Source organism: Drosophila mauritiana, unplaced genomic scaffold (assembly GCF_004382145.1).
Source record: "Drosophila mauritiana strain mau12 unplaced genomic scaffold, ASM438214v1 Y_31, whole genome shotgun sequence".
Classification (NCBI taxonomy): domain Eukaryota; kingdom Metazoa; phylum Arthropoda; class Insecta; order Diptera; family Drosophilidae; genus Drosophila; species Drosophila mauritiana.
In genome coordinates, this window is record NW_022881577.1 from 217,202 (window position 1) to 361,380 (window position 144,179).

Below are 144,179 nucleotides of genomic sequence, written 5' to 3' on the forward strand. Positions count from 1 at the left end.
GTTTATCAACTCTGGCCTTATCATACTTTGCATTTCTATCAATGTTTTCTTTAGCTTTCTCTCTAGTTGTCTCGAAATCTACTGGAACTTTTTAGTTGATGGTCAACATTCCATCGGCCTTGTCTCTTTTCCTGTCAACAATACTAAGGGACTGTGTTGAGTCACTCGATTAGTGGTGCAATTTATGGCCAACTGCATCTCACCCAATGCCTCCTGCTACGAACGTTCGCTAGTCTGCATTGCTATTAACATCCCTTTTATTACACTCATTACTCGCTCATAATATTTGATATATTTTCAACGCGCTGCTGCTCGGATACTAGCCAGTTGTGTGTGATAGTTGCCAAGTCAACTCGTACTTCCACAGCATTACTTGTATTTGGAATCCAACTAAGCTAACTGGTGGATGGAATATGATAAAGGTCTATCATATTTAGAAGAAATTAGCATTTCACGCTGGACAGAATGCCCTAAAGGTATTATGGAGCTACATGGATTCTGCGATCCATCAGAGAAAGCATATGCAGCGGCTGTGTATACAAAAGTAAGTTACTTTGCTAGCAGCCGGTGGCGTTTGCTGACAGTATATTAGCCACCTAACGTGGGCTATACGTTTGTTCAGCTTGGTTTTTAGACAGCCACGGTGTTTTCCCATACATCAATACAACTCTAATCACTCAGATTTTTCATCAGTTTGGCAATTGTAATGATGCATTCAATTCTCTATGTAATGATTTCTCGGTATTCTTTCTCAGCCTTCCAGTCCAGTTTTTGTCCGACATGTATTTGTTGTTTCGTCAATTTGTCCATCGACTGTGACGGTCGCCATGTAATGAGTAGGGTCGCCATGTAATATGTAGACATTGATAGAACACGTTTTTTCCTTACAGCCGTCAGGCTACTTAGGTTTTTATTTAATTTTATCTAATTCTTGTTTGACAGAAATGGATCAACCTCTCTACAGTGTCTGTGTTGTGAGTCTTGAATATATATCGTCTAAGGCTACGCCGCGTAGCTGCGCTGCCGGATATGCCAGCGGCGTAGCGGCTTTCTTATGTATATCTTATATATCTATGCTTATCGAGAGAGCGAGCTATGAACTTATGTATTATGCATTTGGTCGCCGTGGGAATGCTACATACTACAACATTTTGTTTGGTTGACCAACCACAAATAAAAAACTAATAAAAACATTAAAATACAAAACTTTTACTTTTCAAATACAATCTAAATAAATATATTTTTTTTGATATTTCTTTACTCATTCATTTCAAATACTAATATACATAATTAAAAAAAAATATATTATACATATATACTTGAAAATAACTTCATGTTATTACGTTATTTTTCAAAAGGAGGGAGATGTAGTATATACGAAAATAATAATAATAATAATATTAATAATAATTATAATATGAATCATAATAATAAGACAACCAATAAGTAAACTTAAGACCACCCTAGATCCTTAAGTCCATCCTAATCCTAAATATGCAAATTCAGCAATGTACGCCTTTAGGGGTCGCGCTTGACTCCCATTGGTTATAGAGTATGAACTTCCATACATATTACAGATTTTGCTAGTGTCAGCACTTTGCTGCTCACTTTGCACGAGCGATCGGCCTGCAGGCCACGCGAAGTTTCAGTTATAAAATAAGAATATATCAAGAAGTACACGTGGTGAAGAAAACCTAATTACGTTTGGAATTAATTAACTGCAGTAGGCATATTCCTCCCGATGACGGGAATATCATTTGCTTGGGAATAATTATTGATATGCGACCTGTAAAATTTGTAGTTGATTAATACGTGTTCGAATTAGAGTTGCCCACCACCAATAGATATAAAAAAAAATCCAGCATAGCCACTATTGTTTGCGATTTCAATGATGGTTCATTGTCGCAGTAGATAGCTTTGGCTTTGGGGAAAGCATTCATAACCTGTAGCAGTTGTGGTTTCAGATCCTATAAAGTTCTATCGGCTGAACAATAGCGAATTTCGAAAAATTGTCCACTCAGGTGAGGAAGTATTTCTTATCCGTGAAGAAAATATCTATGTGTAAAATTTCTCCTACATGGCCCGGGATTAAAGTTTCCCCGAGCTTTTGTTTCTTTGGATGCCTGTCGTACTTCGCTTTGGCGCAAGTATTTTCAGGTCATTTTCTGGTCATTTTCGGGGAGTAGTACTCGGAGAGTACCAGCTTCACGTTTTCTTGGGCCGACATGTGAGCTCTGTTGTGCTCGACGGTGAGGATTTCTTTTTGTCGGTGACCCTATTTTGTGGCAGCGCACGACTGTGGTTCTGGCCATCAACAACGTTGAGTTGTTGCCTGGAGAGTGCACCCGCCACGAGGTTATTTTGTAAAACATTTTTGTAAAACATTCGTGCGCCGGACTCATCGATGCTTGCTTTCCACCTCTTGATCTTAGCGTTCGGATTGGATTCAAGGGTTTGTGGTCTATAAAGATGTTTATTTCTTTAACCGCATAAAGATAGTGCCGCAATTTGGCTAGCGCCCAGACTATGGCTAACAGCTCCCTTTCATTGGTTGCGTTAACTTCTCTGTCGCACAATGTCCTAGAGATCATTGTAATAGGACGTCCCTCTTGGGACAGCACTGCGCCAATGCCGTAGGCCGAAGCGTCTGTCGTTAGATCAAATGCCTATTTTGTAATCGGGGTATCTAAGGATGGCGTCGTTTGGCGAAGGCACGTTGCTGCGCTTCGGAAAATTCTACTTTGATACTCCTGGACCTGTGTCGGCTGACACTCCCGTTCTCGACCTTCACTTTGATGAAGCATCGATAATAGCTGGCTAAGCCCAAGAATGACCTTACCTCAAACACGTTTTTTTTTTTCCGGAAATTCCTTTATGTCCTTAACCTTTTCTGGGTCAGTAGCCGCGACATTGTTGGTGACGATGAACCCCAGGAAGCTCACGCTTTTCTTAAAAAAACTTGACTTTTCTGACGATATTCTCATGTTGGCATTGTACAGGCTCTTCAGAACATACGTGCTTGACATGGGCATTTTCATCTACTGAAAAAATGATGACGTCATCGACGTAAACGTAGCTGCTCTAGCAGAATATCGTCAATTGTCCTCTGGAAGTTGCTGGCACCATTCCTGAGTCCGAATGGCAATCTTCGGAACTCATATTTCCCTCCGTTCACTGAGAATGACGTTTTCTCGCGGTCGCGTTCGGCGAGCGTGATTTGGTGATCGAGTGTCGTGAAGTACCTCGCCTTGCCGAGATTAAAATCGAGTTATCAAATCAATTGCGAAACTGGATTGAAGAGGCAGAAAGCCTACAAGCAAAAGAGATCTCAATGATAACGGACATTAGTGAAGGAAGAATCTATCCTACACTAATTGCGCGTAACAAACAGCTCAACAGCTAATTGTCTCTTTTATGAACGAGCATTCGGAACGAGAATCAAAGAAATATGGAAACCGCTCAACAAACTATATTGCTGTCCCGTTCTGCTGAATTACCGCACACGTCTCGACTCTCCTCTCTATGGTTATATTCGCTGTTGCAGTTCGCGCACGTTGATGCAATATGTCCAACGTTGCCACATTTGAAAGACGTAACTTTAGATCTGCTACCGCCTGGTCTCGTCTCGTTTCTATCGTTCCTTTCTTCTGCTCTTCTCTTTCGGCTTTCCATTGCCTTGTGTCCGAGTTTACCACAACTATGGCATCAAATCGGGGTTTGATTTGTTTTTAGCTCCGCTCGTGTCTTTACGTTCGTTGTGAAAACCAAATGCTGAAGTCTGGGGTCGATTTGCGATGTATGTGCCAAGACCATTGATACCGCAATCTCTTCGTGCGTCATTTTCTTCCACTTGGTCAGTAAAGTTGTAACCAAGTAACGAGTACACCGAAAGGCTGTCATGTTGATTTGGGCGTCCATTCAGAATGTTCAGCAACACTGCAGCAGTTGTCTCGTTGCCTTCATAGCGTTCCAAGAACAATTCCTTGAACTGCAACCAGCTCATTCCAGGAAAACAAATTTGAAAAACTGCGACCACACGCTGCCGCCGCGCTAAAACGGGAGATGCTAAAGCTACAAAAAAACAGCACGCTGATACTCCCTCGCTGCTGTCTATTTCTAAGCTTCTGATGATGTTGGTGGCTGTTCACAAGTCCCCAGGCAGTGAGGACTCCAGACTCCTTTGCAGTCCGGGCGGCAGGACTTTTTTGGCTTTGTTAGTGCTGGTGCTGGTGCTGGACGTGCTTTTGGTTTTGGAACTTCAATAATTATTGTTATATTTTTAGTATTTTCTGAGTGAGTTTTCTCGAGTTTTTGGGTCTTCAATTCTTGCTGATATTGCAGCAAGTGTTCTAGCTCTGCATGTATCAGAGAGTGGTAGAGCTTTCGACCAAACCGGTGGCGTTTGCTGACAGTATATTAGCCACCTAACGTGGGCTATACGTTTGTTCATCTTGGTTTTTAGACAGCCACGGTGTTTTCCCATACATCAATTCAACTCTAATCACTCAGGTTTTTCATCAGTTTGGCAATTGTAATGATGCATTCAATGCTCTATGTAATGATTTCTCGGTATTCTTTCTCAGCCTTCCAGTCCAGTTTTTGTCCGACATGTATTTGTTGTTTCGTCAATTTGTCCATCGACTGTGACGGTCGCCATGTAATAGACATTGATAGAACACGTTTTTTCCTTACAGCCGTCAGTCTACTTAGGTTTTTATTTAATTTTATCTAATTCTTGTTTGACACAAATGGATCAACCTCTCTACAGTGTCTGTGTTGTGAGTCTTGAATATATATCGTCTAAGGCTACGCCGCGTAGCTGCGCTGCCGGATATGCCAGCGGCGTAGCGGCTTTCTTATGTATATCTTATATATCTATGCTTATCGAGAGAGCGAGCTATGAACTTATGTATTATGCATTTGGTCGCCGTGGGAATGCTACATACTACAACATTTTGTTTGGTTGACCAACCACAAATAAAAAACTAATAAAAACATTAAAATACAAAACTTTTACTTTTCAAATACAATCTAAATAAATATATTTTTTTGATATTTCTTTACTCATTCATTTCAAATACTAATATACATAATTAAAAAAAAATATATTATACATATATACTTGAAAATAACTTCATGTTATTACGTTATTTTTCAAAAGGAGGGAGATGTAGTATATACGAAAATAATAATAATAATAATATTAATAATAATTATAATATGAATCATAATAATAAGACAACCAATAAGTAAACTTAAGACCACCCTAGATCCTTAAGTCCATCCTAATCCTAAATATGCAAATTCAGCAATGTACGCCTTTAGGGGTCGCGCTTGACTCCCATTGGTTATAGAGTATGAACTTCCATACATATTACAGATTTTGCTAGTGTCAGCACTTTGCTGCTCACTTTGCACGAGCGATCGGCCTGCAGGCCACGCGAAGTTTCAGTTATAAAATAAGAATATATCAAGAAGTACACGTTGTGAAGAAAACCTAATTACGTTTGGAATTAATTAACTGCAGTAGGCATATTCCTCCCGATGACGGGAATATCATTTGCTTGGGAATAATTATTGATATGCGACCTGTAAAATTTGTAGTTGATTAATACGTGTTCGAATTAGAGTTGCCCACCACCAATAGATATAAAAAAAAATCCAGCATAGCCACTATTGTTTGCGATTTCAATGATGGTTCATTGTCGCAGTAGATAGCTTTGGCTTTGGGGAAAGCATTCATAACCTGTAGCAGTTGTGGTTTCAGATCCTATAAAGTTCTATCGGCTGAACAATAGCGAATTTCGAAAAATTGTCCACTCAGGTGAGGAAGTATTTCTTATCCGTGAAGAAAATATCTATGTGTAAAATTTCTCCTACATGGCCCGGGATTAAAGTTTCCCCGAGCTTTTGTTTCTTTGGATGCCTGTCGTACTTCGCTTTGGCGCAAGTATTTTCAGGTCATTTTCTGGTCATTTTCGGGGAGTAGTACTCGGAGAGTACCAGCTTCACGTTTTCTTGGGCCGACATGTGAGCTCTGTTGTGCTCGACGGTGAGGATTTCTTTTTGTCGGTGACCCTATTTTGTGGCAGCGCACGACTGTGGTTCTGGCCATCAACAACGTTGAGTTGTTGCCTGGAGAGTGCACCCGCCACGAGGTTATTTTGTAAAACATTTTTGTAAAACATTCGTGCGCCGGACTCATCGATGCTTGCTTTCCACCTCTTGATCTTAGCGTTCGGATTGGATTCAAGGGTTTGTGGTCTATAAAGATGTTTATTTCTTTAACCGCATAAAGATAGTGCCGCAATTTGGCTAGCGCCCAGACTATGGCTAACAGCTCCCTTTCATTGGTTGCGTTAACTTCTCTGTCGCACAATGTCCTAGAGATCATTGTAATAGGACGTCCCTCTTGGGACAGCACTGCGCCAATGCCGTAGGCCGAAGCGTCTGTCGTTAGATCAAATGCCTATTTTGTAATCGGGGTATCTAAGGATGGCGTCGTTTGGCGAAGGCACGTTGCTGCGCTTCGGAAAATTCTACTTTGATACTCCTGGACCTGTGTCGGCTGACACTCCCGTTCTCGACCTTCACTTTGATGAAGCATCGATAATAGCTGGCTAAGCCCAAGAATGACCTTACCTCAAACACGTTTTTTTTTTTCCGGAAATTCCTTTATGTCCTTAACCTTTTCTGGGTCAGTAGCCGCGACATTGTTGGTGACGATGAACCCCAGGAAGCTCACGCTTTTCTTAAAAAAACTTGACTTTTCTGACGATATTCTCATGTTGGCATTGTACAGGCTCTTCAGAACATACGTGCTTGACATGGGCATTTTCATCTACTGAAAAAATGATGACGTCATCGACGTAAACGTAGCTGCTCTAGCAGAATATCGTCAATTGTCCTCTGGAAGTTGCTGGCACCATTCCTGAGTCCGAATGGCAATCTTCGGAACTCATATTTCCCTCCGTTCACTGAGAATGACGTTTTCTCGCGGTCGCGTTCGGCGAGCGTGATTTGGTGATCGAGTGTCGTGAAGTACCTCGCCTTGCCGAGATTAAAATCGAGTTATCAAATCAATTGCGAAACTGGATTGAAGAGGCAGAAAGCCTACAAGCAAAAGAGATCTCAATGATAACGGACATTAGTGAAGGAAGAATCTATCCTACACTAATTGCGCGTAACAAACAGCTCAACAGCTAATTGTCTCTTTTATGAACGAGCATTCGGAACGAGAATCAAAGAAATATGGAAACCGCTCAACAAACTATATTGCTGTCCCGTTCTGCTGAATTACCGCACACGTCTCGACTCTCCTCTCTATGGTTATATTCGCTGTTGCAGTTCGCGCACGTTGATGCAATATGTCCAACGTTGCCACATTTGAAAGACGTAACTTTAGATCTGCTACCGCCTGGTCTCGTCTCGTTTCTATCGTTCCTTTCTTCTGCTCTTCTCTTTCGGCTTTCCATTGCCTTGTGTCCGAGTTTACCACAACTATGGCATCAAATCGGGGTTTGATTTGTTTTTAGCTCCGCTCGTGTCTTTACGTTCGTTGTGAAAACCAAATGCTGAAGTCTGGGGTCGATTTGCGATGTATGTGCCAAGACCATTGATACCGCAATCTCTTCGTGCGTCATTTTCTTCCACTTGGTCAGTAAAGTTGTAACCAAGTAACGAGTACACCGAAAGGCTGTCATGTTGATTTGGGCGTCCATTCAGAATGTTCAGCAACACTGCAGCAGTTGTCTCGTTGCCTTCATAGCGTTCCAAGAACAATTCCTTGAACTGCAACCAGCTCATTCCAGGAAAACAAATTTGAAAAACTGCGACCACACGCTGCCGCCGCGCTAAAACGGGAGATGCTAAAGCTACAAAAAAACAGCACGCTGATACTCCCTCGCTGCTGTCTATTTCTAAGCTTCTGATGATGTTGGTGGCTGTTCACAAGTCCCCAGGCAGTGAGGACTCCAGACTCCTTTGCAGTCCGGGCGGCAGGACTTTTTTGGCTTTGTTAGTGCTGGTGCTGGTGCTGGACGTGCTTTTGGTTTTGGAACTTCAATAATTATTGTTATATTTTTAGTATTTTCTGAGTGAGTTTTCTCGAGTTTTTGGGTCTTCAATTCTTGCTGATATTGCAGCAAGTGTTCTAGCTCTGCATGTATCAGAGAGTGGTAGAGCTTTCGACCAAACCGGTGGCGTTTGCTGACAGTATATTAGCCACCTAACGTGGGCTATACGTTTGTTCATCTTGGTTTTTAGACAGCCACGGTGTTTTCCCATACATCAATTCAACTCTAATCACTCAGGTTTTTCATCAGTTTGGCAATTGTAATGATGCATTCAATGCTCTATGTAATGATTTCTCGGTATTCTTTCTCAGCCTTCCAGTCCAGTTTTTGTCCGACATGTATTTGTTGTTTCGTCAATTTGTCCATCGACTGTGACGGTCGCCATGTAATAGACATTGATAGAACACGTTTTTTCCTTACAGCCGTCAGTCTACTTAGGTTTTTATTTAATTTTATCTAATTCTTGTTTGACACAAATGGATCAACCTCTCTACAGTGTCTGTGTTGTGAGTCTTGAATATATATCGTCTAAGGCTACGCCGCGTAGCTGCGCTGCCGGATATGCCAGCGGCGTAGCGGCTTTCTTATGTATATCTTATATATCTATGCTTATCGAGAGAGCGAGCTATGAACTTATGTATTATGCATTTGGTCGCCGTGGGAATGCTACATACTACAACATTTTGTTTGGTTGACCAACCACAAATAAAAAACTAATAAAAACATTAAAATACAAAACTTTTACTTTTCAAATACAATCTAAATAAATATATTTTTTTTGATATTTCTTTACTCATTCATTTCAAATACTAATATACATAATTAAAAAAAATATATTATACATATATACTTGAAAATAACTTCATGTTATTACGTTATTTTTCAAAAGGAGGGAGATGTAGTATATACGAAAATAATAATAATAATAATATTAATAATAATTATAATATGAATCATAATAATAAGACAACCAATAAGTAAACTTAAGACCACCCTAGATCCTTAAGTCCATCCTAATCCTAAATATGCAAATTCAGCAATGTACGCCTTTAGGGGTCGCGCTTGACTCCCATTGGTTATAGAGTATGAACTTCCATACATATTACAGATTTTGCTAGTGTCAGCACTTTGCTGCTCACTTTGCACGAGCGATCGGCCTGCAGGCCACGCGAAGTTTCAGTTATAAAATAAGAATATATCAAGAAGTACACGTGGTGAAGAAAACCTAATTACGTTTGGAATTAATTAACTGCAGTAGGCATATTCCTCCCGATGACGGGAATATCATTTGCTTGGGAATAATTATTGATATGCGACCTGTAAAATTTGTAGTTGATTAATACGTGTTCGAATTAGAGTTGCCCACCACCAATAGATATAAAAAAAAATCCAGCATAGCCACTATTGTTTGCGATTTCAATGATGGTTCATTGTCGCAGTAGATAGCTTTGGCTTTGGGGAAAGCATTCATAACCTGTAGCAGTTGTGGTTTCAGATCCTATAAAGTTCTATCGGCTGAACAATAGCGAATTTCGAAAAATTGTCCACTCAGGTGAGGAAGTATTTCTTATCCGTGAAGAAAATATCTATGTGTAAAATTTCTCCTACATGGCCCGGGATTAAAGTTTCCCCGAGCTTTTGTTTCTTTGGATGCCTGTCGTACTTCGCTTTGGCGCAAGTATTTTCAGGTCATTTTCTGGTCATTTTCGGGGAGTAGTACTCGGAGAGTACCAGCTTCACGTTTTCTTGGGCCGACATGTGAGCTCTGTTGTGCTCGACGGTGAGGATTTCTTTTTGTCGGTGACCCTATTTTGTGGCAGCGCACGACTGTGGTTCTGGCCATCAACAACGTTGAGTTGTTGCCTGGAGAGTGCACCCGCCACGAGGTTATTTTGTAAAACATTTTTGTAAAACATTCGTGCGCCGGACTCATCGATGCTTGCTTTCCACCTCTTGATCTTAGCGTTCGGATTGGATTCAAGGGTTTGTGGTCTATAAAGATGTTTATTTCTTTAACCGCATAAAGATAGTGCCGCAATTTGGCTAGCGCCCAGACTATGGCTAACAGCTCCCTTTCATTGGTTGCGTTAACTTCTCTGTCGCACAATGTCCTAGAGATCATTGTAATAGGACGTCCCTCTTGGGACAGCACTGCGCCAATGCCGTAGGCCGAAGCGTCTGTCGTTAGATCAAATGCCTATTTTGTAATCGGGGTATCTAAGGATGGCGTCGTTTGGCGAAGGCACGTTGCTGCGCTTCGGAAAATTCTACTTTGATACTCCTGGACCTGTGTCGGCTGACACTCCCGTTCTCGACCTTCACTTTGATGAAGCATCGATAATAGCTGGCTAAGCCCAAGAATGACCTTACCTCAAACACGTTTTTTTTTTTCCGGAAATTCCTTTATGTCCTTAACCTTTTCTGGGTCAGTAGCCGCGACATTGTTGGTGACGATGAACCCCAGGAAGCTCACGCTTTTCTTAAAAAAACTTGACTTTTCTGACGATATTCTCATGTTGGCATTGTACAGGCTCTTCAGAACATACGTGCTTGACATGGGCATTTTCATCTACTGAAAAAATGATGACGTCATCGACGTAAACGTAGCTGCTCTAGCAGAATATCGTCAATTGTCCTCTGGAAGTTGCTGGCACCATTCCTGAGTCCGAATGGCAATCTTCGGAACTCATATTTCCCTCCGTTCACTGAGAATGACGTTTTCTCGCGGTCGCGTTCGGCGAGCGTGATTTGGTGATCGAGTGTCGTGAAGTACCTCGCCTTGCCGAGATTAAAATCGAGTTATCAAATCAATTGCGAAACTGGATTGAAGAGGCAGAAAGCCTACAAGCAAAAGAGATCTCAATGATAACGGACATTAGTGAAGGAAGAATCTATCCTACACTAATTGCGCGTAACAAACAGCTCAACAGCTAATTGTCTCTTTTATGAACGAGCATTCGGAACGAGAATCAAAGAAATATGGAAACCGCTCAACAAACTATATTGCTGTCCCGTTCTGCTGAATTACCGCACACGTCTCGACTCTCCTCTCTATGGTTATATTCGCTGTTGCAGTTCGCGCACGTTGATGCAATATGTCCAACGTTGCCACATTTGAAAGACGTAACTTTAGATCTGCTACCGCCTGGTCTCGTCTCGTTTCTATCGTTCCTTTCTTCTGCTCTTCTCTTTCGGCTTTCCATTGCCTTGTGTCCGAGTTTACCACAACTATGGCATCAAATCGGGATTTGATTTGTTTTTAGCTCCGCTCGTGTCTTTACGTTCGTTGTGAAAACCAAATGCTGAAGTCTGGGGTCGATTTGCGATGTATGTGCCAAGACCATTGATACCGCAATCTCTTCGTGCGTCATTTTCTTCCACTTGGTCAGTAAAGTTGTAACCAAGTAACGAGTACACCGAAAGGCTGTCATGTTGATTTGGGCGTCCATTCAGAATGTTCAGCAACACTGCAGCAGTTGTCTCGTTGCCTTCATAGCGTTCCAAGAACAATTCCTTGAACTGCAACCAGCTCATTCCAGGAAAACAAATTTGAAAAACTGCGACCACACGCTGCCGCCGCGCTAAAACGGGAGATGCTAAAGCTACAAAAAAACAGCACGCTGATACTCCCTCGCTGCTGTCTATTTCTAAGCTTCTGATGATGTTGGTGGCTGTTCACAAGTCCCCAGGCAGTGAGGACTCCAGACTCCTTTGCAGTCCGGGCGGCAGGACTTTTTTGGCTTTGTTAGTGCTGGTGCTGGTGCTGGACGTGCTTTTGGTTTTGGAACTTCAATAATTATTGTTATATTTTTAGTATTTTCTGAGTGAGTTTTCTCGAGTTTTTGGGTCTTCAATTCTTGCTGATATTGCAGCAAGTGTTCTAGCTTTGCATGTATCAGAGAGTGGTAGAGCTTTCGACCAAACCGGTGGCGTTTGCTGACAGTATATTAGCCACCTAACGTGGGCTATACGTTTGTTCATCTTGGTTTTTAGACAGCCACGGTGTTTTCCCATACATCAATTCAACTCTAATCACTCAGGTTTTTCATCAGTTTGGCAATTGTAATGATGCATTCAATGCTCTATGTAATGATTTCTCGGTATTCTTTCTCAGCCTTCCAGTCCAGTTTTTGTCCGACATGTATTTGTTGTTTCGTCAATTTGTCCATCGACTGTGACGGTCGCCATGTAATGAGTAGGGTCGCCATGTAATATGTAGACATTGATAGAACACGTTTTTTCCTTACAGCCGTCAGTCTACTTAGGTTTTTATTTAATTTTATCTAATTCTTGTTTGACACAAATGGATCAACCTCTCTACAGTGTCTGTGTTGTGAGTCTTGAATATATATCGTCTAAGGCTACGCCGCGTAGCTGCGCTGCCGGATATGACAGCGGCGAAGCGGCTTTCTTATGTATATATATATCTATGCTTATCGAGAGAGCGAGCTATGAACTTATGTATTATGCATTTGGTCGGCGTGGGAATGCTGACAAATTACATAGGCACATACTACAACATTTTGTTTGGTTGACCAACCACAAATAAAAAACTAATAAAAACATTAAAATACAAAACTTTTACTTTTCAAATACAATCTAAATAAATATATTTTTTTTTGATATTTCTTTACTCATTCATTTCAAATACTAATATACATAATTAAAAAAAAAATATATTATACATATATACTTGAAAATAACTTCATGTTATTACGTTATTTTTCAAAAGGAGGGAGATGTAGTATATACGAAAATAATAATAATAATAATATTAATAATAATTATAATATGAATCATAATAATAAGACAACCAATAAGTAAACTTAAGACCACCCTAGATCCTTAAGTCCATCCTAATCCTAAATATGCAAATTCAGCAATGTACGCCTTTAGGGGTCGCACTTGACTCCCATTGGTTATAGAGTATGAACTTCCATACATATTACAGATTTTGCTAGTGTCAGCACTTTGATGCTCACTTTGCACGAGCGATCGGCCTGCAGGCCACGCGAAGTTTCAGTTATAAAATAAGAATAAATCAAGAAGTACACGTGGTGAAGAAAACCTAATTACGTTTGGAATTAATTAACTGCAGTAGGCATATTCCTCCCGATGACGGGAATATCATTTGCTTGGGAATAATTATTGATATGCGACCTGTAAAATTTGTAGTTGATTAATACGTGTTCGAATTAGAGTTGCCCACCACCAATAGATATAAAAAAAAATCCAGCATAGCCACTATTGTTTGCGATTTCAATGATGGTTCATTGTCGCAGTAGATAGCTTTGGCTTTGGGGAAAGCATTCATTAACTGTAGCAGTGGTGGTTTTAGATCCTATATAGTTCTATCGGCTGAACAATAGCGAATTTCGAAAAATTGTCCACTCAGGTGAGGAAGTATTTCTTATCCGTGAAGAAAATATCTATGTGTAAAATTTCTCCTACATGGCCCGGGATTAAAGTTTCCCCGAGCTTTTGTTTCTTTGGATGCCTGTCGTACTTCGCTTTGGCGCAAGTATTTTCAGGTCATTTTCTGGTCATTTTCGGGGAGTAGTACTCGGAGAGTACCAGCTTCACGTTTTCTTGGGCCGACATGTGAGCTCTGTTGTGCTCGACGGTGAGGATTTCTTTTTGTCGGTGACCCTATTTTGTGGCAGCGCACGACTGTGGTTCTGGCCATCAACAACGTTGAGTTGTTGCCTGGAGAGTGCACCCGCCACGAGGTTATTTTGTAAAACATTTTTGTAAAACATTCGTGCGCCGGACTCATCGATGCTTGCTTTCCACCTCTTGATCTTAGCGTTCGGATTGGATTCAAGGGTTTGTGGTCTATAAAGATGTTTATTTCTTTGACCGCATAAAGATAGTGCCGCAATTTGGCTAGCGCCCAGACTATGGCTAACAGCTCCCTTTCATTGGTTGCGTTAACTTCTCTGTCGCACAATGTCCTAGAGATCATTGTAATAGGACGTCCCTCTTGGGACAGCACTGCGCCAATGCCGTAGGCCGAAGCGTCTGTCGTTAGATCAAACGCCTATTTTGTACTCGGGGTATCTAAGGATGGCGTCGTTTTGCGAAGGCACGTTGCTGCGCTTCGGAAAATTCTACTTTGATACTCCTGGACCTGTGTCGGCTGACACTCCCGTTCTCGACCTTCACTTTGATGAAGCATCGATAATAGCTGGCTAAGCCCAAGAATGACCTTACCTCAAACACGTTTTTTTTTTTCCGGAAATTCCTTTATGTCCTTAACCTTTTCTGGGTCAGTAGCCGCGACATTGTTGGTGACGATGAACCCCAGGAAGCTCACGCTTTTCTTAAAAAAACTTGACTTTTCTGACGATATTCTCATGTTGGCATCGTACAGGCTCTTCAGAACCTACGTGCTTGACATGGGCATTTTCATCTTCTGAAAAAATGATGACGTCATAGACGTAAACGTAGCTGCTCTAGCAGAATATTGTCAATTGTCCTCTGGAAGTTGCTGGCACCATTCCTGAGTCCGAATGGCAATATTCGGAACTCTTATTTCCCTCCGTTTACTGAGAATGACGTTTTCTCGCGGTCGCGTTCGGCGAGCGTGATTTGGTGATCGAGTGTCGTGAAGTACCTCGCCTTGCCGAGATTAAAATCGAGTTATCAAATCAATTGCGAAACTGGATTGAAGAGGCAGAAAGCCTACAAGCAAAAGAGATCTCAATGATAACGGACATTAGTGAAGGAAGAATCTATCCTACACTAATTGCGCGTAACAAAATGCTGGAGGAGCTCGAAAAAGTGGAAATTCAGTTATACAATTATCACTGATCTATAAACTGATGAAGGCACAAGCTATGTTGAAAGATAATGTCCTGTTCATTAAAGCAAAATTGCCGATATATAACAATCAGGAAACGGATCTCTTTGAAGTAATCCTAATACCACTGTGGACAATCGGAACAAAGCTTATTCCGAAATGGAATTCTAAATTTTTTGCGTTCAATACATATATAAACGCATATCACCTAATGTCTGAAATGGAAATGAAATGGAATAGAAAGAGGATTCGACAACATGGCTTTGCGAAAATAATTGGGCACGGAAAATCGGGGATGAACACTCTAGCAAAATATCACCATTGAAACCAAGCAAGGCACACTCATGCGAAAAGATGGAATTCAAAGGCAATTCGTTCATCAAAGATATAAGTGGATCCAACCGTTGGCTATTTAGACTGTTTCGGATTACAACAGCTAATATAAGATGCAACGAACAGCATCATGTTATAAGACGCCCAATCAAGGCATTATACAACTACTTGCAGGATGCACAGCAATGTTAGGGGATACAACAATAATTACTCCTCAATAAGTAATTTCGACAGCGTTTGAAATGTCTATCTTTTCCAGTTTACGAATTATAGACGACAAGGAGACATGGAACGTGGTCCCGCTGAAGCACTTGATTGTCAACAACACTAATGAACTGCAAAATCTTCAAATGCGCATCAAGACTCTGAAAAATAACAAGGTACTCATTGATGACTTGATTTTCATTTTATATCCAGAGGCAACGCATAAATGAGAGACGACTACTGGCCGTATACTTTCCCCCCCGGAGAATGTCTTAATATGTGTTTAGTAGGCAAACTATTAATATGTTCTATTTATGGGCTTCAATAAACATGTCACGGGACAGCATAAGTGGCAACTACAGATAAGTACGATTGCAGCGGCCTATTGCCGGAGTGTCAAGAGATATGACCACGCAGGAGATGACTAGCGCGGTCATAGGCCTCAAACATAGATTTAAGAATAAAACTCAGATGCATTTATCAACGCAAACTGCGGCGTCTTACAAGCGCTGCATTATATAATTAGATGATAAGAACCTATGTAAAAATGAATAAAATGCGAAGCCCTCTCAGCAGCGAGTCAGTTAGATTCAAACAACCGATTTTATAGTGTGTCTTACAATTTTTTCTTATATATGTCGGAGCACAATTATTACTTTCCATTTCTTCTCCTCCGAAGGTCTCCTTTCCGAAGGTCTATACACAATTAATTTGTGTCACTCACTTCTTCTCCGTGCTAACCTTCGAACCACACTCGTCGACAGCGACCACACGCTGCCGACGCGACTGAAACGGGAGATGCTAAAGCTACAAAAATACAGCCGAACAATAGAAACGCAGTATGCAATAATGCAATATGATGAAATACAAATGATTTCCCAAAATGATGAAATTACAATTCTTGTGAAATATTCTAGCACATATACTAGCTTACAAAAGTTTTTTTTTTTTTTTGATGTATTAATTTAAAACTGTCCTTCGCGGACAATCATTAAATTTGAGGACTAAACTTAACGGTAGAGAATTAATGGATTACATAATTGTTGCGAAACTTTACAATAACTGTCGATATTGTATATATGATGTATATAATAATGTATGTATAAAAATTAATTTAATGTGCGTGTCTAATCCCAGAGAGGTCCAAAGGGTGGGATCGGTGCAGCCTCCTGGTGCGTTGACTGGTGTCCAGCAGGTCTTGTGCCAGGTTGTTTCGGTGGTTTTGAAGCCTCTGCATGTACTGCCTGCTGCTTTTCCTAATCTCACCCTTCGCCCAGGGGAAGCTGAGGACCTCTTGGATAGTGGCATTATCGTGAAAAGGGTGAGCGTTTGTGACTGTGCGGAGCGTTTTGTTTTCGAATGTCTGGATAATGTTGATGTTACTTTTCGATGCAGTGGCCCACAGTTGAATGCCAACGTCCAGATTTGCCTTATGATCGCTTTGTAGATAAGGAGCTTAGTGGAAGTCGGTAGCTTAGATTGTCTGCCCATCAGCCAGTAGAATTCACGGACTCGGTTCTCCGCCTGTTTCCGCTTCTTTAGCAGGTGTGGTCTCCATGTAAGTCTCCTGTCCAGTGTAAAACCAAGATAATTTGGATTGGCTACCTCTGGGATGGGGAACCCGTTAAAAATGACTGGTGGGCAAGGGCCGCGCCTAGTTGCGAAGGTGGTAGCGGTTGACTTGTCGCTGTTTACCGACTTGTCCTATCACAATGATCTCGAGGACATTAAAGGATAGGGAAATTAACTACGCCACAAATGAAAGAGAATTATTAGCCATCGTTTGGGCGATGGCCAAACTGCGACACACGGGCATGCTTTTTATCAACTCTGGCCTTATCATACTTTGCATTTCTATCAATGTTTTCTTTAGCTTTCTCTCTAGTTGTCTCCAAATCTACTGGAACTTTTTAGTTGATGGTCAACATTCCTATCGGCCTTGTCTCTTTTCCTGCCAACAATACTAAGGGACTGTGTTGAGTCACTCGATTAGTGGTGCAATTTATGGCCAACTGCATCTCACCCAATGCCTCCTGCTACGAACGTTCGCTAGTCTGCATTGCTATTAACATCCCTTTTATTACACTCATTACTCGCTCATAATATTTGATATATTTTCAACGCGCTGCTGCTCGGATACTAGCCAGTTGTGTGTGATAGTTGCCAAGTCAACTCGTACTTTCACAGCATTACTTGTATTTGGAATCCAACTAAGCTAACTGGTGAATGGAATATGATAAAGGTCTATCATATTTAGAAGAAATTAGCATTTCACGCTGGACAGAATGCTCTAAAGGTATTATGGAGCTACATGGATTCTGCGATCCATCAGAGAAAGCATATGCAGCGGCTGTGTATACAAAAGTAAGCTGCAGAGTTACTTTGCCATCAGCCGGTGGCGTTTGCTGACAGTATATTAGCCACCTAACGTGGGCTATACGTTTGTTCAGCTTGGTTTTTAGACAGCCACGGTGTTTTCCAATACATCAATACAACTCTAATCACTCATATTTTTCATCAGTTTGGCAATTGTAATGATGCATTCAATGCTCTATTTAATGATTTCTCGGTATTCTTTCTCAGCCTTCCAGTCCAGTTTTTGTCCGACATGTATTTGTTGTTTCGTCAATTTGTCCATCGACTGTGACGGTCGCCATGTAATGAGTAGGGTCGCCATGTAATATGTAGACATTGATAGAACACGTTTTTTCCTTACAGCCGTCAGGCTACTTAGGTTTTTATTTAATTTTATCTAATTCTTGTTTGACAGAAATGGATCAACCTCTCTACAGTGTCTGTGTTGTGAGTCTTGAATATATATCGTCTAAGGCTACGCCGCGTAGCTGCGCTGCCGGATATGCCAGCGGCGAAGCGGCTTTCTTATGTATATCTTATATATCTATGCTTATCGAGAGAGCGAGCTATGAACTTATGTATTATGCATTTGGTCGGCGTGGGAATGCTGACCAATTACATAGGCACATACTACAACATTTTGTTTGGTTGACCAACCACAAATAAAAAACTAATAAAAACATTAAAATACAAAACTTTTACTTTTCAAATACAATCTAAATAAATATATTTTTTTTGATATTTCTTTACTCATTCATTTCAAATACTAATATACATAATTAAAAAAAAAATATATTATACATATATACTTGAAAATAACTTCATGTTATTACGTTATTTTTCAAAAGGAGGGAGATGTAGTATATACGAAAATAATAATAATAATAATATTAATAATAATTATAATATGAATCATAATAATAAGACAACCAATAAGTAAACTTAAGACCACCCTAGATCCTTAAGTCCATCCTAATCCTAAATATGCAAATTCAGCAATGTACGCCTTTAGGGGTCGCACTTGACTCCCATTGGTTATAGAGTATGAACTTCCATACATATTACAGATTTTGCTAGTGTCAGCACTTTGCTGCTCACTTTGCACGAGCGATCGGCCTGCAGGCCACGCGAAGTTTCAGTTATAAAATAAGAATATATCAAGAAGTACACGTGGTGAAGAAAACCTAATTACGTTTGGAATTAATTAACTGCAGTAGGCATATTCCTCCCGATGACGGGAATATCATTTGCTTGGGAATAATTATTGATATGCGACCTGTAAAATTTGTAGTTGATTAATACGTGTTCGAATTAGAGTTGCCCACCACCAATAGATATAAAAAAAAAATCCAGCATAGCCACTATTGTTTGCGATTTAAATGATGGTTCATTGTCGCAGTAGATAGCTTTGCCTTTGGGGAAAGCATTCATAACCTGTAGCAGTTGTGGTTTCAGATCCTATAAAGTTCTATCGGCTGAACAATAGCGAATTTCGAAAAATTGTCCACTCAGGTGAGGAAGTATTTCTTATCCGTGAAGAAAATATCTATGTGTAAAATTTCTCCTACATGGCCCGGGATTAAAGTTTCCCCGAGCTTTTGTTTCTTTGGATGCCTGTCGTACTTCGCTTTGGCGCAAGTATTTTCAGGTCATTTTCTGGTCATTTTCGGGGAGTAGTACTCGGAGAGTACCAGCTTCACGTTTTCTTGGGCCGACATGTGAGCTCTGTTGTGCTCGACGGTGAGGATTTCTTTTTGTCGGTGACCCTATTTTGTGGCAGCGCACGACTGTGGTTCTGGCCATCAACAACGTTGAGTTGTTGCCTGGAGAGTGCACCCGCCACGAGGTTATTTTGTAAAACATTTTTGTAAAACATTCGTGCGCCGGACTCATCGATGCTTGCTTTCCACCTCTTGATCTTAGCGTTCGGATTGGATTCAAGGGTTTGTGGTCTATAAAGATGTTTATTTCTTTGACCGCATAAAGATAGTGCCGCAATTTGGCTAGCGCCCAGACTATGGCTAACAGCTCCCTTTCATTGGTTGCGTTAACTTCTCTGTCGCACAATGTCCTAGAGATCATTGTAATAGGACGTCCCTCTTGGGACAGCACTGATTTGGTGATCGAGTGTCGTGAAGTACCTCGCCTTGCCGAGATTCAAATCGAGTTATCAAATCAAGTGCGAAACTGGATTGAAGAGGCAGAAAGCCTACAAGCAAAAGCGATCTCAATGATAACGGACATTAGTGAAGGAAGAATCTATCCTACACTAATTGCGCGTAACAAAATGCTGGAGGAGCTCGAAAAAGTTAAGCAAAAATTAGGACGAAAACAAATGCTACCGGGTGGAAATTCAGTTATACAATTACCACTGATCTATAAACTGATGAAGGCACAAACTGATGCCGCGCTCTTTTGCTGTCAACAAAACTAAGGGACTGTGTTGAGTCACCCGATTAGTGGTGCAATTTATGGCCAACTGCATCTCACCCAATGCCTCCTGCCACGAACGTTCGCTAGTCTGCATTGCTATTAACATCCCTTTTAGTACACTCATTACTCGCTTATAATATTTGATATATTTTCATCGCGCTGCTGCTCGGATACTAGCCATTTGTGTGTGATAGTTGCCAAGTCAACTCGTACTTCCACAGCTTTACTTGTATTTGGCTGTGCTTTTACACCTACAGGATTCCTTGATAAACAATCCACATGAGCCATTTGGCTTCCTTTACGACATTCAACGTGGAACTCAAAGAATTGAATGAATGACCACCATCGATGCAATCGCGGGGTCAATACCGCCTTGTCCTGACTCGCCTTAATAGAATTTCAGCCTGCATACACAGTAAACTGTTTACCGATTATGTAATAACGGAAGTGCTTGATGGCATTAAATACTGCCAATGTTTCGAGCTCATAAGAGTGGTATTTAAATTCTGCTAACGTGGTGCATTTGCTATAATACTCGACTACCATGCGTTTTCCTTCTACTTTGTGCAATAACATAGCGATATAACTATTTGCGCTCGCATCCGTATGCAATTCAATTGGAAATTGAATCAAAAATTATTCATACTGGATTACTGATCAGGACTTTAATGATTCTTTGACGAATTTCCTCATGTTGTTTTTCCCATTTGAAATTATTTGATTTCGAAGTTAATTGGTACAATGGTTTCATCACTTGAAAATCTAGGGAAGAACTGCGTGAAGTAGGATGATAAGCCAATAAAATGTCGTATCTGTGTGATTGAACCTGGTTCTGGAAGTTGAGATAATACCTGAATTTTTGGGGATTTGGCTTCAGTTCACCCTCCTTTACAACGAAACCAAAGTGTTCTATTTCCTTTCGCAGAAATTGACATTTTTTTACATTGAAAGAAAACCCTGACATTGATAACACGCTTAGCACTTTCTCCAATCTTTCGAACCCTTCAACACATTATCAATATATACCACCGCATAGGTATTAACTAAATTCCCCAGGGCACGGACTATGGCACGCTGAAAAACAGATGACGCATTCTTTAATCGGAACGGCATTGCCAATAAGTCATATTGACCTTCAGGGGTCACAAAAGCTGTTCTCTCAACAGAATCGGGGTGAATCGGCACCTGATAAAAACCACTGGCCATATCCAAACTGAAAAAATAATTCCCGCCACGTAAGCGATCAATCTGGTCTGATATTAACGGCAAAGGATACTTATCTGACACTGTATTTGCGTTCAACTCACGTTAGTCAATACACAGCCTATTTGAATATTTTGCCAATATAGCATTAAGTTTTGATTTATCACTAGCAATTGAGTCGACCTTATTTAACATGCTATCGTCATTTATCGATAATACCGTTTGTGTTTTGTAAATATCGAACAATTACTTTGTAACATTACTCCAAAACCACGCTGAAAAATATCTTGCCCAATCATCATATCGTATTTAAGGCATTTCTTAAGAACTACGTGAAATAACAATTCAAGATTAAATTCAGAAATTTTTACAGTGGACAGAACTTGCAAATTACTCTTGACAACATTGTCGCCTATGCCTCTCTAAACTACAAGATTATGGTGTATCTTACCGGCAAGCTTCTCGCTAATTGTCTCTTTTATGAACGAGCATTCGAAACGAGAATCAAAGAAATATGGAAACCGCTCAACAAACTATATTGCTGTCCCGTTCTGCTGAATTACCGCACACGTCTCGACTCTCCTCTCTATGGTTATATTCGCTGTTGCAGTTGATGCAATATGTCCAACGTTGCCACATTTGAAAGACGTAACTTTAGATCTGCTACCGCTGCTAACGCCTGGTCTCGTCTCGTTTCTCTCGTTCCTTTCTTCTGCTCTTCTCTTTCGGCTTTCCATTGCCTTGTGTCAGAGTTTACCACAACTATGGCATCAAATTGGGGTTTGATTTGTTTTTTAGCTCCGCTCGTGTCTTTACGTTCGTTGTGAAAACCAAATGCTGAAGTCTGGGGTCGATTTGCGATGTATTTGCCAAGACCATTGATACCGCAATCTCTTCGTGCGTCATTTCCTTCCACTTGGTCAGTAAAGTTGTAACCAAGTAACGAGTACACCGAAAGGCTGTCATGTTGATTTGGGCGTCCATTCAGAATGTTCAGCAACACTGCAGCAGTTGTCTCGTTGCCTTCATAGCGTTCCAAGAACAATTCCTTGAACTGCAGCCAGCTCATTCCAGGAAAACAAATTTGAAAAACTGCGACCACACGCTGCCGCCGCGCTAAAACGGGAGATGCTAAAGCTACAAAAAAACAGCACGCTGATACTCCCTCGCTGCTGTCTATTTCTAAGCTTCTGATGATGTTGATGGCTGTTCACAAGTCCCCAGGCAGTGAGGACTCCAGACTCCTTTGCAGTCCGGGCGGCAGGACTTTTTTGGCTTTGTTAGTGCTGGTGCTGGTGCTGGACGTGCTTTTGGTTTTGGAACTTCAATAATTATTGTTATATTTTTAGTATTTTCTGAGTGAGTTTTCTCGAGTTTTTGGGTCTATACGTTTGTTCAGCTTGCTTTTTAGACAGCCACGGTGTTTTCCCATACATCAATACAACTCTAATCACTCAGATTTTTATCAGTTTGGCAATTGTAATGATGCATTCAATGCTCTATGTAATGATTTCTCGGTATTCTCTCTCAGCCTTCCAGTCCAGTTTTTGTCCGACATGTATTTGTTGTTTCGTCAATTTGTCCATCGACTGTGACGGTTGCCATGTAATGAGTAGGGTCGCCATGTAATATGTAGACATTGATAGAACACGTTTTTTCCTTACAGCCGTCAGGCTACTTAGGTTTTTATTTAATTTTATCTAATTCTTGTTTTACAGAAATCGATCAACCTCTCTACAGTGTCTGTGCTGTGAGTCTTGAATATATATCGTCTAAGGCTACGCCGCGTAGCTGCGCTGCCGGATATGCCAGCGGCGAAGCGGCTTTCTTATGTATATCTTATATATCTATGCTTATCGAGAGAGCGAGCTATGAACTTATGTATTATGCATTTGGTCGGCGTGGGAATGCTGACCAATTACATAGGCACATACTACAACATTTTGTTTGGTTGACCAACCACAAATAAAAAACTAATAAAAACATTAAAATACAAAACTTTTACTTTTCAAATACAATCTAAATAAATATATTTTTTTTTGATATTTCTTTACTCATTCATTTCAAATACTAATATACATAATTAAAAAAAAATATATTATACATATATACTTGAAAATAACTTCATGTTATTACGTTATTTTTCAAAAGGAGGGAGATGTAGTATATACGAAAATAATAATAATAATAATATTAATAATAATTATAATATGAATCATAATAATAAGACAACCAATAAGTAAACTTAAGACCACCCTAGATCCTTAAGTCCATCCTAATCCTAAATATGCAAATTCAGCAATGTACGCCTTTAGGGGTCGCACTTGACTCCCATTGGTTATAGAGTATGAACTTCCATACATATTACAGATTTTGCTAGTGTCAGCACTTTGCTGCTCACTTTGCACGAGCGATCGGCCTGCAGGCCACGCGAAGTTTCAGTTATAAAATAAGAATATATCAAGAAGTACACGTGGTGAAGAAAACCTAATTACGTTTGGAATTAAATAACTGCAGTAGGCATATTCCTCCCGATGACGGGAATATCATTTGCTTGGGAATAATTATTGATATGCGACCTGTAAAAAAAAAGGTCATTTTCTGGTCATTTTCGGGGAGTAGTACTCGGAGAGTACCAGCTTCACGTTTTCTTGGGCCGATATGTGAGCTCTGTTGTGCTCGACGGTGAGGATTTCTTTTTGTCGGTGACCCTATTTTGTGGCAGCGCACGACTGTGGTTCTGGCCATCAACAACGTTGAGTTGTTGCCTGGAGAGTGCACCCGCCACGAGGTTATTTTGTAAAACATTCTTGTAAAACATTCGTGCGCCGGACTTATCGATGCTTGCTTTCCAGCTCTTGATCTTAGCGTTCGGATTGGATTCAAGGGTTGGTGGTCGGTAAAGATGTTTATTTCTTTGACTGCATAAAGATAGTGCCGCAATTTGGCTAGCGCCCAGACTATGGCTATCAGCTTCCTTTCATTGGTAGCGTTAACTTATCTGTCGCACAATGTCCTAGAGATCATTGTAATAGGACGTCCCTCTTGGGACAGCACTGCGCCAATGCCGTAGGCCGAAGCGTCTGTCGTTAGATCAAACGCCTATTTTGTAATCGGGGTATCTAAGGATGTCGTCGTTTTTCGAAGGCACGTTGCTGCGCTTCGGAAAATTCTACTTTGATACTCCTGGACCTGTGTCGGCTGACACTCCCGTTCTCGCCCTTCACTTTGATGAAGCATCGATAATAGCTGGCTAAGCCCAAGAATGACCTTACCTCAAATACGTTTTTGGGTTCCGGAAATTCCTTTATGTCCTTAACCTTTTCTGGGTCAGTCGCCGCGACATTGTTGGTGACGATGAACCCCAGGAAGCTCACGCTTTTCTTTAAAAAACTTGACTTTTCTGCCGATATTCTCATGTTGGCATCGTACAGGCTCTTCAGAACCTACGTGCTTGACATGGGCATTTTCATCTTCTGAAAAAATTATGACGTCATCGACGTAAACGTAGCTGCTCTAGCAGAATATCGTCAATTGTCCTCTGGAAGATGCTGGCAGCATTCCTGAGTCCGAATGGCAATCTTTGGAACTCATATTTCCCTCCGTTCACTGAGAATGACGTTTTCTCGCGGTCGCGTTCGGCGAGCGTGATTTGGTGATCGAGTGTCGTGAAGTACCTCGCCTTGCCGAGATTCCCCAATATCATTGAGATATTTGGCAAGGGGTATCTATCTGGTATTGTCCTTTCGTTTAGTTTTGCGGAAGTCCACTCATGTTGTCGGTTATTCGCAGCATAACCCCTTTGCAAGTGACCGGGAAAATGGTGACCTTCTTACAAGATAATTTTATTTTGGGAAATTTGATAATGAAGTGTATTATGTTAGAGGATTGTAATATTTTTAAGGACGGTGTGGACATAAGATCCAAACTGATTTTAAGTCTGCATGATCTAGGATATTTGGACTGACAATATTGTTTTTCGCCAGTGTTACAGCCAATATTAAATTTTGTAACTCCATCATTATGGCCGTGTGTATGTTTGGAAGATTTGATTTACAGTGGTTGTTAATTGGTTGATTCGACTTTGTATTCTAGTATTAATTTTGATTTGCCTATTGTTTGACTGTGCCAACTGCCACTCTGTGAACCTAACTCTTTCTAGATCGCCGGCATCCGGCGTCCCCGCGTCACTTTTAGCATTGAGCCCAGAAAATCGAAACTCCTTGCGATTCTGTGGTGGACTCTTAACGAATCCAGCGTGTCCCGAAGGTGTGAGGTATCCACTTCAAAAAAGCTGTTCTCTCAACAGAATCGGGGTGAATCGGCACCTGATAAAAACCACTGGCCATATCCAAACTGAAAAAATAATTCCCGCCACGTAAGCGATCAATCTGGTCTGATATTAACGGCAAAGGATACTTATCTGACACTGTATTTGCGTTCAACTCACGTTAGTCAATACACAGCCTATTTGAATATTTTGCCAATATAGCATTAAGTTTTGATTTATCACTAGCAATTGAGTCGACCTTATTTAACATGCTATCGTCATTTATCGATAATACCGTTTGTGTTTTGTAAATATCGAACAATTACTTTGTAACATTACTCCAAAACCACGCTGAAAAATATCTTGCCCAATCATCATATCGTATTTAAGGCATTTCTTAAGAACTACGTGAAATAACAATTCAAGATTAAATTCAGAAATTTTTACAGTGGACAGAACTTGCAAATTACTCTTGACAACATTGTCGCCTATGCCTCTCTAAACTACAAGATTATGGTGTATCTTACCGGCAAGCTTCTCGCTAATTGTCTCTTTTATGAACGAGCATTCGAAACGAGAATCAAAGAAATATGGAAACCGCTCAACAAACTATATTGCTGTCCCGTTCTGCTGAATTACCGCACACGTCTCGACTCTCCTCTCTATGGTTATATTCGCTGTTGCAGTTGATGCAATATGTCCAACGTTGCCACATTTGAAAGACGTAACTTTAGATCTGCTACCGCTGCTAACGCCTGGTCTCGTCTCGTTTCTCTCGTTCCTTTCTTCTGCTCTTCTCTTTCGGCTTTCCATTGCCTTGTGTCAGAGTTTACCACAACTATGGCATCAAATTGGGGTTTGATTTGTTTTTTAGCTCCGCTCGTGTCTTTACGTTCGTTGTGAAAACCAAATGCTGAAGTCTGGGGTCGATTTGCGATGTATTTGCCAAGACCATTGATACCGCAATCTCTTCGTGCGTCATTTCCTTCCACTTGGTCAGTAAAGTTGTAACCAAGTAACGAGTACACCGAAAGGCTGTCATGTTGATTTGGGCGTCCATTCAGAATGTTCAGCAACACTGCAGCAGTTGTCTCGTTGCCTTCATAGCGTTCCAAGAACAATTCCTTGAACTGCAGCCAGCTCATTCCAGGAAAACAAATTTGAAAAACTGCGACCACACGCTGCCGCCGCGCTAAAACGGGAGATGCTAAAGCTACAAAAAAACAGCACGCTGATACTCCCTCGCTGCTGTCTATTTCTAAGCTTCTGATGATGTTGATGGCTGTTCACAAGTCCCCAGGCAGTGAGGACTCCAGACTCCTTTGCAGTCCGGGCGGCAGGACTTTTTTGGCTTTGTTAGTGCTGGTGCTGGTGCTGGACGTGCTTTTGGTTTTGGAACTTCAATAATTATTGTTATATTTTTAGTATTTTCTGAGTGAGTTTTCTCGAGTTTTTGGGTCTATACGTTTGTTCAGCTTGCTTTTTAGACAGCCACGGTGTTTTCCCATACATCAATACAACTCTAATCACTCAGATTTTTATCAGTTTGGCAATTGTAATGATGCATTCAATGCTCTATGTAATGATTTCTCGGTATTCTCTCTCAGCCTTCCAGTCCAGTTTTTGTCCGACATGTATTTGTTGTTTCGTCAATTTGTCCATCGACTGTGACGGTTGCCATGTAATGAGTAGGGTCGCCATGTAATATGTAGACATTGATAGAACACGTTTTTTCCTTACAGCCGTCAGGCTACTTAGGTTTTTATTTAATTTTATCTAATTCTTGTTTTACAGAAATCGATCAACCTCTCTACAGTGTCTGTGCTGTGAGTCTTGAATATATATCGTCTAAGGCTACGCCGCGTAGCTGCGCTGCCGGATATGCCAGCGGCGAAGCGGCTTTCTTATGTATATCTTATATATCTATGCTTATCGAGAGAGCGAGCTATGAACTTATGTATTATGCATTTGGTCGGCGTGGGAATGCTGACCAATTACATAGGCACATACTACAACATTTTGTTTGGTTGACCAACCACAAATAAAAAACTAATAAAAACATTAAAATACAAAACTTTTACTTTTCAAATACAATCTAAATAAATATATTTTTTTTGATATTTCTTTACTCATTCATTTCAAATACTAATATACATAATTAAAAAAAAATATATTATACATATATACTTGAAAATAACTTCATGTTATTACGTTATTTTTCAAAAGGAGGGAGATGTAGTATATACGAAAATAATAATAATAATAATATTAATAATAATTATAATATGAATCATAATAATAAGACAACCAATAAGTAAACTTAAGACCACCCTAGATCCTTAAGTCCATCCTAATCCTAAATATGCAAATTCAGCAATGTACGCCTTTAGGGGTCGCACTTGACTCCCATTGGTTATAGAGTATGAACTTCCATACATATTACAGATTTTGCTAGTGTCAGCACTTTGCTGCTCACTTTGCACGAGCGATCGGCCTGCAGGCCACGCGAAGTTTCAGTTATAAAATAAGAATATATCAAGAAGTACACGTGGTGAAGAAAACCTAATTACGTTTGGAATTAAATAACTGCAGTAGGCATATTCCTCCCGATGACGGGAATATCATTTGCTTGGGAATAATTATTGATATGCGACCTGTAAAAAAAAAGGTCATTTTCTGGTCATTTTCGGGGAGTAGTACTCGGAGAGTACCAGCTTCACGTTTTCTTGGGCCGATATGTGAGCTCTGTTGTGCTCGACGGTGAGGATTTCTTTTTGTCGGTGACCCTATTTTGTGGCAGCGCACGACTGTGGTTCTGGCCATCAACAACGTTGAGTTGTTGCCTGGAGAGTGCACCCGCCACGAGGTTATTTTGTAAAACATTCTTGTAAAACATTCGTGCGCCGGACTTATCGATGCTTGCTTTCCAGCTCTTGATCTTAGCGTTCGGATTGGATTCAAGGGTTGGTGGTCGGTAAAGATGTTTATTTCTTTGACTGCATAAAGATAGTGCCGCAATTTGGCTAGCGCCCAGACTATGGCTATCAGCTTCCTTTCATTGGTAGCGTTAACTTATCTGTCGCACAATGTCCTTGAGATCATTGTAATAGGACGTCCCTCTTGGGACAGCACTGCGCCAATGCCGTAGGCCGAAGCGTCTGTCGTTAGATCAAACGCCTATTTTGTAATCGGGGTATCTAAGGATGTCGTCGTTTTTCGAAGGCACGTTGCTGCGCTTCGGAAAATTCTACTTTGATACTCCTGGACCTGTGTCGGCTGACACTCCCGTTCTCGCCCTTCACTTTGATGAAGCATCGATAATAGCTGGCTAAGCCCAAGAATGACCTTACCTCAAATACGTTTTTGGGTTCCGGAAATTCCTTTATGTCCTTAACCTTTTCTGGGTCAGTCGCCGCGACATTGTTGGTGACGATGAACCCCAGGAAGCTCACGCTTTTCTTTAAAAAACTTGACTTTTCTGCCGATATTCTCATGTTGGCATCGTACAGGCTCTTCAGAACCTACGTGCTTGACATGGGCATTTTCATCTTCTGAAAAAATTATGACGTCATCGACGTAAACGTAGCTGCTCTAGCAGAATATCGTCAATTGTCCTCTGGAAGATGCTGGCAGCATTCCTGAGTCCGAATGGCAATCTTTGGAACTCATATTTCCCTCCGTTCACTGAGAATGACGTTTTCTCGCGGTCGCGTTCGGCGAGCGTGATTTGGTGATCGAGTGTCGTGAAGTACCTCGCCTTGCCGAGATTCCCCAATATCATTGAGATATTTGGCAAGGGGTATCTATCTGGTATTGTCCTTTCGTTTAGTTTTGCGGAAGTCCACTCATGTTGTCGGTTATTCGCAGCATAACCCCTTTGCAAGTGACCGGGAAAATGGTGACCTTCTTACAAGATAATTTTATTTTGGGAAATTTGATAATGAAGTGTATTATGTTAGAGGATTGTAATATTTTTAAGGACGGTGTGGACATAAGATCCAAACTGATTTTAAGTCTGCATGATCTAGGATATTTGGACTGACAATATTGTTTTTCGCCAGTGTTACAGCCAATATTAAATTTTGTAACTCCATCATTATGGCCGTGTGTATGTTTGGAAGATTTGATTTACAGTGGTTGTTAATTGGTTGATTCGACTTTGTATTCTAGTATTAATTTTGATTTGCCTATTGTTTGACTGTGCCAACTGCCACTCTGTGAACCTAACTCTTTCTAGATCGCCGGCATCCGGCGTCCCCGCGTCACATTTAGCATTGAGCCCAGAAAATCGAAACTCCTTGCGATTCTGTGGTGGACTCTTAACGAATCCAGCGTGTCCCGAAGGTGTGAGGTATCCACTTCTAGCAACTTCCTCATGAGACTGTGGAAACATCTCGTTCATGCTGCTTGTTTCTTCTATTACGCGCATGTATTCCGAAAGATTTGCTGAGTGGGTCACGTACGCGATCTCCTCCCACACCGGGATCTCTCCATCTATGATGGGGATGTACCTTGCTTGTGAATAGTTAGTGATGTGCGCTGACACCAATGACAGTGAGAGGAGGACTAAAATTATGCGCCTGTGGAAATGTATTTTTTTAGTCGCTTTTTCTTGTTCGCTGAGGTTTATCCCATCACCATTTTATCCTAAAACTAAAACATCGTGCCTTTGGCAACGGACTTAATGTCTATTAAATGGAAGTTTGCCAAACGGCTAATAATAGGTGGTAATAATAAAAAGTTTAAAATTAAGCGAGAGAGTCATTTTAGGTTGTCTTTGTGGACCACCCTCCCTTCAATGAGGACCGTTCTGAAAGCAGTTTTAGGGGCTTATCCGTTGATTCTATGGTTTGGGTAATGGAAATCTCACTGTGAATGGTCGCTATGGTGTTAATTTGCTGGCTAGACAAGGCATCCGCAACCAAATTTTCTTTTCCCGGTTTCCTCGATGCGACCCTTCCACCTTTTAATTTTCGCATTAGGGTTAGAATCTGATACCGAGAATGCCATTGGCTGATGGTCAGTGAAGATAGTTATGCCTTTCACCGCATATAAATAGTGTCGCAGTTTGGCCAACGCCCAAACGATGGCTAATAATTCTCTTTCATTTGTGGCGTAGTTCATTTTCCTATCCTTTAATGTCCTCGAGATCATTGTGATAGGACAAGTCGGTAAACAGCGACAAGTCAACCGCTACCACCTTCGCAACTAGGCGCGGCACTTGCCCACCAGTCAGTTTCAACGGGTTCCCAATCCCAGAGGTAGCCAATCCAATTTATCTTGATTTTAAACTGGACAGGAGACTTACATGGAGACCACACCTGCTAAAGAAGCGGAAACAGGCGGAGAACCGAGTACGTGAATTCTACTGGCTGATGGGCAGACAATCTAAGCTACCGACTTCCACTAAGCTCCTTATCTACAAAGCGATCATAAGGCCAATCTGGACGTATGGCATTCAACTGTGGGGCACTGCATCGAAAAGTAACATCAACATTATCCAGACATTCGAAAACAAAACGCTCCGCACAGTCACAAACGCTCACCCTTTCCACGATAATGCCACTATCCACTAGGTCCTCAGCTTCCCCTGGGTGAAGGATGAGATTAAGAAAAGCAGTAGGCAGTACATGCAGAGGCTTCAAGACCATTCAAACAACCTGGCACAAGACCTGCTGGACACCAGTCAACGCACCAGGAGGCTGCACCGATCCCACCCTTTGGAACTCTCTGGGATTAGACACGCACATTAAATTAAATTATATACATACATTATTATATACATCATACATACAATATCGACAGTTATTGTAAAGTTTCGCAACAAATTATGTAATCCATTAATTCTCTACCGTTAAGTTTAGTCATCAAATTTAATGATTGTCCGCGAAAGACAGTTTTAAATTAATATATCAAAAAAAAAAAAAAAAAATTGTGATAGGACGGTTCTCTTGTGAAAGCACTGTTCCATCCGTCGTTAGTGGGAATGGCTTCTTGTAATCCGGGTATCTGAGCATGACATTGGTACCACTGCTACTCTTCGTCTGATGACGGGTAACAGGGATTTTCCCCTAAAAAATTGAGGTAGTCAGAATGATACTCTGCATCGTCGTCTATTTTCTTCAGCATTCTGCGAAATGAAGTTAATTCTTTGCTGTTTCCTCACGGCGACTGTGCGCTCAAAGGTGGCTGGTCTTCTATTCCGGTAGCCATTCGCCTGGGTCGGCTGCAGCAATTTATAAGATGAGGGATCGACCTCCATAGGCTCTGGTGTGCCGTTGTTTTTGTAATTTTTGAAATGTTGCGGGTCGGCGTGAGCCTGTGCCCTATGCTTCCAAAAATTCGGATTTTTGGTATTATTAGGTTGTGGGTCATGGTGGTTGTACGATCTTTGTCTTCTTGCCTTTTTGCAAAACTGGCTGCAAAAACGTACCTTTCCTGGTTAGATTCCACTTCTTGCGATAAAGCCAGAGCTGACGGCATGTTTTTCGGCTTTGCCGCGAAAAGCACGTCAGTGAGGTTGCGTTTAAGTCCCGAGATGAAAATACGCAATGCGTCCTCTCGGAATTTTTCGCACAATATTTTTGCCCTCGATGGCTCGAAAAAGCCATGCAGGGAGCTTGATTTTCGCTATCGGACTCTGAGTCGGTGGAGTATGGTCTATTATTCCTATACTGTAAGAATCCGGACTGCATGAGCGGTCCAACTCGCTTAGGTAAGCAAAAGCTGCCTGTGTGTGTGGCAGTTGACCAAAGACAGACAAACAATAAATAAAGAGAACGGTTGCAGCGTTGAATGTCGCGCTTGCTTCGAATGGAAATATAAAATGAAAAGCAAACGTACGCGCTGTTACAAAATAAATTTATATGATTTTTGTTTCTATCCACATTGATTTCCGTTGAAATTAATTTTTTTGTTTAAAATAAAATTTTTTTGTTAAAAATTATTTTTTTTGCTTAAAATAATTTTTTTGTTTCAAATAATTTTTTGTTTCAAATATTTTCTTTTTTAAATAATTTTTGTTAATATTAATTTTTTTCACTGTAACATTGGCGTTGATTAACAATGTACTTTTTTGTTAAAAACGCTTCTGTGCAGCGGTTTGTGTTACATAAAAATATTAACAGACTTAAAATGCGTTTAGCATCGGTTCCCACTCATATAATTTTTTTTCGGTGTGTGTTATTTCTTTATTATTCCCTTCACTTCTCCCGCGCCGCTGTCTTTTGCCTCGCCGTAAATTTAGAAGTTGTGTGGGCGGTGTTGGTGGTGGGTGGTGGTTTTTACCACTAGTTGAGTGCCAATTATTTAAGGATTGATTGCACCGCCTTGCCTTAATTAATAAAATATATTTTACGACGCTTAGTCGGAGAGTTGATGAGCTGCCGCTCTTTATTATTGTAAATGCAAATTCAAACTGAACTTAAAATGATTCTTAAAGCTAACAAAGACTCGCAGCGGCCACGCAAATATGCTGTGTTTGATGGCTGCGCACGGGATTCCGGCCCAATGCTGGGTCAGTACCTTTATATTATGTTTTGAGTCTTGAATATATTTCGTCTTAGGCTACGCCGCGTAGCTGCGCTGCCGGATACGCCAGCGGAGGAGCGGCTTTCTTATGTATATCTTATATATCTATATAGCTATGAACTTATGTATTATGCATTTGGTCGTCGTGGGAATGCTGACCAATTACATAGGCACATACTACAACATTTTGTTTGTTTGACCAACCACAAATAAAAAACTAATAAAAACATTAAAATACAAAACTTTTACTTTTCAAATACAATCTAAATAAATATATTTTTTTTTGATATTTCTTTACTCATTCATTTCAAATACTAATATACATAATAAAAAAAAAAAAAAATATTATATACATATATACTTAAAAATAACTTCATGTTATTACGTTATTTTTCAAAAGGAGGGAGATGTAGTATATACGAACATAATAATAATAATAATATTAATAATAATTATAATATGAATCATAATAATAAGACAACCAATAAGTAAACTTAAGACCACCCTAGATCCTTAAGTCCATCCTAATCCTAAATATGCAAATTCAGCAATGTACGCCTTTAGGGGTCGCACTTGACTCCCATTGGTTACAGAGTATGAACTTCCATACATATTACAGATTTTGCTAGTGTCAGCACTTTGCTGAGCACTTTGCACGAGCGATCGGCCTGCAGGCCACGCGAAGTTTCAGTTATAAAATAAGAATATATCAAGAAGTACACGTGGTGAAGAAAACCTAATTACGTTTAAAATTAATTAACTACAGTAGGCATATTCCTCCCGATGACGGGAATATCATTTGCTTTGGAATAATTATTGATATGCGACCTGTAAAATTTGTAGTTGATTAATACGTGTTCGAATTAGAGTTGCCCACCACCAATAGATATAAAAAAAAAAATCCAGCATAGCCACTATTGTTTGCGATTTCAATGATTGTTCATTGTCGCAGTAGATAGCTTTGGCTTTGGGGAAAGCATTCATTAACTGTAGCAGGGGTGGTTTTAGATACTCTATAGTTCTAAATGCAATCGGCTGAACAATGGCGAATTTCGAAAAATTGTCCACTCAGGTGAGGAAGTATTTCTTATCCGTGAAGAAAATATCTATGTGTAAAATTTCTCCTACATGTCCCGGGATTAAAGTTTCCCCGAGCTTTTGTTTCTTTGGATGCCTGTCGTGCTTTGCTTTGGCGCAATTTCATTTTCAGGTCATTTTCTGGTCATTTTCGGGGAGTAGTACTCGGAGAGTACCAGCTTCACGTTTTCTTGGGCCGATATGTGAGCTCTGTTGTGCTCGACGGTGAGGATTTCTTTTTGTCGGTGACCCTATTTTGTGGCAGCGCACGACTGTGGTTCTGGCCATCAACAACGTTGAGTTGTTGCCTGGAGAGTGCACCCGCCACGAGGTTATTTTGTAAAACATTCTTGTAAAACATTCGTGCGCCGGACTTATCGATGCTTGCTTTCCAGCTCTTCGTAGGCCGAAGCGTCTGTCGTTAGATCAAACGCCTATTTTGTAATCGGGGTATCTAAGGATGGCGTCGTTTTTCGAAGGCACGTTGCTGCGCTTCGGAAAATTCTACTTTGATAGTCCTGGACCTGTGTCGGCTGACACTCCCGTTCTCGCCCTTCACTTTGATGAAGCATCGATAATAGCTGGCTAAGCCCAAGAATGACCTTACCTCAAATACGTTTTTGGGTTCCGGAAATTCCTTTATGTCCTTAACCTTTTCTGGGTCAGTCGCCGCGACATTGTTGGTGACGATGAACCCCAGGAAGCTCACGCTTTTCTTTAAAAAACTTGACTTTTCTGCCGATATTATCATGTTGGCATCGTACAGGCTCTTCAGAACCTACGTGCTTGACATGGGCATTTTCATCTTCTGAAAAAATGATGACGTCATCGACGTAAACGTAGCTGCTCTAGCAGAATATCGTCAATTGTCATCTGGAAGATGCTGGCAGCATTCCTGAGTCCGAATGGCAATCTTCGGAACTCATATTTCCCTCCGTTCACTGAGAATGACGTTTTCTCGCGGTCGCGTTCGGCGAGCGTGATTTGGTGATCGAGTGTCGTGAAGTACCTCGCCTTGCCGAGATTCCCCAATATCATTGAGATATTTGGCAAGGGGTATCTATCTTGTATTGTCCTTTCGTTTAGTTTTGCGGAAGTCCACTCATGTTGTCAGTTATTCGCAGCATAACCCCTTTGCAAGTGACCGGGAAAATGGTGACCTTCTTACAAGATAATTTTATTTTGGGAAATTTGATAATGAAGTGTATTATGTTAGAGGATTGTAATATTTTTAAGGACGGTGTGGACATAAGATCCAAACTGATTTTAAGTCTGCATGATCTAGGATATTTGGACTGACAATATTGTTTTTCGCCAGTGTTACAGCCAATATTAAATTTTGTAACTCCATCATTATGGCCGTGTGTATGTTTGGAAGATTTGATTTACAGTGGTTGTTAATTGGTTGATTCGACTTTGTATTCTAGTATTAATTTTGATTTGCCTATTGTTTGACTTTGCCAACTGCCACTCTGTGAACCTAACTCTTTCTAGATCGCCGGCATCCGGCGTCCCCGCGTCACATTTAGCATTGAGCCCAGAAAATCGAAACTCCTTGCGATTCTGTGGTGGACTCTTAACGAATCCAGCGTGTCCCGAAGGTGTGAGGTATCCACTTCTAGCAACTTCCTCATATGAGACTGTGGAAACATCTCGTTCATGCTGCTTGTTTCTTCTATTACGCGCATGTATTCCGAAAGATTTGCTGAGTGGGTCACGTACGCGATCTCCTCCCACACCGGGATCTCTCCATCTATGATGGGGATGTACCTTGCTTGTGAATAGTTAGTGATGTGCGCTGACACCAATGACAGTGAGAGGAGGACTAAAATTATGCGCCTGTGGAAATGTATTTTTTTAGTAGCTTTTTCTTGTTCGCTGAGGTTTATCCCATCACCATTTTATCCTAAAACTAAAACATCGTGCCTTTGGCAACGGACTTAATGTCTATTAAATGGAAGTTTGCCAAACGGCTAATAATAGGTGGTAATAATAAAAAGTTTAAAATTAAGCGAGAGAGTCATTTTAGGTTGTCTTTGTGGACCACCCTCCCTTCAATGAGGACCGTTCTGAAAGCAGTTTTAGGGGCTTATCCGTTGATTATATGGTTTGGGTAAGGGAAATCTCACTGTGAATGGTCGCTATGGTGTTAATTTGCTGGCAAGACAAGGCATCCGCAACCAAATTTTCTTTTCCCGGTTTCCTCGATGCGACCCTTCCACCTTTTAATTTTCGCATTAGGGTTAGAATCTGATACCGAGAATGCCATTGGCTGATGGTCAGTGAAGATAGTTATGCCTTTCACCGCATATAAATAGTGTCGCAGTTTGGCCAACGCCCAAACGATGGCTAATAATTCTCTTTCATTTGTGGCGTAGTTCATTTTCCTATCCTTTAATGTCCTCGAGATCATTGTGATAGGACAAGTCGGTAAACAGCGACAAGTCAACCGCTACCACCTTCGCAACTAGGCGCGGCACTTGCCCACCAGTCAGTTTCAACGGGTTCCCAATCCCAGAGGTAGCCAATCCAATTTATTTTGATTTTAAACTGGACAGGAGACTTACATGGAGACCACACCTGCTAAAGAAGCGGAAACAGGCGGAGAACCGAGTACGTGAATTCTACTGGCTGATGGGCAGACAATCTAAGCTACCGACTTCCACTAAGCTCCTTATCTACAAAGCGATCATAAGGCCAATCTGGACGTATGGCATTCAACTGTGGGGCACTGCATCGAAAAGTAACATCAACATTATCCAGACATTCGAAAACAAAACGCTCCGCACAGTCACAAACGCTCACCCTTTCCACGATAATGCCACTATCCACTAGGTCCTCAGCTTCCCCTGGGTGAAGGATGAGATTAAGAAAAGCAGTAGGCAGTACATGCAGAGGCTTCAAGACCATTCAAACAACCTGGCACAAGACCTGCTGGACACCAGTCAACGCACCAGGAGGCTGCACCGATCCCACCCTTTGGAACTCTCTGGGATTAGACACGCACATTAAATTAAATTATATACATACATTATTATATACATCATACATACAATATCGACAGTTATTGTAAAGTTTCGCAACAAATTATGTAATCCATTAATTCTCTACCGTTAAGTTTAGTCATCAAATTTAATGATTGTCCGCGAAAGACAGTTTTAAATTAATATATCAAAAAAAAAAAAAAAAAATTGTGATAGGACGGTTCTCTTGTGAAAGCACTGTTCCATCCGTCGTTAGATGGAATGGCTTCTTGTAATCCGGTTATCTGAGCATGACATTGGTACCACTGCTACTCTTCGTCTGATGACGGGTAACAGGGATTTTCCACAAAAAAATTGACGTAGTCAGAATCATACTCTGCATCGTCGTCTATTTTCTTCAGCATTCTGCGAAATGAAGTTAATTCTTTGCTGTTTCCTCACGGCAACTGTGCGCTCAAAGGTGGCTGGTCTTCTATTCTGGTAGCCATTCGCCTGGGTCGGCTGCAGCAATTTATAAGATGAGGGATCGACCTCCATAGGCTCTGGTGTGCCGTTGTTTTTGTAATTTTTGAAATGTTGCGGGTCGGCGTGAGCCTGTGCCCTATGCTTCCTATTGAAATTCGGATTTTTGGTATTATTAGGTTGTGGGTCATGGTGGTTGTACTTGTCATGTTGACAACCCTTCGTTTTTGCAGTAGGTGTGCGATCTTTGTCTTCTTGCCTTTTTGCAAAACTGGCTGCAAAAACGTACCTTTCCTGGTTAGATTCCACTTCTTGCGATAAAGCCAGAGCTGACGGCATGTTTTTCGGCTTTGCCGCGAAAAGCACGTCAGTGAGGTTGCGTTTAAGTCCCGAGATGAAAATACGCAATGCGTCCTCTCGGAATTTTTCGCACAATATTTTTGCCCTCGATGGCTCGAAAAAGCCATGCAGGGAGCTTGATTTTCGCTATCGGACTCTGAGTCGGTGGAGTATGGTCTATTATTCCTATACTGTAAGAATCCGGACTGCATGAGCGGTCCAACTCGCTTAGGTAAGCAAAAGCTGCCTGTGTGTGTGGCAGTTGACCAAAGACAGACAAACAATAAATAAAGAGAACGGTTGCAGCGTTGAATGTCGCGCTTGCTTCGAATGGAAATATAAAATGAAAAGCAAACGTACGCGCTGTTACAAAATAAATTTATATGATTTTTGTTTCTATCCACATTGATTTCCGTTGAAATTAATTTTTTTGTTTAAAATAAAATTTTTTTGTTAAAAATTATTTTTTTTGCTTAAAATAATTTTTTTGTTTCAAATAATTTTTTGTTTCAAATATTTTCTTTTTTAAATAATTTTTGTTAATATTAATTTTTTTCACTGTAACATTGGCGTTGATTAACAATGTACTTTTTTATTAAAAACGCTTCTGTGCAGCGGTTTGTGTTACAAAAAAAATATTAACAGACTTAAAATGCGTTTAGCATCGGTTCCCACTCATATAATTTTTTTTCGGTGTGTGTGTTATTTCTTTATTATTCCCTTCACTTCTCCCGCGCCGCTGTCTTTTGCCTCGCCGTAAATTTAGAAGTTGTGTGGGCGGTGTTGGTGGTGGGTGGTGGTTTTTACCACTAGTTGAGTGCCAATTATTTAAGGATTGATTGCACCGCCTTGCCTTAATTAATAAAATATATTTTACGACGCTTAGTCGGAGAGTTGATGAGCTGCCGCTCTTTATTATTGTAAATGCAAATTCAAACTGAACTTAAAATGATTCTTAAAGCTAACAAAGACTCGCAGCGGCCACGGCAAATATGCTGTGTTTGATGGCTGCGCACGGGATTCCGGCCCAATGCTGGGTCAGTACCTTTATATTATGTTTTGAGTCTTGAATATATTTCGTCTTAGGCTACGCCGCGTAGCTGCGCTGCCGGATACGCCAGCGGAGGAGCGGCTTTCTTATGTATATCTTATATATCTATATAGCTATGAACTTATGTATTATGCATTTGGTCGTCGTGGGAATGCTGACCAATTACATAGGCACATACTACAACATTTTGTTTGTTTGACCAACCACAAATAAAAAACTAATAAAAACATTAAAATACAAAACTTTTACTTTTCAAATACAATCTAAATAAATATATTTTTTTTTGATATTTCTTTACTCATTCATTTCAAATACTAATATACATAATTAAAAAAAAAAAATATTATATACATATATACTTAAAAATAACTTCATGTTATTACGTTATTTTTCAAAAGGAGGGAGATGTAGTATATACGAACATAATAATAATAATAATATTAATAATAATTATAATATGAATCATAATAATAAGACAACCAATAAGTAAACTTAAGACCACCCTAGATCCTTAAGTCCATCCTAATCCTAAATATGCAAATTCGGCAATGTACGCCTTTAGGGGTCGCACTTGACTCCCATTGGTTACAGAGTATGAACTTCCATACATATTACAGATTTTGCTAGTGTCAGCACTTTGCTGAGCACTTTGCACGAGCGATCGGCCTGCAGGCCACGCGAAGTTTCAGTTATAAAATAAGAATATATCAAGAAGTACACGTGGTGAAGAAAACCTAATTACGTTTGGAATTAATTAACTGCAGTAGGCATATTCCTCCCGATGACGGGAATATCATTTGCTTGGGAATAATTATTGATATGCGACCTGTAAAATTTGTAGTTGATTAATACGTGTTCGAATTAGAGTTGCCCACCACCAATAGATATAAAAAAAAAAATCCAGCATAGCCACTATTGTTTGCGATTTCAATGATTGTTCATTGTCGCAGTAGATAGCTTTGGCTTTGGGGAAAGCATTCATTAACTGTAGCAGGGGTGGTTTTAGATACTCTATAGTTCTAAATGCAATCGGCTGAACAATGGCGAATTTCGAAAAATTGTCCACTCAGGTGAGGAAGTATTTCTTATCCGTGAAGAAAATATCTATGTGTAAAATTTCTCCTACATGTCCCGGGATTAAAGTTTCCCCGAGCTTTTGTTTCTTTGGATGCCTGTCGTACTTCGCTTTGGCGCAATTTCATTTTCAGGTCATTTTCGGGGAGTAGAACTCGGAGAGTACCAGCTTCACGTTTTCTTGGGCCGATATGTGAGCTCTGTTGTGCTCGACGGTAAGGATTTCTTTTTGTCGGTGACCCTATTTTGTGGCAGCGCACGACTGTGGTTCTGGCCATCAACAACGTTGAGTTGTTGCCTGGAGAGTGCACCCGCCACGAGGTTATTTTGTAAAACATTCTTGTAAAACATTCGTGCGCCGGACTTATCGATGCTTGCTTTCCAGCTCTTGATCTTAGCGTTCGGAATGGATTCAAGGGTTGGTGGTCGGTAAAGATGTTTATTTCTTTGACTGCATAAAGATAGTGCCGCAATTTGGCTAGCGCCCAGACTATGGCTATCAGCTTCCTTTCATTGGTAGCGTTAACTTATCTGTCGCACAATGTCCTAGAGATCATTGTAATAGGACGTCCCTCTTGGGACAGCACTGCGCCAATGCCGTAGGCCGAAGCGTCCGTCGTTAGATCAAACGCCTATTTTGTAATCGGGGTATCTAAGGATGGCGTCGTTTTTCGAAGGCACGTTGCTGCGCTTCGGAAAATTCTACTTTGATACTCCTGGACCTGTGTCGGCTGACACTCCCGTTCTCGCCCTTCACTTTGATGAAGCATCGATAATAGCTGGCTAAGCCCAAGAATGACCTTACCTCAAATACGTTTTTGGGTTCCGGAAATTCCTTTATGTCCTTAACCTTTTCTGGGTCAGTCGCCGCGACATTGTTGGTGACGATGAACACCAGGAAGCTCACGCTTTTCTTAAAAAAACTTGACTTTTCTGCCGATATTCTCATGTTGGCATCGTACAGGCTCTTCAGAATCTACGTGCTTGACATGGGCATTTTCATCTTCTGAAAAGATTATGACGTCATTGACGTAAACGTAGCAAAACTTGCCGATCTGCTCTACCAGAATATCGTCAATTGTCCTCTGGAAGATGCTGGCAGCATTCCTGAGTCCGAATGGCAATCTTCGGAACTCATATTTCCCTCCGTTCACTGAGAATGACGTTTTCTCGGGGTCGCGTTCGGCGAGCGTGATTTGGTGATCGAGTGTCGTGAAGTACCTCGCCTTGCCGAGATTCCCCAATATCATTGAGATATTTGGCAAGGGGTATCTATCTGGTACCGTCCTTTCGTTTAGTTTTGCGGAAGTCCACTCATGTTGTCGGTTATTCGCAGAATAACCCCTTTGCAAGTGACCGGGAAAATGGTGACCTTCTTACAAGATAATTTTATTTTGGGAAATTTGATAATGAAGTGTATTATGTTAGAGGATTGTAATATTTTTAAGGACGGTGTGGACATAAGATCCAAACTGATTTTAAGTCTGCATGATCTAGGATATTTGGACTGACAATATTGTTTTTCGCCAGTGTTACAGCCAATATTAAATTTTGTAACTCCATCATTATGGCCGTGTGTATGTTTGGAAGATTTGATTTACAGTGGTTGTTAATTGGTTGATTCGACTTTGTATTCTAGTATTAATTTTGATTTGCCTATTGTTTGACTGTGCCAACTGCCACTCTGTGAACCTAACTCTTTCTAGATCGCCGGCATCCGGCGTCCCCGCGTCACATTTAGCATTGAGCCCAGAAAATCGAAACTCCTTGCGATTCTGTGGTGGACTCTTAACGAATCCAGCGTGTCCCGAAGGTGTGAGGTATCCACTTCTAGCAACTTCCTCATATGAGACTGTGGAAACATCTCGTTCATGCTGCTTGTTTCTTCTATTACGCGCATGTATTCCAAAAGATTTGCTGAGTGGGTCACGTACGCGATCTCCTCCCACACCGGGATCTCTCCATCTATGATGGGGATGTACCTTGCTTGTGAATAGTTAGTGATGTGCGCTGACACCAATGACAGTGAGAGGAGGACTAAAATTATGCGCCTGTGGAAATGTATTTTTTTAGTCGCTTTTTCTTGTTCGCTGAGGTTTATCCCATCACCATTTTATCCTAAAACTAAAACATCGTGCCTTTGGCAACGGACTTAATGTCTATTAAATGGAAGTTTGCCAAACGGCTAATAATAGGTGGTAATAATAAAAAGTTTAAAATTAAGCGAGAGAGTCATTTTAGGTTGTCTTTGTGGACCACCCTCCCTTCAATGAGGACCGTTCTGAAAGCAGTTTTAGGGGCTTATCCGTTGATTCTATGGTTTGGGTAAGGGAAATCTCACTGTGAATGGTCGCTATGGTGTTAATTTGCTGGCTAGACAAGGCATCCGCAACCAAATTTTCTTTTCCCGGTTTCCTCGATGCGACCCTTCCACCTTTTAATTTTCGCATTAGGGTTAGAATCTGATACCGAGAATGCCATTGGCTAATGGTCAGTGAAGATAGTTATGCCTTTCACCGCATATAAATAGTGTCGCAGTTTGGCCAACGCCCAAACGATGGCTAATAATTCTCTTTCATTTGTGGCGTAGTTCATTTTCCTATCCTTTAATGTCCTCGAGATCATTGTGATAGGACAAGTCGGTAAACAGCGACAAGTCAACCGCTACCACCTTCGCAACTAGGTGCGGCACTTGCCCACCAGTCAGTTTCAACGGGTTCCCAATCCCAGAGGTAGCCAATCCAATTTATCAAATATTTTAAACTGGACAGGAGACTTACATGTAGGTAGGCAGTACATGCAGAGGCTTCAAGACCATTCAAACAACCTGGCACAAGACCTGCTGGACACCAGTCAACGCACCAGGAGGCTGCACCGATCCCACCCTTTGGAACTCTCTGGGATTAGACACGCACATTAAATTAAATTATATACATACATTATTATATACATCATACATACAATATCGACAGTTATTGTAAAGTTTCGCAACAAATTATGTAATCCATTAATTCTCTACCGTTAAGTTTAGTCATCAAATTTAATGATTGTCCGCGAAGGACAGTTTTAAATTAATATATCAAAAAAAAAAAAAAAAAAAATTGTGATAGGACGGTTCTCTTGTGAAAGCACTGTTCCATCCGTCGTTAGTGGGAATGGCTTCTTGTAATCCGGGTATCTGAGCATGACATTGGTACCACTGCTACTCTTCGTCTGATGACGGGTAACAGGGATTTTCCCCTAAAAAATTGAGGTAGTCAGAATCATACTCTGCATCGTCGTCTATTTTCTTCAGCATTCTGCGAAATGAAGTTAATTCTTTGCTGTTTCCTCACGGCGACTGTGCGCTCAAAGGTGGCTGGTCTTCTATTCCGGTAGCCATTCGCCTGGGTCGGCTGCAGCAATTTATAAGATGAGGGATCGACCTCCATAGGTTCTGGTGTGCCGTTGTTTTTGTAATTTTTGAAATGTTGCGGGTCGGCGTGAGCCTGTGCCCTATGCTTCCTATTGAAATTCGGATTTTTGGTATTATTAGGTTGTGGGTCATGGTGGTTGTACTTGTCAAGTTGACGACCCTTCGCTTTTGCAGTAGGTGTGCGATCTTTGTCATCTTGCCTTTTTGCAAAACTGGCTACAAAAACGTACCTTTCCTGGTTAGATTCCACTTCTTGCGATAAAGCCAGAGCTGACGGCATGTTTTTTGGCTTTGCCGCGAAAAGCACGTCAGTGAGGTTGCGTTTAAGTCCCGAGATGAAAATACGCAATGCGTCCTCTCGGAATTTTTCGCACAATATTTTTGCCCTCGATGGCTCGAAAAAGCCATGCAGGGAGCTTGATTTTCGCTATCGGACTCTGAGTCGGTGGAGTATGGTCTATTATTCCTATACTGTAAGAATCCGGACTGCATGAGCGGTCCAACTCGCTTAGGTAAGCAAAAGCTGCCTGTGTGTGTGGCAGTTGACCAAAGGCAGACAAACAATAAATAAAGAGAACGGTTGCAGCGTTGAATGTCGCGCTTGCTTCGAATGGAAATATAAAATGAAAAGCAAACGTACGCGCTGTTACAAAATAAATTTATATGATTTTTGTTTCTATCCACATTGATTTCCGTTGAAATTAATTTTTTTGTTTAAAATAAAATTTTTTTGTTAAAAATTATTTTTTTTGCTTAAAATAATTTTTTTGTTTCAAATAATTTTTTGTTTCAAATATTTTCTTTTTTAAATAATTTTTGTTAATATTAATTTTTTCACTGTAACATTGGCGTTGATTAACAATGTACTTTTTTATTAAAAACGCTTCTGTGCAGCGGTTAGTGTTACATAAAAATATTAACAGACTTAAAATGCGTTTAGCATCGGTTCCCACTCATATAATTTTTTTTCGGTGTGTGTGTTATTTCTTTATTATTCCCTTCACTTCTCCCGCGCCGCTGTCTTTTGCCTCGCCGTAAATTTAGAAGTTGTGTGGGCGGTGTTGGTGGTGGGTGGTGGTTTTTACCACTAGTTGAGTGCCAATTATTTAAGGATTGATTGCACCGCCTTGCCTTAATTAATAAAATATATTTTACGACGCTTAGTCGGAGTTGATGAGCTGCCGCTCTTTATTATTGTAAATGCAAATTCAAACTGATCTTAAAATGATTCTTAAAGCTAACAAAGACTCGCAGCGGCCACGCAAATATGCTGTGTTTGATGGCTGCGCACGGGATTCCGGCCCAATGCTGGGTCAGTACCTTTATATTATGTTTCATACACTGAGCCAACTGTTCTAGTCCGTTGGCTTGTGTTAACTGCTATAACTTGGCATAAATGGGCTCCTCGTCAATCGTCCGGATGGTTTCTAGCACAAACGTATTGTGAGGAAGAGCGTCATTATGATCAGCAAAATCTTTTTTCCTATTCCCGGTCATTTGCACCCTTAATTAAGGGCGGTGCGTTCGAGCAATCTACTTTGGTAATGTTGACATCGGGGCAAGTGTGAAATTCAATTAGCTCTGCTTCGGAGCCCCATTTGAGCTGGCCGAAAGTAAGGCCAAGCGACGCGCCGGCCTATTTTAACAGGTGTAGACCAACGATCGTGTCGAAGGAGGTCAAATCTGGTAGTAAAAAAAAGGTAGCTTTCAGGTTATAAATAGACACAAAACATTTTTTTGTGATTGTAGTCACACCATGAATAGAATGGATTGCAAATGGGGACTCCACCGGGCGGACGTCTTTCAACCCCTTAAATGGTGGGATGAAATTTTTTTACGCTCCCATGTCAACCAGCCGTTTCATGTCGATCCCCGCTACTCTTCGTCTGATTACGGGTGGCAGGGACTTCCCCTAAAAAAATTAATGGCATCCGAGTCATACTCTAGGATGGCATCATTATCGACTTTAACCGCGGCATTGGAGACTGCGGTGGCATAAGCCTTGTCGGAATCATTAGAGGCCGGGGCTACATGATTGACCCATTGCATTTTAGGCGGGACCGAGCGGCCAGACGCGGCCGGCTTCCATTTCGGGTAATCAGGGGCGTGAGATGCCTGCATCCTGGACGATGACGGGTCAACGTCCATGGGTTCCGGCGTGTTCCCTCGAGCCATTCGGTCGCTACGTGGAGCGGAGTGCACCTGTGCTCTATGCTGTTTAGTAAAATTCGGGGTTTCCCGGCACTTCCCATCGAGCTGGTTTGTGGGGGGGCCTGTTGGCGCTCCTGCACTTTGGGATATGGCATACGGTCCCTATCCTCTTGGTTTCGTGCAAACGAGGTTGCGAAGTTGTAACGCTCGTGGTTGGACTCCACTTATTACGCCAGGGCGAGTGCTGACGGCATGTTTTTGGCTTTGACGCATATAGCACATCCGTGATGTTGCGCCTGAGTCCCGAGACGAAAACTCTCAAAGCGTCATCCCGGAACTTCTCTGACGACGGTTCGTAGGACATGGTTGTCTTGTTGGTGAGCAAGGTGAGTTTTTTCTCAACCTCGTCATAATACTGAAGGAGCGTGAAACTTCCCTGTCTGAGGGTGCCTAGCTCTTGCTCGATAACTTGTATCGGGCGTTTGCTCCTGATGATAACTACGGCCTGATAGTGTCGCGAACTATTTTCATATTTTCTGAACATATGGTAAGCGGCATTTGCCGCTTGCCGCCAGGAGACATATATTTCCTGTGTCCCCATAAAGTCTGGAAGACATTTAACGGCATCCAATGTTTCATCACAACGGGACGATCGGTGACATCTATTGGTTTGTAACCTTTGATTGTGGTGTTTCTGTCTGCAGACAGGGGTAATCTGTATAGCCGCGACCTGGCCGGCAAGATCCTGAATTGTTTTACGCATGTCAGTCTCCCTGCGTTGGCTTTCTAAGGCTCGATCCTGTAACGCCCTTATGATAGATTTATTATGTTATGTTTCGAGAGACATTTTATATGAAATAAATGCAATAGTTGGTATACTTTTACGTACAGAGTTTTCTGTCGAGTCGTCGCTTTTGGACTCTGAGTCGCTAGTGCCGTCGCTTTTGAACTCTGAGTCGCTGGTGTACTTTTCGGAATTCCTATACTGCCGAAATGACTCCCTCATGGGGGGAACTCCCTGTGTATGGGAATACTCAAGCCGTTGTGCCCATGGGGCCAAACAGTACGGCGAGGGGGTCGCGGGGGGCTGAGTATCCGCTTTAAAGGCACTGGATGAAGACTCGGTGAGCAGAGCCGCTGCCCAGCTAAGTAACAATAAGGCGAAGGGCCTGCTGGGAGCGGGTTTCCACTAAGGCAAACAAATATACAAAGCCATATAAAAGGCACAAAATTGGCACAGCCAATGCATGCGCCGGTATCGGGTAGCAAAGTGGAGTGGGCAACAACAAATAGCTCGAGAGGGCTGCTAATGCAGCGAATTCAAGTTCAAATGGATCGAAAGTGAACCGATCTTGCACTTTTATTTGGAATAGGTACCGTTACCAAATATTTTGTTAAATCGCAAATGATAGTAACAGAATACTCATTTCCGTTTTCTGATCTTGGCCAATGGACCAGTGGTATCTATCAAAACTATATCAAGTGCTGTTGCTGGCGTTTCTGTTATTGTCAATAGTGTTTTAGTATGTTTTGTTGTCTTTGCTTGTTGGCATTTTAAACATGTTTTAACATATTTACTTATTTCTTTTGTCATTTGTGGCCAATAATAATAGTTTTTATTTTCTTCAGGGTTATAGAAATTCGTGAATGGCCTCCTTCTGATGGATCATCATGATATTTAGACAGTATTGCTTTTATTTGAACCTTATCATGTTTATCTATCTTAGTCACCTTGTTTAATAGCGGTATTTTTAAATTTTTTAGTATTTTATTGCCCTTTTCTTTAAAATTCTTTATAGTGAAAAATTAGAAGATTTGTACACTTGGTGACAATTGTGTTTGAATGATGCTATTTATTCTTGCTTCTTCATTAAGCCTTTGAAAGAATTGATCTAAATCGATTATTTCATTAGAATAAAAATTAGTCATATCAAAACGTGTTATAATGTGTTTTTTGTCTACATGAGTATAACATTTTTTTTGGCATCAATGTTATTGATTACCTGATAGATATTGGGCATTTGTATATTTTCTTTCTTATTTGATTCATGAAATTTTTCACCTGCGCATGTATTTTTCTGTCTTGTTGTAGATCTTGTTGTGACCTTTAGTAATTGTATTTTTATTGCTTTAAGTTCTCCGATGGGTATTAGAAACAAAGCGTCTGCAACATGATTATCTTTCCCAAGTCAGTATCGCCCTATTTCGCCACCACACCCTCCCTTCGAATGACCTATTGCCGATAAAAACAAGTAAAACATTTGCCGATTAGGTTTAACCATTGTCTAGAAACAAAACTAACTACTACTAACATTCCATATCTGTGAACCGCGCGGCCGGTCATTTTAAACCCTTACTAAAGCTTGTCGCCTGATTCAGAAAGCGGGTGGTGGTGAAAGCTGATCGGCTACTGACGTGCTTTTGCTTTAAAATGTACAATTTCGAATTTGTATTTACTAATTTTAGTAATTAATGGAGATCTTTACTTGTTTACTCTTTAAATAAAATTATATTATTATAACATATTAATATATATATATATTAATATTATTATATTATTATTATATTATTAATATATTATTATTATTATTATTATTATTATTCGCGCTCTATTCTTGACCTTGTGTCTAATTAGCTAAACTTTATACTTGTAAATCATTACGTTTAAATCTTCACATTTCTATTTTGTATCTTGCTAATACCATGTATCATAAGTGTCTACGGGTTTTAGTTGGTTGGGAACATTTTGTTAGTTGATCCTTGCTGGTTGGTTGGTTGGTTGGTGAGGGTGGGGTACAGGAGAATGCTTGTTGAGTCTGGTGTTTATGTTCTCTTGTCTAAATGGGTGAGAATGCTGATGTTTCGCCTATAAATTACATACTCGATGCTATAGAACATACATACATGAATATCTATGAATCTGACTTGTCGCTAGGTATTTTCATGTTAAATTGTTTTCGCTTCAAATAATAGTTGTACAAGAGTTTTAAATATTAATTTCAACAACTGATCTGATCTGAAATAAAAACGAACAGACGACGCTTTAGCTTACAATTACCATCATCTTTTCTGTCCTCTTCATAATTCACCGAGCACGACATGTACTTCCGCTCCTCTCTGCTCCGCTACTTCTACCTCTCCGCCACACGACCCTTCTCGCTTTAGACATCCTGAGAGGCTGCATAGGGTGGCTGCGTGTCGTTGTCGTACGCTGATCGCTGCCCTGCTCCGTAGTTCGAGGCGCCCTCCAGCTTCACGTAGTTACTGTAGTCGCAGTCGTCCCCGGATCCATAGCCGCCGTAGTCGTACTCAGAGCCAGACTTGAAGGCCGAATTACCGTGTCCGGTGCGGGGCATGCCGCCCACAGGTCCAGTGGTCGAGGGACCGCCCGTCGCTCAGGATTGAGCACGCGAGTATATGTCAGTGGCGGTTTTTTTGTTTTTTTTAATATATTACATTTTGCTGCGTAATTGATGTATGGCATCTCATCGGGCAGAAAAAGTTCCCGTCAATTTTACAATATTTTGTGTAATATTAATATGAACGAAAAAAAATATTTTATTTCGCAGCTCCTACTTGCTTCAGGAATATTTTTGGCTGCAGATCCTCCTTGCGTCAGCTGGACGTCGCCATGTATTTAATTAATTCTAAAATACAATTGGTTGTTTGTTATCTTTATTTAATTTTATTTATACGTGTACTTCTTGCTCTGTTCTTATTTTATAACTAAAACTTAGCGTGGTCTGCAGGCCGATCGCTCGTGACAGCCAAGTGCTGACACTAGCAAATTCTGCAATATGTATGTATGAAGTTCATACTCGGTAACCAATGGGAGTCGAGTGCGACCCCTAAAAGCGCACATGCTGAATTTGCATATTTAGGATTAGGATGGACCTAAGGATCTAGGGTGGTCTTAAGTTTACTTATTGGTTGTCTTATTATTATGATTCATATTATAATTATTATTAATATTATTATTATTATGTTCGTATATAGTACAATATAACTCGCACAGTCAATCAAACTTTAAAATTCAATATCTAAATTTCATAACAATAACATAAATTTAATTTACAACACATATAGATCTTTGAACTGTTATGGAAATGCAGTTTATTTTTATGTAATCGCACAAATTTTTTAAATATTTAAAGCTCTATGTAAATGCAGTTGGAGATTGGAACAGAAGCTCACTTACATAGTTTGTGTGAAGTATGTTAGTGTGTTAGTAATCCGTTAGTTGGGTCCCAATTATGAAGAGTAAGCGCCGCATGGGTTCCCTCACTGCAGTCACTGGAACCTGGCCGGTTGGCCGATGGATGTATCTCCGGAGATCGGAGGTGATAATTCCCAATTGATGAATTAGGATGGCTTCTGGCCTAGAGACTCAATTTCGTAATTAATTAGATATCGGCGTTTGCCGGAGTTATATTTTTTTGAGCTGGTCGGTGCTCTTTATTCAAAGGATCTCAAATATGAACTGACTTAAAAGCGAACATATAAAAAGCTTCATAGCGACCTCTGCAAATGTGCAGAGTTTTTGTAGGCTATGGTCCGCAATTTATTATTGAGCCATACCAGTAGTTTCAGATCACTTAATATTTCAAATGGCCTTCCGAATAAGTATGACCTGAAATATTTTGTCGCCCAAACTATAGCTAACAATTCTTTTTCAATATTAGCATAGTTAATTTCGGGTTCAGCGTTCTGCTGGCATAAAAAACGGGCTTATGGTTCTGTGATAGTACTGCACCAATAGCTACATTACTTGCGTCAGTTCTTAGAGAAAAGGGCTTTGAAAAATCAGGGTAATTTATATCGGGTTCAGACCCGATATAACATCAGGTTATCAAAACCTTTAGTCTTTCAAATCATTCGATGTAGTCTTTACATTTCATATCTATTACAGCACCTTTCTTTAGTTTGAGGGTCATGGGCTTAACTATTTTGGCAAAGTAAGGAATGAACTTGCGATAGAACCCACATAGTCCCACCTAGATAGTTTGTGATTGCTTTGGTTTGTTCGGGTTTAGTTTGATGTCATTTGTTGTAATAATGTGTCGAATTTAGTTTCTTTCTTCATGAATTCACATTTATCTAGCTGCAATTTCAAGTTGGCTTCTCTCAGTTTCTCAAAGACTTTCTTTAGAGATAAAATGTGCTCATCAAATGAAGTGGAATAAACAATAATATCGTCTAAATAGACTAAACAATCTTTGTAGATCAAACCTTTCAGAAGATTATTCATACATCTCTGAAAAGTAGCTGGAGCATTTTTTAGACCAAAGGGCATACGAGTATATTCATAATGCCCATGCTTAGTGGAAAAAGCAGTTTTTGAAAAAAATAATCATCCATCTGGATTTGGTGAAAACCTTTAGCTAGATCTATTGTTGTAAAATATTGGCATCTACCAAATTTGTCCAATATCTCGTCCATTCGGGGAATGGGAAATTTGTCATTAACAGTTATCTCATTTAGATTCCTGTAATCGACTACCAACCTGAATTTTTGTTTCCCAGCGGCGTCTGCCTTCTTGGGGAGCACCCAGATAGGAGAACAATAAGGGGATTTTGATTTGCGAACAATCCTTTGTTCTATCATTTCTTTGATTTGTTTGTTGACTTCTTGGTCAACGCTCTGGGGGTACTTGTAGGGTTTACGGTATATTGGATCTTCATGATGAGTTTGGATGACATGTTTAATGGTACTTGTGAAGGTCAAAATTTCGCCCTCTTTGTACTGAATGTCTCTATATTCGTATAGGACTCTCATTAAACATTCAACTTCCTCTACACTTAAATGTTCGAGTCTATACTCGTTACATTCGCGTAACTCATTGTTAATCTCGAAGTTGACTATATCGTCGTCAACGGACATGGGATCAAGATGTGTTACATTGTCCACTGTGTCACTAACAACATTTGAAATGAGACATTTAGATGATGGGGTCTCCTTCTTTTGTTGTTGACGCTTCGGTTTAAGGCCCTTATATTTGGTCTTAACCTTTTGCATCTTTGGATTGATTTTCTCCACTGGGGCAGAATCAATCTTTTGCTGTGGGTCGAAGCATTTGGATGCGGTCTCGCCCTTCTTTTCTCCATACAAAAAATTTAAATGTTTTTGAGCCTAAAATTACTTAACTATGATAATAATAGTTTATCTTAGCTTTCGTATCCTCTAGATATTTTCGACCTACCAGGAAATCACAAATGTCGGAAAATTTGTGGATATAGAATTTTTGAACAGACGGACAGACCGAAGTGGGTTTTATTATTTTACTTTTAATTGACCCTTTAATAGTGTACACTGTTAGATTCTCTTCGTTTTCTTTTATATTTTCAAAATTTTCTCTAATAATATTTATTGATGATCCTGTGTCGATCATTCCTTTGTAAATATTATTATGATAACCAATTTCTACATAGGGATTGGTACGTCCTTCTGTGTCACTTTCGTGTCCGAGGCAGCTTGATGAACATTTACATCCATTCTGCTATGGCCACTTTGACTCTCGCGTTGTCTTTTTACCGTTTTTTGGGTATTAAAATTATTTGAAGTCGAGGGTTGGAAGTTAAGGGGATTATTAAGCGGGTTATTTTGTTGGGCTTATGTTAAATAAAATATGTGTAATAATTACCTCTTAGATGATTTGGTATGAAACGAGGTGAGTTCTGGTTTTGATTTGGTATAAATTGGTTCGAATTTTGAGGTGGTTGTGTTTTAATTTTCGGATTCATGCCAGAACAATAATTATTATAATTGTGATTTCTGTTACTGTAATATTTTTGATTATTATTTTGATTAAAGTTTCCCCTGCTCCTGACATAAATTCTATCCGACAGTTTTCGATCTATTACAGATTTGACAGTCTTATTCAACATTTCTGTATAATTTCATTTATCAAAGGGATCATTTTCTAATTCTAACTTATGAAATATAATGCAATACTGTATTTCTAGTTTCTATATAAACTTACAGATGCTTCCGGGTATGATGTTGTAGTTCTTTCCTGGGTAACGATTTCTAATGCTGAATACACTACTAACCGCTTCACTGCTCCATATACGACGTGTGCTTGACTCGCATCTTGGGTTGGATATAGATTGAGTAATTGTTCCACTTGATTTACGAATCCAGACGTCTGCCAGGTGTGCCATCATAGTAGTTTAATTCTTTTATTTGATAATAATTTTTTAGAATCACTGTTTCAATTCGCTAATCTTGGATAGCTAGTTGTATAGCATATCCTTCAGTTGATTAGTACCCTACTAAAAGGACTCTTTTTATTGGATCCTACCGACTGCGCCATTTAAATGTTTGCAATACTCATATGTGAAAAAAGTATAATTTTATTTCACTGAATGATTACAATTTTTTATTTTGTTGAAGAACACCGACCGATTACAATTAGGTCTCCAACTGAACTCATCTAATTATTCTGATTTGATTGACGTTCAAGCCTCGGTATCGAGCTTTTCTGATATGGACTTTGGACTTACTTGTGTAGGCATGTGCTTAAGTCTTAGGGACTTATGTCACTATATGTCACTCCCCCAACCTTTGAATTTGGCCTGTCCTCAGGTCGTTAAATATGGATACATCATATTGTTTCCTAGTTGAATATTATCATTGACATTAGTTTCTAGGTGCGGGTGTTCTTTTTTTTGTTTACAATATTGACAACAATAATTTTCTTAGCTGTAATTTTAAGATTATATGCTAAATACAGAGTCAAACTAATTATCATGATGACAAATGTTGTAATGCATATAATTTGAAAAAAGTTATAGTGTTTTACATGGGATTTTATCATTTCTTTTGTTTGTAAGTGATTTATTGGTTCTAAACGTGTAACATTGTTGGTGATATAAATTGTTTGTGTAAAATCTGCTAGATTATTAGAAATTAGGAACTCATATATTTGCATGGTACAATTTTTAATTTTAATAATGTTGTTTCCTGAGATTAATATTTTGTTATTTGTACAATCTTGGTTGACAATTGTTTCAGGAATATTCCATGTTAAAAGTATATTTGGTTCTATATAATTTATTTGGAAATTTTTCTTTAGTGTATTTTAGGGTTTTAGTGTATTTGCATTGAGTTTGCTCTTGTTTTATAAGTCCAAGAATACATTTGTCGAATATTACTTTATCTGTATCCTTATGAAATACTTGGTTATTGAATATATAAAATTTATCGAATATTTGCTCGGTTAGAATATAGTTATGTTCATCGGGGTACGGAACTATTTGAAATAACTTTAGTGACCTCGCTGGGAACGTGGGAAATAATCAAAATTTCGTTCGGGTCTGTCTTGAGCCAAGTTGATGTTTTTATTTTTAGCATTTTCTCCGAATTTACGTTTTTCAAATAATCGTGTTTTAGTAATTTTGGGTTAAAGATTCCTAGTCTAGTTAATTGCATACCTAACTCTATATCTTCTATGTATTCTGTGAACTGTTGTAGGTTGAATATAAGTATCGCAATTTGTTGGTTTTGTTCTTTTTCTAACTTGAGCTTATTAATTATGTCAATACTGCTGTTGATTATGTCGACAATCATATTCAGATCATGGGTTTTCACGGAGTCTTCTGAAATGTTATTAATTTTTTCTTCTAGCTCTTCCCTGTCGTCTTCATCTAATGTACCGAATAAGTATTTATAAGCTTTTCCTACTACGTTTAAAAGACCTCTTTTGCTTCGCTAAATAATTCCTAAACCATTTATTTCCCGTTTTAGTTTATCGACTAAATATTGTATCTGTGCTACATTTGGATTATCATTTGCTTCAGTTATTAGGTTTTCGAACATTAGCAATGTCTTTGTTATGTTTATACTCAAATAATGGTATTCGTAGCTGGTTAGAATTTCCATTGTTTCAGTTTGTAATATAAGATATCCATTTTTCGCGCTTATTGGATTCACTTCGATATTGCAGCATTTAACCATGGTGTACGGATTATGAGCGGAGTCACCCGGTGCTACAGCTGTCATAACAGCGGATTAACATTCTATGTGTCGATGCTAATTGAATTCAGCTGTATTCTTTCTAAAGGGCACTTGTAATTTTGCAGTCATAGCGATAAGACGTAGTTCTTATGTATACAAAAAAAATGAATTTAAATGGAGAAATAAACTGAAGATAAATCGTGCATATATGATTCGTATTTGCGAACCCCATTATTATGATGCCAAAGCAGTGAGGTATCACAACTATTCATTGGTGGCCCATGAGGGGAACCTTGCTCATAAGAATCATAATTAATAATTGCTAAAAGCTGTTTGGCAATTTTATCTTCGTTGGCTGGCTTCATCCAGATAAATCAACGTTCAACGTGCCTACGTTTTCTTTCGCGCTCGCTCTCATCACGACAGAGCTAAGTCCCGTTGCCCTTCGATTTCAGTAATGTGAAAAAGGACTCAAGTGTGCGGAAAACGGAAACATATTTCGAAAAACTTTTGAATCAAATCGACAAGTATAACAAAGAATTTCATCAGACGCATCACACACTTATATGCATGGCAGACTACGAAGAAAATGTGTATAAGCAACAAAATACAATCAGCCAATTCGAAGACCTAGGCATGGAAGTTTACTGTTTTGTGGCAGAAGAAAAGAAACGAATCTAGAAACGAACTAACTCCACAATAAAAACACATGTAGAGGAAGTAAGGATACCATTGCCAAAATTACCAGTTCCGAAATTCTCTGGCAACTGCGCGGACTGGCCAAGTTTTCATGATGCATTTTTACGCTTGATTCACAATAATGAACGTCTGGTTAAGATTCAAAGGTTCCATTTTTTAAAGGAAGCATTACCAGTAGGCCTGGACAACGACATTCGCCAAATCGCTTTAACTGAAGCAAACTAAGAAGTCGCTTGGACCACACTCCTACAACGGTATAACAACCCACGCATTGTGTTCGCCAGCCACATGAACATGCTCTACAACTTACCGAATCTTTCTAAAGAAAAATCTGCTGACATACGGTCTATGGTTAGTACTGTCAACGTCTGATTTTTTGCTGACTCATTATCTAACAACCAAACTACCTAAAGACACTCACACAGCGTGGGAACATCATCTGGGCAGCAAGATTGACGTTCCTTCATACAAAGATCTGCAATAGTTCCTCAATGATCGACTTGTTACGTTAGACGCTATTGAAAGCCGTAACGCGTGCAGCGGCATGAAACAGTCAAATGAAACTTCAGACGGTATTAAACGCGTGCGTGTGCACAGCGCCCCCACCAGGTCGGGTACTTCCGCGTCCGCTTGCTATCATTGTGGCACTTTACACATCCTTCGAAGATGTCCGCAATTTCTTTCAATGGATTGCTACCAACAGAAAGAAGTGGCCAGCAAGGCAAAATTATGTCTAAATTGCCTGGGAAAATCGCACACACAAGCAAGCTGCCCCAGCAATAAGAATTGTCTTCATTGTGGTCAACGTCATAACACGATGTTACATTTTCCAGTAACACAGCCAACGCTGATAGCCTCCTCGACATCATGCCCAAGTTCGGCCAGTTCAGATGCCAAGCCGACTCTACAGTGCATGTCAACTACAACTTCACCTATGACTCATCGAAAGGTACTTCTAGCAACAGCTCGGGTTGGACTCAGTAACACACACACAGGATGCCAGGCCACGGTAAACGCGCTTCTTGACCAAGGATCAGAAGCAACTATCATTTCGGAGCATGCTGTACAGTCTCTCCAGCTCTCCCGAAGCACAACTCGCACTTCAATCACCGGAGTCGGCCAAGATTCAAGCCGACGCTGCAAATTCATCGTAAGTTGTTCGGTGCAAACAGCAACTAACCCAAATTTCTCGTTAAAGGTCGACGATGCTTATGTTTTGAACACGTTGACATCACACATGCCAAGTCAAAGTTTTCCAGCAGGAAACTGGAGTCATTCCATGGTCTCATGCTCGCAGACCCCTATTATTATAGATCCAAGCGAATCGATATCATTTTTGGAGCCGACCTTATGGCACAACTCTTGTTACCTGGAACTAAGATTGGCTTTCCAAACGAACCCATAGCGCAGAATACTCAACTCGGATGGGTTCTGTTAGGCAATTTTGGCAACACGCATATTACACGCCACATTCGTTGTAATCATGCCATAATAAACTCCGAAGAGCTGCTTAAAGTATTCTGCGAGGTAGAATCAGTTCCAGAACGCCCAAAGCTCTCCAAAGAAGATCAATGGTGCGAGTCGTTCTTTAAACAGACCCATCAACGTCAACCAGACGGCAGTTATCAAGTCCGTTTGCCATTCAAGAGGAACTTTGATCACAGTATGACGCTCGGAAAATCTCATCAGATCGCCCTGAACAGATACAGAGGTGGTCAAAAGTATTTTCACAACGCACAATATTTGCAAACTTCAACTTCTTTTTGTTATATTTCTTCTTTTTGTTGTCCGATTTGCCTGAAATAGTTCTTATCGCTTATCTTGATCTATGCAGAAGGTAGTCGAAAAGAAATACGAAAGATAACGGTTCATAGTACAAAGCTTAAAGCAAAAGAAAATATGCATGCAAGTTGTCAATAGTATTTTCACATGTTTATTGCGCTTCAGCTTAACATCTAATTTCAACATAAGAATTTCTTTATTTTATATAAATACAATACTAATATTTTGTAACACCACCTTTGGCATCAATAACTGCTTGAAGTCTTTTTGGTACTGACCTTACCAAAGTTTGTGCAAATTCTAATGTCAATTTGGACCAAATCTCCGCTATTTCAATGATGGCTCCCTCTCGTTTTCTATTTTTATCAATAGTTCGTTGGTTTTTAATAAAAGCCCAAACGTTTTCAATGATATTAAGGTCTGGGCTTTGGGGGGGCCACGGAAGAACCGCCAGATTAAGGTCGTTTAAAAATTTTGTTGGTATCCTACCCTTATGGCATGGAGCATTGTCCTGCTGAAGAATCCATTCAGTAGTTGGAAAAAGTCTATTTCCAGACGTAAAAGCATGGTTGTTTAAGATAAGAAGGTATCCGTTCTGATTTAAAGTTCCTTCTATCGGTACCAAGTCTCCGAATCCATAATAGGAAAGACATCCCCAAAACATGACTGTGCCCCCACCAAATCTATTGGTTGGCTGGGCTGCCAAATGCTTTTGATTATTTTTCAAATGCATAAAATGCTTGCTGTATGACCCCTGGTACTGAAATGCAGACTCATCAGTCCATAAAATATTAAACCAAAAGTCAAGAGGCTTCTTAACATATTCCAACGCAAATCGAAGACGTTTTGTTTTGTTGGTTGGTGTGATCTCAATCGTTTTGCGAACGTATGTCTTAAAATCAGCTTCTTTTAGCCTGCGACGAATTGTAGAACTACTAACTTGTTTGCCAATTGTATTTTTTGATTCTAAGGCAATTTTTACCGGACTGGCACTAGGATTCTTCGCCACAACTCCAAGTATTTGCCTGCATTGCCTTTGGTCCAGCACAAGTTTTCGGCCTGATCTTTTTTTATTTTTTAATGTGCCAACTGTATCAAACTTTTTTATTAAGTAGTAGACAGTTCTACGCGAAATTTGATATATTTCAGCTATTTTGGCCGCAGGTGTACCGGCTTTAAACCTAGCAACAATACCAGCCCGGGCCTCAACTGTTAACTCTTTTGTTTTGGGCATTTTATTTAATAACTGTAATAGGAAAATGATTAAATCTAATTTTTATTCAATAATTTAAATGTATTTAAGCAAACAAACCGGCACTTGTCACTCTAAACCAATCACTGAAGAAGAAATTGCGTTGTGAAAATAATTGTGATGCGACGAAACCGTGTGCAAATACTTCTGACAACTGATAAAGATCTCTTCATTTGCCTCTTCCTTGCGCATAGGAACAGTTATTTTTTCAATTCTTCTTTCATCTGACTCTGCATAGGTTTGAATTTGCAAAAGCAAAAGTTTTTTTGCATTTCACCTCCCCCCACTTGCTGCACAAGCAACTGTTTGTGACCCATGCACAAAAATGCACTTTGTGAAAATAATTTTGACCATGACTGTATCTTCAACTCGAAAGGCATCATGCAGTTTTCAAAGAAGAAAGCCTCACCACAAAAAAACGTATCGTTTTTGACGCATCGGCCCGGACCTCAAATGGCAGATCGTTAAACAGTACATCGTGTAGGTCCCACGCTGCAAAATGATCTGCCAGCCGTTCTCTTAAATTGGAGACAATATCAGTTTGTTTTCACTGCCGATATACAACGAATGTATCGCTGTATCTATGTCCACCCTGATGACACGCAGTACCAGAGGATTTTATGGCGGGCGGCGGATGGAGTCATCAAACAGCATTGCTTAACTACCGTGACGTTTGGAACAGCGTCTGCACCTTATACAGCTATAAGAGTCATCCATCAAATAGCTGAAGACACACAGACAAAAAAAAATCGATGGATCCTCCAGTGCGTTTGTTTCATCGGATAAAACAGCTGATAGCGCTGCCAACTTGGCGCAACGGGTGATCTGGAGAAGGCGGCGTTGCCAGATCAACCGGGTGATCAGTGTTGTGTTGCGACAGTAGGGCGCTAAATTCAAAATTAAATTCAAAATTAAATTCAAAATCAAACCGTTGAAATTTAATTTAATTTAATTTTGTTACTGGTTGCTGGAGGCGTTGCTGGAAATCCGTGGCCTACGTGGGAACCCCTTTCTAAGGCTGGTGCTTCGCCTAGGTAACCTTAGGCCATCCATCAGTTGATGGACAGCTCAGTGGGGGGCAGTCCCCCTGATCGCAACGACCCGTTCAGGAGGAGCTCCCGACTTTCGAGATCCCCCACCAGAGGAGTTGGTAACCCGACCCATGGTGATGGAATCTCAGTCCCGTCGGTGGCGAGGGGTGAGCACGCAGGCTCCCAGCCGCCGTTGACTAGCGACTGCAGCGATTCTGTAGAGGTGGAGAACTTGGCTCCTACAGCATCTACGACCGCGACAAGTCAGAAGACGATGGACCACATCGCAGTGCCATCGCAAAAGACGGGAGGGAAGTCCCCAGCTGGTTCCCCTCATCGGTCTTCGTTGGGTGGCAACGGTGATGAAAAGGCGCCACTCAGACCAAACGAGTCCAAGCCAGGCAGCTACGCATCAGTCGCCAAGAATGCTAGCACCGGTGCAGAGTGGACCAAGGTGAAGCCTATGCGCCTGCGTAAAAAACCTGAGGCACTCATAGTAAAAAAGACAGGAGAGGCTTCGTACGCAGAGATGCTTCGGAAGCTAAGATCGGACCCGAGCCTTAGCGAACTGGGCAGCCACGTGCGAAAAATCCGGAGAACGCAGAAAGGTGAGCTGTTGCTTGAGGTAGACGGGAAAGCTTCGGAAAGCGTTCCCAAGTTTAAGAGCGACCTGGAAGCGGCGCTTAATGACTTGGCCTCTGTGCGCACGGGAGCGCAAAGAATAGCTCTATCTTGGAGCGGATTGGACGAGGCTACGACAGCAGATGAGCTCCACAGCTGCATGGAGTCATAAAACAGCATTGCTTAACTACCGTGACGTTTGGAACAGCGTCTGCACCTTATACAGCTATAAGAGTCATCCATCAAATAGCTGAAGACACACAGACAAAATATCCTATGGCATCCAACGTTCTCAAAAATGAGATATATGTCAACGACATTCTCTCAGGCGATCATTCACAAGAGGCAGCAATACGGAAAAGTTTGCAAACTATGCTAGCTTTAAAATCCTCTGTCATGGAGCTACGAAAATGGGCTGGTAATGACCAGGATCTGATGGCTCAAAAGGTATCGTCGAGCATCAATGCAAGCAGACATCCCTCAGTTGGGACAATGCGGACACCATCAAAACACTGGGTATGTACTGGTTGCCCAAGCAAGATTGCTTCACTTATAAATTACAATTACTCCAGCCGGTATAACAAAAAGGGAAATCCTATTGACCATAGCACGTTTATTTGATCCTCTTGGATTAATCGCTCCAGTTGTAATTTCAGCAAAGATTATATTGAAAGAAATTACACTAGCGAAGCAATATCGCGAGGACGGATCGAGTACATCACTGGATTGGGATGAGCCAGTTCCCAACACCATTGCCGTCAAATGGCAACAATTTCGACAGCAACTAATGAATGTTAACACGATCAAAATACCACGCAGCGTCAAATTTATACCACAATTTAGTAGTGAGACACAACTGCACACCTTTTGCGATGGATCCTCCAGTGCGTTTGTTTCATCGGATAAAACAGCTGATAGCGCTGCCAACTCGGCGCAACGGGTGATCTGGAGAGGGCGGCGTTGCCAGATCAACCGGGTGATCAAAGTTGTGTTGCGACAGTAGGGCGCTAAATTCAAAATTAAATTCAAAATTAAATTCAAAATCAAACCGTTGAAATTTAATTTAATTTAATTTTGTTACTGGTTGCTGGAGGCGGTACAAACCTCCATCTGTAAAAGCCAGGGGGAAATCCGTGGCCTACGTGGGAACCCCTTTCTAAGGCTGGTGCTTCGCCTAGGTAACCTTAGGCCATCCATCAGTTGATGGACAGCTCAGTGGGGGGCAGTCCCCCTGATCGCAACGACCCGTTCAGGAGGAGCTCCCGACTTTCGAGATCCCCCACCAGAGGAGTTGGTAACCCGACCCATGGTGATGAAATCTCAGTCCCGTCGGTGGCGAGGGGTGAGCACGCAGGCTCCCAGCCGCCGTTGACTACCGACTGCAGCGATTCTGTAGAGGTGGAGAACTTGGCTTCTACAGCATCTACGACCGCGACAAGTCAGAAGACGATGGACCACATCGCAGTGCCATCGCAAAAGACGGAAGGGAAGTCCACAGCTGGTTCCCCTCATCGATCTTCGGACCTGACAACGGCCCTCCAGAACGAGGACCTGAGGGGCATTCTCACCAGGATGAATGGCAAGATCAACGTCCTGCTATCCGCCTTCGAGACCCAACTCCACGTGACACGAGAGACAAAGGGCATAGCTTCCGAACTCTCAGCCCTTAACAACAGGGCGATGGAGCTGTACGAAGGTACTTCTAGCGAGCACCGCTTAAAGAGCAGTGCTACCCAGACGGAGGTACGAAAGCCTTCCAAAAAGGCCCCTCAAAAGGCGCAAGTACCCAAGGTGCAAGTGCCAAACGCCCAGGCGCCCAAGCCGAGCAACCCTACGTTGGGTGGCAACGGTGATGAAAAGGCGCCACTCAGACCAAACGAGTCCAAGCCAGGCAGCTACGCATCAGTCGCCAAGAATGCTAGCACCGGTGCAGAGTGGACCAAGGTGAAGCCTACGCGCCTGCGTAAAAAACCTGAGGCACTCATAGTAAAAAAGACAGGAGAGGCTTCGTACGCAGAGATGCTTCGGAAGCTAAGATCGGACCCAAGCCTTAGCGAACTGGGCAGCCACGTGCGAAAAATCCGGAGAACGCAGAAAGGTGAGCTGTTGCTTGAGGTAGACGGGAAAGCTTCGGAAAGCGTTCCCAAGTTTAAGAGCGACCTGGAAGCGGCGCTTAATGACTTGGCCTCTGTGCGCACGGGAGCGCAAAGAATAGCTCTATCTTGCAGCGGATTGGACGAGGCTACGACAGCAGATGAGCTCCACAGCTGCATGGTCGCACAGATAAATCCTGAGGATATCAGGGGCCTTCGCAGAATGCGGGATGGCACGCAGATAGCCTCAGTGCTGCTGAACGCGAACGTGGCGATACCAGTCCTTAAACAGGGCACCTTAATCGTTGGATGGTCAAGATGTCGTTTCACCCAGGACGTCCGACCCACGAGATGCTACAGGTGCCTGGGCTATGGTCATCGATCAGCAACCTGCATGGACACTGACAGGGCAGACTGCTGTCTTAGATGCGGTGAGCATGGACACAAGGCAAAGGGGTGCGTTGCAGCACCAAAATGCCTGATCTGCAGCAGCGAGGTGGACAGAAACCACCCGACGGGTAGCTTTGCGTGCCCTACAGAGCGACCCTAAAAGAAGCCAAGAACCACCTTAATGCACGCCCACATTAGCGTAGTACAGCTCAATGTCAATCATTGCGCAGCAGCCCAGAGCCTCCTGGCCCAGACCGCGGCTGAGCGCAATGTAGACATCATGCTCCTAAGCGAACCCTACGTCTCTGGTAGTGGACAATCATCCATGATCCTTGACGAGACAGGTAAAGCAGCTATCAAATGCTGCAGCTCTCTCCACGTCCAGGAACTGGCTGCTTTACCTATGCGGGGTATCGCTTATGCGAAGCTAAAACACGTGCACATGTACAGCTGCTACGCTCCGCCGAGCGACACCCCCGATCAGTTCGAGGAGTTTCTGGAGGCGCTCGTGGACCACGCGAGAGGGCGAAGCCCGAAGGTCGTCGCCGGCGACTTTAATGCCTAGGCAGTGGAATGGGGCAGCAGGACGTCCAACGCCAGAGGCCGAGCTGTGATTGACGCCATGGGAATGCTGGACCTTATACTGCTGAACGACGGACGGAAGCCGACGTTCAACAACGATAGGGGTACGTCCTTTATCGACGTTACCTTTGTCAGCAGAGGGCTAGTGGAAAACAACAACTGGTTGGTCCATGACGTCATGACGCTGAGCGACCACGCCCTGATCTCCTTCAGTCTCTCCCCGGAGGGCATGCCCAGGAGACGGCAGAGCAGAACAGCCGGGAAAGCATGGGACACCAGGAAGATCGATGTGGCCATGCTGGTCTATCAGATCAATTCCCTGGAAATCCCAAATGGGGACGCAGAGAGCATGGCGGCAGGCCTCATGAGTATGCTCGGAAGAATCTGCGACGCATCCATGCCTAGCAAAAATAAAGCACAGCGCAAACCACCCGTTTACTGGTGGAGTGCCTCCCTAAGGCAACTAAGGTCTGATTGCCTCAGGGGTAGGAGAACGGCGCAACGAGCCAGAGGCAATACCCACCACGCGGAACTCTTGGAGGCTTTCAAAAGGAAACGCCTAGAGTTCAAGCACGGCATCGCGGCTGCCAAAGCGCGGTCGTATAAGGAGCTGCAGGATAGCGTAGACAGCGATACCTGGGGCCTCGCCTATAAGCCGGTTAGCAACAAGCTAAGGAGGAGAGCGGCAACCCCATCCGACCCTGGGGTCCTGGCTAACATAGTAGGGGAGCTATTTCCAAAGCAAACCATTCTATGGAGGCCAACAGTGGCAGGCCCTGCCCCAGATTTCCAGTGCGTCACAGAACTTGAACTTGATGGCCTGGGAAGCCATCAATATGGCTTCCGGAAAGGAAAGAGCATACTGGACGCTCTTTCGGCCGTTAGTAACATCGCCAAGACCGCTCTTTCTGGTGATAGATGGTTAGGGGGCAGGAAGGAATACTGCGCAATTGTGACTCTGGACGTAAGGAACGCATTTAACACCGCCAGATGGCCCGTAATCCTCGCAGCCATGAACCGCATGGGGATCCCGGAGTACCTAAGGATAGTCGTTGGCAGCTACTTTAGGGACCGGGTCCTATGGTACGATACGGAAAATGGCCCAAAAAGATACCGAGTTTCGGCAGGTGTTCCCCAAGGATCGGTACTTGGACCAATCCTATAGAACATTATGTACGATGGGATCTTGGGCATCATCAGGCCCGTAGGAGTAGAGCTGCACTGTTTTGCTGACGATGTGGCAATCACAGCTGTCTCTAAAACAATCGCAGGGTTGGAAGACAAATGCAACTCTACGATCGGTGCGGCCATCCTGTGGCTCGAGAAAGTCGGGCTAGCAATAGCGGCTCACAAGACCGAAGCAGTCCTACTAAGCAGCAGGAAAAAGGTGGAGAACATGCTGGTCTCCGTCAATGGCACACAGGTGACCTCCCAAGAGTCACTAAAGTACCTGGGGGTAATGATAGATCGCAGACTATCATTCAAGGACCACGCGAACTACGCCAGCAAGAAGGTAGCAGTCACAGCCTCTTCGTTGGCTAGGCTTATGCCCAACGTCGGAGGCCCAAGACACCCGGCCAGGAAACTGCTGGTGTCTGTAGCAAAGGCTTCTCTGCTATACGCTGCTCCAATATGGAGCAATGCCACTAGCAAGGGCTCATACCTGAAAGGAGCTCGTTCGGTGCTACGGTTTATGGCCCTCAGGCTCATTAGAGGTTTCAGGACCATATCCGAGGACGCGGCAGGCCTGCCGCCAATTGATCTGGAGATCAAGGCTCTCAGCCTAAGGCGAAGTGGCGCTTCCAAGCAAGAGGCACACGAGTGGCTAACAGGTGAATGGCAGAGTAGATGGCAAACTTCGCGACGGGGAAGATGGACTTACCAGCTCATCCCTGAGATGACGGTTTGGGCAGAGTGCCAGCACAAATGCTTAGACTACCATCTAACCCAGTTTCTTACGGACCATGGGTGCTTCCGGGCCTACCTACTCCGGTTCCGTCACGTAGAGTCAGCTCGATGCTTGTTCTGCGTTGACGGTGAGGAAACAGCAGAACATGTGCTAATGCACTGCTCCAAATTCACGGCGGAGAGGGAGCAGCTAAAGACGGTGTCAGGTACCCCGTTCGTCCCTATTGGTTTGTTCGCGGCTATGCTGGCGAACAGCGAGGCGTGGGAGCTGGGACACAGCCTTATCATTAATATGATGAAGCGTGATGGCCAACAGAGTGGATGTCTAAGCCCAAACTGTCGCCATGGGTGACGGCGAGCGAAGAACTATACCTCAGCGTTCCCAGCTCGTCGTAAAAACCGACTAAAGGGTGGAAGGAGGAGCCCCGATGGACTACACTGAAGGCAGGGAGTGCGACCTGGCCTCACATCCTGCTCACCGAAGTAATACCTTGACTGGCAGTCCCGGTGAGCGAGTAAGGACCGAAGAGCACGCGGAGGTTTTTGTTTTAGTACGTAGGCAGAATTCCAATAGGGCTTATGAATCGTGCATGCCACCTACGGACAGTAGGTGGTATCTTTAGAAGATTTTAATTTTCCTACCGTAAGTCAAATAATAAAAAAAAAAAAAAAAAAAAAAAAATCATCCAGTGCTTACGCAGCAGCAGTGTATGCACGCACCCAACAGTCTGATGCGACTTTCTATACAACTCTCATCGTTGCAAAATCAAAAATTTCGCCAACCAAGCCGGTAACAATACCGCGCACTGAGCTATGCGGTGCAGTATTAGCTACCAAACTCACCAAATGGGTGCTGGAGAATAACTTTTTACTGGACCGATGCTGCCATTGTTCTGCACTGGATTAAAGGAGACATTACTAGGTGGAAAACGTTTGTAGCCAACCGGGTGTCTTACATTCTCGACCACACCTCAGCGGCTCAGTGGCACCACATAGACACGTCGGAAAACCCAGCAGATTGCGCAACCAGAGGCTTATCAACGAGCCAAATACCTGATATTTGGTGGCATGGCCCATCCTGGCTATGCAAACCCCACAATATATGTCCAAACACACAATCACAATTGCTCAATCTAGAAGAACGGGATCTGGAGGCCAAATCCATAAAAATTAGAGCCTTCACTACCTTGTCAGACACAAAGGATTCTATTATTGACCAATTCTCGTCGTATACAAAACTGCTACGTGTCACTGCATACATGTTACGATTCTGCCACAATGCTCATGATCGAGCGCAACGAAGTCACGGATCACTCTCTCCTGACGAACTGGATGAGGCCCTGTGCTGCATAGCTCGCCTTGCACAATCCGATACATTTCACGCCGACATCCAAGCGCTTAAAAGGAACAAGCCGTTACCACCCCGTAGTACACTTTTAAATCTTACACCGTTTCTTGACAACAATATCTTGAGGATTCGTGGCCGTCTCAATCATTTAAATCTCTCTTTTTCTCGAAGACATCCAATTAAATTACCTCATTGTCACCTATTTACAGATTTGGTAATTCAACACTCTCATCAGCTCACTCTACATGGCGGCGCTCAATTAACACTGGCTCACATACGATACAAATTCTGGATTCCCAGAGGCAGACAAGCAGTCAGGAGAATCATCCGGAAATGTGTCACATGTTTTAAGGTAGCTCCAGTCGTAGCGAAGCAATTAATGGGTGACTTGCCATTACATCGAGTCAACCCCCCAACTCGTCCGTTCATTACAACAGGAGTTGAGTACACCGGAGCGATTGAACTTCAAGCCGCGCGTGTACGAGGATCTACTACCTACAAAGGCTATGTAGCCATTTTTATATGCTTAGCAACCAAGGCAGTGCACTTGGAAGCCGTCACTGGACTTTCAACAGAGCACTTTCTGCAAGCATTTACGCGATTCACCGGACGTCGAGGACAAGTTCAACATATGTATAGTGATAACGGCACAAATTTTGTTGGCGCGAGTACATCGCTTCACCAGCCCATTACTTGCAAAGCAGCCCTAAATGAATCGACATGCCAGCATGGGACAAGTTGGACACCTCCATATTCTCCCAATTTTGGTGGCATCTGGGAGGCAAACGTGAAAGCAATGAAGCATCATCTTAAACGGATCGTCGGCAGCCACAAGCAGACGTATGAGAATCTTACCACAGTTTTGATCAGAATTGAAGCATGTTTGAACTCACGTCCACTTTGCCCGCTAACCGCCGACCCTGACGATTTAGAAGTGGTAACTCCAGCACATTTCTTAATTGGTGACGCACTACTGGCACCGCCACAAGGTCGGCCGAATAATAAGCCTTTGCGTGAACTATTTCTTGCACAACAACACATGACGCCACAATTCTGGTCCCAATGGTCTCGTGATTGGTTGTCACACTTGCAAACTCGGTCTAAGTGGTGCCAAATCAAAGAGAATCTTAACATCAACGACTTTGCCATTATAAAGGATGATAATCTACCACCAGCTAAATGGACTATAGGCCAAGTCGTCGAACTGCACCCTGGATCGGACTCGCTAGTCAGAGTGGTTACATTAAAGACGAAATCTGGCATTCAAAAGAGGTCAATCACAAATCTTTGTCCACTTCCTATTTCAACATAATTATGATCAACACACGGATCAAGAATAACAAGGAGCCTTCATGCTGGACGACGCATTGGCGGGCGGCATGTACGGATTATGAGCGCAGTCACCCGGTGCTACAGCTGTCATAACAGCGGATTAACATTCTATGTGTCGATGCTAATTGAACTCAGCTGTATTCTTTCTAAAGGGCACTTGCAATTTTGCGGTCATATCGATAAGACGTAATTTTTATGTATACAAAAAAAAATGAATTTAAATGGAGAAATAAACTGAAGATAAATCGTGCATATATGATTCGTATTTGCGAACCCCATTACTATGATGCCAAAGCAGTGAGGCATCACAACTATTTATAAATAGTTATATGATAGTATGCAACTAAGCATTATTAGGAATGTGCTGTGTATCTTTCTCTTCATTGGTTGATATGGAATTATCGTATTTACTCTTATTAACTTTTTCTGTTTCTTAAACTTTGACTTATAATGAACGATTTTCCTGCCGCGGTTTGTCTCTTCAAAATGTTTACTGTCCACTTGTTCAATTTTTCCTGTCTCTTTAAATGGATTAGTAATTTTACTCTTTACAAGTGGAGCCTGTCTATATTTTATGTCAACTTAAAAATCATGCCTATTCTTATTAAGATATTTGATCTTATCGATTTTGTTTTGTTGTACTTTAAAGTCTGAACTACCTGCATATAGAAAAATGTCCGCTGGATATCGTTTAGAACTATTATGTTTGGTTTTGTGATTGTATACGTATAATATGGTTTCGAATTTTGTACACCTATCTTCAATATTTTGTTCGTTTGCAATGATTCTTAGTTTTTCGTTTACGGTCTTATGAAATCTTTCTTTCATTTTTACTAGTTCTTACAGAAATTTCAACACCTTCGGTGTTGAATCTTTGTCCGCTTTAATTTCCTGTGGCTTTCCCATGTCATTGAATATTTTGGTAATGGGTCATTTTGCTTCTAGCCAATCTCTACTTTTTACTTCTACTAGTGAGGCAAATTTCGAATATATATCAATACAAGATAGGAAGATTTGGTTTAAAAATCTATCAGGTATTTTTCCCTTGTGTTAAATATTTCGGGAGTTGTTTCGTATGTCAGTTTTGTGTCTCGATGTTCTGTTTTTGCCAGATTACAGATTTTACATTCATTGATAATATTTTGGATTAGCTTTTGACTATCATGGTATAGTGTAGTATGTGCCTATGCAATATTAAGAACAATTAAATAAAATAGCATATTAACATATGGCAGCACTTTGTTGCTATGTTTATGTTTATGTTTATGCACGCAGTAAGGCCCAGGGCGGATGTAACATGATCGCCCACTTGAAGGCCAAAAAGTATAAGTGCATTGCCCACTCGAAGGCCACAAAGTGCATGGTCAGCATTCCCACGCCGACCAAATGCATATTACATAAGTACATACTTAGCTCGCTCTCCCGATAAGTCTAGATATGATATATAAGATATACATAAGAACGCCGCTCCGCCGCTGGCGTACCCGGCAGCGCAGTTACGCAGATTAGCCTAAGTCCAAATATTCAAAACTGTAAAATCAGACACTCTGTAGACGTTAAGCTGGCAGAACCATTTCTGCCTACTCTAAAATCAAAAGAATAAATTGAATAAATATAAGTCAGCCAGACGGCTGCATTCAACCTAAAACGGACTTGTGTTATTAATTGGAGCTCATCATTACATGGCGACCGTGACAGTCGTCCAACGTTGGACGAATTGACCAAAGCTGGTGAAGACAAAGGAATATTGGACGAATTGACCAATGCTGGTGAAGACAAAGGAAGGAACAAAGGAAGACTGGAAGAAGACCCATCACAAGGAATAATTAAATGGAACTGTAAAAACCAAGGAAAAATCTGAGTGAGTAGAGTTCTATTGAGTATGGGAAAACACCGTGGCGGTTTGAAAACTAAGCTGAATAAACGTATAGCCCACGTAAGGTGGCTAAAAATGGTCAGCAAACGCCACCGGTTTGGTCGAAAGCTCTAAAGCTACATGCAGAGCTAGACCACTTGCTGCAATATCAGCAAGAATTAAAGACCCATAAACTCGAGAAAACTCACTCAGATAATATTAAAAATATAACCACAATTAATGAAGTTCCGAAATACCAGGCATGTCCAGCACCAGCACCAACATTAACAAAACCAAAGAAGTCCTGCCCCCCTGGCTGCGAAGGAATCTGGAGTCCTCACTGCTTGGGGACTTGTGAGCAGCCATCGACATCGTCAGCGCCCAAACAATAGACAGTAGCGAGGGAGTGTCAGCGTGCCACCCCCGCGACGCCCAGCTGACACACACGAAATAGACAGCAGCGAGGGAGTGTCAGCGTGCCACCCCCGGCGACGCCCAGCTGACACACAGGAAATAGACAGCAGCGAGGGAGTGTCAGCGTGCCACCCCCGGCGACGCCCAGCTGACACCTGATGAGCATCAGCAGCAGCAGAAAATTAAATATATAATAAATATAAAATATAAATATAAGAAAATTGTAAGAAATATTGTAAAACGGAGCATATACCCAATATATATATGGTATATGGTATATGTTAACCCAATATGGTCCGTGAAGCCATAGCTAGAATCAGGCAGGCAACAATGTAAAATATAATTTTTTTTTACCCTTGCGAACATTGAAAAAAAAATTTTATAAATAAAAAATTCCATACATAAATGTCTATAGAGACAAATGGAATAAGTAAAAGTAAAAATATAAATATATATATAGAAGATTCTTTGCCAAAATATAAAATTAGTATGATATACCCAAAATGGGTCTAATGGACACTAAAACTGTGGACTCTACAGCCAATGTCATAAATAAAGTTGAAGTCCAAAATGCAGATTTGTTCTGGATAACCATAATACTAATTGTAATCGCACTAATTATGGTATCCAATGCATTAATAAAAATATACAAATTGCATAACAAGTGTCTTAAGAAAAGATACCGTAGCACTGCTAACGGTTTAGATAATATTTAAGGAACATCTTGAAGAGAATCAATTACGAATGAGAATATGAGAAAAATTTTATGAAAAAAAATAATAAATAAAAATAAACGTAATATTGAATTTATCTAAAAAAAAAAATACAAATGCATACATTAGAAGATATGAGTATACCACAGCATGGACTGGGAAAAGCTTGTTGATCAGATAAAAAATCCAAATGAAAACTTCAGAAAATCTTATAAATGCTTAACGCAAAACAGATCAATACAAGCTGTAACAATTAATAAGAATGACCAAACCTTGGTAAATAGTTATAATGGAGTCAGAGAGCTGATCCAACAAAATAGAAAGAATTTGGACAGCAAACAGTGTGCTAAAGCTTTGGATCTACTGGTGACATTAAGAGAAAAATTAATATTCATAAAAAATAAATTCAGTCTCCAGATAGAAATTCCAACCATAGTAAACACACCGCTAAGAATAAATTTGGATGAAGATAGCATTAACTCTGACGAAAAAGATAGGACTAGAGTCAAAGAAGATATTAAAGAGGAAGATCTTCACGATCTAACTTTACCAGCAAAATTAATGCTGAGGGACGAGGATAAAACGAACAACGCAGCTGACTCCGAAAATAAAGTAACCATGGCAGAACAAGTAGCAGCCATTAGGTCGTACTTCAAGGAAGTCGCTTGCGCAGTGCAAGAATTTGATGGACAAAAAAACCATTTACAAAGATTCATTAAGGCAATTAAATTGGTAGACCTAGCTAAAGGACCATATGAAGACATTGCAGTTGAGGTCATTAAGTCAAAAATAGTTGGCACAACTTTGAACTCAGTTGAAAATGAAATGACGATTCCGGCAATTATAAACAAATTGCAGAAAGTAGTCGTAGGTGAAACATCCAGTAATGTCAAGGCAATACTAGCAACTGTTCAGCAAAGAGGTAAAACTGCAATGCAATTTACCGCTGAAGTTGATAGGCTGAGAAAGCTACTAGAAGCTTCCCTTATCGATGAGGGTTTACCTCTCGAACATGCCACTGGTCTAAGCACTAAAAAAGCAATAGACACAATGATAAATCGTGCTGAGCACGAAAGTATTAAAACAGTACTGGAAGCAGGGACTTGCACCACTATGGATGCAGCGATAAGCGCATACATAAGAACGAGTGCAAGAGTTACCGGTGACATCAATAAAGTGATGTACTTTAGAGGTAACAGATCCAACAGAGGATACGGAAATAGAGGTGGAAACCGAGGTAGAGGCTTCAATAACAATAGTAATAGAGGCAACTACAATAACGGTTACCAAAATAACGGTTACCAGAATAACGGTTATCAAAACCGCTATATTGGAAATAATAATAATAACCGCTATAATGGCTATAACAGGGCCGCAATAATGGAAATAGAGGCCGTAACAACAATCAGAACAACTATAACGGAAATAATGCAAATGTACGAGTAATCCAAGATCAGGGAAACTCGCAACAGCCTTTAGGTACTCAGTAAAAGAAGATCGAAGAGTATACACCATCCATTATAATCTCAACATATTTTCTACTTTCATTCATGTCGAAACAGGCGTAAAACTAGTTTTTCTTCTTGATACAGGTGCGCAGATATCTCTATTCTCAAAGAGAACTCTGACAAATTTTCTAATATTCAAATAACTAATAAAATAAACATTCAAGGCATAAGCCAACAGAAAATTCAGTCGCGAGGACAGACTTTTATTGAGATACAGATAGGTAAATACATTATCCCACACGACTTTCATTTAGTAGATAAAAATTTTCCCATACCGTGTGATGGAATAATAGGAATAGATTTCATTAAAAAATATAACTGCCAAATTGATTTAAACCCAGAAGAAGATTGGTTTATAATTAGACCAAACAATTTGAAATTTCCAATTTATATTCCCATAACATACAGCTCTGGTATTAACACAACTTTATTACCAGCAAGATCCCAAGTTGTCCGAAGATTAATAGTATCATCCAAAGATGATAACATTTTAATTCCAAACCAGGAAATTCAAACTGGTATTTATGTTGCAAATACAATCGCAAATTCAAGTAATACAGTTGTCCGAATTTTAAATACGACAGATTCTGACCAATTAGTTAATATGGACACTTTAAAATATGAGCCACTTTCGAACTACAATGTAGTTCAGGCAAATAGTGAAAATAGAAATAAAACTCAAATAAATAAATCTCAATTAAAGAAAAATTTCCCCGAATTGTTCAAATCACAATTAGAAAATATATGCAGCGAATATATAGATATATTTGCATTAGAATCAGAACCAATAACAGTTAATAATTTTTATAAACAACAGTTGAGATTAAAAGATGATGAGCCGGTATACACGAAAAAAATGTAGAAGTCCTCATAGTCAAGTAGAAGAAATACAAGCCCAAGTTCAGAAATTAATAAAAGATAAAATAGTCGAACCATCAGTTTCACAGTACAATAGCCCTTTGCTATTAGTACCTAAAAAGTCAAGCCCAAATTCAGATAAAAAGAAATGGAGATTAGTAATAGACTATCGCCAAATTAATAAAAAACTTTTAGCTGACAAATTTCCACTACCGAGAATAGATGATATTTTGGACCAACTTGGTCGAGCTAAATATTTCTCCTGCCTTGATTTAATGTCAGGTTTTCATCAAATCGAACTAGATGAAGGCTCGAGAGATATAACATCTTTCTCAACCAATAATGGCTCATATCGTTTCACGCGATTGCCATTTGGCTTAAAAATAGCGCCTAATTCATTCCAAAGAATGATGACTATAGCATTCTCCGGAATAGAACCGTCTCAAGCATTCCTTTATATGGATGACTTAATAGTCATAGGTTGTTCCGAAAAATATATGCTTAAAAACCTCACTGAAGTTTTTGGTAAATGCAGGGAATACAACCTAAAGTTACATCCTGAAAAATGTTCATTTTTCATGCATGAAGTCACATTTTTGGGACATAAATGCACAGACAAAGGAATTTTGCCGGATGACAAAAAATATGATGTCATTCAGAACTACCGAGTTCCACATGATGCGGACAGCGCTAGACGTTTTGTAGCATTTTGCAATTACTACAGACGTTTTATCAAAAATTTCGCCGACTATTCGCGGCACATAACAAGATTATGTAAAAAGAATGTTCCATTCAAGTGGACAAATGAATGTCAAAAAGCATTCATACATTTAAAATCTCACCCCCAACACTCTTGCAGTACCCAGACTTCCGCAAAGAATTTTTCATAATAACAGATGCAAGCAAGCAAGCGTGTGGCGCAGTTTTAACTCAAAACCATAATGGCCACCAACCCCCAGTTGCTTATGCATCAAGAGCTTTTACGAAATGTGAAAGCAATAAGAGTACAACAGAACGAGAGTTAGCAGCAATCCATTGGGCAATAGTACATTTTAGACCATACATTTACGGAAAACACTTCACTGTGAAAACAGACCATAGACCATTGACATATTTATTCTCGATGGTGAACCCCAGTTCCAAACTAACAAGAATAAGGCTTGAATTAGAGGAATAAAATTTTACGGTAGAGTATCTAAAGGGCAAAGACAATCATGTAGCTGATGCGTTATCAAGAATAACCAAAAGTCACTACAAGATTTCAAAGTAGACAAAAGCAGGAAAAGCACAATTGGATTTGCACGAATAAACCAAAGAAAAAGCTTCAGAGCCCAACGTATACGAAGTCATAACAAATGACGAGGTACGAAAAGTAGTGACATTGCAATTGAATGACACGATATGATTATTTAAAAATGGAAAGAAAATCATTGCAAGATATGATGTTGGTGATCTTTATACTAATGGAATTCTTAATTTAGATCAATTTTTCCAAAGGCTTGAATTGCTTGGTATATATGATATCAGCCAAATCAAAATGGCACCGTGGAAGAAAATCTTTGAACACGTTTCAATAGACGAATTTAAAAATATGGGCAATAAAATATTAAAGAATATAAAAGTAGCGCTACTTATCCCGGTGACCCGAATAAATAATGAAAAAGAAAAAGAAGCTATATTGTCTACACTACATGATGATCCAATACAAGGAGGGCATACAGGCATTATAAAAACCTTGGCCAAGTTCAGAAGACATTACTATTGAAAAAAAAAAAGTGAATACATAAAAGAGTACGTAAGAAAATGTCAAAAATGCCAAAAAGCAAAAACAACAAAGCATATAAAACCCCAATGACTATAACCGACACACCAGAACATGCTTTCGATAGAGTTGTCGTGGACACAATTGGTCCACTACTTAAGTCAGAAAATGGTAACAGTCACTCTCATATGTGATTTAACCAAGTACTTAGTTGCCATACCAATAGCAAATAAAAGCGCAAAAACAGTCGCAAAAGCTATATTTGAATCTTTTATTCTAAAGTACGGTCCAATGAAGACGTTCATAACGGACATGGGAACAGAGTATAAGAATTCAATAATTACTGAATTATGTAAATATTTGAAAATATAAAATATAACATCAACAGCTCATCACCACCAGACAGTTGGAGTAGTAGAAAGAAGTCATAGAACTTTAAACGAGTATATACGATCCTACATATCGGCGGACAAAACCGATTGGGACGTATGGCTTCAATATTTCGTATACTGCTTCAACACGACCCCACCTATGGTACATAATTACTGTCCATATGAATTAGTTTTCGGTAGAACAAGTAATTTACCAAAACATTTTAATAAATTACATAGCATAGAACCAATATATAACATAGATGATTACGCTAAGGAGAGTAAATATAGGTTAGAAGAAGCAAGAAAACTGCTTGAAGCACACAAAGAGAAAAATAAGGAAAATTACGATTTAAAAGTAAATGACATAGAGTTAGAAGTAGGAGATAAAGTTTTACTAAGAAATGAGGGTAGGTCATAAATTAGTCTTTAAATACACAGGGCCCTATAAGATAGAAAGCATAGGAGATAATAACAATATTACGCTACTTTGTAAAGAGGTGCACAAATTGAGAACACGTGTTTGCCTTGCAGTTGAGTGCAGCCGTCAGGCCACCTTTTTATTTCTTCGATTTTCTTCTTATCTCTTAGAGTAGGCAGAAATGGTTCTGCCAGCTCAAGGTCCACAGAGTGTCTGATCTTACAGTTTTTAATATATTTGGATTTCGCGTAGCTGCGCTGCCGGGTACGCCAGCGGCGGAGCTTATTTGAGCTTATCTCTGAGCTTATCGGGAGAGCGAGATATGTATGTACGTATGTAATATGTATTTGGTCGGCGTGTGAATGCTGACCATGCACTTATACTTTTTGCCTTCGAGTGGGCAATGCTCTTATAATAATATTGCATAGGCACATACTACATCTCCCTCCTTTTGAAAAATAACGTAACCTAGTGAAGTTATTTTTATTATTAAATGTAAATTATTTTATTTTTATTTTTATTTTGTTTGTGTTTTTGTTTGAACAACAATAGTTGATTTTGTAATGCAAAGATAAAAATATACGTAGTGTATGGAAAATTTGTATAAATGATTAAGGAAAATATAAGTATAAATTCAATCATGAATGAAATTTTTTTAATCTATCTTTATGAACTATTTGTTTTTTGTTTTTATTAGTAAGTAGCGTAATATTGTTATTATCTCCTATGCTTTCTATCTTATAGGGCCCCGAATATTTAAAGTCTAATTTATGACCTACCTCATTTCTTAGTAAAACTTTATCTCCTACTTCTAATTCTATGTCTTTTACTTTTAAGTCATAATTTTCTTTATTTTTTTCTTTGTGTGCTTCAAGTTTTCTTGCTCGAGCATATGCTACTTCTAACCTATATTTACTCTCCTTAGCGTAATCATCTATGTTATATATTGGTTCTATGCTATGTAGTTTATTAAAATGTTTTGGTAAATTACTTGTTCTACCGAAAACTAATTCATATGGACAATAATTATGTACCATAGATGGGGTCGTGTTGAAGCAGTATACGAAATATTGAAGCCATACGTCCCAATCGGTTTTGTCCGTCGATATGTAGGATCGTATATACTCGTTTAAAGTTCTATGACTTCTTTCTACTACTCCAACTGTCTGGTGGTGATGAGCTGTTGATGTAATATTTTTTATTTTCAAATATTTACACAGGTCAGTAATTATTGAATTCTTATACTCTGTTCCCATGTCCGTTATGAACGTCTTCATTGGACCGTACTTTAGAATAAAAGATTCAAATATAGCTTTTGCGACTGTTTTTGCTTTTATTTGCTATTGGTATGGCAACTAAGTACTTGGTTAAATCACATATGAGAGTGACTGCGTACTCGTTACCATTTTCTGACTTGGGTAGTGGACCAATTGTGTCCACAACAACTCTATCGAAAGCATGTTCTGGTGTTTCAGTTATAGTCATTGGAGTCTTTGTGTGCTGTGCTTTGTTGTTTTTGCTTTTTGGCATTTTTGACATTTCCTTACGTACTCTTTTATGTATTTACTCATATTTTTCCAGTAATAATGTCTTTTGACCTTGGCCAAGGTTTTTGTAATGCCTGTATGCCCTCCTTGTATTGGATCGTCATGTAATGTAGACAATATAGCTTCTTTTTCTTTTTCATTATTTATTTGGGTCACCGGGATAAGTAGCGCTACTTTTAAATTCTTTAATATTTTTTTGCCCATATTTTTAAATTTATCTATTGAAACGTGTTCAAAGATTTTCTTCCACGGTGCCATTTTGATTTGGCAGTTATCATATATACCGGCTTGCAATTCAAGCCTTTGGAGAAATTGATCTAAATCAAGAATTCCATTAGTATAAAGATCACCAACATCATATCTTGCAATGATTTTCTTTCCATGTTTAAATAAACTTATCGAGTCATTCAATTGCAATGTCACTACTTTTCGTACCTCGTCATTTGCTATGACTTCGTATACGTTGGGCTCTGAAGCTATTTCTTTAGTTTGCTTTTGCAAATCCAATTGTTCTTTTCCTGCGCAGGATTTTTGTCTACTTTGATATTTTGTAGTGATTTTTAATATATTTCCATTTATATCTTTTAGCTCTTTGATGGTTATTCTTGATAACGCATCTGCTACATGATTGTCCTTGCCCTTTAGATACTCTACTGTAAAATTATATTCCTCTAGTTCAAGCCTTATTCTAGTTAATTTAGAGCTGGGGTTCACCATCGAGAATAAATATGTCAATGGTCTATGGTCTGTTTTCACAGTGAAATGTTTTCCGTAAATGTATGGTCTGAAATGTATTATTGCCCAATGAATTGCTGCTAACTCTTGTTCTGTTGTACTCTTATTGCTTTCACCTTTCGTAAAAGCTCTGGATGCATAAGCAACTGGGAGTTGGTGGCCATTATGGTTTTGAGTTAAAACTGCGCCACACGCTTGCTTGCTTGCATCTGTTGTTATGCAAAATTCTTTGCTGAAGTCTGGGTACTGCAAGAGTGATGGGTTAATTAGCTGAGATTTTAAATGTATGAATGCTTTTTGACATTCATCTGTCCACTTGAATGGAACATTCTTTTTACATAATCTTGTTATGTGCCGCGAATAGTCGGCGAAATTTTTGATAAAACGTCTGTAGTAATTGCAAAATGCTACAAAACGTCTAGCGCTGTCCGCATCATGTGGAACTCGGTAGTTCTGAATGACATCATATTTTTTGTCATCCGGCAAAATTCCTTTGTCTGTGCATTTATGTCCCAAAAATGTGACTTCATGCATGAAAAATGAACATTTTTCAGGATGTAACTTTAGGTTGTATTCCCTGCATTTACCAAAAACTTCAGTGAGGTTTTTAAGCATATGTTTTTCGGAACAACCTATGACTATTAAGTCATCCATATAAAGGAATGCTTGAGACGGTTCTATTCCGGAGAATGCTATAGTCATCATTCTTTGGAATGAATTAGGCGCTATTTTTAAGCCAAATGGCAATCGCGTGAAACGATATGAGCCATTGCTGGTTGAGAAAGATGTTATATCTCTCGAGCCTTCATCCAGTTCGATTTGATGAAAACCTGACATTAAATCAAGGCAGGAGAAATATTTTGCTCGACCAAGTTGGTCCAAAATATCATCTATTCTCGGTAGTGGAAATTTGTCAGCTAAAAGTTTCTTATTAATTTGGCGATAGTCTATTACTAATCTCCATTTCTTTTTATCAGAATTCGGGCTTGACTTTTTGGGTAATAATAGCAAAGGGCTATTGTACTGTGAAACTGATGGTTCAACTATTTTATCTTTTATTAATTTCTGAACTTGGGCTTGTATTTCTTCCACTTGACTATGAGGACTTCTATAATTTTTCGTGTATACTGGCTCATCATCTTTTAATCTCAACTGTTGTTTATAAAAATTATTAACTGTTATAGGTTCTGATATATATCTATATATTCGCTGCATATATTTTCTAATTGTGATTTAAACAATTCGGGGAAATTTTTCTTTAATTGAGATAAGACAGTTTTATTTCTGTGTTCACTATTTGCCTGAACTACATTGTAGTTCGAAAGTGGCTCATATTTTAGAGTGTCCATATTGACTAATTGGTCGGAATCGGTTGTATTTAAAATTCGGACAAATGTATTACTTGATGTTTGGAATTAAAATGTTATCATCTTTTGATGATACTATTAATCTTCGGACAACTTGGGATCTTGCTGGTAATAACGTTGTGTTAATACCAGAGCTGTATGCTATGGGAATATATATTGGAAATTTCAAATTGTTTGGTCTAATTATAAACCAATCTTCTTCTTGGTTTAAATCGATTTGGCAATTATATTTTTTTATGAAATCTATTCCGATTATTCCATCACATGGTATTGGAAAGTTTTTATCTACTAAATGAAAATCGTGTGGGATAATGTATTTACCTGTCTGTATCTCAATAAAAGTCTGTCTTCGAGACTGAATTTTCTGTTGGCTTATGCCTTGAATGTTTATTTTATTGGTTATTTGAATATTAGAAAATTTGTCAGAGTTCTCTTTGAGAATAGAGATATCTGCACCTGTATCAAGTAGAAAAACTAGTTTTACGCCTGTTTTGGCATGAATGAATGTAGAAAATATGTTGAGATTATAATTGATGGTGTATACTCTACGATCTTCTTCTACTGAGTACCTAAAGGGTGTTGCGAGTTTCCCTGTTCTTGGATTACTCGTACATTGGCATTGTTTCTGTTGTAGTTATTCTGACTGTTGTTACGGCCTCTGTTTCCATTATAACGGCCTCTGTTATAGCCATTATAACGGTTCTTATTTCCATTATAGCGGTTTTGATAACCGTTATTCTGGTAACCGTTATTTTGGTAACCGTTATTTTGGTAACCGTTATGGTAGTTGCCTCTAATACTATTGTTATTAAAGCCTCTACCGCGGTTACTACCTCTATTGACATTTCCGTATCCTCTGTTGGGTCTGTTACCTCTAAAATACATCACTTTATTGATGTCACCGGTAACTCTTGTACTCGTTCTTATGTATGCGCTTATCGCTGCATCCATAGTGGTGCAAGTCCCTGCTTCCAGTACTGTTTTGATACTTTCGTGCTCAGCACGATGTATCATGGTTTCAATTGCCTCTCTGGTGCTTAGACCAGTGGCATGTTCTAGAGGTATACCCTCATCGATATAGGAGGCTTCTAAAAGTTTTCTCAGGCTATCAACTTCAGCGGTAAATTGCGTTGCAGTTTTACCTCTCTGCTGAACTGTTGCTAGCTTTGCTTTGACATTACTGGATGTCTCACCGACAACTACTTTCTGCAATTTGTTTATAATTGCTGGAATTGTCGTTTCATTGTCAACTGAGTTCAAAATTGTGCCAACCATTTTTGACTTAATGACCTCAACTGCAATGTCTTCAAATGGTCCCTTAGCTAGGTCTACCAATTTGATTGCCTTAATGAATCTTTGTAAATGGATCTTTTGCCCATCAAATTCTGCCACTGTGCAAGCGACTTCCCTAATGTAAGACCTAATGGCAGCTGCTTCTTCTGCCATGGTTAAGTTATTTTCGGAGTCGGCTGCGTTATTTGTTTTATCGTCGTTCTTCAGCATTAATTTTGCTGGTATAGTTAGATCGTGAAGATCTTCCTCTTTAATGTCTTCCTTGACTATAGTCCTATCTTCCTCGTCAGAGTTAGTGCTGTCTTCATTCAAATTTATTTTTAGTGTGGTGTTTACTATGGTTGGAATTTCTATCTGGAGACTGAATTTATTTTTTATAAGTATTAATTTTTCTCTTAATGTCACCAGTAGTTCCAAAGCCTTAGCACACTGTTTGCGTTCCCAATTCTTTCTATTTTGTTGGATCAACTCTCTGATTTCATTATAACTATTTACCAAGACTTGGGCATTCTTATTAATTGTTACAGCTTGTATTGATCTGTTTTGCGTTAAGCACTTATAGGATTTTCTGAAATTTTCATTTGGATCTTTTATCTGATCAACAAGCTTTTCCCAGTCCATGCTGTGGTATACTCATAACTTCAAATTTATGCATTTGTATATTTTTTTTTTTAGTTCTAATCTAGATAAATTCAATATTACGTTTTATATTTTTTTATTTATTATTTTTTTTTCTTCATATAATTTTTCTCGTATTTTCATTCATAATTGACTTTATTAAAGATCTTCCTTAAATATTATCTATACCGTTAGCAGTGCTACGGTATCGTTTCTTAAGACACTTTATGCAGTTTGTATATTTTTATTAATGCATTGGATACCATAATTAATGCAATTACAATTAGTATTATGGTTATCCAGAACAAGTCTGCATTTTTGACTTCTACTTTATTTATTACATTGGCTGTAGAGTCCACAGTTTTAGTGTCTATTAGACCTATTTTGGGTATACTAATTTTATATTTTGGAGAATAGAATAGAAAATTTTCTTTGTATATACTTTTATTTTCAGTTTTACTTATTTCATTTGTCTCTATAGACATTTATGTTTGGAATTATCTATTTATAAAATCTTTCAATGTTCGCAAGAGTAAAAAAAAATTGTATTTTACATTGTTGCCTGCCTGATTCTAGCATAATAGTATATGCTCCGTTTTACAATATTTCTTACAATTTTTCTTATCTATATATTTTATATTTACTATATATTTATTATTATATTCTGCTGTTGATGATGCTCATCAGGTGTCAGCTGGGCGTCGCCGGGGGTGGCACGCTGACACTCCCTCGCTGCTGTCTTTTTGTTGGGTGTCAGCTGGGCGTCGCCGGGGGTGGCACGCTGACACTCCCTCGCTGCTGTCTATTTCTTCGCCGCTGAAGACGTCGATGGTCGCTCACAAGTCCCCAGGCAGTGGGGACTCCAGATTCCTTAGCAGCCAGGGGGGCAGGACTTTTTTGGCTTTGTTAATGCTGGTGCTGGTGCTGGACATGCCTGGCGTTTTGGAATTTCATTAATTTCGGGTATATTTTTAAGTGAGTTTTTTTTATCTGAGTGAGTTTTCTCGAGTTTATGGGTCCTTAATTCTTGCTGATATTGCAGCAAGTGGTCTAGCTCTGCTTGTAGCTTTAGAGCTGTCGACCAAACCGGTGGTGTTTGCTGACCGTATATTAGCCACCTTACGTGGGCTATACGTTTATTCAGCTTAGTTTTCAAACCGCCACGGTGTTTTCCCATACTCAATAGAACTCTACTCACTCAGATTCTTCCTTAGTTGTGGGAATTCCATTTAATTATTCCTTGTGTGTGTCTTCTTCCAGTCCAGTATTCCAGCTTTGGTCAATTCTTCCTTAGTTTTTAGGTTAGTTTTGGTTCCATTTAATTATTCCTTGTGTGTCTTCTTCCCGTCCAGTATTCCTTTGTCTTGACACTAACTTGGGTCAATTCGTCCAGCGTTGGACGACTGTCACGGTCGCCATGTAAAGAGGTGCACCAATTGAGAACACGTGTTTGCCTTACAGTTGAGTGCAGCCGTCAGGCCACCTTCTTATTTCTTCGATTTTCTTCTTATCTCTTAGAGTAGGCAGAAATGGTTCTGCCAGCTCAAGGTCCACAGAGTGTCTGATCTTACAGTTTTTAATATATTTGGACTTAGGCTAATTCGCGTAGCTGCGCTGCCGGGTACTCCAGCGGCGGAGCTTATTTGAGCTTATCTCTGAGCTTATCGGGAGAGCGAGATATGTATGTACGTATGTAATATGTATTTGGTCGGCGTGTGAATGCTGACCATGCACTTATACTTTTTGCCTTCGAGTGGGCAATGCTCTTATAATAATATTGCATAGGCACATACTACAACTTACTAATAAAAATAAGAAGCAAGTAGTTCATAAAGATAGATTAAAGAAATTTCATTCATGATTCATTTTAAACTTATATGTATATTTTTATCTTTGCATTACAAAATCAACTTTTATATTAATAATACTATTGTTGTTCAAACAAAAACACAAACAAAATTAAAAAAAAAAAATTTAAAAATAAAATAATTTGCATTTAATAATTAAAATAACTTCACTAGGTTACGTTATTTTTCAAAAGGAGGGAGATGTAGTATGTGCCTATGCAATATTAAGAACAATTAAATAAAATAGCATATTAATTAAGTAAGCATATATATTAAGTAAGTAAGTAAGTAAGTAAGGCCCAGGGCCCAGTAAGGCCCAGGGCGGATGTAACATGATCGCCCACTTGAAGGCCAAAAAGTATAAGTGCATGGTCAGCATTCCCACGCCGACCAACTGCATATTACATACGTACATACTTAGCTCGCTCTCCCGATAAGTCTAGATATATAAGATATACATAAGAACGCCGCTCCGCCGCTGGCGTACCCGGCAGCGCAGTTACGCGGATTAGCCTAAGTCCAAATATATTCAAAACTGTAAAATCAGACACTGTAGACGTTGAGCTGGCAGAACCATTTCTGCCTACTCTAAAATCAAAAGAATAAATTGAATAAATATAAGTCAGCCCGACGGCTGCATTCAACCTAAAACGGACTTATGTTATTAATTGGAGCTCATCATTACAATAGTATTTTTCTTTAACCCAATTAATTGTTTTTTCTATCATATACCTGGATGTAAAAGTTCCTTATGTTTCTTTAGGATTAAGTCCTTAAATTCCGCATAAGTAAGTATGTCAATTAACTTTGTTGTACATCTCAATAGTTTTGTGAAATTGTTAGGGCTTATGATTTCAGTTAATGCCCTCTGAAAAATCAGAAAATCTTCATCATTAGGGAAGTAAATTGCACTTTTCTTGGTGCACACAATTCTTGGCGAATTCAAGTGTCATCTTTTTATAGAATATTTTAATCTTTAATTTTTGAAAGAAGTGACTTACACTTGTTGTGTCATTGTCGCCTTTTTCTATCTCTATTTGTCTAGAGAAGAAATTGATTGGTGTCTCCGTTATGGATATATAATTCAAATTATCTTCATTGGCACTATGTATAGTTGCGTCTGCGCTGTTTGCGACTTCGCCAACCATGACTTCTTCTATCTTTGTGCGGGAAAAAGCATCCGCGACAAAATTTTCTTTGCCTGGAAGATATTTTATTTTATAATCAAATGCATTAAGTTTGATTTTCCACCTTTGTAATTTCATATTCGGTTCTTTGATATTATTGAGCCATACCAATGGCCTTCCGAATAAGTATGACGTGAAATATTTTGTCGCCCAAACTATAGGTAACAATTCTTTTTCAATAGTAGCATAGTTGATTTCGTGGGGCTTATGGTTCTGTGATAGCACTGCACCACTAGCTACATTACATGCGTCAGTTGTAAGAGAAAAGGGCTTTGAAAAATCAGGGTAGATTAATATCGGGTCTGATTTTATCAAAACATTCAGTCTTTCGAATGATTCGATGTAGTCTTTGCATTTCATATCTATTACAGCACCTTTCTTTAGTTTGAGGGTCATGGGTTTAACTATTTTTGCAAAGTTAGGAATGAACTTGCGATAGAATCCACATAATCCCAAAAATGATTTTAGTTTATTAGGCGTCTTAGGTAATGGAAAATTTGTGATCGCTTTGGTTTTGTTTGGGTTAGGTTTTCTGCCGTTTGTTGTGACAATGTGTCCTATGTTCCTATCTTCATGAATTCACATTTATCTAGCTGCAATTTCAAGTTGGCTTCTCTCAGTTTCTCAAAGACTTTCTTTAGAGATAAAATGTGTTCTTCCAATGAAGTGGAATAAACAATAATATCGTCTAAATATACTAAACAATCTTTGTAGATCAAATCTTCCAGAAGATTATTCATATATCTCTGAAAAGTAGCTGGAGCATTTTTTAGACCAAAGGGCATTAGAGTATATTCATAAAGCCCATGCTTAGTGGAAAAAGCAGTTTTTGCAATAGAATTTTCATCCATCTGGATTTGGTGAAAACCTTTAGCTAGATCTATTGTTGTAAAATATTGGCATCTACCCAATTTGTCCAATATCTCGTCCATTCGGGGAATGGGAAATTAGTCATTAATAGTTATCTCATTTAGATTCCTGTAATCGACTACCAACCTGAATTTTGGTTTCTCAGAGGCGTCTGCCTTTTTGGGGACCACCCAGATAGGAGAACAATAAGGGGATTTTTATTTGCGAACAATCCCTTGTTCTATCATTTCTTTGATTTGTTTGTTGACTTCTTGGTCAACGCTTTGGGGGTACTTGTAGGGCTTACGGTATATTGGATCTTCATTTTGAGTTTGGATGACATGTTTAATGGTACTTGTGAAGGTCAAATTTTCGCCCTCTTTGTACTGAATGTCTCTATATTCGTGTAGGACCTTCTTTAAACATTCTACTTCCTCTACATTTAAATGTTCGAGTCAATACTCGTTACATTCGCGTAACTAATTGTTAATCACGAAGTTGACTATATCGTAGTCAACGGACATGGGATCGAGATGTGTTACATCATTGTCCACTGTGTCACTAACAACATTTGAAATGAGGCATTTAGATGATCCGGTCTCCTTCTTTTGTTTTTGACGCTTTGGTTTAAGGCCCTTAGATAAGACCACATCTAACCTTTTGCATCTTTGGATTGATTTTCTCCACTGAGGCAGAATCAATCTTTTGCTGTGGGTCGAGACATTTGGATGCGGTCTCGCCATTCTTTTCTCCATACAAAAATACAAAATCTTTTCTCCATACAAAATTTAAATGGTTTTGAGCCTAAAATTACTGTATTATTATCATAGTTTATCTTAGCTTTCGTATCCTCTAGATATTTTTGACCTAACAGGAAATCATATATGTCGGAAAATTTGTGGATATAAAATTTTTGAACAGACGGACAGACTGAAGTGGGTTTTATTATTATACTTTTAATTGGCCCTTTAATAGTGTACACTGTTAGATTCTCTTCGTTTTCATTTATATTTTCAAATTTTCTCTAATAATATTTATTGATGATCCTGTGTCGATCATTCCTTTGTAAATATTATTATGATAACTAATTTCTACATAGGGATTGGTACGTCCTTCTGTGTCACTTTCGTGTCCGAGCTTGATGAAAATTTACATCCATTCTGCATGGCCACTTTGACTCTCGCGTTGTCTTTTTACCGTTTTTTGGGTATTGAAATTATTTGAAGTCGAGGGTTGGAAGTTAAGGGGATTATTAAGCAGGTTATTTTGTTGGGCTTGTGTTAAATCCCTTCTATATGTGTAATAATTTCATCTTAGATGATTTGGTATGAAACGAGTACTGGTTTTGATAATAATTATTATAATTGTAATTTCTGTTACTGTAATATTTTTGATTATTATTTTGATTATAGTTTCCCCTGCTCCTACCTTTGTTCACTTCTGATCTATTTGGACGGTAATTTTCCGGACTGGCATCATAAATTCCTAGCTCCATTGATGCTTGTTTTAATTTATAAATAGTGTCAAAATCTTTACGTGCTCATGACATAAATTCTATCCGGCAGTTTTCGATCTATTACAGATTTGACAGTCCTATTCAACATTTCTGTATAATTTCATTTATCAACGGGAAATCTTTCTTTCATTTTTACTAGTTGTTACAGAAATTTCAACACCTTCGGTGTTGAATCTTTGTCCGCTTTAATTTCCTGTGGCTTTCCCATGTCATTGAATATTTTGGTAATGGGTCTTTTTGCTTCTAACCAATCTCTACTTTTTACTTCTACTAGTGAGGCAAATTTCGAATAAATATCAATACAAGATAGGAAGATTTGGTTCCCCGTGAGTAAAAAATCTATCAGGTATTTATCCCTTGTGTTAAATATTTCGGGAGTTGTTTCGTATGTCAGTTTTGTGTCTCGATGTTCTGTTTTTGCCAGATTACAGATTTCACATTCATTGATAATATTTTGGATTAGCTTTTGATTATCAGGGTATAGTATTTTTCTTTAAACCAATTAACGGTTTTTTCTATACCTGGATGTAAATGTTCCTTATGTTTCTTTAGGATTAAGTCCTTAAATTCCGCATAAGTAAGTAAAAAAATTAGCTTTGTTGTACATCTCAATAGTTTTGTGAAATTGTTAGGGCTTATGATTTCAGTAAATGCCCTCTGAAAAATCAGAAAATCTTCATCATTGCACTTTTCTTGGTGCACACAATTCTTGGCGAATTCAAGTGTCATCTCTATAGAAGAATATTTTAATCTTTAATTTTTGAAAGAAGTGACTTACACTTGTTGGGTCATTGTCGCCTTTTTCTATCTCTATTTGTCTAGAGAAGAAATTGATTGGTCTCTCCGTTATGGATATATAATTCAAATTATCTTCATTGGCACTATGTATAGTTGCGTCTGCGCTGTTTGCGACTTCGCCAACCATGACTTCTTCTATCTTTGTGCGGGAAAAAGCATCCCCGACATTCGACATTTCTTTGCCTGGAAGATATTTTATTTTATAATCAAATGCATTAAGTTTAATTTTCCACATTTGTAATTTCATATTCGGTTCTTTGATATTATTGAGCCATACCAATGGCTTGTGATCACTCATTATTTCAAATGGCCTTCCAAATAAGTATGACGTGAAATATTTTGTCGCCCAAACTATAGGTAACAATTCTTTTTCAATAGTAGCATAGTTGATTTCGTGGGGCTTATGGTTCTGTGATAGCACTGCACCACTAGCTACATTACTTGCGTCAGTTGTTAGAGAAAAGGGCTTTGAAAAATCAGGGTAGATTAATATCGGGTCTGATGTTATCAAAACCTTTAGTCTTTCGAATGATTCGATGTAGTCTTTGCATTTCATATCTATTACAGCACCTTTCTTTAGTTTGAGGGTCATGGGTTTAACTATTTTTGCAATCACAATTGCTCAATCCAGAAGAACGGGATCTGGAGGGCAAATCCATAAAAATTAGAGCCTTCACTACCTTGTCAGACACAAAGGATTCTATTATTGACCGATTCTCGTCGTATACAAAACTACTACGTGTCACGGCATAAATGTTACGATTCTGCCACAATGCTCATGCTCGAGCGCAACGAAGTCACGGATCACTCTCTCCTGACGAACTGGATGAGGCCCTGTGCTGCATAGCTCGCCTTGCACAATCCGATACAATTCACGCGGACATCCAAGCGCTTAAAAGGAACAAGCCGTTACCACCCCGTAGCACACTTTCAAATCTTACACCGTTTCTTGACAACAATATCTTGAGGATTCGTGGCCGTCTCAAGCATTCAAATCTCTCTTTTTCTCGAAGACATCCAATTAAATTACCTCATTGTATCCTATTTACAGATTTGGTAATTCAACACTCTCATCAGCTCACTCTACATGGCGGCGCTCAATTAACACTGGCTCACATACGATACAAATTCTGGATTCCCAGAGGCAGACAAGCAGTCAGGCGAATCATCCGGAAATGTGTCACATGTATTAAGGTAGCTCCAGTCGTAGCGAAGCAATTAATGGGTGACTTGCCATTACATCGAGTCAACCCCCCAACTCGTCCGTTCATTACAACAGGAGTTGAGTACACCGGAGCGATTGAACTTCAAGCCGCGCGTGTACGAGGATCTACTACCTACAAAGGCTATGTAGCCATTTTTATATGCTTAGCAACCAAGGCAGTGCACTTGGAAGCCGTCACTGGACTTTCAACAGAGCACTTTCTGCAAGCATTTACGCGATTCACCGGACGTCGAGGACAAGTTCAACATATGTATAGTGATAACGGCACAAATTTTGTTGGCGCGAGTACATCGCTTCACCAGCCCATCACTTGCAAAGCAGCCCTAAATGAATCGACATGCCAGCATGGGACAAGGTGGACACCTCCATATTCTCCCAATTTTGGTGGCATCTGGGAGGCAAACGTGAAAGCAATGAAGCATCATCTTAAACGGATCGTCGGCAGCCACAAGCAGACGTATGAGAATCTTACCACAGTTTTGATCAGAATTGAAGCATGTTTGAACTCACGTCCACTTTGCCCGCTAACCGCCGACCCTGACGATTTAGAAGTGGTAACTCCAGCACATTTCTTAATTGGTGACGCACAACTGGCACCGCCACAAGGTCGGCCGAATAATAAGCCTTTGCGTGAACTATTTCTTGCACAACAACACATGACGCCACAATTCTGGTCCCAATGGTCTCGTGATTGGTTGTCACACTTGCAAACTCGGCCTAAGTGGTGCCAAATCAAAGAGAATCTTAACATCAACGACTTTGCCATTATAAAGGATGATAATCTACCACCAGCTAAATGGACTATAGGCCAAGTCGTCGAACTGCACCCTGGATCGGACTCGCTAGTCAGAGTGGTTACATTAAAGACGAAATCTGGCATTCAAAAGAGGTCAATCACAAATCTTTGTCCACTTCCTATTTCAACATAATTATGATCAACACACGGATCAAGAATAACAAGGAGCCTTCATGCTGGACGACGCATTGGCGGGCGGCATGTACGGATTATGAGCGGAGTCACCCGGTGCTACAGCTGTCATAACAGCGGATTAACATTCTATGTGTCGATGCTAATTGAACTCAGCTGTATTCTTTCTAAAGGGCACTTGCAATTTTGCGGTCATAGCGATAAGACGTAATTTTTATGTATACAAAAAAAATGAATTTAAATGGAGAAATAAACTGAAGATAAATCGTGCATATATGATTCGTATTTGCGAACCCCATTACTATGATGCCAAAGCAGTGAGGCATCACAACTATTTATAAATAGTTATATGATAGTATGCAACTAAGCATTATTAGGAATGTGCTGTGTATCTTTCTCTTCATTGGTTGATATGGAATTATCGTATTTACTCTTATTAACTTTTTCTGTTTCTTAAACTTTGACTTATAATGAACGATTTTCCTGCCGCGGTTTGTCTCTTCAAAATGTTTACTGTCCACTTGTTCAATTTTTCCTGTCTCTTTAAATGGATTAGTAATTTTACTCTTTACAAGTGGAGCCTGTCTATATTTTATGTCAACTTAAAAATCATGCCTATTCTTATTAAGATATTTGATCTTATCGATTTTGTTTTGTTGTACTTTAAAGTCTGAACTACCTGCATATAGAAAAATGTCCGCTGGATATCGTTTAGTACTATTATGTTTGGTTTTGTGATTGTATACGTATAATATGGTTTCGAATTTTGTACATCTATCTTCAATATTTTGTTCGTTTCCAATGATTTTTAGTTTTTCTTTTACGGTCTTATGAAATCTTTCTTTCATTTTTACTAGTTGTTACAGAAATTTCAACACCTTCGGTGTTGAATCTTTGTCCGCTTTAATTTCCTGTGGCTTTCCCATGTCATTGAATATTTTGGTAATGGGTCTTTTTGCTTCTAGCCAATCTCTACTTTTTACTTCTACTAGTGAGGCAAATTTCGAATAAATATCAATACAAGATAGGAAGATTTGGTTCCCCGTGAGTAAAAAATCTATCAGGTATTTATCCCTTGTGTTAAATATTTCGGGAGTTGTTTCGTATGTCAGTTTTGTGTCTCAATGTTCTGTTTTTGCCAGATTACAGATTTCACATTCATTGATAATATTTTGGATTAGCTTTTGATTATCAGGGTATAGTATTTTTCTTTAAACCAATTAACGGTTTTTTCTATACCTGGATGTAAATGTTCCTTATGTTTCTTTAGGATTAAGTCCTTAAATTCCGCATAAGTAAGTAAAAAAATTAGCTTTGTTGTACATCTCAATAGTTTTGTGAAATTGTTAGGGCTTATGATTTCAGTAAATGCCCTCTGAAAAATCAGAAAATCTTCATCATTGCACTTTTCTTGGTGCACACAATTCTTGGCGAATTCAAGTGTCATCTCTATAGAAGAATATTTTAATCTTTAATTTTTGAAAGAAGTGACTTACACTTGTTGGGTCATTGTCGCCTTTTTCTATCTCTATTTGTCTAGAGAAGAAATTGATTGGTCTCTCCGTTATGGATATATAATTCAAATTATCTTCATTGGCACTATGTATAGTTGCGTCTGCGCTGTTTGCGACTTCGCCAACCATGACTTCTTCTATCTTTGTGCGGGAAAAAGCATCCGCGACAAAATTTTCTTTGCCTGGAAGATATTTTATTTTATAATCAAATGCATTAAGTTTGATTTTCCACCTTTGTAATTTCATATTCGGTTCTTTGATATTATTGAGCCATACCAATGGCCTTCCGAATAAGTATGACGTGAAATATTTTGTCGCCCAAACTATAGGTAACAATTCTTTTTCAATAGTAGCATAGTTGATTTCGTGGGGCTTATGGTTCTGTGATAGCACTGCACCACTAGCTACATTACTTGCGTCAGTTGTAAGAGAAAAGGGCTTTGAAAAATCAGGGTAGATTAATATCGGGTCTGATTTTATCAAAACATTCAGTCTTTCGAATGATTCGATGTAGTCTTTGCATTTCATATCTATTACAGCACCTTTCTTTAGTTTGAGGGTCATGGGTTTAACTATTTTTGCAAAGTTAGGAATGAACTTGCGATAGAATCCACATAATCCCAAAAATGATTTTAGTTTATTAGGCGTCTTAGGTAATGGAAAATTTGTGATCGCTTTGGTTTTGTTTGGGTTAGGTTTTCTGCCGTTTGTTGTGACAATGTGTCCTATGTTCCTATCTTCATGAATTCACATTTATCTAGCTGCAATTTCAAGTTGGCTTCTCTCAGTTTCTCAAAGACTTTCTTTAGAGATAAAATGTGTTCTTCCAATGAAGTGGAATAAACAATAATATCGTCTAAATATACTAAACAATCTTTGTAGATCAAATCTTCCAGAAGATTATTCATATATCTCTGAAAAGTAGCTGGAGCATTTTTTAGACCAAAGGGCATTAGAGTATATTCATAAAGCCCATGCTTAGTGGAAAAAGCAGTTTTTGCAATAGAATTTTCATCCATCTGGATTTGGTGAAAACCTTTAGCTAGATCTATTGTTGTAAAATATTAGCATCTACCCAATTTGTCCAATATCTCGTCCATTCGGGGAATGGGAAATTAGTCATTATTAGTTATCTCATTTAGATTCCTGTAATCGACTACCAACCTGAATTTTGGTTTCTCAGAGGCGTCTGCCTTTTTGGGGACCACCCAGATAGGAGAACAATAAGGGGATTTTGATTTGCGAACAATCCCTTGTTCTATCATTTCTTTGATTTGTTTGTTGACTTCTTGGTCAACGCTTTGGGGGTACTTGTAGGGCTTACGGTATATTGGATCTTCATTTTGAGTTTGGATGACATGTTTAATGGTACTTGTGAAGGTCAAATTTTCGCCCTCTTTGTACTGAATGTCTCTATATTCGTGTAGGACCTTCTTTAAACATTCTACTTCCTCTACATTTAAATGTTCGAGTCAATACTCGTTACATTCGCGTAACTAATTGTTAATCACGAAGTTGACTATATCGTAGTCAACGGACATGGGATCGAGATGTGTTACATCATTGTCCACTGTGTCACTAACAACATTTGAAATGAGGCATTTAGATGATCCGGTCTCCTTCTTTTGTTTTTGACGCTTTGGTTTAAGGCCCTTAGATAAGACCACATCTAACCTTTTGCATCTTTGGATTGATTTTCTCCACTGAGGCAGAATCAATCTTTTGCTGTGGGTCGAGACATTTGGATGCGGTCTCGCCATTCTTTTCTCCATACAAAAATACAAAATCTTTTCTCTATACAAAATTTAAATGGTTTTGAGCCTAAAATTACTGTATTATTATCATAGTTTATCTTAGCTTTCGTATCCTCTAGATATTTTTGACCTAACAGGAAATCATATATGTCGAAAAATTTGTGGATATAAAATTTTTGAACAGACGGACAGACTGAAGTGGGTTTTATTATTATACTTTTAATTGGCCCTTTAATAGTGTACACTGTTAGATTCTCTTCGTTTTCATTTATATTTTCAAATTTTCTCTAATAATATTTATTGATGATCCTGTGTCGATCATTCCTTTGTAAATATTATTATGATAACTAATTTCTACATAGGGATTGGTACGTCCTTCTGTGTCACTTTCGTGTCCGAGCTTGATGAAAATTTACATCCATTCTGCTATGGCCACTTTGACTCTCGCGTTGTCTTTTTACCGTTTTTTGGGTATTGAAATTATTTGAAGTCGAGGGTTGGAAGTTAAGGGGATTATTAAGCAGGTTATTTTGTTGGGCTTGTGTTAAATCCCTTCTATATGTGTAATAATTTCATCTTAGATGATTTGGTATGAAACGAGTACTGGTTTTGATAATAATTATTATAATTGTAATTTCTGTTACTGTAATATTTTTGATTATTATTTTGATTATAGTTTCCCCTGCTCCTACCTTTGTTCACTTCTGATCTATTTGGACGGTAATTTTCCGGACTGGCATCATAAATTCCTAGCTCCATTGATGCTTGTTTTAATTTATAAATAGTGTCAAAATCTTTACGTGCTCATGACATAAATTCTATCCGGCAGTTTTCGATCTATTACAGATTTGACAGTCCTATTCAACATTTCTGTATAATTTCATTTATCAACGGGAAATCTTTCTTTCATTTTTACTAGTTGTTACAGAAATTTCAACACCTTCGGTGTTGAATCTTTGTCCGCTTTAATTTCCTGTGGCTTTCCCATGTCATTGAATATTTTGGTAATGGGTCTTTTTGCTTCTAGCCAATCTCTACTTTTTACTTCTACTAGTGAGGCAAATTTCGAATAAATATCCATACAAGATAGGAAGATTTGGTTCCCCGTGAGTAAAAAATCTATCAGGTATTTATCCCTTGTGTTAAATATTTCGGGAGTTGTTTCGTATGTCAGTTTTGTGTCTCAATGTTCTGTTTTTGCCAGATTACAGATTTCACATTCATTGATAATATTTTGGATTAGCTTTTGATTATCAGGGTATAGTATTTTTCTTTAAACCAATTAACGGTTTTTTCTATACCTGGATGTAAATGTTCCTTATGTTTCTTTAGGATTAAGTCCTTAAATTCCGCATAAGTAAGTAAAAAAATTAGCTTTGTTGTACATCTCAATAGTTTTGTGAAATTGTTAGGGCTTATGATTTCAGTAAATGCCCTCTGAAAAATCAGAAAATCTTCATCATTGCACTTTTCTTGGTGCACACAATTCTTGGCGAATTCAAGTGTCATCTCTATAGAAGAATATTTTAATCTTTAATTTTTGAAAGAAGTGACTTACACTTGTTGGGTCATTGTCGCCTTTTTCTATCTCTATTTGTCTAGAGAAGAAATTGATTGGTCTCTCCGTTATGGATATATAATTCAAATTATCTTCATTGGCACTATGTATAGTTGCGTCTGCGCTGTTTGCGACTTCGCCAACCATGACTTCTTCTATCTTTGTGCGGGAAAAAGCATCCGCGACAAAATTTTCTTTGCCTGGAAGATATTTTATTTTATAATCAAATGCATTAAGTTTGATTTTCCACCTTTGTAATTTCATATTCGGTTCTTTGATATTATTGAGCCATACCAATGGCCTTCCGAATAAGTATGACGTGAAATATTTTGTCGCCCAAACTATAGGTAACAATTCTTTTTCAATAGTAGCATAGTTGATTTCGTGGGGCTTATGGTTCTGTGATAGCACTGCACCACTAGCTACATTACATGCGTCAGTTGTAAGAGAAAAGGGCTTTGAAAAATCAGGGTAGATTAATATCGGGTCTGATTTTATCATAACATTCAGTCTTTCGAATGATTCGATGTAGTCTTTGCATTTCATATCTATTACAGCACCTTTCTTTAGTTTGAGGGTCATGGGTTTAACTATTTTTGCAAAGTTAGGAATGAACTTGCGATAGAATCCACATAATCCCAAAAATGATTTTAGTTTATTAGGCGTCTTAGGTAATGGAAAATTTGTGATCGCTTTGGTTTTGTTTGGGTTATGTTTTCTGCCGTTTGTTGTGACAATGTTCCTATGTTCCTATCTTCATGAATTCACATTTATCTAGCTGCAATTTCAAGTTTGCTTCTCTCAGTTTCTCAAAGACTTTCTTTAGAGATAAAATGTGTTCTTCCAATGAAGTGGAATAAACAATAATATCGTCTAAATATACTAAACAATCTTTGTAGATCAAATCTTCCAGAAGATTATTCATATATCTCTGAAAAGTAGCTGGAGCATTTTTTAGACCAAAGGGCATTAGAGTATATTCATAAAGCCCATGCTTAGTGGAAAAAGCAGTTTTTGCAATAGAATTTTCATCCATCTGGATTTGGTGAAAACCTTTAGCTAGATCTATTGTTGTAAAATATTGGCATCTACCCAATTTGTCCAATATCTCGTCCATTCGGGGAATGGGAAATTAGTCATTAATAGTTATCTCATTTAGATTCCTGTAATCGACTACCAACCTGAATTTTGGTTTCTCAGAGGCGTCTGCCTTTTTGGGGACCACCCAGATAGGAGAACAATAAGGGGATTTTGATTTGCGAACAATCCCTTGTTCTATCATTTCTTTGATTTGTTTGTTGACTTCTTGGTCAACGCTTTGGGGGTACTTGTAGGGCTTACGGTATATTGGATCTTCATTTTGAGTTTGGATGACATGTTTAATGGTACTTGTGAAGGTCAAATTTTCGCCCTCTTTGTACTGAATGTCTCTATATTCGTGTAGGACCTTCTTTAAACATTCTACTTCCTCTACATTTAAATGTTCGAGTCAATACTCGTTACATTCGCGTAACTAATTGTTAATCACGAAGTTGACTATATCGTAGTCAACGGACATGGGATCGAGATGTGTTACATCATTGTCCACTGTGTCACTAACAACATTTGAAATGAGGCATTTAGATGATACGGTCTCCTTCTTTTGTTTTTGACGCTTTGGTTTAAGGCCCTTAGATAAGACCACATCTAACCTTTTGCATCTTTGGATTGATTTTCTCCACTGAGGCAGAATCAATCTTTTGCTGTGGGTCGAGACATTTGGATGCGGTCTCGCCATTCTTTTCTCCATACAAAAATACAAAATCTTTTCTCCATACAAAATTTAAATGGTTTTGAGCCTAAAATTACTGTATTATTATCATAGTTTATCTTAGCTTTCGTATCCTCTAGATATTTTTGACCTAACAGGAAATCATATATGTCGGAAAATTTGTGGATATAAAATTTTTGAACAGACGGACAGACTGAAGTGGGTTTATTATTATACTTTTAATTGGCCCTTTAATAGTGTACACTGTTAGATTCTCTTCGTTTTCATTTATATTTTCAAATTTTCTCTAATAATATTTATTGATGATCCTGTGTCGATCATTCCTTTGTAAATATTATTATGATAACTAATTTCTGCATAGGGATTGGTACGTCCTTCTGTGTCACTTTCGTGTCCGAGCTTGATGAAAATTTACATCCATTCTGCTATGGCCACTTTGACTCTCGCGTTGTCTTTTTACCGTTTTTTGGGTATTAAAATTATTTGAAGTCGAGGGTTGGAAGTTAAGGGATTATTAAGCAGGTTATTTTGTTGGGCTTGTGTTAAATCCCTTCTATATGTGTAATAATTTCATCTTAGATGATTTGGTATGAAACGAGTACTGGTTTTGATAATAATTATTATAATTGTAATTTCTGTTACTGTAATATTTTTGATTATTATTTTGATTATAGTTTCCCCTGCTCCTACCTTTGTTCACTTCTGATCTATTTGGACGGTAATTTTCCGGACTGGCATCATAAATTCCTAGCTCCATTGATGCTTGTTTTAATTTATAAATAGTGTCAAAATCTTTACGTGCTCATGACATAAATTCTATCCGGCAGTTTTCGATCTATTACAGATTTGACAGTCCTATTCAACATTTCTGTATAATTTCATTTATCAACGGGATCATTTTCTAATTCTAACTTATCAAATATAATCCAATACTGTATTTCTAGTTTCTCTATAAACTTACAGTGCTTCCTTCATGTCTAGCCATGTTGTCGTTCTTTCCTGGGTTACGACTTCTAATGCTGAATTCACTAGTAACCGCTTCACTGCTTCATATACGACGTGTGCTTGTCTCTCATCTTGGGTTGGGTATAGATTGAGTAATTGTTCCACTTGATTAACGAATCCAGACAGTCTGCAAGGTGTGCCATCATAGTAGTTTAATTCTTTTATTTGATAATAATTTTTTAGAATCACTGTTTCAATTCGCTAATCTTGGATAGCTAGTTGTATAGCACATCCTTGATTAGTTGATTAGTACCCTACTAAAAGGACTCTTTTTATTGGATCCTACCGACTGCGCCAATTAAATGTTTGCAATACTCATATGTGAAAAAAATATAATTTTATTTCACTGAATGATTACAATTTTTTATTTTGTTGAAGAACACCGACCGATTACAATTAGGTCTCAAACTGAACTCATCTAATTATACTGATTTGATTGACGTTCAAGCCTCGGTATCGATCTTTTCTGATATGGACTTTGGACTTAAGGGATCTGATCAAGGGAAGAGAAAGAGCTTTGGAGTTGCTGGCTTTAATTGTCTTTGGATTTCTCTTGGATTCAAGTGCATTCGCTCTTGGATACAAGTGCTCTTAGAGTTTAGTTTAGTTTAGTTATTGAAATCTAATACTTTTGTTTCGGGATTGCGAGTCCAAGCATTGAACGTGGGAACGTGACGATGGGGTGAGGGCTTGGGCAAGGAATGTTTAAATTACGGGACGGCACTCAACCCAGTCTTGAGGATCATATTATTCTTATCTGGAATCCATTAGGTACATCCGGAGTAGTGTAGGGTGTATTTGGGTGTGCTGTGTAGGCATGTGCTTAAGTCTTAGGGAATTATGGATATGTGACTATATATATATGTAAAGGGTAGCTAATTCGAGCGGCGATCTTAACATACGAATTTAAAAAACTTTAACATTATAATAGCCAGGGCGTGAATTATTAATTTTAATTTTGTTGCAAAAAAAAAAAAATGTAAATTCGTTTCTTCGATCAGAATTGATTTCGGCCCGAAAATCGTCTTCCAGCACAAGTTCGTCTATTGTTTTTACTCACACAAGCAAGCAAATTCTATTCTTAGATTTCTTACGCTTTCAGCGTAAGCGTTTTGGCCGTCACTCTTTTAGCTTGTCGACTATCTTAGCTAGGTTTGTGGTGGGGTCGAGAAGCTTTTTTGTAAATATGTGTTGAAATTTCCTGGCGATGGTGTGTTTTCGTCAATGATTCTTGGCTTAAAGATAGCGCTGGTGGTCGTAGGGCTGTCATTGCCGACTCGCGTTGGGTAAGAAGTACCTCTTTCAGGTTCCTGGTCATTTTTTTTCACTCCTTTCCTTTCGGAGCATGTCCTGGTAGCTTTCCAGATGTTTTTGCGCTGGGTTGCTTGTCTAGGATAAAGGTCGTGGATTTGCCTTGTCCTTTAAAGCGATCATATTCATTTTGGGGCTCTTATTTGTGTTCCGGCGCCATTTATTCAGTCGCTTCTGAATGGCCGTGTCATGGGAGGAGAAACGTGGTCTTCTGTCGTTAAATTTTTGCCGAAAAGCATCGCCTTTCTGGCGGCCTCCTGGCGAGCTACGGCAGACGAGGGGTATTATTGCGTGGCCTTGTTGTTTATAAATGTATTTGTTGCGTCTTAATTGTCCGTATTTTGTTTATGTCAATGTTGATTGCCGTCAGAAACCGCCTTGTACGCACTTATATGCTCTCCAGAGCAGTTGACGCAACTGGCAGGGGTGGATTTATCTTGGTGCAGCAGGATGACAGACGATCGCCAGTGCATTTCATACATCTGGCGGCCTCATGCATAAATTTTTGGCATGCCTGAAGCACTGGCATCTGTAGCACTGGACCGGCTCCCGTGTCCCGGTGGTGTTCCCGGGTGGCGCCGCTACGCGCGAGCAAAAGCATTGATGCTGCAGGGTAATGGCTGGCGGGGGGGTCCATTCCTGGCTTTGGATTCCTCGTAAACATATTGAGCTGCCTTGCTTTGAAAACGGGTGTGGTGAGGGGCGAAAAAGGCTGGGAGTTTCAAAGTCAGATGTCGAACATAATCTGTTTTTTTTTTTTTATATATATTTTCAACGTCTAATGACGCTGTCATTTCATTGTCCTCTGATTTTTGCTTAAAAATATACAGTAACAATTTGTGGCATATTACATTTTCGGATTTCTTTGCGGCAGATATGCGCGCCATAGTTACAAGTATTAATTTATGATTTAAATTTGCGGAAGACATTTTTGAATTACTTGGCGGCAGTTTTGCGCGCCATGGTTCGAGTGTGGAACTTAAATTTAAATATTACGTTACTTGGAAATAGCTTATGGAATAGGAAAAAATAGTTTTGGTAATTTTAAAGTATAGTTAAGCGATGACGTGGTATCCAACGATGAGACTATTATTGATGGCGGCGAGGATGAGCAGTTACCATCGTCCGATGAGATGGATAACACCAATGCCCATCCTCCGCTTTGGTTCACGTTCTGACCGTCCATAAGGCACGTAGGCGAGCTTCTTCAATAGCTCAAGGGTACGGCGGATGATCGATATGCTAGCAATTTTCCCGCCAGCCTTTTTGGCGGGCTTATCGGTTAGTATCTTTTTTCCACGCCAGATGACTATCGGCAAAAATACTAGAATTGTTCAAGTTAGTATTTTTGGGATTCTAGTATTTTTCCCGCCAGTTACTAACGTATGTCAGTGAAATGGCATTAAGGGAAACTGGGCTGTCCTCTACCAAGCGGAAACGAAGCAGAAAACTCGCGTGTTATTTCTTATTGTAATAATTGTGCTTACTGTTCCTTTGCCTATAGTAATCCTGTTTCTGCTTTCAGTGGTGCTGGTAACGTCGTTGCTGCGGGGATGCCGGTATGCAGTAAGCATTGGCCGGTCTGGCCCGTCAACTTTGGTGCACGCATAACCTTTTGTGGAGGGAAGGAAAAACATGCGCCGCGTACGCGTCGATTGGTTTGTCCAAAGACACTAGAATAAAAAGATGCGTAACGGCCACATTGGTTTGGCACTATGCAGCCACTTTTTTGGTGAAGGCCAAATTTGCTCTCCTTCCGCTCAATTACGCTGAGAGCGTAAGAAATCTTTTAAAAATACAATTTGCTTGCTTGTGTGAGTAAAATCAAGAGATGAGAACGCGTATATGTGTGCGTGTTGTGCTAGAAGACGATTTTCGGGCCGAAATCATTCTGATCGAAGAAACGAATTTACATATTTGGAGTTGTGGCCAATTTCGTTGCAATATGATAATATAAAATAGTAATTAAAAATTCAATGACCTGACTATTATAATTTTAAAGTTTTTTAAATTAAAATCGGCGGCTCGAATTAGCTATGTGTTAATAATTAATTATATTAATATATTAAATATCGGTACCAGGAATACCACGGGGAGCCATTACAAATTGTAATGGGGTCCTACATTTATTAAACCTTCGAGTCGACTTGAAATATGTTAATGTTTAACATTTAAACATTCCATGGTTCCCAATTAAGTGATTTTTCAAACTATGTTTTTTCTTTATATTTTGCGTCCATTTTTCAGTCGCCAATTATTTAAATATCGCTCATTTTTTGTTTATGAGATTTTTTATGAGCTATTTTTGTCTATCAGCTATCATCATAGTTTCACTTGCAATGCTTAAAAAGCAAAACTTGTAAAATAAGTTTGTTTAATCAGAATCTGTTCTATGTGCATAACATTTATTATTTTCATTAAAACATAATAGAAGGGCACTACTTTCATTTGTGCACTTGCATGCCAAATTAAATTGTTACTCTTTATTATTTAAAAATAATAAACTCATATTTTCTTTTTGAAACTTTAATTCGGTGATAAAGCTTTATTCACTCATTGAAATTCATTACGATGATCACTTGGTAGCTGTATCTTTAGCTTCGAGCTGTTACGATCTGCGGGTCCTGAGTGTCAAGCATGACAAAAACAAAGTCAAAGGAAATCCACGAATCGAGAAGCTTTGTTTTCGGGAAATTCAACTTTCGATAATCTTTTTATGGCTGCGATTATTTTCTCAACCTCATTTCTGAAATTCCAATGGGCCGTTTTTGTTTGGTTACAATATATATATAATATCTGAATTTTATTATTATATAGTAATGAAATACAAATGATTAAAATTAATAATATAAATGAAATTGCAATTTTCCAATTGTAAATTTCAATAAATGGGTTTAAAATATTAATGTTGTCAAGAGAAAGTTCTGAATTGTTGGATTTTATATATTCTGATATTTCTAGTTTTTAAAGTGACTGGTAGTTATGTATTCAAGTATTTTGTTTTCTGAATTGGTGTATGAAATATTATTTATTGTAGTTGTGCTGTTAAATGTTATTAATATGACCCGTTTAAATGAGAATCGTTACAATATTATTTCCATTTATTCTTTATTCTTATTTTTTTCTAGAATTTTAGTGCAAATTGATTTTTCTCCATTTAGTAAGCGGGTAAAACAAGTCTTATCTTTACTTATAATACAATAGTTGTTAAAAAGTGTGTTCTTAAAATTAGATATTTCATAAAAGGTATTTTCGCATTTGCGACCTTATTACTTATTAGTAATTTTCCATCATTATGTGAAATGGATCTGGCATAGTAAATTTCGCATCTGTTTGTTATAACGGGGTATTTTATATAAATTATTAAGAGTTCTTTATGCAATACAATTTTGAATATGGCTATGTCCATTAAGTCTGCAATAAGTACAGGCTGTTGTTCGTGATCTAATATTTCTTAATAATGTTGTCGTGATCTAATATTTCTTTAATGTATTCATTATTTAAATTTTTGTGTTGAATAAATCAATTTTGGCCAGTGTGTGTATCAATAATGTTTTGTAAGTCAAATGTTAATAAACGTAAACGATGTTTTCGTAATGGCAATTCTTGATCAATAAAAATGTTTTTAAAATGATCGGAAAGTGATTTTATCTCTTTAAACAATTTGTATTTAATAATAAATTGTTGGTTATTGTTTTCAATTAAATCATTTATTTTATTCTGTATTTTAATGAAATCATCGTGATCCAGAGTTCCAGCTTACCATTTCCAAACAGTGCCTAACTCATTTATTCCCCTTTTTGATCTAGTTGGTATCAGTTGTGACAAAATTAATTCTATTATCTGTATTTCGTAAGTAATTTCCCATTGTGTCCGTATATTTTTATCTTTTCTTACATATCCTGATTCTAGATTAATTATTTCTTTATAAAAACTTAAGTTAGTTACGTGGAATAAGTCAGCATATGATTCATAGGTAAGGACATCCTTTTTGTCCTTGAACAGGAAGAATTCGTGATTGGAGTAATCAATTATTTCTGAAGTGGTTATCATTACGAATGTTATTAGAAGTAATAAGAAATGCATTTTCTGTAATTTAATAAAAAAAATATGGTATTTGTTAAAACTTAATGTTGTCTTTGTGAATAGTCCTGTTCCTATTATTGATTATAACTTTGTTAGGTAAGTTTTCCTTATCAACCTGTTTTTTGTATCTAGTTTTTAGCTTATTTCTTTCTCCGTGTTTCTTCTCATAAACAACTTGACCTACATGATATTCTTTTTCTTTACGACCTTCATTGTGTGTTACTAACATTTTTTCTTGTGTGTTCTTTAGAATTCTTGAAATGTTTTCGTGATCAACTTTATTATAAAGAATATCAAAAGGTTTTTGGTTTGTTGTAGAATGAATGCTTTGATTGAATTCTTTTGCGGCTCTAATAATTATTTCAGAATAGTCAGTGAGATTAAATTCTTCTTTTATACAACGAGCTAATTCTGTTAATGTTGAATGTGCCCTTTCTACTTGTCCGTTCGAGGTACTGTGTCTGGGCTCGGCGAAATGTAGAGTTAAACCACATCTTTGTGCAAAGGATTTAAATTGAGCAGAGGTGAAGCTCGGTTCATTATCAGTCATAATTACTTTGGCGTGGGGAAATGTTGGAGTAATTCCATTACTTTATTCTCGATGTTTAATTTATTTTGAATTTCTTTTACAACCAGGAATTTTGAATATGCGTCAATACAGGTTAAGAAAATAAGACTTTGCGCGTAATAAATGTCGATGTGTAAATTCTCTCCTTCTTTAGTTGGAATAGGAGCTTCCCCAATAGGAATTTTAATAGGATGCCGGTTGTATTTATTTTCGTTGCAAATTGTACATTTTTTTATATATTTCTTTAATTTGATATATAAATTTGGCCAATAAAATAATCTATTGATCTGTTTATAATTTTCGTCTAGTCCTCTGTGAGCACGACTATGTGTTTCTTCTATTATGATAGCCTTATCTTCATTATTTTCCACGTCTTGTAGAAATATATTAGTATAAAGAAATTTGTTGGTAAAGTTATTTTTTATTGGTAATTGAATATGATAAAGATCTTCTAAAGTGCTCCTACCGTTATGTTTGGTTTTAGATACTCCCTTAATATTTCTATTAAGTTTTCTGGCGTATCATATTCAATTATATGTCGTGTCTTATCAACAACATTCAATAACTCATGTATTGTATACCTCCCCTTTGTTAATAACAGTTGTTGTTGAAACTGATTTAACGGTTTTCGGGTCTCTTGTATTACATTTTCAAAACTACTTTCGGCAGAATGCTGTATATTTTGATCTGAGTTTGATTGTTCTAAGTCGCTGTTAGTAATATTTTTTATTTTTATTCGAGATAATGCGTCAGCTACGACATTAGTTGTTCCGGGTTTATATATTATTTTCGGGGTGAAACATTCTATAAAGGAGTACCATCTTTTCATTTCAACGTTCGGGTTTTTATCTGAGATTGTGAAAGATAAAGATTTATGGTCTGTTTGTATTTCTATACCAATTACACCATATAAGTAATTCCTGAGATTTTTAAGAGCCGAAACTATTGCCAACAATTCTTTTTCATTTGTGGCATAAAGTTGTTCGGTTTTATTTAAAGTTTTGGATATGAAAGTAATTGGTTTATTATCCTGTGATAAAACTGCTCCGATAGCTACATCTGATGCGTCTGTCGTTAAAGTGAATTTTTTGTTATAAACTGGTTGAACTAATTCCACTTGTGCTATTAAATTATCTTTAAGTTCTTTAAAAGCTTTAACAGCTGGGTCGTCTAACTGTATTGTAATTTTTGTGGACATTTTCCTAGAAATTTTTCCATTATCTCCTCCTAGGTATTTGGTTAAAGGTTTGGCAATTTTTGCATAATTTCGGACAAATTTACGGTAGTAGCCGGTGAGGCCTAGAAAACTTCGAAGCTCTCTAATGTTTTGTGGAATCGGATACTTCATAATTGTGGAGATTTTCTCAGGTTCTGTTTTAATTACATTGTGAGATACTATATAACCTAGAAATGCTGTTTCTAATTTAAAGAATTTAAATTTTTCTAGAGAAATTTTCATATTTGCTTGTTGTAAAATATTAATTATTTGAATTAAATCAGTATAATGTTGTTCAATTGTATTAGAAAAGATTATTATATCATCCATATAAACATTACAAGTTTTTCCGACTTGTTCTCTCAATATGTCATCCATTGCTCTTTGAAATATTCTAGGGGCGTTTGTTAACCCAAATGGCATACGTAAGAATTCAAATTTTCAGTTATTTATAGAGAAAGCTGTTTTTTTAATATCTGAATTTTTCATTAAAATTTGGTGGAATCCTGATTCCAGATCAATTGTTGAGAAATATTTTGACTTCCCTAAGTTAGGTAATAATACAGACGGATCTCGCATCGGGTATCTGCCAGGTATTGTTCTTTCGTTTAGTTTTTTAAAGTCAATAACTAGTCGATGTTTTGGAGATCCATCTTCGTTTTGACCTTTTTTGGAAACAGCGAAGACTGATGAATTGTAAGGGCTTCTACTTGGTCTTATAATTTGTTCTTTTAGTATTCTATCGATTTCATTATTAACAAAATCTGAGACCGACACAGCATAAGGATATTGTTTGCTATAAATTGCCCTGTCATTGTCAGTATTTATTTTAATTTGCATATTTATTATAGAATGCTCCTTTTCAATTTTATTCATGACTTTATTTTCAAATTCTTTTATTTGATTTGAAATTATATTTAGGTTATGCATTTTTTCTTTGTCGGAAAACTCAACGACTGCGTGCTCGGTATTTGTGAATTCCAAGCTATTTGATTTAAGACTGACGGAATTAACATCGTCGTCTTGTTCAGGATTTTTCAATCCCAAACTGATATATTGTTTATTAGCGGATAAATCTACGCTGGCGTGCTCAGGATTTTCAGATCCCGATCTATTAGTTTTATTAATGACGGATAATTTAACGTCGTTGTGCTCAGGATTCATTGATTCCAAGCTATATAAACTGCCTTCAGCAATTACCGTTTCGGTTTTATATATCTTTTGCTCATCTAAATATTTTTTAATTATATATTCTTTTAATGGAAGAATATTTTTTTCCTCAATTAAACACAAATCGTTTTTATCCTTGTCAAAATATTCGAGTTTCTCTTTATTTCCCTTATACTCCATGATTCCTTTCTCGATATCCAATTTAGCTCCAATCTTTCTTAACGATTTGAATCCAATTAATAGATCAGATTCTAAACCCTCAATTTCATAGAATAAATGTTGTTCCCCAAATATATTTATCAAATGATAATATTTTATGATTGAATATCCATGAACTGTAGATACTCTTTTGTGTATTGATAATTCCCTTTTATTCTCATAAATACCCTTTTTTATATAGCACGCGGTGGCTCCTGTATCTATTAATATTTTGAGTTGTCTTTTAGTTTTTCTGTAGACAGAAACTTGTTATATGAGGCATCCCTCTGTAAGGTGCTGCTGATCTAAAAAATGGCCCTCGTTGATATTATTTACTCTCATTGTTATTTGAGCTGGCTGGTTGACTGTTCCCGTTGATTCCCGTTTTATCGGGGGTGTGTTTCGGACTGATTTACATGACCTGCGCTTGTGTTGTATTTTTGCGCTGGGTATTGATTATAATTATTTCTTTGGAAATTATTATTAAAATTGTGTCGGTTATTATTATAATTCCACTGGTTGTTATTATTCATAGGATGATTATAATTTTTATACGGACGATTTTGAACTCTTATGGAGCCGTCTACTTCCATAGGTTCTGGTGGTGGTTGAACTTTGGAATTATTATTAAAATTCCAATTGTTATTCGCTCCGAAGTTCCCGTTTTGCGGCCAATTATTATTTATCCTATTTGGTGTATTATTAATCTGTCTAGAGGCAAATCTAAGGTTGTTTCCTTGATTTTTATTTGCATTCCTAAATCCATTATACCTATTTGCAAATTGAGCTCTAAAGTTGTTAGACTCTAATTCCTGACACTTTGCCAAAGCATTTGGCAAGTCTGGTGGGTTAAGAGAGAAGAGTGTTTCTGAGATTGAACCGTTTAATCAAGAAATAAAAATAATTGTTTTATTTGTTTCCTTGGTTATAAGGCTGTCCTTTCCATAAGTCATTATAGTTTTATATATGAGTAACGTCATTTTCTTGTTTACTTCGTTGTAGAATTCTGTAATGGTCATGCGTCCCTGTCTTAAGATGCTTAATTCTGATTCGAGTATATGGATTGGTCTTTTATCGTTATAAATAAAATCCAATCTGGAAAGAATTGCTTGAAAGTTTAAAACGGTACCATGGTTGGTTAGAGCATCGTGTGCTGCTCCCATGATTTTATTACGTAAAATTGTTATAGCGATAAAATATTGTTCACTTTCAATTTTATATAGACTCATTGCGGTTTCCGCCGCTTCTCTCCAGCCTACATATTGGATTATTTCACCTGTGAACTTTGGTAAGAATTTAATTACCTCTAATGTAGTTTCGCATTTTATGGTTCGGTCAATTGTTTGGATCTTTTAGTCTTCTACCTCATTTTTTTAGCGGTTAACTGCTCTTCTAACCCTTCAAGTTTTCTGGTTACTTCACTCCACACCTGCTAAAGAAGCGGAAACAGGCGGAGAACCGAGTCCGTGAATTCTACTGGCTGATGGGCAGACAATCTAAGCTACCGACTTCCACTAAGCTCCTTATCTACAAAGCGATCATAAGGCCAATCTGGACGTATGGCATTCAACTGTGGGGCACTGCATCGAAAAGTAACATCAACATTATCCAAACAAAACGCTCCGCACAGTCACAAACGCTCACCCTTTCCACGATAATGCCACTATCCACGAGGTCCTCAGCTCCCCCTGGGTGAAGGATGAGATTAAGAAAAGCAGCAGGCAGTACATGCAGAGGCTTCAAGAGCACCCAAACAACCTGGCACAAGACCTGCTGGACACCAGTCAACTCACCAGGAGGCTGCACCGATCCCACCCTTTGGACCTCTCTGGGATTAGACACGCACATTAAATTAAATTATATACATACATTATTATATACATCATACATACAATATCGACAGTTATTGTAAAGTTTCGCAACAAATTATGTAATCCATTAATTCTCTACCGTTAAGTTTAGTCCTCAAATTTAATGATTGTCCGCGAAGGACAGTTTTAAATTAATACATCCAAAAAAAAAAAAAAAAAAAAAAAAACTTCACTCAACTGTACATTTATTAATCGGTTTATTAATTCCATATCCCGCCCGCAGAAAGGGTTGATACTGAACCTCCGTGTGCCATTGTTAAATTTAAATTATCAAAACTATTTATCAAATCTTCCAGATTGTTTCAATTAAATTGATATTGTAATATTTAATTTTAATGTAGTATTCTCTGTATTTTAATCTTAATTTTTTTAAATTTTATTTAAAGACTTAGTGCCCACGATACTTTCCGTGGGAGTTCTTCCTTCAGTGTAGTTGGTGGAGGGTTGGGGTCTTCCTTCAATTGGTTGGTCTTAATAATTCTTTGTTGGAGTCTTCCTTCAATTGGGTCGTCTTGATTATTATTTATAAGGGTCTTCGTTCAATTTTTTATATAACCTTTTTTTTAAATTTGTTTGAATTTCTTTGGGTTCGTAGTTGAGTTCTGAATTTTTATTATTATTGTGTTCTCGTAATTTGTATTAAGTATTCAGTCCACCTTTTTATATTAAATTCTTAATTGGATTATTGCATTAATTGATTTCCAATTAAGTTAATCCACGATCAATTTCAAAGTATTTAGATGTCGTTGGATTGTTGTGGATGTTTTTATTTTTTCCACTAAAAATATGGATTGTTGGCGGCGCGAGTTCCGTTTTATTTTTAACTTATTATCGTTAATATTTATTTAGAACTTTTAAATACGTCGCCCCACGTTGGGCGCCATAACATAAACAACTTGACCTACATGATATTCTTTTTCTTTACGACCTTCATTGTGTGTTACTAACATTTTTTCTTGTGTGTTCTTTAGAATGCTTGAAATGTTTTCGTGATCAACTTTATTATAAAGAATATCAAAAGGTTTTTGGTTTGTTGTAGAATGAATGCTTTGATTGAATTCTTTTGCAGCTCTAATAATTATTTCAGAATAGTCAGTGAGATTAAATTCTTCTTTTATACAACGAGCTAATTCTGTTAATGTTGAATGTGCCCTTTCTACTTGTCCGTTCGAGGTACTGTGTCTGGGGTCGGCGAAATGTAGAGTTAAACCACATCTTTGTGCAAAGGATTTAAATTGAGCAGAGGTGAAGCTCGGTTCATTATCAGTCATAATTACTTTGGCGTGGGGAAATGTTGGAGTAATTCCATTACTTTATTCTCGATGTTTAATTTATTTTGAATTTCTTTTACAACCAGGAATTTTGAATATGCGTCAATACAGGTTAAGAAAATAAGACTTTGCGCGTAATAAATGTCGATGTGTAAATTCTCTCCTTCTTTAGTTGGAATAGGAGCTTCCCCAATAGGAATTTTAATAGGATGCCGGTTGTATTTATTTTCGTTGCAAATTGTACATTTTTTTATATATTTCTTTAATTTGATATATAAATTTGGCCAATAAAATAATCTATTGATCTGTTTATAATTTTCGTCTAGTCCTCTGTGAGCACGACTATGTGTTTCTTCTATTATGATAGCCTTATCTTCATTATTTTCCACGTCTTGTAGAAATATATTAGTATAAAGAAATTTGTTGGTAAAGTTATTTTTTATTGGTAATTGAATATGATAAAGATCTTCTAAAGTGCAATGAATTCCTACCGTTATGTTTGGTTTTAGATACTCCCTTAATATTTCTATTAAGTTTTCTGGCGTATCATATTCAATTATATGTCGTGTCTTATCAACAACATTCAAAAACTCATGTATTGTATACCTCCCCTTTGTTAATAACAGTTGTTGTTGAAACTGATTTAACGGTTTTCGGGTCTCTTGTATTACATTTTCAAAACTACTTTCGGCAGAATGCTGTATATTTTGATCTGAGTTTGATTGTTCTAAGTCGCTGTTAGTAATATTTTTTATTTTTATTCGAGATAATGCGTCATCTACGACATTAGTTGTTCCGGGTTTATATATTATTTTCGGGGTGAAACATTCTATAAAGGAGTACCATCTTTTCATTTCAACGTTCGGGTTTTTATCTGAGATTGTGAAAGATAAAGATTTATGGTCTGTTTGTATTTCTATACCAATTACACCATATAAGTAATTCCTAAGATTTTTAAGAGCCGAATCTATTGCCAACAATTCTTTTTTATTTGTGGCATAAAGTTGTTCGGTTTTATTTAAAGTTTTGGATATGAAAGTAATTGGTTTATTATCCTGTGATAAAACAGCTCCGATAGCTACTTCTGATGCGTCTGTCGTTAAAGTGAATTTTTTGTTATAATCTGGTTGAACTAATTCCACTTGTGCTATTAAATTATCTTTAAGTTCTTTAAAAGCTTTAACAGCTGGGTCGTCTAACTGTATTGTAATTTTTGTGGACATTCTCCTAGAAATTTTTCCATTATCTCCTCCTAGGTATTTGGTTAAAGGTTTGGCAATTTTTGCATAATTTCGGACAAATTTACGGTAGTAGCCGGTGAGGCCTAGAAAACTTCGAAGCTCTCTAATGTTTTGTGGAATCGGATACTTCATAATTGTGGAGATTTTCTTAGGTTCTGTTTTAATTACATTGTGAGATACTATATAACCTAGAAATGCTGTTTCTGATTTAAAGAATTTAGATTTTTCTATAGAAATTTTCATATTTGCTTGTTGTAAAATATTAATTATTTGAATTAAATCAGTATAATGTTGTTCAATTGTATTAGAAAAGATAATTATATCATCCATATAAACATTACAAGTTTTTCCGACTTGTTCTCTCAATATGTCATCCATTGCTTTTTGAAATATTCTAGGGGCGTTTGTTAACCCAAATGGCATACGTAAGAATTCAAATTTTCAGTTATTTATAGAGAAAGCTGTTTTTTCAATATCTGAATTTTTCATTAAAATTTGGTGGAATCCTGATTCCAGATCAATTGTTGAGAAATATTTTGACTTCCCTAAGTTAGGTAATAATACAGACGGATCTCGCATCGGGTATCTGCCAGGTATTGTTCTTTCGTTTAGTTTTTTAAAGTCAATAACTAGTCGATGTTTTGGAGATCCATCTTCGTTTTGACCTTTTTTGGAAACAGCGAAGACTGATGAATTGTAAGGGCTTCTACTTGGTCTTATAATTTGTTATTTTAGCATTCTATCGATTTCATTATTAACAAAAGGATATTGTTTGCTATAAATTGCCCTGTCATTGTCAGTATTTATTTTAATTTGCATATTTATTATAGAATGCTCCTTTTCAATTTTATTCATAACTTTATTTTCAAATTCTTTTATTTGATTTGAAATTATATTTAGGTTATGCATTTTTTATTTGTCGGAAAACTCAACGACTGCGTGCTCGGTATTTGTGGATTCCAAGCTATTTGATTTAAGACTGACGGAATTAACATCGTCGTCTTGTTCAGGATTTTTCAATCCCAAACTGATATATTGTTTATTAGCGGATAAATCTACGCTGGCGTGCTCAGGATTTTCAGATCCCGATCTATTAGTTTTATTAATGACGGATAATTCAACGTCGTTGTGCTCAGGATTCATTGATTCCAAGCTATATAAACTGCCTTCAGCAATTACCGTTTCGGTTTTATATATCTTTTGCTCATCTAAATATTTTTTAATTATATATTCTTTTAATGGAAGAATATTTTTTTCCTCAATTAAACACAAATCGTTTTTATCCTTGTCAAAATATTCGAGTTTCTCTTTATTTCCCTTATACTCCATGATTCCTTTCTCGATATCCAATTTAGCTCCAATCTTTCTTAACGATTTGAATCCAATTAATAGATCAGATTCTAAACCCTCAATGTCATAGAATAAATGTTGTTCCCCAAATATATTTATCAAATGATAATATTTTATGATTGAATATCCATGAACTGCAGATACTCTTTTGTGTATTGATAATTCCCTTTTATTCTCATAAATACCCTTTTTTATATATCACGCGCAGGCTCCTGTATCTATTAATATTTTGAGTTGTCTTTTAGTTTTTCTGTAGACAGAAACTTGTTATATGAGGCATCCCTCTGTAAGGTGCTGATCTAAAAAATGGCCCTCGTTGATATTATTTACTCTCATTGTTTTTTGAGCTGGCTGGTTGACTGTTCCCGTTGATTCCCGTTTTATCGGGGGGTGTGTTTCGGACTGATTTACATGACCTGCGCTTGTGTTGTATTTTTGCGCTGGGTATTGATTATAATTATTTCTTTGGAAATTATTATTAAAATTTTGTCGGTTATTATTATAATTAAACTGGTTGTTATTATTCATAGGATGATTATAATTTTTATACGGACGATTTTGAACTCTTATGGAGCCGTCTACTTCCATAGGTTCTGGTGGTGGTTGAACTTTGGAATTATTATTAAAATTCCAATTGTTATTCGCTCCGAAGTTCCCGTTTTGCGGCCAATTATTATTTATCCTATTTGGTGTATTATTAATCTGTCTAGAGGCAAATCTAAGGTTGTTTCCTTGATTTTTATTTGCATTCCTAAATCCATTATACCTATTTGCAAATTGAGCTCTAAAGTTGTTAGACTCTAATTCCTGACACTTTGCCAAAGCATTTGGCAAGTCTGGTGGGTTAAGAGAGAAGAGTGTTTCTGAGATTGAACCGTTTAATCAAGAAATAAAAATAATTGTTTTATTTGTTTCCTTGGTTATAAGGCTGTCCTTTCCATAAGTCATTATAGTTTTATATATGAGTAACGTCATTTTCTTGTTTACTTCGTTGTAGAATTCTGTAATGGTCATGCGTCCCTGTCTTAAGATGCTTAATTCTGATTCGAGTAAATGGATTGGTCTTTTATCGTTATAAATAAAATCCAATCTGGAAAGAATTGCTTGAAAGTTTAAAACGGTACCATGGTTGGTTAGAGCATCGTGTGCTGCTCCCATGATTTTATTACGTAAAATTGTTATAGCGATAAAATATTGTTCACTTTCAATTTTATATAGACTCATTGCGGTTTCCGCCGCTTCTCTCCAGCCTACATATTGGATTATTTCACCTGTGAACTTTGGTAAGAATTTAATTACCTCTAATGTAGTTTCGCATTTTATGGTTCGGTCAATTGTTTGGATCTTTTAGTCTTCTACCTCATTTTTTTAGCGGTTAACTGCTCTTCTAACCCTTCAAGTTTTCTGGTTACTTCACTCCACACCTGCTAAAGAAGCGGAAACAGGCGGAGAACCGAGTCCGTGAATTCTACTGGCTGATGGGCAGACAATCTAAGCTACCGACTTCCACTTAGCTCCTTATCTATCATTAGGCCAATCTGGACGTATGGCATTCAACTGTGGGGCACTGCATCGAAAAGTAACATCAACATTATCCAAACAAAACGTTCCGCACAGTCACAAACGCTCACCCTTTCCACGATAATGCCACTATCCACGAGGTCCTCAGCTTCCCCTGGGTGAACGATGAGATTAAGAAAAGCAGCAGGCAGTACATGCAGAGGCTTCAAGACCACCCAAACAACCTGGCACAAGACCTGCTGGACACCAGTCAACTCACCAGGAGGCTGCACCGATCCCACCCTTTGGACCTCTCTGGGATTAGACACGCACATTAAATTAAATTATATACATACATTATTATATACATCATACATACAATATCGACAGTTATTGTAAAGTTTCGCAACAAATTATGTAATCCATTAATTCTCTACCGTTAAGTTTAGTCCTCAAATTTAATGATTGTCCGCGAAGGACAGTTTTAAATTAATACATCCAAAAAAAAAAAAAAAAAAAAAAACTTCACTCAACTGTACATTTATTAATCGGTTTATTAATTCCATTGTCAGATTGCTGGCGCTGGATATCCCGCCCGCAGAAAGGGTTGATACTGAACCTCCGTGTGCCATTGTTAAATTTAAATTATCAAAACTATTTATCAAATCTTCCAGATTGTTTCAATTAAATTGATATGGTAATATTTAATTTTAATGTAGTATTTTCTGTATTTTAATCTTAATTTTTTTAGTGCCCACGATACTTTCCGTGGGAGTTCTTCCTTCAGTGTAGTTGGTGGAGGGTTGGGGTCTTCCTTCAATTGGTTGGTCTTAATAATTCTTTGTTGGAGTCTTCCTTCAATTGGGTCTCTTTATTTAGAACTTTTAAATACGCCGCCCCACGTTGGGCGCCAACTAAAATTGTTACTCTTTATTTATTTAAAAAAAATAAATTTTTTTTCTTATTATTTAACATATATTCGGTGATAAACTTTTTCACTTATACTATTACGAGACATTTTGTTGGTAGCTCATCTTTAGCTTCGAGCTGTTGACGATCTCGTCCCGATTCAGACTGATATTTAAATTCTAAGTCCTAATCCAATCAACCTCGGCCAGAAGCTTTTCTTTTGTAAACTTACCGAACTTTCGATAAAAGCTTTATGCTGGAATTATTCCACTGCATTGTGAAATTCAATTATGCTGATCGATGCAGTTTTTGATTGATCCGCAATAAGTCGGCCGTGATTTGGTCTCCAAGCGGAAGCTGTGTTTACGTTAAGTTTGGGTTGCTTATGTTAGCGGGTAGCTGAGTGCTGGCAAAGGCAATGACAAAAACAAAGACAAAGGAAATGCCGACGAGATCGAGAATTGAAATTTGTTTATAAACTGTGGAAGGGAGCTATGTTCATGGGTTGGATAACTCTCCCCCTTCTAAAATGACGCGTCCCGCTTCATTATTAATTTCGTTCAAACGCTCATTTAATTCTGTTAAAAATTCTACATCATTATTTGGTTTTTCTGGTTCTGGCCGTTTTTGTTTGGTTACAAATATATAATATCTGAATTTTATTATTAATATAGTAATGAAATACAAAATGATTAAAATTAATAATATAAATGAAATTGAAATTTTCCAATTGTAAATTTCAATAAATGGGTTTAAAATATAAATGTTGTCAAGAGAAAGTTCTGAATTGTTGGATTTTATATATTCTGATATTTCTAGGTTTTTAAAGTGATTGGTAGTTATGTATTCAAGTATTTTGTTTTCTGAATTGGTGTATGAAATATTATTTATTGTAGTTGTGCTGTTAAATGTTATTATTATCTTATCTTTACTTATAATACAATAGTTGTTAAAAAGTTCGTTCTTAAAATTAGATATTTCATAAAAGGTATTTTCGCATTTTGCGACCTGATTACTTATTAGTAATTTTCCATCATTATGTGAAATGGATCTGGCATAGTAAATTTCGCATGTTTGTTATAACGGGGTATTTTATATAAATTATTAAGAGTTCTTTATGCAATACAATTTTGAATATGGCTATGTCCATTAAGTCTGCAATAAGTACAGGCTGTTGTTCGTGATCTAATATTTCTTTAATGTATTCATTATTTAAAAATTTGGTGTTGAATATATCAATTTTGGCCAGTGTGATAGTATCGATAATGTTTTGTAAGTCAAATGTTAATAAACGTAAACGATGTTTTCGTAATGGCAATTCTTGATCAATAAAAATGTTTTTAAAATGATAGGAAAGTGATTTTATCTCTTTAAACAATTTGTAATTAATAATAAATTGTTGGTTATTGTTTTCAATTAAATCATTTATTTTATTCTGTATTTTAATGAAATCATCGTGATCCGGAGTTCCAGCTAACCATTTCCAAACAGTGCCTAACTCATTTATTCCCCTTTTTGATCTAGTTGGTATCAGTTGTGACAAAATTAATTCTATTATCTGTATTTCGTAAGTAATTTCCCATTGTGTCCGTATATTTTTATCTTTTCTTACATATCCTGATTCTAGATTGATTATTTCTTTATAAAAACTTAAGTTAGTTACGTAGAATAAGTCAGCATATGATTCATAGGTAAGGACATCCTTTTTGTCCTTGAACAGGAAGAATTCGTGATTGGAGTAATGAATTATTTCTGAAGCGGTTATCATTACGAATGTTATTAGAAGTAATAAGAAATGCATTTTCTGTAATTTAATAAAAAAAATATGGTATTTGTTAAAACTTAATGTTGTCTTTGTGAATAGTCCTGTTTCTATTATTGATTATAACTTTGTTAGGTAAGTTTTCCTTATCAACCTGTTTTTTGTATCTAGTTTTTAGCTTATTTCTTTCTCCGTGTTTCTTCTCATAAACAACTTGACCTACATGATATTCTTTTTCTTTACGACCTTCATTGTGTGTTACTAACATTTTTTCTTGTGTGTTCTTTAGAATTCTTGAAATGTTTTCGTGATCAACTTTATTATAAAGAATATCAAAAGGTTTTTGGTTTGTTGTAGAATGAATGCTTTGATTGAATTCTTTTGCGGCTCTAATAATTATTTCAGAATAGTCAGTGAGATTAAATTCTTCTTTTATACAACGAGCTAATTCTGTTAATGTTGAATGTGCCTTTCTACTTGTCCGTTCGAGGTACTGTGTCTGGGCTCGGCGAAATGTAGAGTTAAACCACATCTTTGTGCAAAGGATTTAAATTGAGCAGAGGTGAAGCTCGGTTCATTATCAGTCATAATTACTTTGGCGTGGGGAAATGTTGGAGTAATTCCATTACTTTATTTTCGATGTTTAATTTATTTTGAATTTCTTTTACAACCAGGAATTTTGAATATGCGTCAATACAGGTTAAGAAAATAAGACTTTGCGCGTAATAAATGTCGATGTGTAAATTCTCTCCTTCTTTAGTTGGAATAGGAGCTTCACCAATAGGAATTTTAATAGGATGCCGGTTGTATTTATTTTCGTTGCAAATTGTACATTTTTTTATATATTTCTTTAATTTGATATATAAATTTGGCCAATAAAATAATCTATTGATCTGTTTATAATTTTCGTCTAGTCCTCTGTGAGCACGACTATGTGTTTCTTCTATTATGATAGCCTTATCTTCATTATTTTCCACGTCTTGTAGAAATATATTAGTATAAAGAAATTTGTTGGTAAAGTTATTTTTTATTGGTAATTGAATATGATAAAGATCTTCTAAAGTGCAATGAATTCCTACCGTTATGTTTGGTTTTAGATACTCCCTTAATATTTCTATTAAGTTTTCTGGCGTATCATATTCAATTATATGTCGTGTCTTATCAACAACATTCAAAAACTCATGTATTGTATACCTCCCCTTTGTTAATAACAGTTGTTGTTGAAACTGATTTAACGGTTTTCGGGTCTCTTGTATTACATTTTCAAAACTACTTTCGGCAGAATGCTGTATATTTCGATCTGAGTTTGATTGTTCTAAGTCGCTGTTAGTAATATTTTTTATTTTTATTCGAGATAATGCGTCAGCTACGACATTAGTTGTTCCGGGTTTATATATTATTTTCGGGGTGAAACATTCTATAAAGGAGTACCATCTTTTCATTTCAACGTTCGGGTTTTTATCTGAGATTGTGAAAGATAAAGTTTTATGGTCTGTTTGTATTTCTATACCAATTACACCATATAAGTAATTCCTAAGATTTTTAAGAGCCGAAACTATTGCCAACAATTCTTTTTTATCTGTGGCATAAAGTTGTTCGGTTTTATTTAAAGTTTTGGATATGAAAGTAATTGGTTTATTATCCTGTGATAAAACTGCTCCGATAGCTACATCTGATGCGTCCGTCGTTAAAGTGAATTTTTTGTTATAATCAATATAATTATCTTTAAGTTCTTTAAAAGCTTTAACAGCTGGGTCGTCTAACTGTATTGTAATTTTTATGGACATTTTCCTAGAAATTTTTCCATTATCTCCTCCTAGGTATTTGGTTAAAGGTTTGGCAATTTTTGCATAATTTCGGACAAATTTACCGTAGTAGCCGGTGAGGCCTAGAAAACTTCGAAGCTCTCTAATGTTTTGTGGAATCGGATACTTCATAATTGTGGAGATTTTCTCAGGATCTGTTTTAATTACATTGTGAGATACTATGTAACCTAGAAATGGTGTTTCTAATTTAAAGAATTTAGATTTTTCTAGAGAAATTTTCATATTTGCTTGTTGTAAAATATTAATTATTTGAATTAAATCAGTATAATGTTGTTAAATTGTATTAGAAAAGATTATTATATCATCCATATAAACATTACAAGTTTTTCCGACTTGTTCTCTCAATATGTCATCCATTGCTCTTTGAAATATTCTAGGGGCGTTTGTTAACCCAAATGGCATACGTAAGAATACAAATTTTCAGTTATTTATAGAGAAAGCTGTTTTTTCAATATCTGAATTTTTCATTAAAATTTGGTGGAATCCTGATTCCAGATCAATTGTTGAGAAATATTTTGACTTCCCTAAGTTAGGTAATAATACAGACGGATCTCGCATCGGGTATCTGCCAGGTATTGTTCTTTCGTTTAGTTTTTTAAAGTCAATAACTAGTCGATGTTTTGGAAATCCATCTTCGTTTTGACTTTTTTTGGAAACAGCGAAGACTGATGAATTGTAAGGGCTTCTACTTGGTCTTATAATTTGTTCTTTTAGCATTCTATCGATTTCATTATTAACAAAATCTGAGACCGACATAGCATAAGGATATTGTTTGCTATAAATTGCCCTGTCATTGTCAGTATTTATTTTAATTTGCATATTTATTATAGAATGCTCCTTTTCAATTTTATTCATAACTTTATTTTCAAATTCTTTTATTTGATTTGAAATTATATTTAGGTTATGCATTTTTTCTTTGTCGGAAAACTCAACGACTGCGTGCTCGGTATTTGTGGATTCCAAGCTATTTGATTTAAGACTGACGGAATTAACATCGTCGTCTTGTTCAGGATTTTTCAAACCCAAACTGATATATTGTTTATTAGCGGATAAATCTACGCTGGCGTGCTCAGGATTTTCAGATCCCGATCTATTAGTTTTATTAATGACGGATAATTCAACGTCGTTGTGCTCAGGATTCATTGATTCCAAGCTATATAAACTGCCTTCAGCAATTACCGTTTTTTAATTACATATTCTTTTAATGGAAGAATATTTTTTTCCTCAATTAAACACAAATCGTTTTTATGCTTGTCAAAATATTCGAGTTTCTCTTTATTTCCCTTATACTCTATGATTCCTTTCTCGATATCCAATTTAGCTCCAATCTTTTTTAACGATTTGAATCCAATTAATAGATCAGATTCTAAACCCACAATTTCATAGAATAAATGTTGTTCCCCAAATATATTTATCAAATGATAATATTTTATGATTGAATATCCATGAACTGTAGATACTCTTTTGTGTATTGATAATTCCCTTTTATTCTCATAAATACCCTTTTTTATATAGCACGCGGTGGCTCCTGTATCTATTAATATTTTGAGTTGTCTTTTAGTTTTTCTGTAGACAGAAACTTGTTATATGAGGCATCCCTCTGTAAGGTGCTGATCTAAAAAATGGTCCTCGTTGCTATTATTTACTCTCATTTTTTTTTGAGCTGGCTGGTTGACTGTTCCCGTTGATTCCCGTTTTATCGGGGGGTGTGTTTCGGACTGATTTACATGACCTGCGCTTGTGTTGTATTTTTGCGCTGGGTATTGATTATAATTATTTCTTTGGAAATTATTATTAAAATTGTGTCGGTTATTATTATAATTCCACTTGTTGTTATTATTCATAGGATGATTATAATTTTTATACGGACGATTTTGAACTCTTATGGAGCCGTCTACTTCCATAGGTTCTGGTGGTGGTTGAACTTTGGAATTATTATTAAAATTCCAATTGTTATTCGCTCCGAAGTTCCCGTTTTGCGGCCAATTATTATTTATCCTATTTGGTGTATTATTAATCTGTCTAGAGGCAAATCTAAGGTTGTTTCCTTGATTTTTATTTTCATTCCTAAATCCATTATACCTATTTGCAAATTGAGCTCTAAAGTTGTTAGACTCTAATTCCTGACACTTTGCCAAAGCATTTGGCAAGTCTGGTGGGTTAAGAGAGAAGAGTGTTTCTGAGATTGAACCGTTTAATCAAGAAATAAAAATAATTGTTTTATTTGTTTCCTTGGTTATAAGGCTGTCCTTTTATATATGAGTAACGTCATTTTCTTGTTTACTTCGTTGTAGAATTCTGTAATGGTCATGCGTCCCTGTCTTAAGATGCTTAATTCTGATTCGAGTATATGGATTGGTCTTTTATCGTTATAAATAAAATTTATTGAAATTTACAATTGGAAAATTTCAATTTCATTTATATTATTAATTTTAATCATTTTGTATTTCATTACTATATTAATAATAAAAATCAGGTATTATATATTTGTAACCAAACAAAAACGGCCAGAACCAGAAAAACCAAATAATGATGTAGAATTTTTAATTTTTTTAGCTCGAAGTTAAACATAAGTTACCAAGTGTCTCGTAATAGTATAAGTGAAAAAGTTTATCACCAAATAAATGTTAAATAATAAAAAATAAAATTTATTTTTTTAAATAAATAAATAGTAACAATAATTAATAGCTCTCTTCGCTCGAAAATATTTACAATCGTATACATTGAATTTTTGAAAAAAATGAATAATTTGATTGAAAATGATTTTTGAATGATATAATGAAAATCATTTTCTGTAAACAAATAATCGGTATTTTGATCAGAATTTTTTGAAATGATCCCAATTCAGAATGTTATGTATAGTTGATGAAAGATCTAATACTTTGTCATTACTAGACTAAGAAAAATTCGAAAAAATATTAATAAATAAATTGTATTTTATTTAATATAACTGAGTTATAAGTTTATTAATGAATTTAATGTTAAACATTTTCCTTTGGATACTATTTATAAAATAATATAAAAACGCTGTGCTTGCCGCTTTGACGAGTTTGAGATTTTTGTAAAGGCCATTCAGTCCTCGGCCGATTAATGGTTGCGGCCCAACTGATACATTGATGTCATTATGGCATAGTAGGCCTTGTCATTTCGCACTGTACTTTTTATTATTTTTCATACAAGTGAACTGGCAACATGTCGAGCCCGTGAGTAACTAGGTTTTTCTTATGGAAAAAATAGAAAATCACAGTAAAATCTTGTAGCCAGAACAACAACAACAGCAGCTGAATCAGTTTGTTCTTCGGGATCAAGGGCAACGAGTGCCTCTGCCGCGTGCCCATCGACTGCATTCAGGAGACGTTCAACCAGATGGGCCTGGAGTACTTCACCGAGACACTGCAAGTGATCCTGAATCCGGTGTTCGACAGTTCCTTGGACTGGGTCTTCGGCGATGAGGAGAAGTGGTACGGCATGATCCCCGCCCGATACATCATGTCGGAGAGAGGCGTGGATGATATGCGCCAAAAGTATGAGAGAGGGGACTTCGAAGTGTGTCCAAAGCTCTCCTGTAGGCAGAAAACCCGGTGCATGTTTTTCCTTCCCTTCACAAAAGGTTATGCGTGCACCAAAGTTGACGGGCCAGGCTGGCCAATGCTTGCTGCATACCGGCATCTCCGCAGCAACGACGTTACCAGCACCACTGAAAGCAGAAACAGGATTACTATAGGCAATGCGTCGGAACAGTAAGCACAATTATTACAATAAGAAATAACACGCGAGTTTTCTGCTTCGTTTTCGCGTGGGAGAGGAGAAACCAGTTTCCCGAAATGCCATTGACACTGAGAAACGCGAGTAACTAGCGGGAAAAATACTAGAATCCCAAAAATACTAACTTGAACAATTCTAGTATTTCTGCCCGATAGTCAGCTGACGGAGAAAAAAGATACTAGCCGATAAGCCCGCCAAAAAGGCTGGCGGGAAAATTGCTAGCATATCGATCATCCGCCGTGCCTTTGAGCTATCGAAGAAGCCCGCCTACGTGCCTAGCCCAAAGCTGCAAGTCAGTTGAGATTATAAAACCGACAGAGGCGGTCGCGCAACAGTAGCACAAAGTGAAGTCAGCAGCAACAACAACAACTTATGAACGGCCAGAACGTGAACCAAAGCGAAGGATGGGCATCGGTGTTATCCATCTCATCGGACGATGGTAACTGCTCATCCTCGCCGCCATCAATAATAGTCTCATCCCTGGATACCACGTCATCGCTTAACAATACTATTCACCAACTACCCCAAGTCCGAGAGGCGTTTTCGAGTAGTTATCACACATCTCCACCACTCCCACTCTATGCTCGTGGATAGTCCAGGAGCTGCTGAAGCTCGGATTCCCCTTGGCCCATGCGAATGTTTGAAGTGGAGATCGTCATGGCCAAGGACGGCAGTCATGACAAAATTATCTCACTCAAACAAAATGTGGGCAATGGGTGGATATTGAAAGGACACGGGAGCCGGTCCAGTGCTACAGATGGCAGGGCTTCAGGCATGCCAAAAATTTATGCATGAGGCCGCCAAGATGCATGAAATGCACTGGCGATCATCTGTCCTCCTGCTGCACCAAGCTAAATAAAAACTGCTCTGGAGAGCATATTAGTGCGTACAAGGCTGTTTCTTGCGGCAAGCAACATTGACATAAACAACATAAGGACAATTAAAGACGCAACAAATAACATTTATAGACGACAAGGCCCCCTCCACGCAATAATACCCCTCGTCTGCCGAACAGCTCAGCAATCCTGAGCAGGTCAATCGTTGAAGCTCGCCAGGAGGCCGCCAGAAAGGCGATGCTAAATCCTTTTCGGCAAAACTTGAACGACAGAAGACCACGTTTCTCCTCCCATGACACGGCCATTCAGAAGCGACTAGCTTTAAGCCAAGAATCATTGACGAAAACACATCATCGCCAGGCAATTCCAACCCATATTTACAGAAAAGCTTCGCGGACGACCCCACCACAAACCTAGCTAAGATAGTCGACAAGCTAAGAGAGTGACGGCCAAAATTGCTCTCTGTCCGCTCGCTTACGCTGAGAGCGTAAGAAATCTAAAAATAGAATTTGCTTGCTCGTGTGAGTAAAAACAATAGACGAGATCGTGTGTATGTGTGCGTACTTGTGCTGGAAGACGATTTTCGGGTCGAAATCAATTCTGATAGAAGGAACAAATGTACATATATGGAGTTTTGGCAATATAATGAAAACAATTAAAATTAATAATTCACGCCCTGACTATTATAATTTTAAAGTTTATTAAATTCGTATGTTAAGATCGCCGCTCGAATTAGCTGCCCTTTACATATTTATATTTATGACGATAATTAATTTTGTAATATATATGTACATATGTACATTTTTAAAAATATTTCAAATGCGTATTTTATAAATATTAAAAAAAGATCAGATGGTGCCTTTAGTTTTCCAAAGTATTATAAATTTAAGTAATAAAAATTTAGAAAATAAAAATAAATAAAAATATGAAAAGTTTGTTGCAAAAGTCATATCTGGAGGCACGAAGTGCGGCCACAAGCACTCAACAATCATTGCCTTATTAATTTTTCACACGTCGCAAGCTGAATACTCTAATGACAAATATTCTAATATAAATTCATTTTTGAAATTTTTTCGTGATATTATGATTCGGCTATTACTATTTAATACACAAGTTAATTACTATATTATTACTATTTTATTTAAATAAGAATAACGTTAAGGCAATGCAAAACTAGAATTTTTCACATGGTGCCAATTGATCAAAAATAATATAGATTTAAAGTCTACGAACTTCCAAGGTGAAGGGAATTTTTTGTCAAATTTACAATGCATGAGCATACGTGTGCACACATACAGTTGTCTGCTATCACTGTATGCGTAGAAAAGTGCTGTTCGCTGTAGCGCTACCCCAAGTCCGAGAGGCGTTTTCGAGTAGTTATCACACATCTCCACCACTCCCACTCTATGCTCGTGGATAGTCCAGGAGCTGCTGAAGCTCGGATTCCCCTTGGCCCCATGCGAATGTTTGAAGTGGAGATCGTCATGGCCAAGGACGGCAGTCATGACAAAATTATCTCACTCAAACAAAATGTGGGCAATGGGTGGATATTGAAAGGACACGGGAGCCGGTCCAGTGCTACAGATGGCAGGGCTTCAGGCATGCCAAAAATTTATGCATGAGGCCGCCAAGATGCATGAAATGCACTGGCGATCATCTGTCCTCCTGCTGCACCAAGCTAAATAAAAACTGCTCTGGAGAGCATATTAGTGCGTACAAGGCTGTTTCTTGCGGCAAGCAACATTGACATAAACAACATAAGGACAATTAAAGACGCAACAAATAACATTTATAGACGACAAGGCCCCCCTCCACGCAATAATACCCCTCGTCTGCCGAACAGCTCAGCAATCCTGAGCAGGTCAATCGTTGAAGCTCGCCAGGAGGCCGCCAGAAAGGCGATGCTAAATCCTTTTCGGCAAAACTTGAACGACAGAAGACCACGTTTCTCCTCCCATGACACGGCCATTCAGAAGCGACTAGCTTTAAGCCAAGAATCATTGACGAAAACACATCATCGCCAGGCAATTCCAACCCATATTTACAGAAAAGCTTCGCGGACGACCCCACCACAAACCTAGCTAAGATAGTCGACAAGCTAAGAGAGTGACGGCCAAAATTGCTCTCTGTCCGCTCGCTTACGCTGAGAGCGTAAGAAATCTAAAAATAGAATTTGCTTGCTCGTGTGAGTAAAAACAATAGACGAGATCGTGTGTATGTGTGCGTACTTGTGCTGGAAGACGATTTTCGGGTCGAAATCAATTCTGATAGAAGGAACAAATGTACATATATGGAGTTTTGGCAATATAATGAAAACAATTAAAATTAATAATTCACGCCCTGACTATTATAATTTTAAAGTTTATTAAATTCGTATGTTAAGATCGCCGCTCGAATTAGCTGCCCTTTACATATTTATATTTATGACGATAATTAATTTTGTAATATATATGTACATATGTACATTTTTAAAAATATTTCAAATGCGTATTTTATAAATATTAAAAAAAGATCAGATGGTGCCTTTAGTTTTCCAAAGTATTATAAATTTAAGTAATAAAAATTTAGAAAATAAAAATAAATAAAAATATGAAAAGTTTGTTGCAAAAGTCATATCTGGAGGCACGAAGTGCGGCCACAAGCACTCAACAATCATTGCCTTATTAATTTTTCACACGTCGCAAGCTGAATACTCTAATGACAAATATTCTAATATAAATTCATTTTTGAAATTTTTTCGTGATATTATGATTCGGCTATTACTATTTAATACACAAGTTAATTACTATATTATTACTATTTTATTTAAATAAGAATAACGTTAAGGCAATGCAAAACTAGAATTTTTCACATGGTGCCAATTGATCAAAAATAATATAGATTTAAAGTCTACGAACTTCCAAGGTGAAGGGAATTTTTTGTCAAATTTACAATGCATGAGCATACGTGTGCACACATACAGTTGTCTGCTATCACTGTATGCGTAGAAAAGTGCTGTTCGCTGTAGCGCTCTTCGCTCGAAAATATTAACAATCGTATACATTGAATTTTTGAAAAAAATGAATAATTTGATTGAAAATGATTTTTGAATGATATAATGAAAATCATTTTCTGTAAACAAATAATCGGTATTTTGATCAGAATTTTTTGAAATGATCCCAATTCAGAATGTTATGTATAGTTGATGAAAGATCTAATACTTTGTCATTACTAGACTACGAAAAATTTGAAAAAATATTAATAAATAAATTGTATTTTATTTAATATAACTGAGTTATAAGTTTATTAATGAATTTAATGTTAAACATTTTCCTTTGGATACTATTTATAAAATAATATAAAAACGCTGTGCTTGCCGCTTTGACGAGTTTGAGATTTTTGTAAAGGCCATTCAGTCCTCGTCCGATTAATGGTTGCGGCCCAACTGATACATAGATGTCATTATGGCATAGTAGGCCTTGTCATTTCGCACTGTACTTTTTATTATTTTTCATACGAGTGAACTGGCAACATGTCGAGCCCGTGAGTAACTATGTTTTTCCTATGGAATAAATATCAAATCACAGTAAAATCTTGTAGCCAGAACAACAACAACAGCAGCTGAATCAGTTTGTTCCTCGGGATCAAGGACAACGAGTGCCTCTGCCGCGTGCCCATCGACTACATTCAGGAGACGTTCAACCAGATGGGCCTGAAGTACTTCACCGAGACACTGCAAGTGATCCTGAATCCGGTGTTCGACAGTTCCTTGGACTGGGTCTTCGGCGATGAGGAGAAGTGGTAAGGCATGATCCCCGCCCGATACATCATGTCGGAGAGAGGCGTGGATGATATGCGCCAAAAGTATGAGAGAGGGGACTTCGAAGTGTGTCCAAAGCTCTCCTGTAGGCAGAAAACCCTTCCTGTGGGCCCCAGCGACGTGTGTGGCAAGTACAACGTGAAAATCTTCTGCCCTCGCTGTAACGACTTTTACGAGCTGCGATCCGATACCCAGCTGGACGGAGCAATGTTCGGGACCAGCTTCTCGCACAACTTCTTCGCGCAGCGGCCGAATTTGAGACCCCAGCCGCCCCTGGACGTAATTCTCCGAATTTAGTCCTGGTTCTTTTCTACACAAAAAGCATGACTGCAAATCATTTGGCTTCCGGTTTTTACGAGACAGCCTTGATGAAGCTCGAATCGCCCGAGTCCTCGCCCAAGAATATCGGATCCTCGGTCAACAAGTCCCAATGAATAATCTCTCCCACACGAGGGAAAGCAGAAATGGTTGTCCTATATATCAGTCAGCTTGTACTCACTCCAACACACAGACAAACCTAAGCCTTTTCTATTGACGACGCGGACTGCGGCGTATGTTTTTCCTTCCCTTCACAAAAGGTTATGCGTGCACCAAAGTTGACGGGCCAGGCTGGCCAATGCTTGCTGCATACCGGCATCTCCGCAGCAACGACGTTACCAGCACCACTGAAAGCAGAAACAGGATTACTATAGGCAATGCGCAGGAACAGTAAGCACAATTATTACAATAAGAAATAACACGCGAGTTTTCTGCTTCGTTTTCGCGTGGGAGAGAAGAAACCAGTTTCCCGAAATGCCATTGACACTGAGAAACGCGAGTAACTAGCGGGAAAAATACTAGAATCCCAAAAATACTAACTTGAACAATTCTAGTATTTTTTCCCGATAGTCAGCTGACGGAGAAAAAAGATACTAGCCGATAAGCCCGCCAAAAAGGCTGGCGGGAAAATTGCTAGCATATCGATCATCCGCCGTGCCTTTGAGCTATCGAAGAAGCCCGCCTACGTGCCTAGCCCAAAGCTGCAAGTCAGTTGAGATTATAAAACCGACAGAGGCGCTCGCGCAACAGTAGCACAAAGTGAAGCCAGCAGCAACAACAACAACTTATGAACGGCCAGAACGTGAACCAAAGCGAAGGATGGGCATCGGTGTTATCCATCTCATCGGACGATGGTAACTGCTCATCCTCGCCGCCATCAATAATAGTCTCATCGCTGGATACCACGTCATCGCTTAACAATACTATTCACCAACCAGCCCAAGTCCGAGAGGCGTTTTCGAGTAGTTATCACACATCTCCTCCACTCCCACTCCATGCTCGTGGATAGTCCAGGAGCTGCTGAAGCTCGGATTCCATGCGCGCTTCGTCAGAAATATGACGTATCCGGCTACAGGTGGCCCCATGCGAATGTTTGAAGTGGAGATCGTCATGGCCAAGGACGGCAGTCATGACAAAATTATCTCCCTCAAACAAAAGGTGGGCAATGGGTCGATATTGAAAGGACACGGGAGCCGGTCCAGTGCTACAGATGCCAGGGCTTCAGGCATGCCAAAAATTTATGCATGAGGCCGCCAAGATGCATGAAATGCACTGGCGATCATCTGTCATCCTGCTGCACCAAGCTAAATCCACCATTGCCACTTGCGTCAACTGCTCTGGAGAGCATATTAGTGCGTACAAGGCGGTTTCTGGCGGCAAGCAACATTGACATAAACAACATAAGGACAATTAAAGACGCAACAAATAACATTTATAGACGACAAGGCCCCCCTCCACGCAATAATACCCCTCGTCTGCCGAACAGCTCAGCAATCCTGAGCAGGTCAATCGGTGAAGCTCGCCAGGAGGCCGCCAGAAAGGCGATGCTAAATCCTTTTCGGCAAAACTTGAACGACAGAAGACCACGTTTCTCCTCCCATGACACGGCCATTCAGAAGCGACTAGCTTTAAGCCAAGAATCATTGACGAAAACACACCATCGCCAGGCAATTCCAACCCATATTTACAAAAAAGCTTCGCGGACGACCCCACCACAAACCTAGCTAAGATAGTCGACAAGCTAAGAGAGTGACGGCCAAAATAGCTCTCTGTCTGCTCGCTTACGCTGAGAGCGTTAGAAATCTAAAAATAGAATTTGCTTGCTCGTGTGAGTAAAAACAATAGACGATTTTCGGGTCGAAATCAATTCTGATCGAAGAAACGAATGTACATATATGGAGTTTTGGCAATATAATGAAAACAATTAAAATTAATAATTCACGCCCTGACTATTATAATTTTAAAGTTTTTTAAATTCGTATGTTAAGATCGCCGCTCGAATTAGCTGCCCTTTACATATTTATATTTATGACGATAATTAATTGTGTAATATATATGTATGTCACAGCGTTGGCATTTTCTTGAGCCTGATCTTCCATATGGCCAAATAAACTTTTCGAGTGAAGCGAATTCCAACCGGCGTGCGCGATCGTCTGTATGCAACTGATCGTATTTTCTACGCATCGATCTATCCTTTACACACCCTAGCTGGACTACACTTGGCGACAGCGCGACAACGCCGTCGCCTCACTCGTAACGGTACTTTGGCGCCAGTCATATTCTACGTTGTAGTCAAATTCTAAGAATGACCTCTCAATATACCAAACTCATTGCGCAGCTGCGTCTTGCAAGCGCAGTGGTCTAACCATGTTAATAATGTGACAGACACGTACAGTGGTCAAAATACATTCGTAATGCGACACGGCCTTCCTGACATAATACACGTCCTCGTGTGTTGTCTTAAATCTACCACATAAGTGATAATACTTCAGGATTCAAAGACTCTCTGGATATTTCAAAGAATTATTTCCATTCAATCTATTTCTGATTCAAATTAGTTTCAACTTTATCCTTATCATAACATGACTAAATTATTTAAATTTTCGTAGCATAATTTAAATTTAATAAATCATACCATTCGTGTAATTCCTTTAACACATTTTTCTCTTAATCTTTTAAATCAAACAAATTTTGTAGTTCCTTTTACAAATAATTAACTTATCTTTTGTGTAGTTCCTTTTACACATAATAAACTTATCTTTAGTGTAGTTCCTTTTACACTTAATTAACTTATATTTTTTGTAGTTCCTTTTACACATACTGAACTTATATTTTGTGTAGTTCCTTTTTCACATACTGAACTAATATTTTGTGTAGTTCCTTTTACACATACGACCCCCGCCATAACAAGTCTCTTCTGCTATGGTGCGGTCTTCAGTTTCTCTATTGGGCAACAGACACAACTCCTATAGTGCTGTCCCTGCCTTTACATAACTCATCGTGTATCTGATTATTTGGCATTGCTCTTAAACATTCATGAGAATACTTATATGTTCGTTTACATGTTCTTTTTAGCCTCCTTTCTCAAATTTTCTTTGTCTACCTCATCATCGTTATCTTTGTTTAGCGGCAACAAGCCAAAAGGTCGAGCTTCTTTACCAATCAATAATTCCATAGGGCTAAGCTTAGTCACACGATTAATCGTGCCATTCATTGCTAGCTGCACTTCAGCCAACGCATCCTGCCATGATCTCTGACTAGACTCGGCTTCTATTTTAGGAATAGGATGCAGCTCAGCCTGCACTTTTCCAGCTAGTGGCTTAGAAACTTTACATATAATATAATGATCTTCTACGAATCCACGCACACATTTAGACATATTTTTGAACCGATAATAACAATAGACTTTGTCCAGTGTAATGATGAACTCCAAATAAGAACACAAGTCCGATTTAAGTTGAATGCAGCCGTCGGGCTGACTTATATTTATTCAATTTCTTCTTTTGATTTTAGAGTAGGCAGATATGGTTCTGCCAGCTCAACGTCTACAGAGTGTCTGATTTTACAGTTTTGAATATATTTGGACTTAGGCTAATCCGCGTAGCTGCGCTGCCGGGTACGCCAGCGGCGGAGCGGCGTTCTTATGTATATCTTATATATCTAGGCTTATCGGGAGAGCGAGCTAAGTATGTACGTATGTAATATGCATTTGGTCGGCGTGGGAATGCTGACCATGCACTTATACTTTGTGGCCTTCGAGTGGGCAATGCAATGATCATGTTACATCCGCCCTGGGCCTTACTGCGTGCATAAACATAAACATAAACATAAACATAGCAACAAAGTGCTGCCATATGTTAGTTAATATGCTATTTTATTTAATTGTTCTTAATATTGCATAGGCACATACTACATCTCCCTCCTTTTGAAAAATAACGTAACCTAGTGAAGTTATATTAATTATTAAATGCAAATTATTTCATTTTTAATTTTTTTTAAGTTTGTGTTTTTGTTTGAACAACAATAGTATTATTAATATAAAAGTTGATTTTGTAATGCAAAGATAAAAATATACATAGTGTATGGAAAATTTTGTAATAATTATTAAGGAAAATATAAGTTTCAAATCAATCATGAATGAAATTTCTTTAATCTATCTTTATGAACTACTTGCTTCTTATTTTTATTAGTAAGTAGCGTAATATTGTTATTATCTCCTATGCTTTCTATCTTATAGGGCCCTGTGTATTTAAAGTCTAATTTATGACCTACCTCATTTCTTAGTAAAACTCTATCTCCTTTTCCTTATTTTTCTCTTTGTGTGCTTCAAGCAGTTTTCTTGGTCGAGCATATGCTACTTCTATCCTATATTTACTCTCCTTAGCGTAATCATCTATGTTATATATTGGTTCTATGCTATGTAGTTTATTAAAATGTTTTGGTAAATTACTTGTTCTACCGAAAACTAATTCATATGGACAGTAATTATGTACCATAGATGGGGTCGTGTTGAAGCAGTATACGAAATATTGAAGCCATACGTCCCAATCGGTTTTGTCCGCCGATATGTAGGATCGTATATATGGTACTCGTTTAAAGTTCTATGACTTCTTTCTACTACTACAACTGTCTGGTGGTGATGAGCTGTTGATGTTATATTTTTTATTTTCAAATATTTACATGGGTCAGTAATTATTGAATTCTTATACTCTGTTCCCATGTCCGTTATGAACGTCTTCATTGGACCGTACTTTAGAATAAAAGATTCAAATATAGCTTTTTCGACTGTTTTTGCGCTTTTATTTGCTATTGAGAGTGACTGCGTACTCGTTACCATTTTCTGACTTAGGTAGTGGACCAATTGTGTCCACGACAACTCTATCGAAAGCATGTTCTGGTGTGTCGGTTATAGTCATTGGGGTCTTTATATGCATTGTTATTTTTGCTTTTTGTCATTTTTGACATTTTCTTACGTACTCTTTTATGTAAATACATAATATCATATTTTTCCAATAATAATGTCTTCTGACCTTGGCCAAGGGTTTTATAATGCCTGTATGCCCTCCTTGTATTGGATCATCATGTAGTGTAGACAATATAGCTTCTTTTTCTTTTTCATTATTTATTTGGGTCACCGGGATAAGCAGTGCTACTTTTAAATTCTTTAATATTTTATTGACCATATTTTTAAATTCATCTATTGAAACGTGTTCAAAGATTTTCTTCCACGGTGCCATTTTGATTTGGCTGATATCATATATACCGGCTTGCAATTCAAGCCTTTGGAAAAATTGATCTAAATCAAGAATTCCATTAGTATAAAGATCACCAACATCATATCTTGCAGTGATTTTCTTTCCATGTTTAAATAAACATAACGTGTCATTCAATTGCAATGTCACTACTTTTCGTAACTCGTCATTTGTTATGACTTCGTATACCTTGGGCTCTGAAGCTTTTTCTTTGGTTTGCTCGTGCAAATCCAATTGTTGTTTTCCTGCGCAGGATTTTTGTCTACTTTGAAATCTTGTAGTGACTTTTAATATATTTCCAGTTATTTCCTTTAGCTCTTTGATAGTTATTCTTGATAACGCATCAGCTACATGATTGTCTTTGCCCTTTAGATACTCTACCGTAAAATGATATTCCTCTAATTCAAGCCTTATTCTTGTTAATTTAGAACTGGGGTTGACCATCGGGAATAAATATGTCAATGGTCTATGGTCTGTTTTCACAGTGAAGTATTTTCCGTAAATGTATGGTCTAAAATGTACTATTGCCCAATGAATTGCTGCTAACTCTTGTTCTGTTGTACTCTTATTGCTTTCACCTTTTGTAAAAGCTCTTGATGCATAAGCAAATGCATAAGTTGGTGGCTATTATGGTTTTGAGTTAAAACTGCGCCACACGCTTGCTTGCTTGCATCCGTTATTATGCAAAATTCTTTGTTGAAGTCTGGGTACTGCAAGAGTGTTGGGTTAATTATCAGAGATTTTAAGTGTACGAATGCATTTTGACATTCATCTGTCCACTCGAATGGAACATTCTTTTTACATAATCTTGTTATGTGCCGCGAATAGTCGGCGAAATTTTTGATAAAACGTCTGTAGTAATTGCAAAATGCTACAAAACGTCTAGCGCTGTCCGCATCATGTGGAACTGGGTAGTTCTGAATGACATCATATTTTTTGTCATCCGGCAAAATTCCTTTGTCTGTGCATTTATGTCCCAAAAATGTGACTTCATGCATGAAAAATGAACATTTTTCAGGATGTAACTTTAGGTTGTATTCCCTGCGTTTACCAAAAACTTCAGTGAGGTTTTTAAGCATATGTTTTTCGGAACAACCTATGACTATCATATTAAGTCATCCATATAAAGGAATGCCTGAGACGGTTCTATTCCGGAGAATGCTATAGTCATCATTCTTTGGAATGAATTAGGCGCTATTTTTAAGCCAAATGGCAATCGCGTGAAACGATATGAGCCATGGTTGGTTGGGAAAGATGTTATATCTCTCGAGCCTTCATCTAGTTCGATTTGATGAAAACCTGACATTAAATCAAGGCAGGAGAAATATTTTGCTCGACCAAGTTGGTCCAAAATATCATCTATTCTCGGTAGTGGAAATTTGTCAGCTAAAAGTTTCTTATTAATTTGGCGATAGTCTATTACTAATCTCCATTTCTTTTTATCTGAATTTGGGCTTGACTTTTTAGGTACTAATAGCAAAGGGCTATTGTACTGTGAAACTGATGGTTCGACTATTTTATCTTTTATTAATTTCTGAACTTGGGCTTGTATTTCTTCTACTTGACTATGAGGACTTCTATAATTTTTAGTCCCTATATAGTCCCTGCTTCCAGTACTGTTTTTATACTTTCGTGCTCAGCACGATTTATCATTGTGTCTATTGCCTCTTTAGTGCTTAGACCAGTGGCATGTTCGAGAGGTATACCCTCATCGATAAAGGAAGCTTCTAGTAGCTTTCTCAGCCTATCAACTTCAGCGGTAAATTGCATTGCAGTTTTACCTCTTTGCTGAACTGTTGCTAGTTTTGCCTTGACATTACTGGATGTTTCACCTACGACTACTTTCTGCAATTTGTTTATAATTGCCGGGGTCGTCGTTTCATTTTCAACTGAGTTCAAAGTTGTGCCAACTATTTTTGACTTAATGACCTCAACTGCAATGTCTTCATATGGTCCTTTAGCTAGGTCTACCAATTTAATTGCCTTAATGAATCTTTGTAAATGGATCTTTTGTCCATCAAATTCTGGCACAGTGCAAGCGACTTCCTTGAAGTACGACCTAATGGCTGCTACTTGTTCTGCCATGGTTACTTTATTTTCGGAGTCAGCTGCGTTGTTCGTTTTATCCTCGTCCCTCAGCATTAATTTTGCTGGTAAAGTTAGATCGTGAAGATCTTCCTCTTTAATATCTTCTTTGACTCTAGTCCTATCTTTTTCGTCAGAGTTAGTGCTATCTTCATCCAAATTTATTCTTAGCGGTGTGTTTACTATGGTTGGAATTTCTATCTGGAGACTGAATTTATTTTTTATGAATATTAATTTTTCTCTTAGTGTCACCAGTAGTTCCAAAGCTTTAGCACACTGTTTGCTGTCCAAATTCTTTCTATTTTGTTGGATCAGCTCTCTGACTTCATTATAACTATTTACCAGGACTTTGGCATTCTTATTAATTGTTACAGCTTGTATTGATCTGTTTTGCGTTAAGCATTTATAAGATTTTCTGAAGTTTTCATTTGGATTTTTTATCTGATCAACAAGCTTTTCCCAGTCCATGCTGTGGTATACTCATATCTTCTAATTTATGCATTTGTATTTTTTTTTTTTAGATAAATTCAATATTACGTTTATTTTTATTTATTATTTTTTTTCATAAAATTTTTCTCATATTTTCATTCGTAATTGATTCTCTCCAAGATCTTCCTTAAATATTATCTAAACCGTTAGCAGTGCTACGGTATCGTTTCTTAAGACACTTGTTATGCAATTTGTATATTTTTATTAATGCATTGGATACCATAATTAGTGCGATTAAAATTAGTATTATGGTTATCCAGAACAATTCTGCATTTTGGACTTTTTATGACATTGGCTGTAGAGCCCACAGTTTTAGTGTCTATTAGACCCATTTTGGGTATACTAATTTTATATTTTGGCAAAGAATCTTCTATATATATATTTATATTTTTAGTTTTACTTATTCCATTTGTCTCTATAGACATTTATGTATGGAATTTTTTTTATTTATAATATTTTTTTTTAATGTTCGCAAGAGAATAATAAGTTGTATTTTACATTGTTGCCTGCCTGATTCTAGCTATGGCTTCACGGGCCATATTGGGTTTACAGGGCATAATACTATATGCTCCGTTTTACAATATTTCTTACAATTTTCTTATATTTATATTTTATATTTATTATATATTTAACGTTCTGCTGCTGCTGATGCTCATCAGGTGTCAGCTGGGCGTCGCCGGGGGTGGCACGCTGACACTCCCTCGCTGCTGTCTATTGTTTGGCCGCTGACGATGTCGATGGCTGCTCACAAGTCCCCAAGCAGTGAGGACTCCAGATTCCTTCGCAGCCAGGGGGGCAGGACTTCTTCGGTTTTGTTAATGCTGGTGCTGGTGCTGGACATACCTGGTATTTTGGAACTTCATTAATTGTGGGTATATTTTTAATATTATCTGAGTGAGTTTTCTCGAGTTTATGGGTCTTTAATTCATGCTGATATTGCAGCAAGTGGTCTAGCTCTGCATGTAGCTTTAGAGCTTTCGACCAAACCGGTGGCGTTTGCTGACCGTATATTAGCCACCTTACGTGGGCTATACGTTTATTCAAACCGCCACGGTGTTTGCCCATACTCAATAGAACTCTACTCACTCAGATTTTTCCTTGGTTTTTGCAGTTCCATTTAATTATTCCTTGGTGATGGGTCTTCTTCCAGTCCAGTATTCCTTTGTCTTCACCAGCTGTCACGGTCGCCATGTAATGATGAACTCCAAATAAGAACACAAGTCCGTTTTAAGTTGAATGCAGCCGGGCTGACTTATATTTATTCAATTTCTTCTTTTGATTTTAGAGTAGGCAGATATGGTTCTGCGGAGCGGCGTTCTTATGTATATCTTATATATCTAGGCTTATCGGAAGAGCGAGCTAAGTATGTACGTATGTAATATGCATTTGGTCGGCGTGGGAATGCTGACCATGCACTTATACTTTGTGGCCTTCGAGTGGGCAATGCACTTATACTGTGTGGCCTTCAAGTGGGCGATCATGTTACATCCGCCCTGGGCCTTACTGCGTGCATAAACATAAACATAAACATAGCAACAAAGTGCTGCCATATGTTAATATGCTATTTTATTTAATTGTTCTTAATATTGCATAGGCACATACTACACCAGCGTCTTTTCCCATCCAAGATGCATAATAACGTAACTCATTATTCTTTAACTTTACAATTATATCTTGTATCTCAGTATCTCGCTGTTGTTCTGAAACAAACCAGTTATCAGATACCTCGGTCAAATTGATTCGTAACTCTGAAATCTTATTCATTACCTTTCTGTTGTTCAAGCACTGGATTTCGAGAGGGAAAATCCACATGCGCCATTCGCTCGCATTTTCTATACCTCTAGCGCCTTACTTAAAGTTATCATCAGGCTGCTACCTTCGGGCATTTTATCAGCAAAAATGAGATCCACTGTTGTACACCAAGCTGAGGCATCTGCACCAGCTCCCTCAGAATGAAACTTTGGGAGAGTTATATGTTTTCCCTTTTCATCAGTTGCCGATGCCTTTGGTGTCTGCATATTTTTGATGATCTCCAATAGGTTGTTGTTTTGCACTTGTAATGCTGCCAGGTATGCATCGGTGATATTTGTAGGCAAAGCAGATCCCACTTCTGATGTCGCAGCGTTGGCATTTTCTTGAGCCTGATCTTCCATATTGGCAAATAAACTTTTCGAGTGAAGCGAATTCCAACCGGCGTGCGCGATCGTCTGTATGCAACTGATCGTATTTTCTACGCATCGATCTATCCTTTACACACCCTAGCTGGACTACACTTGGCGACAGCGCGACAACGCCGTCGCCTCACTCGTAACGGTTTTTTGGCGCCAGTCATATTCTACGTTGTAGTCAAATTCTAAGAATGACCTCACAATATACCAAACTCATTGCCCAGCTGCGTCTTGCAAGCGCAGTGGTCTAACCATGTTAATAATGTGACAGACACGTACAGTGGTCAAAATACATTCGTAATGCGACATGTACATATAACATTCATTATTTACATAAAACCATAATGAGAAAGCACTACTTTTATTTGTGCACTTAACGCTGTTGATCATAAATTTTATTAAATTTAAATTTAAAATTAAAATTAATTTAATTAATTTAAATTTAGTTAAATTTTTTTATACACATTTGTTTTTTATTATTTTTAAAAATATTTCAAATGCGTATTTTACAAATATTAAAAAAAGATCATATGGTGCCTTTAGTTTTCCAAAGTATTCAAAAATTTAAGTAATAAAAATTTAGAAAATAAAAATAAATAAAAATATGAAAAGTTTCTTGCAAGTCTTGAGGCACGAAGTGCGGACACAAGCACTCAACAATCATTGCCTTATTAATTTTTCACACGCAAGCTGAATACTCTAATGACAAATATAATAATATAAATTCATTTTTGAAATTTTTTCGTGATATTATGATTCGGCTATTACTATTTAATACACAAGTTTAATACTATATTATTACTATTTTATTTAAATAAGAATAACGTTAAGGCAATGCAAAACAAGAATTTTTCACATGGTGCCAATTGATCAAAAATAATATAGATTTAAAGTCTACGAACTTCTAAGGTGAAGGGAATTTTTTGTCAAATTTACAATGCATGAGCATACGTGTGCACACATACAGTTGTCTGCTATCACTGTATGCGTAGAAAAGAGCTGTTCGCTGTAGCGCTCTTCGCTCGAAAATATTTACAATCGTATACATTGAATTTTTGAAAAAAATGAATAATTTGATTGAAAATGATTTTCGAATGATATAATGAAAATCATTTTCTGTAAGCAAATAATCGGTATTTTGATCAGAATTTTTTGAAATGATCCCAATTCAGAATGTTATGTATAGTTGATGAAAGATCGAATACTTTGTCATTACTAGACTAAGAAAAAATTTGAAAAAATATTAATAAATTGTATTTTATTTGATATAACTGAGTTATAAGTTTATTAATGAATTTAATGTTAAACATTTTCCTTTGGTTACTATTTATAAAATAATATAAAAACGCTGTGCTTGCCGCTTTGACGAGTTTGAGATTTTTGTAAAGGCCATTCAGTCCTCGGCCGATTAATGGTTGCGGCACAACTGATACATAGATGTCATTATGGCATAGTAGGCCTTGTCATTTCGCACTGTACTTTTTATTATTTTTCATACGAGTGAACTGGCAACATGTCGAGCCCGTGAGTAACTAGGTTTTTCCTATGGAAAAATAGCAAATCACAATAAAATCTTATAGCCAGAACAAGAACAACAGCAGCTGAATCAGTTTTGTAGTAGGCTAGAGGTACATAAGTGTAATATAGCAACATAGTATATAAACATTAAGTGTATAAACATTAAGTCATGGTTCGCTTTCGGGTGGCATTCTCTCTGTTTCGCAACATCGGCTCTGTAGCAACAAGCATAGATGCAGATCGCTAACGGAGAGGAAGTCAGTCGAATGCTAAAGCTGGAAATGAAAAGTACCGAATAAACTGAAGAGGCTAAATCCTGTGTTCCTGTGTTATTTAAATTAGAGGGCTTATTATACCCCTAAATATGGATTTATTATTGCGTATGACAACCGATGCAGTAAATGAATTTTCGGGAGATACATGTGCACGCAAATGGATCCTACAGGTGAAAAATATAGCCAGCGTTTATGGAATACATGAACCGTATATAAAGATTTTGATCGTCAGTAAGATAAAAGGAAAAGCATGCATGTGGTTGCATGCAGATCCAGAACGTGTATTGCTACCAACAGAGCAGTTGTCGGCTGAGCTTATATCAATGTTTGGTGAGAGGAAGTCGAAGTTAGAAGCAAGGCGAAAATTTGAGGAACGAAAATGGACAGCGGGCGAAAGCTTTGTTGCTTATGCAGACGATAAGGTGATGCTTGCACATGGAATAAAAATGGATGATGAAGAATTGGTGGCGCTCCTCATTGAAGGTATTCCGAATCAAATGCTACGCAACCAAGCCCGTATCCAATGCTTTGAAGATATCCAGCACATAAAGCGGGCATTTGCGGAAGTGAAACTACCGAAAATGTATGAAGCAGACAAGAAGGTGGCATCGGTGAACAATAATAACAGCACACTCTTGCGTTGTTTCAATTGCAATTCGAAGGGACACTGGGCCAAAGAGTGCAGGAAGCCAAAGCGCGAAAAAGGGTCATGCTATGCCTGTGGTGAGATGGGGCACTTTGCAGCAAAGTGCCTGAAAAACAAGAATAAAGATGAAAACAATTACGTAAGATATTTTGCAATTAATTTTATGAACAATTCTAAATCAAAACTTATTACAGCATGCCTCATAGACACGGGAAGCCCCATTTCGTTCATCAAAATTAGTAAAGTACCTAAAGATGTTATTGAAGTACCAGTTTTAAGTTCATTTTACGGATTAAACAAAAGTTCCTTGAAAACATATGGAAAAATATTGTGTTACGTTATGAAAAATTTGAATAAAATACACTTTAATCTAATAATAGTGGCAAACGAGTCTATGAGTCATGATGTAGTATTGGGAAGAGACTTTATGGAAGCATGCAACTTATGCTTGAATCTGGACACCTTGAAAATGATTACAGTGGATAAAATTGGAAGTCGATGTAACAAGAAAAGCGATAAAATGCTAGCAGAAACAAATATGTACAACAATAGTAAAACAGTTAGCGATAGTGTTAGTCAAGGTAGTAGTAAAAGTCAAATGATTAGTGACAAGGTTAAAAATAAATTAGAGAAAGCTGTCAATGCTGAAATAAGCACAGCGGAGAGGGAAATGCTTGAAATTAATGTAATAGATGACTCAATTGATTACAAAATAGGTGATCATGTGGATCATTATATGAAATGTCAATTTATTGAGTTGGTAGAAAACTGTTATGTTAATAAAGAAAGACCGAATGAACCGGAGATTCGGTGTGAAATACAATTAAGATTAAATGACCCGAAACCGTTTAGTTGTTCTCCTAGAAGATTAGCATATACTGAAAAAGAAAAGCTGCAGATTATCTTAGATGAGTATCTAAAAAGCGGAATTATTAAACCGAGTGATTCAGAGTATGCATCTCCGATAGTATTAGTGAAAAAGAAAACAGGAGACCTAAGATTATGTGTTGATTACAGAAAACTTAACAAAACAATGGTCAAAGATAATTATCCTTTACCATTGATTGATGATTTGTTGGATAGATTAGTAAATAAAACGATATTCTCGAAGTTAGATCTTAAACATGGCTACGTTCATGTTTTTGTTAATAAGGAATCGATGAAATATACATCTTTTATGACGCCTTTGGGACAGTTTGAATTTTTAAGGATGCCAATGGGGCTGAAAAATGCACCGGCGGTCTTTCAGAGATTTATTAATAGAATTTTCGAGGATATGATAAGGCAGGATAAAGTTATTATATATATGGATGACATTATGATAGCTAGCAAAGGAATTAAGGAACATATGGAAGTACTTAGGGAAGTTTTTGACAGGTTGACGAGGAACAAATTAGAGCTGAGAATGGATAAATGTGAGTTTCTGCAATCGAGTGTACAATATTTAGGATTTTTAATAACAAGTAAGGAAATCAGGCCAATAACAAGGGAATAGAAGCAATTAGAGATTTTCCAGTACCAGATAAGGTGCATGATGTCAGAAGCTTTTTAGGATTGTGTTCATATTTTAGAAGATTCATTAAGGGTTTTTCAACGATAGCAAAACCTTTATATGACTTATTGAAGAAAGACAAAGAATTTTCGTTTGAAGAAAAAGAGTTAGAATGTTTTGAGACACTTAAGAAAAAGTTAGTGGAAGCTCCAGTGTTAGGGTTATATTGTTATAAGGATGAAATAGAGTTACATACAGATGCAAGTGCACAAGGCTTTGGTGCAGTGTTATTGCAAAAGAAAGAGGATATGAAATGGCACCCTATATTTTATTACTCGAAAGCCACAACAAAGGCCAAATATCATAGTTTTGAACTTGAAACATTGGCCATCCTGTATGCATTAAGAAGATTTAGAATCTATGTACAGGGAAAGAGATTTAAAATTGTTACGGATTGCAACGCATTAACTCTAACGTTAAATAGAGTAGAATTAAATCCTAGGATTGCAAGGTGGGCATTAGAACTATTAGAGTACGATTTTGAGTTAGTTCATAAAGCAGGAAAGCATATGCAGCATGTGGATGCATTGAGCAGAAATACGAACATATTAGTGATAGAAACTAATAGTTTTGAAGATAATTTAATTATTTGTCAAGCAAAAGATGAAAAGTTGAAAGATATTAGGAAAAAGTTAGAGAAAACGGAAGATAAAATTTTTGAAATGAGAAATGGTGTACTTTATAGGAAGGCTATGGTGGAAGATTGTTGTTTTGTGTACCAGAAGAAATGGAAGAAAAAATTTTATATAAATATCACAATGAATTAGGTCACTTAGGGAGAGATAAGGTTATCGATGCTATTGTTAAGACTTATTGGTTTTCGAATATGAAAGAAAAAGTTGTTAGGCATATAGGAAATTGTTTGAGATGTGTGGCATTTTCACCGAAGTCTGGAAAAGAAGAAGGAATGCTGCATAGCATCCCAAAGGGAAATGTGCCGTTTGAGATAATACATATCGATCATTATGGACCGGTAGATAACGGTAGAATAAAGAAACATCTGTTTGTAATAATAGATGGATTCACAAAATATGTTAGGTTATACGCAACAAAAACAACGAACACAAAGGAAGTAATTCTAGCTTTAAAGGATTATTTTAGATCATATAACAGGCCGAAAGTTATAGTATCAGATAGGGGGACCTGTTTTACATCCGAAGATTTTGCAAAATGTATGGAAGAGTATAATATTAAACACATAAAGATAGCGACAGGTTCACCCCAGGCCAATGGACAGGTAGAAAGAGTCAATAGAATAGTAGGGCCTATGATAGCTAAATTAACAGACATTGAAAAGGGATTGCATTGGGATGCAGTTATTGAAGACGTAGAATTTTCTCTGAATAATACCAAACAAAGAAGTGTAGCGGAATCTTCCAGCAAGATGTTGTTTGGAATTGAACAAAAGGGAAAAGTTGTTGATGAATTAAGACAAAAATTAGAAGAGTTAGATAATGTTAGTTAAATTAGAGACCTGAAAGAAATAAGAAGAAAAGGATCGGAATCGCAATTAAAAGCACAGAGGTATAATGAAAAAAGATATAATAATAAGAAAAAAGAAAGTACGCAGTACAAAGTAGGAGATTACAATATGGTTAAGAATTTCGATAGTACAGGAGGAGTTGCTAGAAAGCTAATACCTAAACATAAGGGTCCATATGTAATAGAGAAGGTATTGAAAAATGATAGGTTTTTAATTAAAGATGTTGAAGGTTTTCAGTTGGCGCGCAATCCATATCAAGGTGTCTGGAGTAGTCAAAATATTAAACATTGGATAGGGAGTAGAAAGTAAATTTGTATAATTAAAGATAAGAAAAAAAAAAAAAAAAAAAATGTTTTAAGTAAATAGCGACTAAGAACAATGTAATAAGTATAAGTTCAAAATTTCGACAAGATCAGGTGATCTTAAATGTCAGGATGGTCGAATTGTAGTAGGCTAGAGGTACATAAGTGTAATATAGCAACATAGTATATAAACATTAAGTGTATAAACATTAAGTCATGGTTCGCTTTCGGGTGGCATTCTCTGTTTCGCAACATCGGCTCTGTAGCAACAAGCATAGATGCAGATCGCTAACGGAGAGGAAGTCAGTCGAATGCTAAAGCTGGAAATGAAAAGTACCGAATAAACTGAAGAGGCTAAATCCTGTGTTCCTGTGTTATTTAAATTAGAGGGCTTATTATACCCCTACAGTTTGTTCCTCGGGATCAAGGGCAACGAGTGCCTCTGCCGCGTGCCCATCGACTACATTCAGGAGACGTTCAACCAGATGGGCCTGGAGTACTTCACCGAGACACTGCAAGTGATCCTGAATCCGGTGTTCGACAGTTCCTTGGACTGGGTCTTCGGCGATGAGGAGAAGTGGTACGGCATGATCCCCGCCCGATACATCATGTCGGAGAGAGGCGCGGATGATATGCGCCAAAAGTATGAGAGAGGGGACTTCGAAGTGTGTCCAAAGCTCTCCTGTAGGCAGAAAACCCTTCCTGTGGGCCCCAGCGACGTGTGTGGCAAGTCCAACGTGAAAATCTTCTGCACTCGCTGTAACGACTTTTACGAGCTGCGATCCGATACACAGCTGGACGGAGCAATGTTCGGGACCAGCTTCTCGCACAACTTCTTCGCGCAGCGGCCGAACTTGAGACCACAGCCGCCCCTGGACGTCCACCGGTAAGTAATTCTCCGAATTTAGTCCTGGTTTTTTTCTACACAAAGCGCTTGCATTTGCAGTCTATTTGGCTTCCGGTTTTTACGAGACGGCCTTGATGAAGCTCGAATCGCCCGAGTCCTCGCCCAAGAATATCGGATCCTCGGTCAACAAGTCCCAATGAATAATTTCTCCCACACGAGGGAGAGCAGAAATGGTTGTCCTATATATCAGTCAGCTTGTACTCACTCCAACACACACGACAAACCTAAGCCTTTTCTATTGACGACGCGGACTGCGGCGCATGTTTTTCCTTCCCTTCACAAAAGGTTATGCGTGCACCAAAGTTCACGGGCCAGGCTGGCCAATGCTTGCTGCATAGCGGCATCTCCGCAGCAACGACGTTACCAGCACCACTGAAAGCAGAAACAGGATTACTATAGGCAATGCGCAGGAACAGTAAGCACAATTATTACAATAAGAAATAACACGCGAGTTTTCTGCTTCGTTTTCGCGTGGGAGAGGACAAACCAGTTTCCCGAAATGCCATTGACACTGACAAACGCGAGTAACTGGCGGGAAAAATACTAGAATCCGAAAAATACTAACTTGAACAATTCTAGTATTTTTTCCCGATAGTCAGCTGGCGGAGAAAAATGATACTAGCCGATAAGCCCGTCAAAAAGGCTGGCGGAAAAATTGCTAGCATATCGATCATACGCCGTGCCTATGAGCTATCGAAAAAGCCCGCCTACGTGCCTAGCCCAAAGCTGTTGAGATTATAAAACCGACAGAGGCGCGCGAGTTACCACTACACATTCCCCACTCCCCTGAAACCGTCCAGATTCCGCTAAATGACAACGGCATCAAGGGCCACAACAACAACAACTCAGTAGTCCACCTACATGAATAAACACATATTATAAAATAAGCTCATACACATGTTACACACACACTTTGAGCATACATGGTCTCGAACATTCTAGGAATAGATTGCACCATAACGATAATGTTGCATCAGCCTCTAATTGTGCGTTGATTGGTCAGTTTACATTTGTAGCTTTAAAAGGACCGTTATAGCGAGGCGTTGTAGCCGATGCCTAGCGCAGTTTCGGCGTTAGGCAAAAGAAGTTTTTGCGACGCATTGGCACTCGCATTTTGATGGTACGAAGGGACACACTTAAAACCGGAACACCTTAAATGTAATTTTCAAATAAAATAAGAAGTCATACTCACTTGTTACCTAATCTGTGTTCGGAATTAAAACATATAATTTAACCAACAGTCCACGTGGAGCTACGGCCCATCTATAACTGCAGCAGTCGATAACCAGGAGCGGATTGCATATTCCTGGGGACACAACCTACGACGCTTCTTGAGTAAA

The 144,179-nt window shown here is 38.3% G+C and overlaps 1 protein-coding gene and 2 pseudogenes across 1 annotated transcript; all 3 read left to right on the forward strand.

The window, feature by feature from the left end:
• The first annotated feature begins 49,112 nt into the window (after window positions 1–49,112).
• On the forward strand, window positions 49,113–120,942 carry LOC117150093 (annotated as a pseudogene).
• A 4,695-nt stretch (window positions 120,943–125,637) lies between these two features.
• Window positions 125,638–126,099, forward strand: LOC117150083 (annotated as a pseudogene).
• Window positions 126,100–138,557: 12,458 nt separating this feature from the next.
• On the forward strand, window positions 138,558–142,750 carry LOC117150081 (stellate protein CG33238-like; the record flags this gene model as incomplete). Its single annotated transcript, XM_033316926.1, has 2 exons — window positions 138,558–138,592; window positions 142,345–142,750. Coding segments are annotated over 2 exons (441 nt in total), but the record flags the coding sequence as incomplete, so codon positions are not given.
• Window positions 142,751–144,179: the final 1,429 nt, after the last annotated feature.